The sequence below is a fragment of the Pholis gunnellus genome (assembly GCF_910591455.1).
Source record: "Pholis gunnellus genome assembly, chromosome: 5".
Classification (NCBI taxonomy): domain Eukaryota; kingdom Metazoa; phylum Chordata; class Actinopteri; order Perciformes; family Pholidae; genus Pholis; species Pholis gunnellus.
The window spans coordinates 10,330,799-10,474,977 of NC_136531.1; the positions used below are offsets into that span (position 1 = coordinate 10,330,799).

The window sequence follows — 144,179 nt, forward strand, 5'->3', positions numbered from 1 at the left end:
TTTGAAACTAATTGCACGTGTCAACTGACTCACTAAGCATTCTGACGTTACACAGACTGATGTAACATGGAAACTGATGAGCTTTTATTTCCCCTGGTTCCACTGGCTTACCTCTAAATGGTCAATATTATGATAGCATTTTGTATGAAGCTCCTGCTCTCTAATTCACATGGGAATAGACACACCTGTGAGGCTGGTGTAGAATTATACCGCCACTTTTTCTCTAATAACAAAAAACATTGCATTGGTAACTTTATATCCATAAACTTGGAATTTCAGCATTAATGATTTACATGGAAAGTTGGTTGAATCTCATAGGAGATATAGCAAGATCCCACTCATCTTCAGTTCTATTCATAACATGGAATAATCCACCTAGAGCTGAAATTATGAGTTGAATAATCAATTAGCTGATGGACAGAAAATAAATCTTTACTTTAATAATCGATTCATTTCAATTTCATGTTTAAGCTAAAAAGCCAAAAGCTATTTCTCAAATGTTTAGATTATCTACTTTTTAATTTGATAATTATCTGAATATATTTGGGTTTGAGGCTTTTGTCGGACAAAATATGCAATTTTAAAATGTTGCCTAGTGTTCTGGGAAATTGTAATTTGCATTTTTTTTTTAATAATTTCTGGTATTTTATTGTCCAAACATTCTGGAAAATAAGTGGCAGATGAGGAAAAGTAATGAAAATAACTGTTAGCCCCAGATCCATGCCATCAGTTGTCATTAATGTTATTTGTTAATCGTCTCATCTCCCATAAGAATTATCTTAATATGCAACTATCTTGCTTGAGCAAAATACTTTTTGGGGGAAACAGTTTTTCCTGAGCTCTTCTGACAGAACGATCATATTAAAGATATCTGGAAAACGTCCACTGTTAACATTCTTGTTTGGATATCTTTATACAAACATTTATACTACAGTAAGGTTAAGGTCAGGCCACTCAAACCACTTTGTTTAGGACAGAGAAACATCACTGTTACTGTTATACTAACACTGTCTGCATATTACGGTGAACCCACACACACATTAAAGTAAAACACATCCACACACACAAATCACTCTTCTTCCTGTACTGACGAATGAAAGAATGATCGTTTCTTTGAATAGATGTAGATAAGTTTGCCTCCACTTAAATAAACAGTTGTATAGAAAATCACTCAAAATACAGTCTTTAATGGCTTTGTGTTCCCAAGTGAATCATTTAAGTGAGAAATGGGGTCCTATCGATGACCTCCTGTGACGTTGTGGAGCAGGATGTGGTCGTGGCAGATGTGAAAAGTGTTAAAGGAGCTTATTGCGTGAGCCTCCACTTACATTACTCATGTAAAAGGAGGAAACCCACACACCACAACTCCAAGAGTAATGAGATGAGACAAACACGAACCACAAGCAGCAACAGAAACAAACTTGTCAGACGTCATGTCTAGGCCGCTCAATGTACACATACGGTGACTGTTGTGTGACAGCGTAGGAAGTAGGAGAGAGATTGTATTGCTGTGATCGTGTGCAACCATGGATTTTAATTGTGCTGCGCCCAGAATGCCTCCACCAATCAGACTCCTGACTCAGGCACGCTTCTGGGTGACCGCAAAGGAACAAAAAACAAATGCTGGCCAAACAAACCAGCCCTGATCTGAAGCCACTGAGCCCGTCCGGTCTTAGCAGCAACAACAGAGCTGTCAAGAGGCTTTCAGGAACAGACCCTCATTCCTCCACGCTTTCTCCTTTCGGATTTTCTCTTTACCCCGATTTTTGATCCTCTCCTCTCCTTCATTTTTATTGCCCTCTCCTCTTTTGACTTTCTTACTCCCCATCCATCTCGGTGCTTTCTGGCTCCCTCCCTCCTTCTCTCCCTCCGTGTCACTCGGCCCATCTGGGCTGTCTGGTGGAGTTGGGAACATCGGTCCCTGTCAGGGGAGCTCAGTGGGGCCCTGTTGAAGACACAAAGGGAGGATTACTGCAGCTGCCAGTCACACTAAGACCCACACAGCAGCTCTTCGGAGTCTATTCCAGTGTCCTCAACCCTCACACCCAGCCCTATCACAAAGGGACATCATTAGCTCCGGCACAAAGGATCCCCCTGCTCACCCCGTCTTGAGCAACACTGCAATCAGGCCCACAAATAGCCTGATTAGTCCAGATAATATGCATGTGTAATGTATGCTAAGGCAGTGTCATCTGCTCAAAATAGGAAGCGTATACGTTGGGAGGCTTTGTTTTTGAGGAGCATCTTTCACACAGACTTCACACATCATGTCCGCTCATGATAAGGATTCTTAGTGGTGGTCTCACTTTTCCTCGATGTCGTTGTTTTTTTTTGTCTGTTTTCGCACGATGTACTCGTAAACTTTCAATCACTTTTATTTGCGCCAGTAGGGAGTCGTACATATAAGCATAGAAATGTCATGAAAGTCCATTGACAAGAAGTACCGAAGCTTATGTTTCTGTTTTCTTCCCTTTCCTTTGAATGCTCTTTATTCATTTTAAAGCATCGGAGGATTACATTTAGGCCTCATAATATTGTCATGTTCAACTAAAAAAGCTTAAATTATATATTAAGTATTTTTAATTATGCATCAAAAAGGTGTTTTAATTGGACTCTCCAGGAGAATTTGACTCCATGCTGAAAATACGTTTTTGTCTGAGAAATAATTACTTTTGATCAGAACTTCAAGAACAAAGAATTTGCCTCCCATCACTCTCACATCATCAAGAAACCACAACGCATGTAGTTTACTTTTGGTTTCTTCTTCCTATTTAACAATGTGTGGTAGCATTGACAAGAAACAGTTGTGCAATGTTGTGTTGAACCAAGATTCATTTCATTTTCCCCCACTGTGATCCAGCCCGATCCCCTATGACAGATCACGCTGAGCATCTGACCGGATCTGCTAATGCACCGAAGCCAGCAGCACTCAGGGTGCCTAAAACACATTTTCACTGCTCCAACACGCATGCTGGGTCGTCAACGCTGCCCAGCCCGGTTATAGTGTTGGCTGCAGACTATAACTAATAATGTCTCCATTCATGCAGTTTGGCTCAGTAACTGAGTTCATTGCATGGAGAGCTGCTGTCTCTCTTTCAGAGGAACATGCAAATATTTCCATCGTTGTTCTGTCTGTGGTCATGTTATTCCACCCGACACTCCGCAAACAGACTGCATGACAACGGTTAACGGTGAACAGCACTGGCACTCGTGCTAATAATCTCGAGATAGCCTTGAAATTTCAGCAACATGTCTCGCTGAGTAGATGTTATAATATCTATAGATATCTACAGGAGTAGTTCCACATTTTGGGAACTGCACTTCAATGAGAAAACAATACCGTTTTCTGTCAGTTTTATAAACGTAAGGCTTCAGCCGGCAGCCGAGTAGCTTAGCTTAGCATAAAGACTGGAAACGGGGGGAAACAGCTAGCCTGGCTATGTTAAAATGTAGCCAAATCAGCTCCTCAAAATTCACTAATTAACAGGATATATCTGTTTTATTTAATCCATACAAAGTATCCATAAAAAACTTAAAAAAACATGAATTTACACTTTTGTTTTTGAGCCATACTATTTATTTATATTGAACTGGCACAAGGGATGGTATACAATATATTTTCCCATTTAGCTCTGAAGCATACTTCCCAAAATGTTGAGCTATTCATTTAAATACCAGGATGAACACCATTTAGTTTTCAAGCAACATTCTCTTTGACAGAAACTGAAGGTAAATGTCCGCATTTGCCATAACTGCTAAAATGATAACATATGTTGGCTGCTAAAATTGCATTGCACCTCTTCCCCTTTAATAGTTTGTTGAGGAACTAGACTTTTCCATATCAGCTGTTTTACCATTGACCCGAGGAATTCTCATAACCTTAAAACAGTCTTTGAATGTGTTGGATTAAAGCAAGGAACGATATAAAAATGAGGCTCAAAGGCTCGATAAAGAGGTTGAGAATGCCTTTTAAGTCTGAACCTGGGCCAGTGGCGGTCTACAAAGAGAGGAAACTTTCACATGTTTTATGTGGTGGTGGTGGGCGGGACTTCTGTCTGAGGAAATGTGTGAACATTTTAAGTGTCATCTCTGGTGGATTGGCCTCTCTTAAATCATTATCTGGGTTTTCTCCCTCACCTGTATCTCTTTGCCTTTGCATCTGACACAGTCGTTCCTGAACAAGGTGACCCCCAAAGGCACTGGCAATCCCAGACAAATCAAATGTCTTGGCGGCGAATGCACTGGATGGAGATGAAAACAGAGAAATGCACAAGGGAGGCTTGTTTATGAGCATTACTCCAAGTCAAAGCCAGGGCACGTCAAGTGATTCAGAGGAGGGCAAATTACATTAACAGCACAGGGAAGGCACAAACACAGGAAAATGAAAAGGAACAGTAGGTCACCACACCCTGAATGAAATGCCCTCCTGATACATTTTGTGAAAGGAAATTTGAAAAAAATAGTATGAATGTTTGCAGAACATTCTTTAAGGTGTGGTGGCACTAAATATCACTCTTGCAGGCTTTTCGTGACTGCGCTTCATAAAGCAGATGGCAGGGCGAGGCAGGGCAAGGAGGATTTTGGCACAGACACTTTACTATACATCCTCTGGGATTTTACTGTTTCAAATTGGGCTGAAGTTGGGCCACGACTTGGGCGAGACTGAGGCCAAGAGTTCAAATGCTCTCCTTGCCGCATATTTCAGCTTTAATAAAATTAGCAACAAGACAAAACAGGCTGTAGCTTTACAGGAGACGTCTCGGACCCCACATACTGCCTGTATCGCACTTCAGAAATATTACCTGCAACCACATGTTGGAGCTCAGAGGAACGTGTGTGTGTGTGTGTGTGTGTGTGGGGGGGGGGGGGGGGGGGGGGGGGGGGGGGGGGGGGGGGGGAATAACATTTTCAGTTTCGGGTCAGCTCAGAAATGAAGGCCGGTTACACAGAGACGAGGCCTGTCTTTGATCTCCCTATCCACCCCGACAAGAACAATAGCAACATCATTTACAAACACATGAAGTCAGGCATGCACACAAACATAGACCTCAACACAAATATTTCAAAATCTTTCCCATAAAACACAATTACTCACACACAATCCCAGACAGAACTTTTGAAAGTGGCCGTCTGCATGTGTGTGACGCGAGACGCCTTTTTTACGGACAAAACTATTTCCGAAGATGCAATTTAAGATATCACGGAAAATTCATTTTAATATTAGTAATCACCACTACTGTCAGAGGTAATTAAAACAGTGACAGGATAAGTAAATCACTTTTGTCTGCTTGAGAGCATGGCTATTCGTTTTTTTTCTCCCTCGCCCGAGGCCTGCCAAGAAGAAATGACTCATTTGCAACAATTTCTTCATGTTGGGAGATGTGGGGGGGAAAACCCTTAGACAAAGGAATGAAATGAGTTGTTTCCCCACTCTGAAACAGAGTCAAACACAGCCAGCCTAAAAAAAAAAAAAAAAAAAACCCCATCTGATGCTTTTTAAATACAACAAAGGAGCGGAGCCAAGGTGCCTAACTAAACCTGTCAAATTGGCAGCATGTGCCTGTGTCTGGAAATGCTTTCCTCTCTAGTAACAACTCCTGGGAATTGTGGACTTTTCTTCTGTGAGACTAGAAGAAATCAATCAGCACGAGTAAGTATCACACTCCAGTGGTTTTAACAGTTAATATCCTGATGGTGCTGGCTGGTGCACACAGGAAATCCGCTACCAACATGGTTAAATATCGCTTGCTTGGGCTCTTTACAGAGGCTCTCGTCAGCTGTAATGGAAACCCACTAACAACAAAAAACGTGTTTTTTAAATTGGCTTACGGTATGGACCTGCTAAAATAATTAAATGCAAGGCAGGGAATCCATTATGAAGAGGTCAATATAACATGTTATGAGAATACAGTGTTTTTAAAGTCAAAGCTAAGATTCAATTTGTGCATGGCATATTTTCATCATTTTACCTTTCAAGCAAATATGATCACAAAATACCTGAGAATTTATGACAAATGACGGGTTTTTGGCAATTTAAAGGTGCTCCGCTTAGTGTGTATATACAAAGAGGTCACTCGTAGACATGACAAACAATTGCTTTGTTTTAAGTTTGCTATGATTTTGTTTTACTGCTCTCATCAATGCCATTTCCAGCCACAGGGGGCAGCAGTGAAAAAGCACCAAAAACCCACTCGACGCCGTCTGCTCAGCAACCAAAGGACAGTCGACTAGCCAGGGAACATAGTGGCAGATATTTTCCTCTGGAGTTTGTAGAGACTGAAAACAGAGCTAAAAGAAGAATGAATATTAGACTTATTGTCACGAAGATGCTTGAAGCATGATTTAAATTGCTAACGTTGTGTCTGCTGGATCTGTCTCCAGCATGTTGCGACCCTCAGTGGCTAAAAAAACGCTTGCTTAAATTTGCTGAAAACTCTTTTTCTTTTAACATTTTTTAAATCTTTGTCCACGGCTAATCTTGCATACGGCTACAGAAAACTCAACGTTTTACAATGCCATTGCCATCTGCTGATTCCTCACTTACTACTCCTAACCAAGTGAGACACATGAGTACATCGCCGCCTCTTCCCTGCAACACGAGCCAATGGGTCCACTCCAAAGGGGCACGCTTTCCGAAACAGTACAATACCTGGCCCTGACCTTCTCACATCCAGGTGCGGTCACGCATAGGCTTCCACACTGATATGTACACAAGCTCGCACACTCACACTCACACAGTGAGCAAAAGCAGGCTGGCTGTGTTTACTGTTTAGCCCTCCGTGTTGATGTGATGAGACACCCAGGCTGATAACACGGGGCCAGAGGTACTGCCGCTCCGTGTTTGATCTCAGGCAGCCAAGGCCGGCCGAGGCTGGCCGACGGGCACAGACGGCGGAGCGAGGTCAGTGAGGTGTGCTGTGTGCTTGATTACAGGCTGGATGGGGCCCCGCGACCTCTTAGCAGGTCAGCTCTGAACCCTGACCCTGACCCAGCAGGCCCTGACGCAGTGCTCAATGCTTTCTCCAATAACACAGTGGGATGAAAGGAGTAGCAGTGTGAGCTGAGAGGACTGGACCACTTCCCCTTTGGACCTGAAGAATGTAGCACAACACAGCAGCGCACAGTGGAGGATGGCTGGTGGTGAAGCTTGGCCGGCCTCTGGACATATGCAGGCCCTGCGCAATAAAAAGGAGCCTTGTCATGCCTCTCTAACCTGATCAATTACAGCAGTCGAGACCTTGCCCTTTCCCACAGCGTAACTGAATGAAAAATCCTCGAAACTTTCACTTAGAAAAGACAAAAAGAAATGAAAACGATTTTTTTTCCCCCTCATCTTCTGTTGGATGTTTCAGTACCCGCTGTGTTGCATTTTGTGATCGGTCATTTCAGATCATCGCACACAGAGACGTTAAACGACTCCTTATCAACAATAGCAACCCATGGTGCCGATGGGCAAGCTCAGCAGATTCCTGCAAGCTGACAGTCCGCTGGAGAGAAGGTGGCCGTCCCAGCTGGGTGACGTTTAGGTAAACACCTTCACCCTTAGTTTCCCTCAAGGCACCTGGGTCAGCCAAGTGTTAATCTGCCCATTAGTCTTCAGGAGTGACAGCGGGACCGGGCTGCGTGTGCACACACAGAGAAAGACTGCCTGTCATGATATCATAGCCCCAGAGGACTTTTCTTTTGGCTGCAGCGAGGCAACGCTTGCAAGTATCGATCGGCGTGTGATGTGTTTTGAGGAAAAGTCAGAGCAGAGATAAAGATTATGTCTGTGCACGTTTGTCCTATGTTGTCCACCGATGATAGCGTCGTGCGGCGCTCAGGTTCGTGAAGCTTGGAGAATGTAAGTTAATACCGTCTCGCCTGTGAGAGGAAAAGCGATCCCTAACTCTCCCGCTCTTTCTCTGAGGAGCTTACTCAGTGCTTCTCTCTTTTCTGTCAGCTTCACTGGCTGGCAGAGATAGAAGGGTGGAGTCAGGTGCCACTTGGTGCGAATCATTCTTTATCGCTGTGAGTAAGACAATAGAGGAGTCTGCCGATTGGATCTGGAAAGTACATTGTTTCAACTGTAGCGTTAGCTGCATGGCTCTATGGATTGCAAAATCTTGGTTAGTCCACCACTTTAGTTGAAATATCTCAACAGCTATTGGATTGATTGCCATGAAAGTTTGCACATATTTTCACGGTCCTCAGAGGATGAATTCCACTGACTTAGAAGATCCCCTGCATTTTCCTCTAGCACCACCAGCAGTCCAAAGTATTTACTTCTTATCCTGTAAAACAGCTCAACATTACCACATGGATTTGCACAAACTCTGACATTTACAGCTCCCATGTGATGCATCCTTAATACTTTGGTGATCTTTTCTGCCCGCACCACCGTGAGGTTGACTTTTGTGGTTTTAAGTGAAATTTCTCCCCTTCGAGGATGAATTGTAATGACCGATCCCCTAACTTTTCATTTGGCACCACCGTGAGGTCAAAATATCATTTTTGTGCAGCACAAAAACTAATGACATTCCCACCAGCCTCAGCTTTACTTTGTGTTCAGTGCTAATTAGGAAATGTTAGCGTGCTAACACATTAAACTAAGGTGATGAATAACGTTAAACATGATCAAAATCACCATGTAAACCGTGTCATTGTGAGCATGGTTGCATGCTGATGTTAGCACCGCTGTGCAGCATCGCGAGCTGCTAGCGTGGCTGTAGACTCCTTTTTAAAAATAAATTACCTTCACAGCACTATCATGGTGTGAGTTTCCTTGCCTTCTTGGATTTACTCCTTTCTTCTTGTCTACTCAAGCCTCTCCTTTCAGAATTGGACACATCCAAAACACATACGTATGACAAATTCCCCTCCTTTTCCATCAAGGAGATCATTTCATTTTAATGACAGTTTGTCTGAGACAGCCTCCTGACAGCGTTGCCATAAATCAACAGATCACACGTCTGCGTCTCTCTTCCTCACCTTACCCCCAAGACACTTTCCTCCCCTTCAAGAAGGTGAGTCATCTTCCACCAATCAAAGAGCCGCACAAATAATCACTCACCTCAGACCTCCCCCATTTTTGATTTGCACGTTTGATAAATGGTGTCTTTTCCCTGCTTTAATTGCAAGCTCTTTTCATCATAATTTGATGTTTGTTTCCTGTCGTTTTCGTGGAGATTGGCTGCAAGCACAAGGGCTATAATTTCTACATCAAGGAAGTTTTTATGAATGACTAGCAGGTGGAATATAGACAGCAGAGTCGGGATTTCACCACTGAACTCACCTGGCAGGTGACTCTAGGAACTGATATTGACAAGTCATCACACTGAACAGGCGGACGTTCACACATGCAGGCACAGAGACACACACACACACACACACACACATACACAGCACACAGCGCGAACGGGAGATAATTAGGGTAATTTCTGTTTGAAGTATTGTGCATTGCAATGAAAATAGAACAGATAAAAGATGAGACCATAATAGATCTAAAGAGGACCTTGACTGAATGTTGTTCTAACAAAGAGCATTTTGTTTGACACAATTCATATTGTCTGCTAAAGTGATATGCTCTCCCAACTTTATGAGACATGATATACAACAAAATATGCTCGACATGCATCATTTTCATCAGCACTTCACACCACCCTTGTGCAGACCGTGAATATGATTTCATTCTTCAGATTGACTGCTTTTTTTTTTAAGGAAGGAAATAAGGAATAAAAATCCGCTGATGATAAATTATGCTGTGTGTATTGATATATTCCTTCCTTATATAACATGCAAAGTGTAGTATCTAAAGTGAGAGAATACTGAATTCAGGTCACAGCGCAGCAGGAAATCTTCCTTTTCATGTGAGATCCAGAGGGGTCACTCTTATGAACTCATTAGGAGAGAAATGCTAATGTAGCTCTGTTTTTTTTTTCTCTCTCCGCTCCTTAATTCTATCTCTTTTCCCTCCACTTCAACTTTCCGGGTTATTTTGACAACCGAGGCTGCGAAACACCGAGCCTCGCTGGAGAATATAATGTATTTCGATGTCAAGAGAAAGTGTGTAAGGTGGTTGTGACAGCGTCGTCATTAGAGAGGCTGTCGTTCGCCGCCCTTGTCATCAAGTCACTAAACTAGAATTATTACACAGCATACAAAGCCTCATCTTTATCTATGCCGGGTTATTATTCTACTGCTGCGAACAATGATCATTAAATAAATGATAGAAACCAGGTTGAAAAGGAAAATCTATATGCTCAGTGAAATGTGTACATCAGTGTAGGATCCTGGGGAACAAATGACCCCTCCTCACTTTTCTGCAGCTGCCTCTCATTGTGCTGCAGAGAGCGTTTAATAATGAAACTCTCACCCAAGACTTCCACAAACGACTTCCCTTTGCAAGGCCCGGATTTGCAATTCAGGTTATTTTGTTCAGGTTATGCAGGAAACACGATCAAATTGACTTATTTCTACTTCCTTTAGTGGCCAATGTGCATCATACAAGTAACATTTGCAATAATGGGTTAAAAAAATAGTTTTCTTCTTAATTACCTGACATTTGTGCCTCGAATACTATTATTCAACTGAGTTTCAGTGTATAGAATACCTATTACCTTATCTGTGCTTCTAACAAAATATACCGTCTGTTTTTTTATCACTCTATTTTCCAGCTTTTATTAGTATTTCTTTGGAAAGGGAATGTCTACAGCTTGATTAACCCCTTTGTTTTGTTGATATTGGTTTTTACTAATCATTGTCCCCCACTGCCTTGTGTGTACAAATTTGTAAAAATAATCATACATAAAAATCTACCTATTTTTTTAAATATTTGTTTTTGCTATTCTCCTAAACTTATTTAAATTCAAGTGGTAACCCTTGAATTTAAGTTTGCCACAAACTTAATGGACAGAATAGTCCATAAAGCGTTGTTATAAAGCGTTGTTATTACACCAAAAGAGGAGAATTTTCATGTTTCATATGGAACTATTTTGTTATTATATTTCATTTGTTTGCAAAAAAAAACAAAAACATTCACAGACAACAAATGCACACCATGTTGTCTTAAATGGTGACATTACTTTTTTTGGGGTCCGTGATAAACTTCAATTACAGAAATTGGAATAGACTGCTAGAAAGTGTTGTCATCCCCAATCAATACATCAAATCAATCAAACTGTGTTTACAGCTGGAGCCTCGTGGACCCCGAACAGAAGTGCTATTTTACGAAATTGGTTCAAAATCCTATTTATACTCAATTCTCCTTGGAATAGTAAAAGTGACAAAACAATGTTAAGTATGTTGTTGGAGCCCAAACAGAACATCAGGCTTAGTCTCCTTAACAACGTCGCATATATTGTATTTAATAATATATTGCAATGCCAATAAGTCAAAGCCAAAAATCATTTAGTCCTGATTTGTTTAATCTGTTTCATTTTTCACAGTTTGGATCTCTTCACCTCGGGCCCTGCAGGCCTGCACTGTCTCTTTTTAGTATCCTAATAGGCCTACCAAAATTCGTTTTTTCCAGATTCCCCCCTTCCTCCCAATTTTATGATTAAAACCATATCCAAGGTGAATGCTGTTAAAGACACAGAATAAAAATATATTTCAAGGGAATGAAATTGTTCCTAGCGTGGTTTTAGGGTGGTGGTGGAAGAAGGTAGCATCATTTCAGATTGTGCCAAAAGAAGTGACGGATAATTCAATTAAAGAAGTACTGTAATGAAGCAGAACCGACACTTTGCACAGAGCAGGAAGGGAAACAGAGTTTATACCTTGTATCACATTTTTCTTCTTCTAATTTGTTTGGGCTGGAAACAAGAAATATAATGTTAAAGGATTTTTTTTTTTAATGAAAGGGTTTGGTTGTTCGGGTCTGCTTGTGTGAAATATTTCTAATTAACTCTCTCTCTCTTTCAGCGCTGTATTTACGCGCATGTCGGTGCCTGTATCCCGCGTGCGTGCGTGCCAGTGTATATGTGAGTGCGGGCGCGTGTGGGAGCGCGCGCTTTCCGCTATACTCTGGAATGCAGTCAGTCTCGGCTCTTTTGAATCCAGTCTCTGCTGCCTTTGATCTTTTTTTTTCCGCTGTATCCTTACCCGGAAGAGAACCCCGTCTCTCTCTCTCTCTCTCTCTCCCACTCTCTCTCTCTCTCTCTCTCTCTTTCTTTCTCTCTCCCTCTCTCTTTCCTCTCTCCCTCTCTCTTTTTCTCTCTCTCTCAGCTGGGATGAACGCACACGTGGAAATGTTGGCCCGGCTCCATACTCGGACCAAATTTAGTCATACAAAGGCGAGGGAGAGCGAGGAGGAGGAGGGAGGAAGGGGTGGAAAAGGGAGGCGGTGGTGGGGGGGAAACCGGGCGGGGGGAGTCGGGGATGAAAGAGCCAGCCGCCGCAAGATCAAAGGCAGCCGCGGCTCCGCCCCGCTAACCCCACCTCCGCGCTTTATAAAGATCTGCCTCCCCATCCCAACTTTGATTCTCACGCAATCTTTCACTGCTCAGACTGACACAGAAAGAACAGCACTTCTACTGCTTTTTCTGTTGTTGTTTATTTTCTTTTTCTCATGAGATAATCCAGTCTCAAAGACTCAAGTTCTTTTTTTCTTTTAATAATATTCCCAAATTTTCCTTTGCTTTTTTGTTGCATATATGCTATTATAAATTTATTAAACAATGTATGAATTTTGTATTTATTTGAATGTATTTTATTTAGTTATTGTGTGCCAATCATTAGGCCTACTCCCCAAACTGGGTATATAGCTGTGTGTGTGTGTGTGTGTGTGTGTGTTAAAAATGAATGAAAATATAAAATGTCTCATCTTTAGCATATAGATCAGATGGGTGTCTCAGACTCAGAACTTTATATAAATAGAGGGAGCTAACATGTAAAAGTTGTGGGACCCCTGGACCAACACATCACATTTTATTATCTCGCCACTGTGGCACATACTTATATTTACAACATTGTTTTGTTGGATTGCAATAGCATACATTTAATATTTGCACATATTGTTAGAAATAAATGGAAAGCACTAGAAATCCGCAAGCATGCCAATAAAAAAGCAATTGAAATAGGTAACAATAAACAGACACCCCACCCACCTCTTTACACAAAATGCTGAATACACAAATAAATAAATGATACAAATATACGATTCTTTTATAGGTTAAGGAAAATGTTTAACCAGATACACACCTTACTTTTATTATTTGTACACATGGAACAACCCCCTAAATATATATGTTTTCTTCTTCTCATGTGGGAACCAAGGTTGTTGGGTATTACCGCAGAAAATAACACTGTTGCCAATTCTTGCGTTCATATTAAATTTCACCTCTCCTCTGTCGGCCAAACAAGTTTAAGCTCGTCTTGCCCCCCCCCCCCCCCCCCCCCCTCTATTTCTGCTATAATTTTTATTCATCATGATTGTTTTAACTCATCACACCAGCGCGTGTGTCAGCCTCACCGCTTCTTTCCCTTTTCTTCTTCTTCTTTTTCTTCTTCTTCTTCTTCTTCTTCTTCTTCTACCCCTCCCGTCTGCCCATTTGTTGTGAGCCGCGTATAAATCTCTCTCTCAGGAGGAGTGTCAATCGGTGCGGTGTCAATCAGAGCTTCGGCTTCCCTTTCATCTCTCCTTCCTCCCAATGACTGAAGAGAGGAGGAGGAGGAGGGAGCACAGCTACATTACCAACACACACATACACACACTGGTTACATTACACTGTGGAAGCAGTGTGGGAGCAGTGGGAAGTCGGTCCACACGAGCGAGGTTTTTTTTCCTCCTCTCTACCTTCTTTTCTGATTGTTTTATGACTTTTTGCTTTTATCCCTCCTGCGTCGAGGATGTATTTTGAAGCATGAAAGCGGCGTACTGCGTTGCTTGTTGTCTTGTCTGAGTGTTACAACTGTGTTTTCTTCCAGTTGCACATCCATCAGTTTACCTTTTCACCCCCAGACGGTGTTTTGGTTTTGTTAGCCTACTTTTTTTTTTTTTTTTTTGTTCCCCCCACTTTCAAAGGACGACGCAGCTTCTTCACTGGACCACGGAGGAAATATTATTTCTCACTTTTAGAAATGCACTTTTTTTAACGTTGAGTCTCTTTTTACTGGACCATATCCGTCGTCAGTTGTGTGTGTGTGTGGACTGAAACACTAGTGATGAGATTTTAACTCGTGGTTTGTCTTCCTTTTCTACCCCCCCCCCCCCCCCCCCCCCCCCCCCCCTCATGACATTGAGGCGCGCACTGGAGAGCCTTTTACATCTCAAGTTTAGCATATCAAGTTCTCCTGGGTCTGAGCTTTCAGTCCTTTTTAAGTTCAAACAGTCGTGTTGAAAAAGAAAAGGACGCCGACACGAGCCCCCGCTCCTCCTGTTGCGTCGGTAGAAACACACCGGCAGCGTGTTCGCACGCCGCTTCCAGTGACTCGACGCTCCGGTCAAAGAGGGAGACGTTCGCTCACTCGGTTTCGGGAGGATTTTAGTGGGAGTTTTTCTCCCCCTCAGTAGTTTCGGACAGTGCTGGCGCACGCGAGCGTGTGTGTGTGTGTGTGTGTGTGTTGTCTTTGGTTTTTCTCAGTGAAACAAACAGAGTAAAAACAAATTAAAAAAAGAAAGAAAAATGCCACAGTTATCAGGCGGCGGTGGAGACCCGGAGCTGTGCGCTACGGACGAAATGATCGCGTTCAAAGACGAAGGAGACCCGCACAAGGAGCAGATCTTCGCCGAGCTCAGCCACTCGGAGGAGGAGGGAGACCTGGCGGACATCAAGTCATCTCTGGTCAACGAGTCGGAGAGCAGCCCCAACAACAACAGCCACCACGTGAGTAATGCTGCGTGTTGTGACTGATGTGGTGAATGAAGAAGGTGCAGAGAGGAGAAGCATGCCTGCATCAGGCCAGTAAACAAAGTTGTGTTGTGGTTTTAATCATTTAAAGACCTGGTTTCCGTTCAGCTCTTGCCCTCTTTTTTTAATGCATTACCCAGGGCTTACCTGAATTGATTTGGCAGCTTTGAGAGATGGGGGTGAGCTTTAAAGAGCAAATAGGCCTAAAATGAATTTCCTCCTGTGAGACTCTGCTGTTTCATAACGTCTTCAGCATTTTTATCATAACGATTTATTTAGAAAAAAACACAAGCTGAGTTCAGGTGCATTTATAGCCTTAACTGCACTTTGACCTTTAAATTGTATTTTAAAATGAGCAGCTTTAGTGATGCAGTAGCACTGCAGTCTACTGACTCAGGTGTACCAGCTCCACCTCCAGAAACCTCCTCGACATGTTACATCCTATAGCACCCAGTGAACTTGTTTTTTTTGGAAACATTATCGGTGTAAATGCACACTTGGACATCTGTGGCGGTTATGGTTCATTAGTGTGCAGTAAGATATGTGAAACCAAAAGAAATAAATTAAATGATATCATTTAAGATGTAGGAATTGGGGCCTTGTGTGCTGCCAGTGACAAGTAGGCTAACAGCTGTATTTGCAGGGGTTCAGGTTAACCTTCAGCAGCTGTTAACAGACACATTGGCTTAAAACCTATTGACAAACGAGATGATTCATCTGTTTCATCCAATTCTTTTGTGACCAAGATGTGAACCTTTTTCTGGCATCATCATGGTATTTGATAATTCTCGTGTTCGTTTAATACCCCAATTATATATTTATTTTGCATGCTTTTGGGGTCGAGAAAAATATTGAACGCATGTACAGCTGCATTAGAGCTGGTCCACCCTCACCGATCCGATTAAAAGCAGGCGTTAAGAGTAAAATCAAAAGAAATGTATTATGTATGTAAATGCAAATTTAATCTCAATTAAAGAATTATAAATGATGAATTTTGAATTTCTCCAAAAATGTTACCTTTTAATTCTGTGCTCGCTAAGATGCCATTTTATAAGTTCACATAAAGACGCAGCGTGGTCATGAAACATCACAGTTTAAATTCATTTCGTTTACTACGCGTGCACCGACCTCAGGATGCAGGCTGCAGCTTCCCCATCACAGAGTTAAGTCGCCTGTTTTTGTTATTAACCGCAGTGTTAATGAAATTTTGGCCACATCCTGAACGAGACTGTACACATCCACCACCAAAATGTCCTAGAGACACACGAGACGGAGGCTGAATGTTAATTAGGAATCCAGTGAAGCTCCCCACGCTCAGCTTGAAGCCATCCTGAGGGGTCTGAACTCCAAAACGAGGTCCTCTGCCCAATTCTCAATCGCAAAGAAAAAGGAAATGTCTGTGCGAAAAGCAGGGGATTTCTATTTCTGTGAAGCCCAAAACTCTCTCCACCATTTTCTCTTTTCATGGGGATGATTTCACTTTGCACAGAGAGGCTCTTTTTATTTCCAACATAAATACACATAAACTGAGAGATGAAACTGAGAGTGGGCCTATGGTATTGAAAACAAGTTAATTTGTAAGCTCCTTAAGGACATGAAGCTTAATTAAGTGGTTCTTTTGAAGCTTTGATGCAGGCTGCTCCATCACCTCTCTATAGATGGTTGTGTGTGTGTGTGTGTGTGTGTGTGTGTGTGTGCGTGTGCGTGTGCGTGTGCGTGTGCGTGTGCGTGTGCGTGTGCAAGCTTGTTCTGCTTTGGTGACAAGCAAAAGGGACGGCATTTGTCCCAGCAGTGTTTGTGGGTGTCTGACCGAATCAGCATGTTTGTGTGTGTAACTGCGTTTCAAGGCCGTCTTAATTGATTCATCATCATTTACATTTTTTATTCTTTTTCTTTTTCTTTCTTTACAGGCAGCTAGACATTCCCAAATACCGCAAGATTCATATCATGAAAAACACAGAGACCATTTGGAGGATGGTAAGTGACGGCGCCTTCAGCGAGAGCTCGTTATATCGGCATGCTCTATAGGACAACCAGCACGTCGTTTAGCTGCAGCGAAGCCTCCGAATTTCAGGAGGATTCGTTGCAGCTCGAGAAGTTGAGGTTTTAACGGTGGGAAAAAAAAGTGCAACCTCGTTTTCCCCACACAGAAGTGATCAGTCACACTCTTGCACTGTTGATCCTCCTCTTATCAGAGCCCCTGTTTTTTTTCTGTTTTTTTTTGCTGCACTCAGACAAGATACAAGATACAAGTCTGGTCAGGACACGCTGTACCTGTTACCTACCTCGTAGATGAGGGCTCCTGCAGACATGAAAGCAGGAACGAATATGTCCATTTCAGATGTGTTCATTTTCAGAATGATTATTAAGAAGAAAATCCTACAAAGGAAGAAAAAAAAATCACATTTCTGTCTCTTGTGTTCCTTTATCACCACAACAAACTGTTCCAGCTCTCCGGTTGCACGGCTCCATGCAACATGTTGCCGCCGCCCGGGGCTCTTTGCTCTCTGGGTATTTGTATTCTGACCCGGCGACCGCATGTCGTCATTAGGGCTTCGAGGAGGAGTGTGTCTCCTCTTTGTTCCCCTTTCACTCCTGAATAGGATCCCCCTCAAACCAAACACTGGCTTTCTTCACAACAAGATCCATGTTGCCATCAGGCTGTATACCACAAACACCCCCCCCCCCCCCCCCCCCCCCCCCCAACGGCCTTATTACTCCGCGCGCAGTTGAGCGGCGAGTGGCGCTGCATTGAGGCCTCTTGAATAAAGCTCCCCCCTCTCAGGTCAAAGGCACAGTGGAACTGTCAGGGCGTCTCCTGTTTTGACACAGTCTGTATGTTCCTCTAATTGGTGCTAATTGGCACAGAGGGGCTCCATTGTTCTTCTGTATAATACGACCCCTCCTCTCCAAGACGGGAAGAAAGGGCACAAACAAAAGGCCGAGGCGAAACGGGGCGCGGGTTAAAGCGATCGACAGTGATATCATTACGGCTTCAGAAGAGGCCGGGAGACTTTGTGCTCAGCGTTTATCATTAATAACCGTCTGATTTATTGACTGAAGAGAATTAAGAATTTGCCATTCGTAAGATGTGTTTATCTGAGCTCCAGTGTGGTGAGAAATACGAAGAGTCTTGATGTTGATACATTTTATAAAATGGCTTCATAGGAAGCCTTTTTGCAAACATGCAGTAAATTGACACTTTTTTTTTTTTTCTAATCAGGAAAACTCCAAGACCTGTACAGTAAAGGGCATCCGTACCAGGGCTACCCGGGCTACATCATGATGAGCAACATGAACGACTCCTACATGAACAATGGCTCCCTCTCGCCGCCCATGCCCAGAACGGTCAGTACCAACTCGCTTTTCTTTTCCTTGTGTGTGTAACAATGTCAAAAACATCCTTTTGCTTGAGGCTAACAAAACATAAACTAGCAACTCGGCTGAAGATAGCCACCTTTCCCAATTTTGCGTGGCACGGATTTATAGAAAAAACTCTTGAATCGGTGTTATTGGGCAGTATAATTGAGGCAAGACATTTATTTTCTTTGGTGGGTTAAGGTTTATGTTTTTTTTTGTTGACGTAGTCAGAAGTTGGTAACGTCGCGCTGAAAGTGCTCGTCTGAAGCAACACATTTGGTCGTTAACACACTGTTGTGGCGATGATAGACCTGCAGAGATTTGACTTCCTGTTGCACCTGCTCAGGTGAAGAGGAAGTTCAGGCGCTGTTTGGGAGATCACTTGTAATGTAACACGTGACTGAGGATGAAGAAAAGAAAGCAACCTGTTGCTTGAACCTGTCCACACACTCTGCTGCGCGGTCTCACTTTTATCACATCTGAATTATGATCCCTTGTTTTTCATATTGATTAAGTAAAAAAGATCAAATCGATACTTAATCAAATCAGCACTTAGATAAAAGATATGGTATTGCAGAATGTGCACCTATTTCTGGCTCTCATTTTCATTGTCCCTCAAAGAGAAGACATTGTTGACACTGGCTGTTTTCGAGCTTCTTAAAAATGAGCATTTGCTTCTATTTCATTTTGTGGTTTGGAATCTTTAGACAAAACAAGCAATTTTGAGATAACGGTGATAACTTATATGTCCTTGTTTTTAACCGTTAGATACCAAACATTCGTTAGAGAAGAGTCAGATAAGGCTGATAAGAATATAATCCTTAGTCGCAGCCCTACATGAGGCTAAAAGAAGGTCATCAGCTCATATACGACTGTTTTCATGGCCTCTTTTTAAAATATAAAAAATGAAAATAGCGTGTTTATAAATAGCTTACAAAATCTCTTGGGTCAAAATGCATGCAGCACAATATATTACCAAATAAACATTTAATATGAACCAATCAGTGGCTTTGAATTCAGTATCACTGAGAGTGGAATACAACAATTCAATGAGAGAAAACATCCTCCAACTGACCAATAATTACAAAGTGTGGATTAAAAGTAATGAAAGAATTGAGACATTTTTCAGGTAAGATCACATCTCTCGACTGAAAATAACAAACTTTAAACCTCACAATACGATATGAATAAAAAATGAAGCTATTTACTTCCAATGTTGGGTTTGTGTTGCTGCGGAGGATCTTTGTACAATATTTACCCTCAAGTACCAGCATTGACCCTTGGATGCTGAATGCCGGTCATACTTTCCAGAAGATTAAGAGATGGGATATACAGTATTTCTCCTCTTGTTAAAACCTTAAGTGGTGGCTGTCTACGTGACCCGAGTAAGCCCTCTAATTAGCCCAGCATGACCGAGGAGGCCCGAAGGCGACGTCGCGTCCCTGCACTGGAGTTCATAGCAGCGTCCAGGGGCGGCGTGTGTTGTTGCAGATACCGTCCCTGTAATGGTATCAATTTCAGGCCAGCTGGCAGGTCTCTCACTGGCGGCTTCCTGTGTCTGTCCCGTTTGCAAATTTCTCCTCTCAAGACAGACATAGAGCGCATGGGGCACATCAGCAGCTGTACACTCTAATCCGGTTTTGTCCAAAGTCTCTGTATCGCGCTCGGGGAAGACGACCAGTCTCGTTCCGGCCTGCGGTTTTGGTTCCTTTTCACACAGGAAACGCTCACGCACAACGCTCTGGGTTTTGTTTGTGCTTTGTTTTGTTTTGTTTTGCAGCTCGCACACGTTAGTTTCATCAGCGCAAAGTTGGGAAACGTGAGCTCTTGCGTTGTTGTAAGAGTCGGTTCTCGGAGGCAGATGTGATTGTTGGGGGGCAGACGCCACATGCTGTGTGTAAAGGAACTTCATTCACACGCAACTCTATCGCGGGATGGTGTTAAAATTGCATTGCTTCTCCCTCTCTGCCAAAGTCGGAGAGGGTGAAAGCACGCGACGTTGTCGAGTAAACGTGATTACCTCACGATTTGAACCTTCTTCATGTCGACAAATAGAGCGGTTCATGAAATGCGGGGTGCGATGCTTTTCACGTTCTCTCTTTTTGGCTTGTTTTTCTGGTCAAATCTTTATCGGTAGTTCCATCGTACGCAGAGGGGTCTGCACGGAGACCAGCTGACTGTGTGAGAGGAAATTACCCCTCACTGCAGATGAATTAGGCCAGGCAGTTAGACAGCATACTCATTGCCAAAACTTTTAAAGCCCAGCTTTCATTTCATTTACCATGGCTGCTTTTTTTTTTTTTCACCCAATTCCCCCCCTCCCCCCCCTCCCCTCCCCCCCTCCTGTCTTCAATAAAACGGTAGTCATTTTATATACGTTTCTCTCACTTATCCAATAAAAAGAGCCGAGGCTTTGGTGGAGGAATCACGGAACACGAGTCTTCTGGCTTTCTCACTGATGTCAGCTCGCTGCCGGCCACCGCAGCCACAGTATCTGCAGGCCTGGGATCAGTTTTCACCGAGATCAAAGGCACATTCTCCCTTTCATTCTCTTCCATCCCCAGCCCCGCTGCCGCCGCCGCCACCACCCCCCCCAATCCCAGTAGTTTAGATTGATTTCCATTGACCATGACATTCCTGCACATGCCGTCCAGTCATGATGGAGCTGCTGGGAGTAGCTGATTGTCAGCAGATTTTAGGGCTTCCAGCTTGATAGGTCGCCTCCACCCACAAGAGCCTGAGACTCTGGTGTCAAGACGCCTGATGGTGTTCAGTTGCGTATTCGCGTTGACCACTTCAAAGAGTCAGCGGTGTGTTACGGATACCCTCGTGTTTACGTAATCCTAGAGCTGTTTTAGGATGTGGAGTCTGCAGGGGATCCTGAGCACAAAGTCCAGTGATTTGGAGAGTTCATCACGTGAGATAAATCTTTTTCTCGAAGGAGCAAAAAAAGGGCCATTGTGTGTTTAGTGAACATTGTGCTTGGGACTTCCTAAAGTAGCTTAATGTATACATGCAAACAAAAATAAATGATGTAAAAGGTATATTTCTTGTGTCTTAGTGATATATTACGACATCTTGGAGCATTTGGACTGCAAAGAGTTGTTTCTGATTGTGCTAGTATGTATACATTTCACTGATTGCTGTACGGCTGTAGAAATACACGTGTTTATTTCGGTTCTAGTCAGAATTGAGATTTAATCATTATACTTAAGGACTCTTTTGAGGATTGATCTTTTCTGTCCCCTCAGCTCACTGCAGACAGCAATGTGTCCTGTCCCAGGTCCCCGACACGCACACATGAACATGCTTATAGCCAGTTAAAAACCCAGTAAAGCATGTGTATCTTCAAGAAACCTAATTTCTCCAGAATAAATCTAGCCGTGCTAACTTTTAGTCTCGTACACCCTGATTAAAGAACCTGGTTTGCTTGTTTGAATTGTGTTGTTTTCTCTCTGTTCTCTGTGTCTTTGTGCTTGTTTATCTTAACAAATGAACATTTTTAACACTTTTACGATGTTGGTCAGAATTTATCACAATAGCCGATAACGGTGTTGAGGATAACGGTTGCTAAGTATAACTCTTCAGAGCGTTTAGGGTGCCATCGCCTCAGGATTGATGTGTGGAAGAAGAGAAGTTCGGTGCTTTGACGGGCTTTTGTCTTCTCCTTCAAAGAAGCGGTCCTGCAGCCTCCCAAACTCGAGCGAGGATGTGAACACGACAGCTTCTAAATAAAGATCAACATGCTCGTGATGGACGGTGCATATTTTTAAATGACCTGAAACCTATTTTCAGATTGTGTTTGTCACAGAAATGTTTTACCTTTTGGTTCAAATCACAAGAAAGACCTGTTTTACATGCTCATCTGTGGGGTTTAAAAGAAACCGCACAACCTCTTAGCTCTCGACGTCTTACCGAAACGAGATAAAGACACAACTGCCTCTTCATGGCTCTGAAATTGTTGACAGTGCAGCGATATAGCACAAGGCGTTTCACCTGACTGTGGTGGAACAGTCTCATGGTCTTGAGCAACAGCTCGAGGAGAGGAACGGATAGAATCGCGAGATTTTTAAGCCTAGTTTTGCCTGCTATGGTGGGGGGGGGGGAGTTAAGAGAGCTCCATCTCCTTCTTTTCCCCTTTGGACCCTCAATTGCAGATCCTCATGGCGAGGAGGGGGAGGAGGAGGAGGAGGAGGGGGAGGGGGGGGTTCGTGGAGGGGGTGAAGCGCTGTACTTCCCTTTGATGTAGTGAGAACGTGACGGATGTGCTAGCCAGTGTCTCGCAGCGTGGAATCACTAACCCGGGCTTACCTAACGGGATTTGGTGGGACCGCTCTGGTGTCCCTCAGTGCCATGTGTGTCCTGAGCTCATGCCCCCAGCACTACCGTGGAAGATCCCTGTTAAAGAGAACACTACATTTACCAGCAGCCTTCCATGTCCACACATAATGTTCTAGATGGCAGCTTATGGCAACCTTGTGTAGTTTTTTCCCCCCAAGTCTCACTATAGGGTGGACATGCTGTGTGAAGTTTAGCGGAGCTGAACGCAGCATTTTTTTTGTCTTTAGCTGGACTCCATACGATCGTCCCACTGCCACGATCATTTTCTGCGAGTCGTCGTTAGTGCGGTACTGCCTATATGTTTGTCTTAAGTCTAAAAATAAATGGAGATTATGCAGCGCTCAAAAGACAGAAGTGTAATTGCCTCATTTCATGCTGTACACCAAATCAGTACATATCAAAGAGTCAAGCTGACATTGATGTCATCTGCTGTGCAGCTCTATCAAACAGCGAAATGTGTGTGTGTGTGTGTGTGTGTGTGTGTGCGTGCACATGAAGGACAGCGGCAGGGACCTCACACAGAAGAAACACTCGGCGTCTCGGAGTCTTTGTAGTGCCGCTGGCGCTGAGTCGTGGTGTTTCATAAACACCACCATTAACGCCGAGGTCTCCTCTCGTCCTGCCCTGTATGGTGATGCCGGCTGACACATTTACTCCACATGCACGCCGCTAATGACGCCATGTGGTTGCAATCACCTTATCGGTGGGTTTCATCTCGTGAAATGGAGCTCGGCAGAGTGATCGTGTGACAGGACTGAGAGATACGCGCTGTTTGTTTAGGGGGAGAGCCACAAACACGAGTCCACGCTGATTGATTTGAGCATTAAAAAGATAGTTCGATTTCTATATGTTTAGACTCTTAAAACCTCCTGAAGTATTATCTGATTTATTTTAACACATTAAAACAAACACCAATTTTAAGGAGGCAGGTTTAAGAATTGACATGAGAATAGAAATGAGCGACCAAGATGAAGTTAAAATCATTGCTGCGAATGTGTGTTCTCCTATATGTGTGTGAGAAAAAGCAATCGGGGGTGTCATGGTTGTGAGCATGACGTGCAGACGCACACTTCGCCTCAGCCGATGTTTATTTTGGGCATGCGTTGCTGCTGCTCAAAGCGAAGCGCTCAACAGATGATGACACTTTCTTCGCTCCCCGTCCTCCCACTGAGTTGGATGACGCTCAACCAATCGAGCGGCGCCGCCCGCCGCCGCCCGGAGCCAGCCAGTCAAGCTTCACGTGGACGGAGCCCACAACACCTGCTCGGAGGACTTCACTCCTCACCAGCGGGCCTGCCACTGATCTCCAGGGGCCAGTGGAGGGCCTCGCCAAGGTTGTCCCCTCATGCCCAATCCTGGGTGTGCACTTCCTGTTAAGGGTGGATCACACAAGGAGACTAGAGGGCGGCGTACGGAGCGTTTTGGACATTTTGTCGTGCAACCTGACCGAACTGTTGGTGGTGTTATGACTATGCTTAGTTAAATGGAACAGTGCGTAAAGTGGTCGTCACTTGGCAAAATGTTTTGTTGTTTGTTGTCTAAAAAAACTTGTTGAAAGCTCCCCCCCCCCCCCCCCCCCCCTCACAGGGCACGTGTTTCATTGACCGATTGGGTCAGTCTTCAAGCTACGATTGAAGCTCGTCAGTGGTCCCTCAAAGCGGATCACAGGGCCTCGCTGTTCCCCCGACACAGTCGTGAAATGAGTAAAAACATGAATAGCTTTATTGACTTCATCCTGACAGCTCGTAGGTCTCTATATAGAGGCGGGCAGTGTTCCGGCTGGTAAAACTGCCGCGATGGGGGAACAATAGGACCACAGGAGTGAAACATGGGTGCAAATGCAGCCGGCTGTGTCCAGACTTCAGAGAAGCTCAAAAAACAGCCCTCACTTTGTCCAGCGAAGAAACAGAGCGATGATCAATAGCTGCTCTGTTTCCTATGAAGTTGGTCAGTCTCCGGCACCGCTCTTTTCCCCTCCCTCCTCGTCTTTGCTGTTTCATATTTTTCAGAAGCTCATTATTTCTTTCTGCTGTGGGTGTGAGTGCTAAAGAGACTCACATGCAATGTGCATCTGACAGCGCTGAAATATTAATGGTCCCCAGTGTAGGAGGTTGGTATAGGGCCTACATAGTGCGCAGTACAAAGGGTGCCTTCCTCCTCGCCACCAGGCTTCATTAACGGAGCTGTTAAATGAATGGATGTCTATAGCTTTCTTCGTGCCGCCTTTTGCGTTTGTTTTTTTATGCCTGCGTTAAACATCGTCAGATCACTTTCTCTTTGTGTAACAAATGCATGGCGTATAGTGTCGAGAGCTCCACTACGCTGTTGAGCTTTCTGCAAAGAGGAGGGCTTTGCTATCCGCTCGTTTTGTGTGGTCTCGGCCATAAAAAAAAAAGCCTGTCTTTAATTTTTTGGGAAACCCATAAAAGTTTGTCGCTCCTTTCATATTGGCTGCGGAATTGAAAACAAATGCTACGTTCTCCCCTCCTCTCCTTTGAAGCGGCCAATTATGGAGTTGTGAAAATAAAAATCAGTCTGTAGATCTCTTTAACCCCCCCACCCCCCCTCCTTCTCTTTCTCCCTCTCTCTCACACTCTTTCTTCCTCAGTCACTTTCTTTTTTCCCCCCCACCTCCACCCCTTGTTTTTGAAGAAACCGAGGGGGGATCACTGATGTCAAAGTCAAAACCAAGAGCATTAAGAAAACTGGCGAAATGCAATACAGCTGCAATCCGACATGACGCTAGAAAATAGGGCTGAGGAGCAGAAAGCCTCTCTCCCGTATTCCCAGGGCGCGCAACTGCTCCCGGCCTTGGCTTTGATCTCTTCAAAGCCTCCTGCCTCCTACTAGATGGAGAGTCTTGGCTGCCGCTCGTGAGCACTGGAGAGAGGCAGGGAGGGAGTTGGGGTTCTTTAGGGGGGGGGGGGGGGGGGGGGAGACGTCGTCTTTTCCTTTCCAGGGCTAAAATCAATCACGGTGCCGAGGCAATTATGTGTAATTCAACCCCAGCCAGATTAGTGACTCCTGTTACCTGAGCGACCAGGAGCTCTGTAATCTGTGAGACACACCGGCCTCACCGGCAAAAAAAAAAAAAAAGGAGTAGCCAGGAACAGGCAGAGGGCACTTGTGGGAGAAGGAGGGGGGGGGGGGGGGGGTGCGAGGGGGGAGCGGCGCTGAAAAGCAGGCCGCCATGCTGCCCGTCCAGCAGAGCAGAAAATCAGAGTACAATGGAGTGATTACACTTGCAGATGTAGTCCGCGTTTGTGACGAGGTGGATGTGGGGGACGGAGAAGAACGACGAGCGCTGACGGCCGTGGAGCTCGGTAGTTAGCGTGCTAACTAGCCAGGTCTCTTTTGTGTTGAAACGTGTGCGCGATGTCCCCCCCAACCGCTGCGCTTCCAGTCCCCCACCACCACCACCCTGCCCCCCCCCCCAGTGCCATATCTCGATCCCTCATGCCCTCCATGAGGGCTCCGAAATGCAAGCTTGGCTAAGGCTCCTGCCCCAGGCGCCCAATTTACTATGGCTGGAGAAAAACTCAGTGGCCCCAAGTCACAGAGGAAAACAGCAGAGCTGAATGTTGCTCTTTCCCTGCTGCTGCAGTTCGTCTGATCTGTGCAACTGTTTCAGTGTCTTAACACACAGCAGTGTAACAATTTACACCCTTCTGTTTTTTGTTTTTTTTATGTGGCTTACTGAGATTTATCCCAATTATGTTTGCTCCTAGTTTAGGCAAATCTAGAACGTGGTAGGAGTTTGATGCTCATGACTAATACCGCCGAGCGTACGCTATGAGATTATTTATTTGTACGACTTTCTTTTTTTTTTTAAGCCCCTGATATTTTCATGTGGGGTTAAAAACCATTAATTGGAGGTTGGGTAGAGGGCAGAGGATGAAGTGCAGCTTCGCATTATCGGTATTTGATTGGAACTATGTAATGGCCTCGGCTGTTATTCAGTCTGTAAGCGCTGATGTCACAGGGACGAGAACAAGGCTTTTGTTTTTTTTCCCCTCAGCAGTCACTTGATGCCGGATGATGAAACCCACAAAGATATCCAGCAAGAATGTGTTTGTTCATCTGATGAGCTCGTCGAGCGCTCCGTGTTTCTTTTGATCATCGGACTACTCGGCTGGTGATTGAAGGCACTTATTTCCCTGCACTTATTTCCCTCACGGGACGTACACATTGAATAAATTAGATATACCGTTCCCGTAATAGAACGTAGATGATCAGGACCTTGATGTCTGCCATAGTTTTAACTAGGCAGCCTGACAGGCAAGCGGAGCTGCCTCTAAAAATATAAAGGTCACGCTGAATGGATTATGTGGCATCAATGGGAGCCACCGTCCAGCGCAGCGGGAGCCCCTTAAATCCACTAGCAGCCATAACCCCTCGGCTCAGGGGCCAGGTGACGCTTTTCATGTCCTCCAATGGAGAGACATCACAGAGGCATCCTCCACTTTGAGCTGCCCGTCATCAAACAATGCATCAAAACATCAAATCAATCCACCCCCACTGTATCTGTCTTTTGAAATGATAGATGAGGGGAAATGGAAGTGCCCACTGCCCCCCCCCCCCCCTTCCACCAGCACCACCACCACCAACTAAAATCTACATCGCTACTGAAGCAATGATAGAGGGTTGTGCTTGCCCTTTATTCGAAAAGTTCACACCTGGGGTCACAAATCCACACAGGGACAGTTTTACACGGGTTTATTTGATAAAAGGGTGAAAACAGGTTATTACAGTCTCTGGGATTACTGCTCTAGGATTACTAGAGCCAACCCTACCATGTATATGTGTTGGTTATTCAAGCTGTACTTAAATCCTGCTGCCTGTGATCGCAAAGATGTGTGTGAACATGACTTGACTTTATATTCTCATAAGGGGACGCAGTAAAGGAACGATTTCATTTGATTATTTCACATGTTGACTGTGACTTACAGAAAACTAAATATCCTACTTTTTACTTGTTACAGGATAAATACATGAAATATATACATTTATGGTTGCTACTTTTTGTATTTTCTAAAAATATACTGTTTAATATATTAGATATTGGGATTTTTGATTTATCAGATTTTCCAATCAGTCAGAGAATATCCATTAATAATCATTTCCCCAGATACAAAAGTTATGTATTATCCTCGCTTGTTTTATCTGACCAATTGTTCAAACCCCCAGAGACATTAAGCTCCGGTCCTTCAATCTAACATCGCTGTCTTAATAGTCAAATGAGACTGAATTAAAACCCATGAGCTGTCCACAATGAATAAGTCGAGCTAAGAGCTGAATTACAACCAGGGTGTGTTCATTGTGTGGCTTCTGTTTTTGTAGCATCAGGTGCACGAGTGTGCCCTGTAATGTTGCCGTAACCATATGCCCTGGGCCTACGGAGCCCCCTTTGTGCTCCAGAAAATCACTATTACCATTTGTTTAGAGGTATCAAGGGATAAGCAGACGTTGTCCGTTGCCATGTTGTACACGGTGATTGTTTTGTTTGTATTAAAGCTCCCCCAAAAACCCTGCCGCAGAGCTAATTGACGGGGCCGAGTTTTCATGTGACCGTTGAGATCCTTGGAGAGGTTCTTGAAGTGCTCGCTGCTTCTCTGGGGATGGAGAAAAGCCATTTGTTCGGAAGGGGGGGATCAGATCTGAATAGCTTTGTGCTTTTCATTCAGATCTTAACAGGGGCGTGTGCGCCTCGCTAGAAAAGAAACCCTGAAATGTGTGGTTTCATTAATGACTAATTCCAGGCTGAAAGGCAGTTGTTGGTAGTCTTTACCAGTTAATCCCTTAAAACGTGGAATCACACCCAAACAGTGGGCTGCCGAAACGCTCGCAAAGTGTTTCACAGCCGTGAATGTGACTGAGCGCTGCCTCCTTACAAACAGGACCCAACTATGGCTGTAGTTAACCGAGACGATATTCTACCTACACTTCAATTCACCGAAAATCAAATCTGCACATTATGTCTAGATTAACTGAATCGGCCACAGTGAACTGTGCACTCCACCTGGCAGCCTGATGGATTATATATTCAACATAAAACGCTTTTTGCAGCATTTTCAATTATTTTCAACCTAATCATTTTATACTTCACTGATAATAACAGACCAGTCGACCGGCACACAGCTGCACATATTCATATGATGACGAGTGGATACAGTTATATTATGATCAAAACAATTATTTAGACTATTTATTCAACCGAACTTAGTGACACTTGACAGTTGTGATACGTTCGCACTCAAAGCCTATTTAGAAGTGTCAGGGTATTTTATAATATCCGCCACACCCACCTGACCCATTAAGAGAGCGCCCAACTCGCAAAAAAATATGCATTGATCACCCGATGCCAAACCGCAACCCGCCGACCTTCTGCCTGATAGCAGCACATGTGTCGGGACTGAGAGACGGGGGGGGTTCTCTCTGAGGCGCCCCTCGAAGGTCCTCCTGAGGGGAACCGCGACAGCTGCCACAGCTGGAGCGATCGAGGGCTCTCTCCCCCCCCCCCCCGCCCACAGTAGTGGGAAGATCTACTCGTTAAAAGTACGTTATTCTTTATTGTTAAATAGCAGCAAAGCAAGTAGCCTAAAACTTGAAGAAAGACATGAGCTCTCTCCCTCTCACGCACAAACACACACGTCGCTCCCGCCCCGAAAATAATGGATTATGAATGAATGAATAGACTTACTTATGAAAGTAATACCAGTTGTTGTCCAACCAATGAAAATGAAGTCAGACCAGAGCATATCGATCACCCGACCAGAGGGTGTCAGCGCTATTTGTAACAGAATGAAAAGCACAGCTTTGTCTGGGTGCTTGTCTAATTATGTAAAAAAGTGTTATTTTGGAAGTGAATTGAGGCAGAACGGGTAGAGCTTTAAGCGCAGTCGTTCGTTCGGGTGAAGAGAGCATCGATCATGTGACTACGGGGTCAAACGTTGGGTCCCAGGCCTGGACACAGGTGTCATGACACCTGAGGCGACAGGGCTTCAAAGCATTACGTAATCTACACGTTTAACCCGGTCACAAGACGTTCGCGCTCTGTTTACAAAATTCTGGCATTTCCTGCGCATTTGGCTTTTTGTTCCATTAAGTCGTCGGTGGCACGGCCTCGCTAACTCATCCAACGTCTTCATTCTTCCTATTCTTGCTCGCTGTGTTGGTGGGTGTGCATCTGTCTGAGTGAAATACAGAAGGAAAACTAGGTCAGTCCTCTCCACAGCTCAGGCAGAGGCAGCTCTCATTCAAAAACACCTTCCTATCCACATTTTCCGAGCGCGTGCCCATTCGAAAACCTTCCCCACAAAAAAACATTAGCCTGCTGCCGTCTGCCCTCGTCCAGCTCCCCCTGGCTAGCTTGCAATGCTAATATTTACCCCCTTTTCCTTTCCCGGAGATGTAATGTGCAATGTTGCATGGGAGCTAGCTGGGGCTTAGAGAGAAGAGTACTGTCTCTAGCTCTCGTCTCCACAGGTAGAGACACACAAAGACCCCCACCAGACTCTATTTTCCCCCCTCAACGCTGAGCTCCCAAATCCAAACTGACAGCCATTCATGCCCAGAATACCTGGGCGAAAGCTGAGGGGGGGGAAACACTATCTAGGTGTAGCAGGCAAATCCGCTCTTGTTCGACGGATCTATGAAGCTCCGGCATAAGGCAACTCATCAGCACTTTCCCCCCCCCCCCCCCCCCCCCCCATTCTGCACTGCGTTTTCCTCTCCCTCTTTCTCTGCGTCTCTGGTATTGTGCCGAGGCTAAGGTTTTAGCGCGCTCGCCACACAAAGTTAGCTTGTGCTGCGATTTTATTTGTGTACATCTCTCAGGGCCTTTTCGGGTGTTGTTGTTGAATGTGGATGTTGGCACCCGCCGCGCCTGCCTGGCATGAATGTAGCTACTCAGCAGACCAGAGCTGGCTTCTAATGATAAATCATGCAGTGTGTTAATGCAGCAGCAGGGTTGCTATAAATAGTCGCTGGAGAGGGATGACGATTGATTCGGGAAGAAAAATAAAGCGCGCTCCAAATATTTTCAGCTTGTGGTCAGCTTTTAACGGCTGAGTTCAAACATAGGGCCCCAAGATTTACATTTTGCCTGGTTTAAAGCACATCTGATCAAGTAAGCGGCGCCGTGACGCAACTAAAGGCTTTGCGACTCCAATTTTGACACAGTTAGACACATTGACAGTGTCCAGATATACCAGGTATACCAGGTACAGGTCTTTTTTGTGCCACCGGTGCTGAGAAATGACACAGTTTTGGCGTCATCTGAGGTGCTGTTTGAGGATTTTCAGTCAACCTGTCTCAATAGATCCAAAGCAAGTGATGGAGCTGCAGAGAGCAGCCATGTTCTTTGTGGGGGTATAGACGCCTAGTGGGTGCTCGAGTGTGTGTGTGTGTGCGGTCTGCCTTTTGTGTATGTGTTTGCGCGTGCGCTCGCAGGCCTGCTGACAGTGGCACTTCAGCAGAATGTTTGCCCTTTCCTCAGTCCTTTGATGTGACCAGGTCCTGCTGCGATAATGAGCCCTGTGCCCCGCCGCAAGGTGAACATCCTGCAGTTCGCCCAGGGCTCTGCCAGAGCAGCGGCCCAACCCCCACCACTCCTCCACCATACACACACACACACACACACACACAAACAAACAAACAAACACACACATATGCACATGCACACGCTCTGCAAATACAACAGCGGAGGAGCAGACCACCCCTCACAGCGGATCGACTTGCGCACAGTGCTTGGATAGTGTGAAAACGACGACATTTAAAACCTGTACACATATTCACATTGTGGCCGGGCAATATGGCCGACTGTGGCGATTGATATCAGGATTTTCCTGAGATGTAGATATATTAAAATATGGAATATGTATGCAAAATTACAAAGAAATAATCTGTAACATTTACAGCAAAAACCTCCATTTCTTTGGTCTTTGTTACAATTCACATAAAAACAATAGTTATTTTGTAAAGTAGTGGCACTACATTAGACCGTAGACAAGCTGCAACATGATTTCACAGTTCTATATAGAACATGACTAAACCCTTACCCAACCCTACACTGCAGCTTCTAGCCTTCCCCGTCTTCTTTTAAAAGCCTGAACTCTTGAAGAACAAACCCGGTGTCATAGTGATTTGCTGTTCCTACTTAACTTGCTGTATCTTAACAGCGAAGAAAAATAGCACCTGGATCATTCGTAATGTTCTGTTGCTCTTCTCCTCAGTTTTTTAATAGCTCCGCGACATATAGAAATTAAGAGTTGAACACTTTAAAAAGCGGATAAAGTCTTTTCATCTGGGGCAGGCATATTTCACACAAATTATCTCCTTTGCACATCCAGCGTGAGAGCTATAGCGTGATTGGTGCGCTTGGAGCACACGCTCTTCATGCCAACTGAAGGATGATGGGTAATCCACCTCGTCCTATTCAGTTGTGCATGGCGGCGGCGGTGGGAAAAGGAGACAGTCAGCTGTTAATAGCGGCTTTGTGTTCACATGTAGCATGTGTGAGTTAAATTCATTAAGCGTGTGGTTGTTGCCGTCTCTGATCTCTTCCCCGTGTACCATGACCGTATTTTACAGCATGAGTGTGTGCCCTCTTTGAGTCGAGTTCTGTGTGGATTCCACGTTAATACCGTGGCATGTGTCGGTCACGTGCGGTTAATGTGAAGTGTTTGACATGTGGCTTGCGCGGGTGTGTGTCGGTGGTATTTAGAGGACAGCGTGACAAGTTTCCTCGCATGATAAATTTGCGCCGCAACTTAGCTACTAAAACCGTACCGCTGCACATGTGGTACATGCCTGTTTTTTGTCATCTACCAAACACCATCCTGCTTCTGGTTTGTGATTGATGATTTATGATGATTTATACCTTTAATTCCCATTTTTGCCAACTGGCCTTGCAATTCGGTGTCGCGGCGTCGGTTCAACTTTTGGACTCGGAAGTAGCACGCAAGGTTTCTGGTTGAACTAAAAGAAGAGGAGAGAAGGAGAGATTGTGGGGGGGGGGGGGGTATCACAGATGTAAATGTCTCTCCAGGGTAGGATTTTCCTGTTATTCGTAGCCTCCTCCGCTCCTGTCCCCGTGGTTGGCTTCGCTTGTTCGTCTCATTACCCCGGGCGCGTGGCGCTCCTTCGCTTGCTGGCGGCCCAGCTTTCTTCTCCATTAATTGGGTTTCGTTACATTAAGCCCCCCTGGCCGAGGGGGCCATCCTGCCAATAAAACATTCCATTTTTAGCACTCCACTTGAAGCTGGTGGGGTTCAACCCGCTCTGTGAATGGTAATTGGTTATTTATTTAAGCTTCCTCAGGTTGGTCTCCACTGATTTTGGTAAAGGGGGGGGGGGGGGGGGGGGGGAGCTACAACGATCACATTGTCAGTGGATACAGTAGCCAAAGACTGTATTTAAACAGCCAGTGGTGGGTGTGCTCTCTCCCAGTGATTCACAGTTATTTTAAACCATTCCCTCAGGTGATGGCAATCATCATTTTATTGGAATTTTACAGCAAACTCTTGATGAAAACTGGTTGTAATCACAGGACGATTCATTGCCTCGTCTTTTGATTCTTTCCTCTGTTCACTTCCTGGTCAGACAACCCTGTGAGTAGGTGAGGTTGCGTTTTTGGGGTGAGATGGACGTCTTAGTGGAAAGATTTAGCAGCATGGGAATCCACAGCCAGCACTTGAGCTGCCATCTCCCCAGCTGTTTGTGAAACAACCTCATATGGTTTCCACACACTTGATTGTAGCTGCAGGCGCGAAAAGTCCTCATTGCATATAAATTACAGAAGTGGGAAGTGATTATTATAACATTCCCGCTTTCATTTTTTCCATTCCTCTCCGCAGAAGTGGTATAATTGAGTGGAGGACAAAAGCCGTGCTGTGCGAGGAGAGGGAGGGAGAGAGATGCTAAAAAGGCAATATAGCACATAACACATAGACACAAATGTACAAACGCACGCTCCGAAAAAACCATGGCAGGATGCTGGTGGAATCTGACGGAATACAAGTTCAGAGAAACAGGCGTGCCGTCAGAAAAATCCTCCCTCAGAAAAAACAATAAAGGAACAAAAAACGAAACATCCCATATGCCTTACCCCCGCCCCCGTTTTCAGACTGCACGCCAAGTCACTGGCTCCCCGTACTGAAACACACTGGAGTGTCTCCTCCATGGAGGGCGTCCTGCCAGCTCCAGTTCCGCACAATGAATTTTTTCTCTTAAAACCACATCTGAGGGGTTCTTTAGAAGGGCCGGCCAAGCCTGGATATGAAATTCCAAATGGAACGTTTTCTTCTCAATCCTCACCGCCTCTCCTCTTTCACTCTCCCTGAAAAAATATGAATAGAAAGATCCTAAGCCTATTATTTCTCCTATACAATAAAAAGGGACCTCCAATATGGCCGCCCTGCCATCACAGCATCGCTGCTGCTGCTGCTGCTGCTGCTGCTAAGGGCATTTAGAGCCGGGATGGGGGATGAGAGGGGGTTAAATTGCAGCAACGTGCCGTGACCCTCACGGTTGTGGTCACTTGAGTGTCTCCAACTACTTCCTCCAGGAAATTGGTAAAAGGGTGGCGGGCGTTTTCTGGGTAAACCTGGCAAGAGCTGCAAAGTGGGTGCAGCAAGCCAACGAGTCTTCACCTGGAGGAACTGAGATGGTGGCTCCATGACGACTGTTGGCACCGTAACTTAACAGTCAAAACGTGTGACTATTGGGCTTAACCCCGATACATTTTCCCACCATCACACGAATGTTTAGAGAGAGAGATGTAAAGATGTAAGAAGCCTAAATAACAATGCTTTCTCTTCCTTTCCTCTGAGAGTAAACCATGGTGAGTTGTGGCATGCAGTTTATGTAAATGTGAACCCCAAACAGCCATAAACTGTGTATTGGTCACAGAGGCCTGCAGGGTTTTCTCTGGTGGATTTTCGCCATTATGGAGGCAGTTTATTAAGCAGTTGAGAAAAATGTGATATGACAGCTGTAACTGGGAGAAGCACAAAAGAGGGCTTCTCTTCCACGGAGGAAGACTAAAGCTCTCTTAGACGCTAAGCGGTCTATCACCTTATTTCTTTTTTCTGCGGTATCGTAGTTTATGTGGGTGTGTGTGTGTGTGTGTGTGAACAAGTATGAGAGACTAACTTTTGTTTCTGCAATGCTTTTTCTGTCTTTTCTATCCGCTACAAGTTGGTGAAGATTTCCAGCTAAGATGATAATCCCTCAGGTTCTTATCTCATTCCCACAGGATAACAAATGGGAGTGGACAGGCGTAAAATAATATGGGCGAGAATGCTATCACATAGCCCCTGGTGTAGGCCTGTCCCAGAAGACCCCCCCGGCCTGGTTAGCCCCCCTTTAGGGTTAGCGTCCCTTACTAATAAGCCCCCCCCCCGTAGGATGAGGTCTGACACTCCCACAGTCGCAGATTATCCCGTCACCTTTGACTCTTGTTGACCTGGGGTCAAAGAACCACACTCACCTGAGCTAACGTGAAAAGCCTCTGCATTATGTCTTGAGTTAGCTTTCAGGCAGGCTTGGCCTTATTTGTGGACAGTGTGTCGCCATCTCAAACGCTACAATGTGGACCGTGCTATGGTGGCACATGGAGGCTCTTCTCGAGAGAGCAACTGGGAAAAAAAATTGGCCCTGGAAGATGAGATTCCCATCCTGATAACAGGAATCTGATGCAGATGATGCGTCATGTGGTTGAGGATACTGAGATATTTCTCGGTACACACGCACACACACACACACACACACACACACACACACAGCACACATACTGCCCTTTGTGTTCCCAGTTAGGACATTCCCAGAAGGTTTGGGAGAGGGAGAGGCGGCTCTTAAGTTGAGGCCGGTGCCAGTCTGCGAGAGGTTCAGGAGAAACGCAGACATTCCAGCCACCCTTGTGTCCAAGGAGTTTTCTGCATGTGTGTGTGTGTGTGTGTGTGGTGGGAGTGGGCGAGGAGGGGCACCAATCACCACTTAGCACTGCAGGAATGTCACCTTGGCTGACACCCCGCTAGGACAACGACGCGACAGCTTATAAAGAGCAGTCCCGTGATCGCGTCGTCTCTCCGGAAATCTATGCGCGTGCTAAATTTAGACGAGTATCTCCAACAACATTATTTGTCAGGTGACCGTTCCTTCGAGAGCAATCTGATCAAAATCTCACGAAGCGCTTTCCTTTCAAAGCTCATGGGATCCCTCTGGTGTGAGACGTGAACTAATGTCTCTCCCATTAGCCACATAACCTGTGGAGGTGATATTTTGACTGCAGCTCTGCTCTGGGCTCAGATTGTGAATAGTAGATTTAGCATGGCTAAGCATTGCCATGTGTTCATAGCTGCTGAAGCGTGTAAGCGCTATTGGCTGGCGGGGTGGGGGGGGGGGTTGGGGCCGGGGATTTTTTTTGGGCCCGGCTCTGTCTATTTTAGTTGTCAGGAGGCAGGTCTCCCTGAGTCAGCCGGTGCTCAGGACACTCCTGACGTGATTACCCCTGCATTAAGCACCACTGCAGACATCTGTCTCACTCGCGCTCTCTGTCCGCAGCCAACCCCCCTCCCCCTTCCTCCACCTCCTCCATCCCTCGTCTCTCCTTCCCCCGGCTCTTGCTCTGTAATGAACTCCCCTTATTCACCAGCTAATGACTGCCTTTGATCTCCCGCCTAAGACCTCTGCTCTCGCTCTACCCCTGCGAATCTTTCTTTTCTCTCCCCTCCCTTTGCTCTACCACTCGCTCGCTCCTATTCGCTGCAGCTCTTGTTTCTCTCTTTGACTTGTTTTTGCCTCCTTCCTTCAGGGGAATGTTTTTTTTTTTTTTTGGTCATGCTGACCTAGGCTATGCAAAGTTTTGAGGTGCTGCTACTAAAATCTGAAGAAATAGTTTTTCGTTACCTCTTCGGCCATACTATTAAGCTTCACCCACATCTACATGGAGGCAGACCACCCGCGCACTACTATGTGCCATACCAGTCGCCAGATCATGTGGTAGGGAACAGGGCCAAATAGCGCATGTATAATGTCATCCCTTTTTATAATGTTTTGTGTCTTTTTTTTCCCTCCACAGTCCAACAAAGTCCCCGTGGTGCAGCCGTCCCATGCAGTCCACCCACTCACCCCGCTGATCACGTACAGTGACGAGCACTTCGCCCCGGGTCCTCACCCCCAGGATCTCAACAACAAACAAGGTAGAGACCGAGCCAACCGATCCCAACAAGACGACACACGCACAGCCTGTACAACATGATCCACGTTTCCAAGTATTCTGGATGTTCTTTTTATCCTTTTGCTGACAAAAACTTCTCTCTTTCCATTTCACATTTGAACTACTTCAGTAAGAAAAGGAAGGTTAATTAAAGATGCACGGATCCAACTTTTTCTCCCACGGAGACCTCAGCTCAAGGTGTATGCCCGTACCAGTCGGGTACCAGTGATGTCTCTTCACTCAATTTTAAATCTGTGTGGAACTCATTTTAATCTATGATAACATGAGGCCAGGGACTGCTGCCCGACCAAAAACTTAATTGATATTCATTCAGACATACCAACTGTTAATGGAAACACTGAAGAAGAATCTGTGTTTTATGTAACAGGTCACATGATGGCCGATACCTGATCCGCTTAAGAGTATCAGTGTCTGTGCCGGTTCGATCCACATGTTGATTCATATTTAGTGTTCTGTGAGAACAACAGTAACAACTTCATTTGATTGGCATTAGTTAAAAAAGAAAGAATTGAGTTTCTGTTGCTATTAAAAGTGGCCATGTTTTATTGACAGTATAATGGGCTGTATTGCCGATTACTCCCCAGAAGGGCTTTAATGGAGAAGTTTGACAGAACCAAATATTGTCCATATGCATTGTTACATTCGATCAGTCTTAAAGTCAGATAAACAGGGATAAACAGAGTTACCACAGCCCTCGTTTGATTTACAGACTCAGAAATAAAGTGTGATTTCACTTTTAAAAATTGCAGTAATGCAAGTGTTTCTTACATTTTTTTTCATTTTTTTAAATACGCCTTTGTGTCAACCCTGTCAAGAATCAATAGAGACAAACAAACCAAAAATGTGTCCCAGCAAAATCAAAGTCATCCATCAGCTCCTCGCGTGGACTTATTTGAAGCATCCTGTGGGACGGCCCCGCTGCCCTCTCCCTCTGCTCTCGCCGCTTCTCGGTAACAACATCAAGCTGCAGCTCTGACAGCCGCTGAGGAGCTCCTCGGCAGTTTGGACGAGCTCCTCAGCCCCGCGCAGCTGGAGACTTTTGGCAGCTTCTCACGAATGCAAAAAGATGTGGGGCCCTGCCACAGTTTTTGTCCCGCACCTTCTTCTTTTCACCGTGTCTTTCTTCTCCTGCGGCTGCCAGTTGAAAAGGACGAGAGGGGATCAGACAGGATGTAGGCGACGATGAAGATGATGATGAGGAGGCTGGGAGGTTCTGAGGGACCGGCTATAAATAACAAAGTAGAACTGAGCAACCAGAGTACACAGCGTAGTGAGATGAAGGGACAGACGTAGAAAGAAACTGGGCTCCACACATGCCAGAGGAATCATGCGTCAGACACGTTTGTGTTGAATACTTTTCTAAAGGAAGCAGGAAAGAATTGTGTTGAGACGGAATTGAGCAGTAAATACTCTGAACGCACATTGCATGCGTTTGATTTCAGAGATTTGTTGTCATGTAGTACAATTTATGAAGTAATGTAGTCCGTTTTACAGTTTGTGTTGGTCTTGCCAGTCCATCGAGATCCACTACGATTCCGACAAACGCTGAAGAGCGGAAAAAGCCCCCTGAAGGTCTATATTTGATCTTTACTCCCGCAGCCCGACAGAAATCCATGTCCAAGCGATCCAGTTTGCAGCAGAATTTGCTGCAAATGATTTCCCTAGGCATATTCATGTGTGTGTACCAGTCGAGCTAAGCTGAAGATGCTTAAAAGGAAATCTCTCTTATTCTCTTTCTTGCTGTCCCTCTCTCTCTCTCTCTCTCTCTCCCCCTCTCTCTCTCTCTCTCTCTCTTTCTTTCTCGCTCTCTCATATCGACCAATTGCCGCTCTGCCTTCCTTAGTGGGCTCAGACTTTGATCTGCTCGTTAATTATGAAAAACAATCATGGATTTTCTCATTATGAGCTCTAATATGCAAAGGGCCGCAATGCAATGGAAGGAAGGTCGGGGGGGGGGGCTTTGAACATTTTACATTTAAACCTTCTATGTGTACTGTTTTGAAAAGAAAAAAAATAAACATAACATGGGAACACTAATTTGAATTTAGATTATTTCCAGGTTTTACAAAGAGAAAGCGTGTTGGTGTTGCCTGTTGTTGGGCATCAACGGGAACATGTGAATGGGGGAGTGAGTAATTAGCCACCTTAGGGGTGTGAGTGACAAGGTTAACACGCCGGGGCTCTCTCCGCCTCCCTCGCCGCCTCACCCCTTGCCTCCTTCCCTTCTGCCCTCGGGAGGGCCCTCAGGAGTGTTAGGTGGTGGATTAGTTGGCAGGGGGTAGTGCTATGCGTGCTATGAATCCAGCGTTGCAACATTGGCTTTGGAGATATAAGCCCCCCCCCCCCGTTCGCCCTGCCTCTCCGAGGAGGGAGGCCCCTTCAGACCACAGCCTGGAGAGAGAAAGAAGAGAAAAGATAGAGAGGCAGGGAGAAAAGGCTGGCTCCAGCCGGGATTAGAAGACGGTGCTAATCTGGAGGCATTTGGCCTCTTTTCTTTGTGTGTGTGTGTGTGTGTGTGTGTTTGAGCACACATGTAGGCACATTGCACTTGTATGTGTGTGAACAGTTTTTCCCGATATCTACCGACTGTCCATCTTTTTATTACTATCTCCGCTCTATTATAAAAACAAAACAAATAGGTGTCTCACAAGACGACATGAGTTGCTTCAGGTTTTAGTTAAATATGAATAATTTTCCCAGTTAAGTCTTTCTACAAAAAAAAAAAAAAGGACCCCTCAACCTTGAAAGCCAGTAGGAGCAGACGAGCTGGAGATGGAGCAGCTTAGTCCTGAAGATCCACCGACAGTTAGTCCAAGTCAATCCCGTGTCTACAGGGAGAGCTGCAGCCTCTGCCACAAAGAGGAAGCCTCAATTAACCAGCTTAAAGATGCTGAGACACACTGGAAGGACTCTAGCTAAGCGGGAGAAATATGATCCTTTTCCTACGGGGCTGATAATGTGAGGTTCAAGCCCCGACATCGTGCACTGTCCTTGACTTGTAGTGGAACAGGACGGGAAGGTGGGAAAGGAGTAATGGCTTTTAAAGGTCAATAATATTACACAAAACAATTGGCAAAGTTATGACTTGAATCATAATCGGCTCAAAGAATATGTCCACAAGACCTGCAAACTTTTGGTACTTTGTACTGTTTGTGTATGATGTTTTATATCCTTAGAAGCTTTTTCATTCATGCTCATCCTATTTCAACGTTTTTCTTTGCAATGTGTTTTTAATGACCCATATTAAGGCCACAAACGGAAAAACACGTTGCTCTAACAGTGAAGTTGTTCCTCATTCTACCGGAGCTGCTGTAGTTCTGCCGCCTTTTAAGGCACATTTCCATTTGTACTTTTGACGTGTAAGTGAAAAATGTAACCTGAACACCTTCTAACGGTTGTGTACCATTGTTGCGTGTCTAGGAATGCAGAGGCATCACCCCGGACCAGACATGACCAACTTCTACTCCCTGTCTCCCGGAGGAGTCGGGCAGCTCACGCCACCGCTGGGATGGTGAGTCAGACGAGACAAAAGCATGCGCAGTTGATTTGGTGTAAACAAGGAGCCATTACGATCCCGTCCCTTCCCATCCGATGCACACCGACACTGTGCTAGCTTTGATGGAGGAATGCTGGCCTGCAGCAGCAGCAGCAGCAGCAGCCTACACAGGGAGGTCTGCTTCTGGCTGTTCCTGCTGCGGCTTCCAGCCACACCGCTCCTCTGTGTGCCCAGCGCATGTCAAACACATCACCGCATACATGCCCCGGCATAACCATATGGCTGCTTAGCCCCCATCAAAGCTTCCTGGAAGTGCTTCTCTCTCTCTCTCTCTCTCTCTCTCTCTCTCTCTCTCTCTGCATCCTTGCCACTGCCATTCCTGTACTTGTTCTCAACATATCTTACCCTCTTCCTCTCTATCTCTTTCTTTATCTGTCAGCATGATGTTTTAGAAAGACGGGGCTTCAGGCATACACTGAGTGGAGCCAGATGTAAGGTGTAGGATGAGGCTCAACTTCTGCTTTCCTCCTCCTTATGTCTGACTTTGCGGTATATTTTAGTTTTAGGAACTTTATTCTAATTAAGGAACTTTTCCCCCCTACTTTTCCTGCTGAGGAACCTTGGTCATAGTTGTACCCCACAACAAGTCCTTGTACTGAAGAAGCATTGTGTTTGCAGTACTAAACATTGCTGAATCACAAGAATCTTTCTTTCTAAAACGAACATTTTTGAAAAACAGCAACCAGTTGGTTGAAACACAACCACAGCAGAAGTGAGTGTTCCCACTGATGGACCGATGACAACGAACTAAATCTACTATTTATTATTATTTCAGAAGAAGGGTCTCAGAACGTTTGAGCCAGGAAACAAAAGCTTTTATAAAAACGTCCCCATGTTAAGCAGAAATAGATATTCAAAGCCGTTCTAAAAATTGAAACAGATTTTATTTTCTTCTATACTGAAGACCGCATGACGTTTCTCTTGTCAGTTCCTCTTACTTCACTTGATCCTCGTTGTTCTCAAAGGGGAGAAGAAAAAGCATACACAAGCTCAACGCATGGAAAGTCTCCCAACCACGAGTCTTTGGACACACGACAGCATCGAGTGCAAAACAAACATTTCCAATTAACATAAAAAACATACCCAACCTTTAAACAGCGATCCCTTAATATGAAGCAATGCCACCGTGACCCTCTGCTCTAATATAGCTGGATATATAATCATCTAATATTGAACAAAGATGAAATAAGTGGACACACAAGCTACTACAGCCAATACTAATATTAAGCATTTAATCATCAAGAAAATAAACATGTGTTGATGGATCTCTTTCCTTGTTTGTGTACGCTGTTGCAAGTGTGCGCCTACAGTCACTTGACATTTTAGGGGACCCTTTCCATGCTACTGTCCTTCTTGGTCCTCTCTTAATCAATCAAAGCCTGCTGTCTGCTGTTATTGCAGGTTCTCACACCACATGGTGCCCGGCCCCCAAGGTCCCCACGCCACAGGGATCCCCCACCCGGCCATCGTCAACCCACAGGTCAAACACGAGCCTCTGCATGAAACAGACATCATGCACATGTGAGTCCTGCAAACACAAAATACCTTCATCAAACACCCTCATACACTCGCATACTTCCAGGTATCCGTGCCCACCACCGCTACAGTAGGCCACCGCCGAACAAACCCGCTGTCAGAGCCTTGTTCTCATTCCCTTGATGTGAGCAGATAAGCAGCGAGGGGGGGCCCCCGTGCTCTCCCGATAACAGGCCGATGCTTCATTTGTCCCCGGGGACCACAACACACTTAGCACTCAGCAACAGATACAGGTCCGAGATTAGTGCTCGGATGAAATGAATTCACATCCCCAGTGTGTGCAGTGGGAAGTGCTGTGAGTACCCTGAAGTGGTTATCGCTGATATTTCCATTATTCATGGCCATCCCAGCACCAAGACTTTACTAGCACCAAAAAGGTTGTTAGAAAGTAAGTCAGTAGTGGGAGCAGAGTTTTTTTTTTTTGGAGTGCGAGCATTTGGCTTTAAGCGACGTGCCAATGTGCGGTGGACGAGAAGGTTTGGCTGCCATTACTGGTGAAGTAATCTCTCGGCATTAAGGGCCGCGACTGTGCAACTGCACATGATTAAAGAGGCGGGGGGGGGGCCCCATTGCGTGCCTCGCCATTGGCTGAGAGCAACCAGACCCTCGCTGCTTTTGTCCCCCTCCTCCGATGCTTTGCGCTTTCATTCTCTCATGGTCCAGCTCATTTGTTCCCTCCTCTTCTTCACCTCTCTTCTATGTCGTTGTTGTTTGTCTTTACAGGAAACCCCAGCACGAACAGAGAAAGGAGCAGGAGCCCAAAAGACCGCACATCAAGAAGCCGCTAAACGCCTTCATGCTCTACATGAAAGAAATGCGTGCGAACGTGGTCGCCGAGTGCACGCTGAAGGAGAGCGCTGCCATCAACCAGATCCTGGGACGAAGGGTAGGTCACACAGTCTGCGTACACCCAGGGACCCATCCCGGTCTCTTTGTCGCTGTAGTCGATCTTTTTCGATTGAGTTAAATCACCGGGAGATCACAGTTCAAGCCGAGGGTTCTAACGAGTCCGCGTGGACTGACTTCCCAGGGCCAATTAGTTTAAAAAAGTACAAAGCTTCCTCTCTCTATGAACATACAGTCTTTTATGAACTAGTTGTGATTATTGTCATAATGATTGCCCGAGCCAATTACTCCCCTCTCAGCAGCACAGATACAGACTGCCTATCTCGCTGACATTTAATCAAATTGGCTTTAATAAAGTATGCCTGGATAATGGCACGGTTGGAAATGACCAAATTTGTTCCTTTTGAGGAAGCGGGACCACAGAGCCATGTTAAAAGCCTTAACGAATAGGCCCAGCGGTCGAGGCAGCCAGCCACAGCAAAGCCTAGTTCGTGGCCTGCATCGGGTAATTGCTCGCTGACATAGTTTGAATAAAAAGCGCTGCTAAATTGGAACCAGTGTTTTGATATGAAATCAAAGTTTTTTTTTCTTTCCTTCTCTTCTCTGCCTCCCTCTGACTCGAGTGCATGTTAATCTCTTCATCATGTGTCCCCCTTCTTCCTCTTCTCTCTCTCTCTCTCTTTCTCTCTTTTATCCCCTTTTTTTTCTACACCAAACGTTTGGAAGTTGAAAAGAAGATTTTTTTTTTCTTTTTTCTTTTTACCAAAACACCAGCACACTTCTCTATGCAGGGAACATGCAATTGCATGCCAGTAATTGACTGTATGCTATTTCCCCCCCCTAATCTCCTTTGTACTGAAACAGTGGCATGCTTTATCTCGGGAAGAGCAAGCTAAGTATTATGAGCTAGCCCGCAAGGAACGGCAGCTCCACATGCAGCTCTACCCAGGCTGGTCCGCTCGAGATAATTATGTAAGTATCAACAGAACAGATTGGCAGAGGTGCGCGTGCGTGCGTGTGAATGTGGATTTATGTTGTTTGTTTATGTCAGCGTTGCATGACACACGGTAGTGACACACACACACACACACACACACTAATTCACACCAGTCGGCTCCATGCTAATGGGGTCCATTTGTGGACCCTTTTGTTTCAGCCTGATGTGTAATTCATAAAACTGTGATTATATTACCATCTGCAGTAAAAGGATCGTAGCACCGTGGACATTATCATTGCCACAAAGAGTGGAAACTGCCTGGTAATGGTTATGCTAGTCTTTGATGTTCCATATCAGCATGGGGCTCTGGATGTAAAAAGCACCTGTTAGACTGAGGCCGGATCGTACATGCAGCATTCAGCAGCAGCAACCTTTGCTCCTCCAGCTGCCCATGTTGTTTGTGAATGTGGGAGGTTCAGCTTGCATTTAAGACGCGGCCTGTTTATATGGTGTATGTCACGGGTGTGCATGCCTACATGTTCGTGTGTTTGCGTGGAAGTTGTCAAATCTGTCTCTGTCTGTGTGTGTGTGTGTGTGTGTGTGTGAGAGCGTGTATGAATTTGTGAGAGAGAGAGCACCAGCCTTTATTAAAAGTGTGGCTCCGGCACTCACGTTCACTCCACCACCAAAGTGCTTTGTGGTGTTTATCTGCCTCCCCTCGGACACCGACAGCATCCCCCCCCCCCCTTCTTTCTGCCTCCACCGCTCCGCCGCCAAAATGCCTCGCTGAGGGGGGGAGACAGCTCTGCTATACCAGCGGAGCACAGCACAGTTACACATACACAACATCAGCTCGTGACAGTCAGCCCAGTTCCAGCTTTGTTAGTACAAACATATTTGACGGGTAGAAGAGTCAAGGAATGGCTTTCTACTTGGCACACCAAAGAGATAAAGGGAAGCGATACGTTTCTTGCAAGTACATTTAGTATCCCTGAGAGTGCTATTCTGCGACCCCTCCCACAAAAAAATAACATCTGTACACAGGCAGCACATCATGCCTGGAAACACCCAAAAATAAGTAGCGCACTGGCATGGACGAGAGCGCGTGGCATTCACAGTTTTGCTGTGTAGCCCCTCTCTCATCCTTTTCTCTCACCCACTCTCACTTAGTCTGTCTTCGTCCCTGTCTGCCGCAGCAGTAGAAGGCAGATTAGCTCATGAATAAGTGGATTAGCAGACTTTGCAGCAGGAAACCAAAGTGCTGCTCATATTTGACTAGAACGACTCTGCGCTGCTATCTATACCTATAGTCTCCCCCCTGGGGATTTAGCATAAGCTATAAATCCTTACACACTCCCACCACCTCGCTGGAGAAAAAAAAAAGAAGAAGAGTGGCACTCTTAACAGTCATTGAGCCAGACTAGCCTAATTACAGTGAGCATTTTTAATTGCACTTCATGTTAATATTTGTCATTTGAGGGACTTCAAAGGAAGTGGAAATGTGACACGGACGGGTCACAGCAGCAGGACGAGCTGCCTGCGTTCTCACAACCCCCCCCCCCCCCCCCCCCAAAAAAAAGGGCCTAAAAATGTATGAAATGAAGTCGTTTTGGAACCAGCTGAAAGCAGGCAGAGCACACTTCACATCAGACTCGCACTCGTGGTCGGTGCGTCCCTCTCAGCGCGGCAGTTTGCGGCGGAGTCCGGAGTCCGGGGGATGCTGGTTGGATGCCCAGCAGGGGATGAGTGAACATGGCAGTCAGCAGCAGGATATCAGAGTGGTCTAGTGAGCGTGAGTGCTGGAGCCACACTTTATGTGTTCCTCTGTATATTTTTTAGGGAAAGAAGAAGAAGCGGAAGAGGGAGAAGATGCAGGAATCCGCCCCAGGTGAGCACTGATCCCTCCGGTTCCTTCTCTTTGTTTTTGTTTTTTTTTGGTCTGTTGCATTTTGAAGTTGTGAGTTACACCATCTTTCCATAGACAACACATCATCTTTTACAGTATACTGCTGCATTTGTTGCTGCGTTTGTACAAAATGCACGCTCTGTAAACTTGTAAAAGAACACCTAATCTCCCAGTAGACAGAGACAAATGCCTATAAAACTGACAAGTAGCAGAACTCTGTGCTTCAGTAGACTGGCTCGGCTCTGTGAAGGCAGCACAGTCCTTCACTCAGTTTTCCTCTAGACTTTCTCTGTGTACATCCCACCATCCATTTGTCCACTGCCCCGTCTTCACAAATGACACCTACTTTGGGATTAGTCTGTCCATTCTATACGACTACTTACCAACTCTGGGCTTTGCACTATTTGTTTGCCTGCTGCACCACAGTGTGTCTTTCTGCTGACCTTGTTTAGCTGCGCTTATGAGCCTCCTCTCAGCACCGCAACTCTAATCCATTGAGAATTACATCTTAAGTAAAATGTCAGTATTTTTTTTTTGTGTAGGCCAAATGGGCGGTAAAGATCTATGCCGTCCAGATACCTCCAATTTTATTTTTTTAAAAGATGCAATTTTCTGCAGGTACAGGCCAGAGAATGAAAACGGCGTACATCTGAGAATATGGTAAGACAAACCCTCCATCCCCTCCCTGTCTGATCACTTCAATACATGAATACATGTCAAGACTAAACACTGACTTGAGAACAGGTACTCACAGACTAATCCTGAAAAGGTCCACCCTAACCTCGTCATAGTCATTGTGTCAGTGGTGTTAAGGCCTGAGGAGGGATTGTGCTTTTTGCTCAATGGCCTCAGCACATCAGCACAATGCCCATTGAATTCTCTCTCTGTTTGTTTGTGTGCATGTGTGTGTGTGTGTGTTGAACTAGTCAATCCAATTTTTTTGTGTGTCGAGCACTGGTTGGATTAAAGGTCAGATGTTGTGTCAGCATTTTGTGGTTTACGAATCTTCCAAATTAAAAAGGTTTGAAAGTTATCGCTTAATAAATCAGACGGCTCAGACTCCGTGTTTTCTAAACATGGACCAAATAATACATCTGAAAACACTTTTACTAGCCCAGAGCAGACGTCAGCGCTCAGTCCCATATGGACTACATGTGTTGTCTCTCTCTGCATCTTTGCGAGGCAGAGCGGGATTCTGGCAGGACCTTAATGAGATGCTATACCTTAATACGATTTCATGGTATCTGGGGTTTCAGGGTGTGTATAATGCCTTCACAACAAAGGCGCTCCGTAGTCGCTTTTTTTCTCATGTGAATGATATGCTGGGATATATTGATTCAGATGACATGTCAAACCCACACTGAACTGTCACCTTTCCTTTTTTTTGGGGGGGGGGGGTTGAAAGAAGGATTAACGTTCTCAATATGTGGCAAAGGCAACTCTATTTTCAGTCTTCCTTACTCTCTCTGCCCCCCCCCCCCCCCCCCCCCCCCCCACACTCCCCCCACTCCCCTCGAGCCTGGTAGCATCCTGTTGTTCCGCTCCCTCTCGCTTGCAGAAAAAAGCCGGGCAGATGTGACAAATCTGGTCTTACGTCGAAATCTCCCCGACCAGACAAAGGTTTTCCACTTGATCGATTCCTGACCCGGTGGCTCTCTCTGAACCCAAAATTGGGCCGCTTTTCTTTTCCCTTTTTATTCTCTCGCCACAGTCGTCTCTCAGAGCTCAGAGAGAGCGGGCTCTAAAAAGCACTTTATCTCTGATCCAATAATTAGCAGCGCCTAGCCGCAGCGGGATGGACACCCTTGCTGATTCTCAGTGACAGCCTTAAACTAATATGCATAATACCGAGGATACCGCCACAACTCCCCAAGCCCTCAATTTATGCAGATCCCAAAGAGCTGGATTGAGGTTAGCTCGGTGTAGACGCCAAAAAACATCTTTAAATGAACTCGTTTGTCTATTTCTTTTCATCTGGCCTCGCCTCTACCCGGCCTGTCTCTCCGCCACATGAAAAATCTGAACGGAAACTTGTTAATGGGTACATTTTGGAGACACAACTTCCAACACCTTTTACTTTGATACACAGTGAACATTTACTGCGTTTTATTTTTATTTATAGTGCTGGTACCGTCACAATGAAGATTATTCAGCACAGTGAAAATGCTCCCGTCCAGGTAGACTTTATGAAGGGAAAAGTCACTTAATACGACTTCATATCAGCATATTTGATGGCTTCTGCTTAGTATTTCCGCCCGTGAGGCAAACCAGGAGCTGAGCAGTCGAGCAGTGTTTCGTGGCCCGACGTTGGTTCTCTTTGTTATCGTTAGCATGTCAAACGCTGGGCCAGCCACACAGCTGGCACTCACCACTCTGAGAAGTCATTACTCTGACAATGTGAAATTAGGGTTTCCGTCTCTTCCCATCATCACCCCACGGCCCAGCCCCCCCCCCCCCCCCCCCATCCCCCTCCCCCCCCCCCCCCCCCCCCCCCCCCCCTTTTTCTTCCACTGACTGTTTCACTCCTCACTGTTTCTGCACACGTCTTTATTTAGTTCCTCTCTCTCTTGCTTCCTCTCACGCTGTTCGCCTTTTGTCTGACTAAGCCCGCCGATTCGCCGCCTTTTGAGATAGGTATCTGGCCCGAGACGCGTACATGCCCTCGAGGCTTTCTCCCACTTCAGCCACCGCACATTTCTTTCACAGGGGGGGAGACACTTTTAACAAAGGTGGCCTTTTAATCTCGCTAGTTGAGGGCCGTGGAGTTGCCAACACTTGTGAACTGTCCTAAAACTGCATTTGAGTCATCTTGCTCGGACTCGTGTGAAGGTGCTCTTTTGTTGTCAAACAAAATGGATGTCTCGACAAGCCGATTTTAATCACATGATCCAGGATATCTTGAAAATAAATGATGCTTTATGATTGGTAAAGTCTGGTAAGTGCAGCCAGGGTCATTTCTAACCTCATGTCCTGGTCCAGAGAGATGAAAGCAAATGGGGAGCTTTGTGGCCTCTCTCTCTCTCTCTCTCTCTCTCTCTCTCTCTCTCTCTGTGTGTCTCTCTCTCTCCCTATCTTTCTGTCTCTGTTTGTCTATCTCTGTCTGTTTCTCTCTCTGTGTGTCTCTCTCTCTGTCTCTCTCTGTCTCTCTGTCTGTCTCTCTCTCTCTCTCTCTCTCTCTCTGTGTGTGTGTCTCTCGCTCTCCCTCTCTTTCTGTCTCTGTCTGTCTATCTCTGTCTCTCTCTGTCTGTTTCTCTCTCTGTGTGTCTCTCTCTCTTTCTCTCCCTCTCTCTCTGTCTCTTTCTCTCCCTCTCTGTCTCTCTCTCTCTCCCTCTCTCTCAGTCGTGCCCCGGCTCTGCTCCCTCTGATGTGTGCAGCCAGAAGTCAGCTGTCAGAAGACTTTGATGAGCGACGAGGGAAGAAGAGGAGAGAGGAGGGCATGAGCATGTTAGGGAAAAAGGGAGCATAAGAAAAGGGCCAAAAGAAAATCCCTCATTCTCTCGAGTTCTCAGTTTACCCAATCTCTCTCAACTGCCACTCATCCTTCAGTCTCCATCTCCCATTTCTTTCCCCTTTTCTCTCTCTGTATTTGTCGCCTCTCATCTTCTCTCTCTCTCTCTCCCTCTCTGAGACCCTCATCACTCGCTGCACATTTCTCTCTATCTCTCTCTCTCTCTCTCTCTCTCTCGCACATCTGAGCAGCCAGCCACACACTCCGCCTGCAATTAGGCAAGATCCAGCGTCTGCCTCGATTTCCCGAGTCGTTTCAATTTGGCACCGAGCCTGTAGGCCACTGCGGCACAGCCCAGTGCCTCCACACCCCGCCTTATTAGTGACCTGGGATAATTGGGGAAGGAATCCGGATTGCAAAACAGACTCTGGGTCTCGCTTTGAGCAGGGCACAGGAGATGAGAGGATGTTTTTAAAACTGTACTTTTTCACACACATTAAAAAAAAAATATGAGTGGGAGGGGGAGGAGAGAGAGAGATTTAGGCTTAAATCAGAGCGACTCCCCCCCCAGCTAATGTTTCTGTGGGTAGGAAATAGAATCGGAAATACTCACCCTTGACAGTCCTCCCGTTCTCTCACTCCCTTTGACCTCCACAAAGCCTGCTCTGTGAAGAAAAATGACCCTCTCAGCACTTAGTATATGGACTTCCAGAGGGCGGCAGGACGTCAAACTCCATGTAATTCAAGTGTGTGGTTTTAGCTTAGAAGTACAAATCTTTTACACTGACATGGTTGTCTTATCCTGGCCTGGCAACCTGGTGTGACACTTCAGAGGGGGGTGGGGGGGGGGGGGGGGTATAGCCCTCTTAAAGGTCTTTGTTTACACGTGAGAAACGCAGCTCTAGTGCTCCCATTGTTTAGACTGGGGCTCCACATTTGTTTTGATTGAGTCACGGGCCTATTGTGTTGTGGTTTGGTCAGCTGCAGTAACAGTATGAGGGTGCAGTCTCTTGGCTTTTTGTGATGTCTTCTCCACTTCCTCTCTCCGTCTGTACCTCTTTAACCCCCCCCCCCCCCCCCCACACACACACACACACACACACACACACACACACACACACACACACACACCCTCACCCCCCCGTGGCTCCTAGAGGCACTGCAGCGTTTTTTGAAAGAGGTGGAGATATGTGACCTTATAAGATGCCCCCCTTGTGAAATGCTTATCTCTGAATTAAAGGCCCCCAGGTAACACAGACAGGAAAGTGACTGTGGAACTGAAGGAAGCCCTGTTTATTTTTTTTATTTTCGCTCGACTCATTCTAGCCATTGTTAAAGGAGGCTAAACCTTTTTCTTCTTCTTTTCTCCTTTTCTCTGCCTCTCCACTTCCCTCTTTCTTTGCTCCTCCTCTTCCTGCTCCTCTCCTCTGTCCTGACGGTGAATATGAGCGGCGGTGGAGGCCTTTGAAGCCAGACCACAGCCCTCACCCCCCCCCCCACATCCCCTTCTCCCGACATCCCCCGGCCTGCAGCGGCTCAGACTGAGCTGTTCGAGGGCACACAGCCAGACTTCAGCTGCCCGGGCCCCCAGCGATGCCGCCTCAGATGTGGGCAACCCCCCCCCCCCTCCCTCCCTCCCCCTCCCACACCCTCCTGTACTCCCATAGTCTCACCCACGCATGCCTGAGGTTTGGGGTTTTGGTGACTCCCCCCTCCCCGTTCCCCTTTTGACCACAACCAGACCCCACCCTTCCCTTCTCTCCAATATTTAACACAGACACCGTCTTTCCTCTTCCTTCTCTTCAGCCTCTTAGTTTCAGGCCCTCCTGACTCCACTTGTTAGTTTCTGATATCCCCCCGTGGAAAAGATGCTCCCCCTGAGCCTGCCTTTTGATTGGAGGTTAAGAATTTCAAAGCCCCCTTTTTTTTTTAAAGAGGCGATTTCTTTTATGTGTTATGTCTCGGAGCGGAAGAACGTGCTGACAGTGCAGAGCGTTTTGTTTCAAACATCGCTTTGTCTTCCAGGTGCTTTTTTTTGTTTATTGCCCTGCTCACTTTATTCCCCCCCCCGCCCCCCTTGTGTCTTTAAGAGCGGTACTGCTACAAATGTATTTAGAGGAGGCTCCTTTGAAACGGTGTCACCAAAGCCAGCTGTATGTTCCAGGCCACGGTCACTGGCGTGCCAAGACACGCCACCGCACCAGACTCTAAACTAAATGTGTGCACAATTATACTTTCTAGAGCTCGCGAGTCTGTCCGTCTGAGCCTGACTGAGCTGACCTCAGTGGATGACGTAACAACGTTACGCCACTTATTGTTTTTCTGGATCTCAGGTTGAAAGTAGAAAGGCAGGCAGCAGCTTCAGCATTCATATCCTCGCTGCTGACAGAAACACATGACGCTCATCAGTGATGGTTGTTGGAACGCATGTGAATTGTACTTCCATCAATCGGTCAATGGTCAGAAAATGAATTGATAGTTGGAGAAGTAGATCCAACATTTTAGTTTTTTTTACTGTTGGTCAATCAAAATGAGCCCTTTGTTGCTTTGAGCTTGGTTAAACGTGATTGCATTTTTAATCAATCTTTTAATAAATTCTGGATTTTTTTTTTTTTAATAAACGAGTAAAAAAATAATTTGCAGCACTACCTTTAAAAGTCAGTGAGGGCATTTTTGCGCCCTGACTTTGACCTGACAGATAAAGGATGACTTATTTTTAAACTTATTTTCCTACATTTTGGTAAGATTGTACTCACTCGGTTAATTGCTGGGATGTAAAAAGTCTAAAGTGTTTCTTGCCCTGTCAGACTTCTTTCTAGCCATGTCACCGTGTTCCCAGATCTTAACAGTTAACGACGATGTTATAATAACTGATTAAAAAGATGACTACGACATGTCTTTACTTGCATTGATCTCTATCTTCAGTCTCGTTTGTCCTCTGAATCCTCCCCTCTTGTCTCTGCCATGGTAGGGTCTGCGCCTCAGCCTGTGCTGGAGACACCTCTCTCTACTTGGCATATTTTTTGAGTAATTTGTCGGCGGTGTTTTCCTTTTTAATGGCACCAAAAGAAATCCCAGAGCTGTGTGTAGAGAGAGAGAGAGAGAGAGAGAGAGAGACGAGGAGGTGGGTGGGTCGGTGGGTTTGGAGGTTAGGGGACTATAAGGCAGCCGGGCCCCAGCTGCGGCCTCTTTGATTTGGCCTGGGAGGTGAAAGCGGCGATTGAGACGCGAGGTTGTGCCAGTTATCTTAACCTCCCACACTTCAAAAGCTGGCCGAGAGCTTGTCCGACTCCTTTCTCCCCCCCCCTTCCTGCCTCCCGCCGTCCCGTAGCGGGAAAGGAATTGGGGGGGGGGGGGAGAAGGGGGAGACTAAACCTTCGCTAGCCCTCTGAACAGAGGAGCGTTTCATTTCCTGCAAAAAATAGTCCAGGCGGCATTCCTGAGCGCTAATGTAGAGGGAGGAGGAGGAGGAGAGGAGGGGTCAAGTTGCTCCTGAATCCCAGTGTTTGTGTCGGCTGGACCTTGTGAAGAGCTGGCCTGGTGCCCCCTACAACCAACCACCACGCAAGTCCACATCCCTGCTGTTACCACCAAGCTTTTTTTTAAAACTAGTGCGCACACACACACACAGACGCACTCATGCACGCGCTTCTTCGCCCGCAGCCCCTCAGGCCTCTTCCCCAGGCAGGAAGGCCAAAGCTTTTCATGTCTGTGGTGGGGGAAGGAAAAAAAAAAATGCTCCCCAGGAAACAGGGTGCAGCGCCGGGCGTGCGGGCCCGCTTTGAGATCCTGGGATGAAAAGGGAGAGGGCGGCGGAGGTAAATAGAAGCGACAGGGGCTCCCTCTTTCTCTCAGAGCACTGTGCTCCTTTCAGTCTCTACTTTGTGCCGCTCATGGTCAGCGCTCCTCGGGGGAAAGGTGGCCTCGGTCCTGTTCCCTTTTATCCACATGTGGTAAAGCAGTCTGCAGGGTGGGGTGTGTGTGTGTGTGTGTGTGTGTGTGTGTGTGTGTGTGTGTGTGTGTGTTTGTGTGTTAAGACTTTTCAAGTGTTAAGATGCAGCGAGCAGCAGGGATCAGCTGACTTCTCTCCTACAAAAACACACTCTTGGCTTTGCCACAAGAGGAAAGCAAACTAATACATTTTTTTCGTCTTCACAAAACATCCATCTTTTTTAGTCGCGGGAGGCATCCATCCACCTCTGTCTCTGCCTCTCCACTTTGATCACAGATTCTATTTGATGCTGCTCGGGTCTAAAATAACTCTCCTTGGCTTGTCAATAACTGAAGCGAACCCTGTTATGTTAGCTCGAGCCCAGATCATGGCAGGGAAACGAGCACTTGTGCGGCATGACAAACAATTTTCCCATCGGGGGGAAAAGGGGGGCCAATTCTGTGAGAGCCCTGTGAAGTGGATTGTGGAGCAGTCAGGTAACATTTTGACACCGCGGCGGCAAACTGCACCTGAACCGCGTTGGTTTCAGATTACCGACTATACCGACACAGTTCCATGAACTCTGCTCGTTTAACCGGGTCAACGCAGGGATCCTCCTGCGTGGAGAGTATTTCCTCGTCTTGTTTTCCCCATCGCCCACCTGCGGTCGGCAGCCTAAATGTCACCCAGAAGCTACACAATCGTGGTGCTCGCCTTGAGAGAGTGAGAGGAGGGATGAGTCAGCCAGGGTTAGGGCAAAGAAGAGCGCAGCACTGCCAGCTGGGTCACGGCAACCCCCGCGTCAGACTAGATCAAAGCTAGACCGGCCCACATCCTGTCACTGACCTATAACCTCCTCTGTAGTTCAGCGCTTTTGGCTCAACACAGCTGCAAAGGCTTTCATTCAATCAGCTGTAACACCACGAAGGTATGAATAACGATTGACGAGGTAGACGGCGATGACAGGTAACGTGGAGGTATGGCTGCATTGGTGAGACGCTCTCGAGTCATTCTGAGTCATCTCGCCGTGTCTGGTTTGGGTTAATGTGTCGTGAATGTGACCAGGGTTTTGGTGTAAGTTGCAGACGCGGTGACTTCATAGTTCGGTTGATTTAAAGGTTTTTTCTTTTGTCTTTTTGTTTGTTTTTTTGTTGTTTTTTCTCTCTCCAGGAGGAAAACGGAACAATTTCTCCACATGCAAAGCGAAGGCAGCAGCTACGGGCCCTCTGCTAGAGATGGAGGCCTGCTAGATTCCATGAAGACCGTTAAATCTCCAAACTGAAAGCCTCCAGTTCTCAGAGGACCCCACTCCCCCCTCCACCCCATCTCTCCTCACCCCTGCTCCCCTTTCCTTCAACACAGTCACATGCCCCCCCCCCCCCACACCCACCTCCACCAAAAACACTTCCCTGTTGGACTCTACTCGCGTCCTCAAGGCGCCTGCTGTAGAGACACTGAACTGAACTGAACAAGACAATCATGATTAGTAGGAGCACCCTCACGCAACCACGTTCTCTCACCGGAAAAAAAAAATAAAAACACACACATCAATTTGACGTCTGTGTTTCGTCAGTTTCCTTTTTACAATCAGCTTTACTGCAATCCCAAGGCACGGCACTGAAAAACATGTGCGCACAAACTTCTCCACTGCACCGCCCAAACACTCCAGACACCTGTCTCTTAAGTTACTGTAAGTTATTTGTCACCTCGGTTCCTTTGTATAGTTCATTAGGCCGAAATTCACTCCCCGAACACCCCCCACACCCCCCCATTCTCTCTCTCTCTCACTCTCTCTCTCTCCCGGGATTTTTTAGACCATTTTGGGGTTTCGCCCGACCGACCAAACACCTCTTTTTAGACTGCACTAAGGAAGCCGGAGGAATCTCATCTCGTCTACGAAACGTTCTCAAGACGCCATTTTAGTTTGTCGCTGACCAGTTGGTGCAAAAAAAGGATCAACGTTTTGATTTGCTTTTTTCATTTTAGACTGAATTTGATTTTGAATGCTTTTTTTTTTGTATTTTGAACCCTTGTTTCAATTTCTCGGTGTATATTTTAGTGATTTTGTTTTTTTTTAAATATTGTTTTGTTTTTTATATAGTGGTATATATAAAAATAAGCTTTGGACACAGGAAAGCCATTTTTCTTGTTGAAGCATCTTGCAGAAAATTGAAACTTACGGCTTCTTTTGATAACTATTTGTAACAAATAGTGACCTCGAGTCTTGCTCAGATGTAAAATAATGCTCAGTATGTGTACTTTTTAAAACTGTCAGGATATGTCAATTTTCTTGGTATTTTTGCAGGCAACATTAGGACAAAGGCGAGAGTGATGGCTCAGAGGCCTATATTTTATTGTTCTAAAACATGACAAATGAAGCAGATATATATATTTACCCCAGCACTTGGCAGTCTTTCTTTTATTGCAATGGACCTTTGTCTTTTCTCTCTGGTAGCTAATAGTGTGGTCTCTAGCCATGTTGTTTATTCCATGCAAGCATCTCTGTAACATTATGATTTTAATGCTCTCTTTTAGTATTACTTGATGAATTCCTTTTTTTTTTTTTTATCATCATATTTCGGGTCACTGTCATCTTGGTATAGCATTTTGCTTCCCAAGTGGTCATATTTGAACTGTTTCAACATGTTTTTGTTTTTTTTGTAAGAAAAATAAAAAAGGCACCATTGGCTCATTTGATCACTTGTGTGGTGGAAAGACCAGAGCTGGAAGTGCCAGATGTAGCAGTCTGTGTGTCATCCTTGGAGATTATAATGTATTTATGCATATGTGGTTCGTGTTATGTATGTACTGATGGTGTGAAGCAGGTAAAACACATCGGATATAACCTGTCTTTGTGGAAGCTTACCTTCAAAACTCCAAAAGCACACAACGCGTGGGGCTTCATCCACACAGTATTATTGTGATAATGAAAAAAAGCGATCTAGATCATGTGAGTATAAACATCTTCATCAAATGGATCAATTTAAAGGGTGAGATTTTTTTTCTCCTGTCTCTCAATGTAAAAATTGTCTTTAGACTTTAAATAGTGTAAAAACTTTAACGGTAACCTTTGATTGTTGAAGTAAAAAACATGTTTTATTAAAGTGCCAAGATCAAAGGAACAGTGTATTTATAGGCACATCTGAATTGTGCCTCTCAAAGATCTCATTTCAAGTAAAACAGCACCACCTTGTGTCCCTGTTGTCAAACAGGACAATTTAAAGAGGCTAAACGTTCCCAAAAGCATCTGACAAATGATTCATTCTATGCGTTCAAGTCAATTTTATTCAGAAATTCCCAAATGCCGTGTTTGTCTCATGCACAATCCGAAAGATAGTCTCCAGCTTAAGTCTGGATTCGGATAATCAAATACACCTTTAACATATACAGAAGCGAGTAGAAATAGCATATTGATTGAATAAAAGGTTAACTTTATTAAAGAGTTTATTGGCTGTTCGTATACAGTAGTGGCCCTCCTCTCAAAGTGCTTTTACTTCACTTTGATGTTTGAGCTGAACTGTGCACAATGAGGTACATGCAGCGTTTGACACTAGAAGGCTGTTTTCATATTCACCTGCTGAAGCAGGAAAGTTTCTCTAATAACTCGTCTGGACATACAGCGCGCGCCTGCACATTTATATGAAGATTTTTGAAAAGATATCCACTTGATTTGTCTTAATTTGGAACAGATAAAGCCTCGTTAGCTTCAGGTAAACCAACAGGTGGCGGTAATGCGCCGCGATGAGCAGTTTGCAAATGAACACACAAAAAAAAAAGGTCCTTGCAAATGTTTTATGAGTAAGTAAATTTAATGAACACGTCTGTTACAGCTCAAGGATGTACACAACACATTCTAGTAAGCACAGCTGAATGCCTCAGGTCACAGGACGTCCAATACATTTGTGTTGTGTTATTGTACCATCAATATTAATTTGACTGATGCTAGTAGATATCAGAGGCGTTCACATTTTATGTTAATCATAAATATTACCCAGTTCTATATGCATCTGCACAGCAGTCAAAACCACACCTACAATTAGAACAGACACCAAGTATTTGAAAAAAAATCAGATTTTAATCAGATTGAATCTCTTCACACACAAAAAGACGTCATTCAGTGGACGTCCATCAGAAAATGGACTGACAGACAAAAGTCGGTCTTTATTCGAGAAGGCACTTTTTCTACTTCCGCTTCTAATCAGTTGCTGTTGGATGGCTCACTTTCTGAAGTTCTGACTAGTTTCAGTGGCGTGAGTAAATCACTTGTACTTGTAGAATCCTTCTCCTGTCTTTTTGCCGAATTTGCCCTCCGCAACCAACTTGTTCAGCAACTCACTCTGGGCGAAGCTGGGGTTCTCTGGATTCGCTGCAGACCAATCTAAAGATAGGCCGGAACAAAAACAAGTCAAGTGTTTGACATGTAACATATCAGTTCATTTGAACTCGCTTCGTTTCTCCTTTGCAGCAGTTTTATATTATCACAGGCGGTCACACTTTTAAATTAAATTCATATCCTGTGGTGGAGGATGTATCCTTTAATTATGTAAAAGTACTAATACCAAACTAAAAATACTCTGTTACAAGTAAAAGTCCTGCATAAAAAGGTTCCTTAAGTAAACGTTTGCAAGTATAATCAGGAAAATGTATTGAAGGTTATTTTAAGTAAAAGTACTCGATGCGTATAATTGGCCGTGTGACTGTTGTATTGTACAAGTACTGTAATTAAATATATATCAGGGTATTTTTACTGCTGGATTACTGTAAAACAGGATTTGACTGAGGTGGAGCTTATTTTTAAACTACTTTGTATAAGACTGCAACTAATGATTATTTTCATTATGGATCAATCTGCTGATTATTTCCTCCATTAAACGATTGGTTTGTAAAAATTCTGAAAACAGTGCGATATGCCATCACTGTTACCCCGAGCCCTGAAGTGCCACCTTGACAATGCTTTGTTTGGTCCGAACCTCAAAAATATAAAAAAATCATTAAAATAAGCACCAGATTTGTGAGGCTGGAACTTGAACTAAAAGGTTTTTCAAAATAGTTATCAATTAGCTGTACTTGTACATTTTAATGGCAAAAAAACCTGGATTGGTAAAGTAATTAAAGATGTCGTCCAGTATTTCCTTCTGACAGTACTTCTACAGTACCTGAGTAAATGCACTTAGTTACAATCCACCACCACCGGTTACATCATACTTATATTTCCCACATAGTTTTACTCACAATCCATGATGAACTTCATCGTGTCTAGTCCTACATAGTCTGCGAGCTCAAGCGGTCCCATGGGATAACCACAGCCAAGTTTCATGGCAATATCAATGTCCTCTTTGGATGCATGACCTGAGGGAGAACACAGAAAAACAAAACCGTAACAATACAAAGATAAACATCAATCAAAAACTACAAGATTATACTAAAGGATGCTGAACTAGAACCTCAATATTTAATGCTGTTTGAAACCCAGCGAAGCTCAGAAAGTGGAGCGAGGATATTTTCACATCCAACTCTGTGAATTGAGGGCTTATTGTGATCAAACCGCAGCAGATCGTTGAAACGGTGGAAAGACTAACCGAGACAGTATGAGGTTTTTACTTTGTGTTTGTTCATTTTGCGTGTTTTGCCAACAAGTTAGCTAAGAAGATATCCAAGCTCAGCTTAATTTGGTAAAAGGAGGGAAACTTGTTTTTAAAAGATGTATAGTTGTATTTAAAAAGGAGAATGAGTTGACCTTTCTTCATTGTATCATGGGTAACAATACACAAACTTTACTATTTCATTATTGACATAACACACAGGTGCACATGCAGGTATACATACCTCTCTCATACATTCGGACGGCCTCTATGATGTAGGGAAGAAGTAGGCGGTTTACAATGAATCCTGGCGTGTCCTGAATAAAGAGATGTCGGATGCTGCTGAGTGGGCTGTTAAGAGACGACAGCTACGATGACATCAGACAGAAACTCTTACCTTGCAGGACACGGGAGTTTTTCCCAGTACTTTGCTGAAGTTCAGGAGACAATCCAGAGTCTCTTGGCTTGTTGCTGAGATTCCAATGACCTGTGAAAGATTAATACTTAAGCAAATTTGATTCTAGTCAAGTGTTACCAGCAATATACAGATGTCTGTGACCTGGGATTTGAACAGACCAACATCCGGTTCCCAAGCTTAGTCCCACAGACTGAGCTACTGGCACCTCAACTGATTGTGGTAGCTTTACGTTTACCACACAGACATGAGCGTGAAATAAAAGTCATTTCCTCTAATTAAGTGTCGGTAAGAAAGGGAATAAGCACATTTTTCACATTGTTGCCCCTCCGTCAGCTGACTAGTAGTTTAAAGTCACCAAAATAAATGTATTTGAAATATTTGAAACACAAATGTTTTTATTTTTTAAGCATTTTGAAATTACTTCAAATGCAGTTATTGAATATTTCTATTATGTTAATGAAAAATGGGACTTAATGTTTAAAAACAAACAAAAAAAGAAAACGTGTGAAAGATTAAGCGAAACTGAGCTGCTGGATGGATGGCGTTTACTTTTCTGATTCAGTTGTCTCTGAGTAAATTTGAATTAAAATCAAACTCCTCTACAGTGAAAGTCAAAGCTTTCTGCAAAAAGGAAGATGACAATATTCTGTGTGAGCAGGAGCCCTCAAGGCCTGCAGCCTCATCCAGGTCAATAATCTTTAACAGCCACTTACTTTCTGCATTTGTTTTTTCAGAGTACACTTTACTGACTCTTAAGAAGATTACTTGTTTGGACATACTGTATTCATTTCCGTTTAATAACTAATAAAAAGGATGCATATCTATGTGTAAATTATCTTTTCTTTCATCCCTCTGAACCCTCTTTAGAAACCCCATTCTGTAGGGAGATAACTGTGGGGTCATACCTCGACCAGCCTCATCACAGGCACTGGGTTGAAGAAGTGAAGGCCGGCAAATCTATCCAGCCTGTTGGTGGAGCTGGCGATGTCAGTGATGGACAGGGAGGATGTGTTGCTGGCAAAGATGGTGTGTCTAAAAAAAAAAAAAAAAAGCGTGCAGAAAAACAGATGCAGACATAAAACAGACAGCAGTTAATAATAAAAGTTCAGAACTTTCCATTTCATTCTCCTTCACCAAAGCCACCAAATGTACCGTGCCAACTTCCGTCTCCGATCAAAACCTGGTCTTAGATTTAGAAATGAACATTAACAGTATTGAGCCTCTAAATAAGGACACAGAAACAGAACGATGCTCACGCTGGTGCCAGCTTGTCAAGCCCACTGAAGAGATCCTGCTTGATTTTTAGGTTTTCCACGATGGCCTCCACCACAAGATCCGAGGCCTGAACTACAGATGCAGCATCTGTCGAGGTTGACACGTTCTGCAGGGCTTTCTGGATGAACTCTTGACCCGCCTGAAACAACATTAATCCATCACATTTCACTCTCTTACTTTGGGGTTTATATTTGGTCTGGGGATCCACCGTCTCACCTCTGGCTTGTCAGCAAACTTCTTCTTCACCACTCTTTTGAGGTTCCCTTCAATTCCTTTGACGGCCTTTTTAAGGACTTCGTCATTTGTGTCCACGAGCGTCACCGAGTGACCAGTCGATGCAGCAACCTTTCAGAAAGAAATTAGGTCAAAATAACTAGAAACACAGCCGTCAATGTCAGTGATGTTGATGTGTGGGCAAAATTAAGATACTTAAAACAGATTTTCGACAAAAGTCGGTACCACGCTTAAAGTTAGATTTATTTATTTTGTATAACAAATGCAAACCAGTGTATATTGTGTAGTATACGATATACTGTACTTGAGATAGAGCTCAAATTCTTCAGCTTCTATGGCGAGCGACACCATGTGGCTAAATGTGCCTCCTGCAGTTCATCGGAGTTGAGTGTTATCTCGTTATGTCACTCCACAAGGTGACTGTGTTTATTAATGAATGACAACCAAGCTCTTTCACAACACAACTTCCTTAAGGGATCAATGTGTGGTTGTACTGTGGAGACAAGACACTCCATTCACTCACAACGAAATATAATCCAACTACAGGCTTTTATTTTGAAAGAATGATACGATATGTCACATCTTGCAGGTTGGACAACTTGCACGCGACACAAAGGTGCTTTGTTGAAATAACCTGGTTTGGTTTGGCAAATGTGTGTCTGCGCAACCGCCCCCCCCCCACCTCCGCTAAAGAAAAGAGCAGCTGCTCCACTAACTATAATGAAGCTACTTTGCTAGCTACATGGCTAAACACGTTGTCGCTTACCTGTGCAATTCCCGCTCCCATCTGCCCACTTCCGATGACCGTCACATGTTTAATAACGACATTCCTCACAGCCGAGGACGACAAACCTCTGCAGATCTGGTGAGTGAAGAACGCCATGGTGTGTGTGTGTGAACGGTGTCAGCCTGCTGCGGGACGATCAGACCAGACCGCTGAGGAAGAAGCAGGAGGAAGGTCGGCGGTCACGTGATCACGTCGCACGACGACCTTTCACACACTCCCAAAGAAAACATGTACACAAATAGTTACTTAAAAGTGTTGCATGCTGAAAACTCCTGGAAAGGAATTGTACACGAATATTCAGAATCTACGATACACAATGTGAAACATACTCGTGTGATCTTGTCTGTTAACTTTAAAAAGTACCTACTGTCTGTTCAAGGCGGAGCATTCTAATATAACAGTAATGCATCATATTTTAATTGTTGTATTTTGTCAGCTGGTCTATACTGTCTCTTCTCCAGCTTTGAGATATATGGATATATGTTTTTGTTACAATCATAATTCACTTCCCTCAACCTGATTGTAACTCTTCACTAAATAACTCATAAAAAGTGCCAAAACAACACTTAGCCCTGGGCTGTGCATTTCTTAACAACTATTTTCTCATTTTTCAAAATGACAATGACAAAATTATCATAATTTGAAATCAGTTTGTTCTTTCAGGTTGATATTATGATATTGAAGTTCTATGTTTGTTTCAATAATAACGTTTCTAGCATTGAGACAACTTTTCCTTCACCTGTTTGGATAAAAAGATGCTCGTATGTTTTTCACAGGGCTACAACACACAATCATTATACAATGTCAACAATTGTAGACAAAAACTTTATTGAACACAATATGTCGTCATGATACATTGAGGTAAGCATTATTAAGATAAACTCTTTATTGACACATTGCCAATAATCCATTGATCACGTCCGTAAAGGAAAATATATTTGAAAAGTCTTTCTTTTCTTAATGCCCTAATAAACACGTGTGCCAATTTCTCAGTGGCATGCATCATAAAACTGATTGTAGACCTTAATTATAACTTGATTATCAAGTATATATATATATATATTAAACATTCACTGGTTCCCAATTCCTAAATGAGAGGATTAGAAGCTCCTTTGGGTCATAGCATTGTAGAGATGAACAGATGATATGCAGCCATAAAGGAGCCACATTCCAATCAGAAAACACACCCATTATGCACAGATTATATCATCTCTCTACGAGACCTTTACCCACATTGCGGTTGGTAAAGGTTTTTGATTTGGAGAAACTCTGTTGGAACAGAACATTCCAGTGTTTCATCTCCGAGCGCTCACACACACGGCGTACGGGCAGGGAGCCAGCGTCAGGCCGAATCGTCCGTTCAGCGTAGGAGGCGGCGCTCCCTCTGGCAGTCGGAATTTGAAGGCCTGCAGCAAGCTGGTAACCGTCAGGAACAGCTCCATCTTCGCCAGCTGTTCGCCCATGCACACCCTGCGACCTGGAAGATACATTATTAGCGCATGGGGGCCCGGACAATTAAGATGCATTGATAGATCGGCGATTCTTCGGCCGATACGAGTAAGGAACAGCATACCGATCCCGAATGGGATGAAGCACTCCTTCCTGAGCAGCTTTCCCTCCTCGTCTAAGAAGCGTGCTGGGTTGAAAGTGTCTGGCTCGTCCCATACTGTGGGATCTCTATGGACAGACCACAGGTTGGGCACAATAACCGTTCCTTTCGGAATAGTGTAGCCTCTGAACTCTGGAGGGGAAAAATTACGACAAAATTCAGCTGAGTAGATCTTTATCATCCCCGAGATACAATCATTATCTGAGACTCCTGAAACCTGAAAAGTTGATTATTGACATAAATACTTCACCTGTTGTCTCGGAGGCCATGTGAGGAATTGCCAGAGGAACCGCAACAGTCAGTCTCTGCACCTCCATGATGGTGGCTTCAGTAAAAGGCAAACTTCCCTTGTCAGTCAAAGACAGGGTGCGCTGTGTGCCCACCACTTCATCGATCTCTGCCTGGACCTTGTCTGAAATCAAACACATTACGCACGTCGTTGTTGGATGATTAATGAAGTCATTAATCATCTCGGCAAATTAGTACAAAATACAGTAAGTGTGGCTTTGGGACAGTTCAAATCATTTCAAAGTGCTAGAAAGCGGTCGTCAGACTTTGATGTGCTGATGGATGTCGTTGTGCAAGAGTTGGAGAAGTGGTTAAATGCATAATCAACATTCTGTTGCCCTTAAACCAGGAAGTGTTCCGAGCTGCGGGTTCCCACAGCAGATGTCCAAATCTGTGATTTGTATCCTCCTAAAAACACTTCACATTCGGTTCTGCAACATAAAACATTTGTCTGAAAAGGACTGTTGCTACTCGTACCTTGGATATCAGGATGTAACACCATGTAGAGCACGATCCACAGAACTGAATTTGCGGTGGTGTCAGTGCCAGCGATGAAGAGATCCCCTATTATATAAAAGAGATAATCTTCTGTGAAGCTGCTGTTCTCCTCTCCAGCAGCTCGCTGGGCCAACATCTCCATCAAGTACATGTCTACGAGATCCCTCGGGTGGGCAGGATCTAGTGTTTCCCGATGCTTTGCGATGATCTCCTTCAGGAACGCCGTGATGTCTCCCTCCACCTGACGCAGCTCCTTGAACACCCCAAAGGGCAAGTAGTACAGCAGGGGGAAGACGTTGATGAGGACCGCGGGGCTGCTCACGCAGATCTCCAGCCCGCGATCCATCTGGTCCAGCATCTTGCGGAACTCGCGGTCCTCGTGGTGGAAACGCTGTCCCAGGATCAGCGAGCAGATGACGTTTGACACGGCGTTGCTGATCAGCGGGGCCAGGTCCACGCCAATGGAGCCAGACCGCTCACTCAGCTGCAGCAGCTCCGATTTGACGGTCGCCAGGCCTTGCTGGATGCAAGGCTCCAAGCTCAATTTCCCCAGGCCAAAGTTTCGGAGGGTGGTGTGGCAAAACTTGCGCTGCTTTCTCCACACTGGCCCGTAAGGTGCAAAGACTATCCCTGAAGTTCAGAAAAAGGAGGAGGGGGGGATATATTTAGTCAGTTTCATTAAATTGTAACACACCCATAAATACAGTTACAATTGTCAGCACGCTACTTCTACCACTACTAAACCAGTATCACTACTGTCAATAAAACTATTATTCTCATTACACTCCAGCTAGGTGTATTAATACATTAGAATCTGAGTTGTTGGTGTAGTGGCAGCTTATTTTACCGTCCTTCTTGGCCACTTCTTGCAGGATGTAAAGGGTTCTGACTCACGTAGACCACCATGAGCTATTGCAGGCTAAACTTGTCTTGTTAGCTGTCCAAGGATGAGGCACGTCGCTCGTAGTTAAAGGTAGTTTTATTCTTCGATGTAAACAAAAGAAACAAACAAAGTCCTTGTGCAATAACTGTGGCTAAAACATTGACCTTCTGCTGGCTCTAATTTAAAAGTCTTTAATCTGCGGTCTTCTGCGGTCAGAAAAATTGTTGCTCCACATCCTGCTTCATCAAAACCTAACTAACACTGAAAACCTACTTAAAAGGAGTCAACCAAATATTGTCCAATAGCAGGACAGAATAGAGGAGCTTTTATCTTAATAGGGCAAAAACACACATTTGAAGCCCATTCTACTACATGACCAATTACCTTTACTAATTACCTATATTATATGGTAAACATTCTAAAGGGCATAAGACATACTATTGCTATAAACATAAAATACAAAAAACTGTTAAGAATACAAACTGGCTCTTACAGTTGGTGTTTACTTAAAGGCTGAGGATCAGCTGCTTACCTTTGCGTTTGGTCATGATGGTGACAGCAGGGATATCCGGTCTGTCGGAGAACACCTCGGGATGGTTTGAAAGCGCATCCTTGACCGCCTCGTAGCCATTCAGCACCACCATCAGCTGACTCCCGACAAAGATGCTGTACACGTTACCATACACCTCAGCTTGTTCCGTTAAGACGACCATGGCGCTCTTCGCGTCGCTGTCGCTGTGGGATTTCTGCCCAAACCTCCTCCGGATGAAAGAGGGGACGAGGACGCTGCCGAAGTTGCCGACTACCGGCCACGGCTTCGGACCCGGCGGGATATTAGCGAGGTCCCGTTGTTTTTGATGAACATAAACCAAACACAACACGAGCAGGAACACTAGCAAAGCTGCCATGTCGGCTTGTGACAGCGCAGCGCCGCTCAGACGCTCCAGCCATGACAGAGAAGCCATGGCGTCAAAGTGAACTGCAGCGGACTGACAACGCTATCCCATGTTTAGGAGTATCCTCGACGTCCGCGTTAAAACAACAACATGCCAACTAGGTTAGGTGACAGTACTTAAAAGCGTCGCTCGTGCGCTTCCTGTGATGTTGTGCAACAGCGCCATAGGTCGGACCGTTACTGGCTGACAGCGCTGTGACCTGTAGTGATTGGTGCACTTCCGCAGTGACGACAACAGATTTATCAGCCAATGAGAGGCAACGAAGGTTTATTTACACAGACACAGGTTAGATAAATAAAAGTGAATAGAATGTATTTATATTAAAGAACATCAAAAAGATTCAGGTAGGAAAAATATAAATAAAATGGTGAAATATCAAAATATAAGTGCAAATCAAAATTTAGAGTGCAATTTCAGTTAGCTACTCATCAACATAACAATCTTCAGCCTTCTTTAAAAAGTATTTATAGTTACACAACTCTGACAAATTCAAACAATGGGTGGTGTAACAGCTAGGATTTGCCATGTTTGTTCTTAATCTGGGAACAGTTAACAAACCGGTTCCAGGTGACCTAAGATTACCCCTGGGGGGTTCATATGGAAGAAGTAGGTCAGAAATGTATTATTTGAAACCATTATAAGAACGAATAACCCAAGAGTCAATCCTATAACTGACTGGTAGCCAGTGCAGAGACCTGAGAATCTGTGTAATGTGTTCAGCTTTCTTAGTCTTAGAACTGCTTAAGCTGCTTTAGTCTAAATCCGGTTTACACATGTATCCTCACAGTCCTGCTGTATTTTAAAGGTGATAATAGACAGACTTTGTTATTGACTTGATATGATATGTTTAAAATGAGATCTGAATCAATAATAACACCAAGATTACTGACTGAGATTACTGAAAGGGAGTCAAGATAAGCCTCCACTTTAATCCGTTCTTCTTTAGCACCAAAGACAGTGATCTCAGTTTGGTCTTTATTTGATACAAGAAGATTCTGGTTAATCCAGCCATTTATTTGTCTGTTGGAGTATAGTCAGTCGGTGAAAGCTGAGTATCATCTGCAATGTTAGTCATTTGTATGATTCTGCCGATAGCATTTAGAGGTTAAAAAGCAGAGATCCAAGGAAGGAGCCATTAGTAATTCCACATGTCATCCTAGTTAGCAGAGTCTGTGTTTAAATCAAAATCATTTATAACTTTACCATTTTGTTGATGATGTCTGAGAAAAAAGATTGTTTAGCACATGGATGAAACTCTTTGGTAGATGTCATGATGAATCTAGAGTTAGCTGTTCACCTTTCATGCTTTGCTTTTCTGCTCTCTCTTTTCTGGATTTAGACAGCTGCAGCATTTCTCCGTGGCGCTTTTTGTGTGCCAGGAATATTTTAACCCTCTGTGGTGCAACAACATACATGGCATTCAGGATCCATGAGTTTGAGGACTGAGCTGGGAACAAATAGATGGTTTCCACAGACATTGCATTAGAATTCTCAGGGATATATTGTTTTCTGAAAGTTTCTGATCTAACGTGGATGGCAGGGTTAGTGTACATGGAAGAGAAGATGATCAGGCCATGCAACATGTAAAGCCATGCTAAACGACATTGAAGCCATGAAGTAAGTGACATGGTATCAAAGGAGTTATTTAACGAAATGATCTCTTGTGAATTATGATGAATCTTCCAAGGTTGAAGAGATCCATTAAATATATATTTAAATTGTCTGAAACATGCAGTTGCAGTATACAGCATAATGATGACTTAATTCATTAAATCAAAAAACACACTGAAGCCTTAGTATAGTTCAACTTTAATACATTACAATGTTTAGACTACAGCTGTGGATATACACACTTAAGGCTACTAAAATGAATACAAAATGAATAATAATAATAATAAAATGAAAAAAATTAAATATATCAAGACTCATAATGGCAGTTGTGGTACACCTACTGATCTTTAACACACTAAGGCACCTTGTGACTTGAGCACATTGTTATCATATTGAGGTAAACCCCGTCAACACATACAGTATGAAAGAGTTACAGTAGCATATCCAAAATCAAGTCTTGCAAATACTGTAACAAACCTGCGAGTCTGTTGCAACAAATTGTTCGTAGAAGCTGAGTTACAAAAACAATGAGGACTTTGCAGGAGTTTATCTCAGAAATAAATGACATCTACAAAGAACAGACATAGACAATATGATTATCCTTCATTTTTGCAGAGATATTTCTTTCATAGCTATGCATTTGGTTCTCACTATGTTGCGGTCCATGGACAGGGGGTATCGGGGTCATGTCACTCCTCCCGTGTGCTCTGTACTATGGAGTACTTCTTGCAGGGGTTCTTAAGGCAGGCTGGAGGCCAGGTGATGGGCCAACTGTAGGAGCACGGCACGGAGGTTTGGACGTTCCTCTCCATCAAGTTGAACAATGGGTTCCACCAGATGTTGGTGAGGTAGTTGTTCGGCGAGCATTTCAGAGTCTGTCAAGAAAAAGAATAACATCAGTAATAATAGGACATTTTTTAACCTCCATAGAAGAGATGTAGGTTAAAGTGCTGCTGATGAACAGACCATGACATAATGTGACTTGTTTATATGATTTAAAAGTTGCTTTTGGTGCGATTGCATGTTGCAAGAATGAAGCATTTGGACCTTTTTGTTTTTATAGTTGTCTAAGTGGCCTAAGAGAGTAAAAGTTACACAAAGAACATCTAATCCTTTTTTTTACCAATATCAAAGAATACTTTCACATATTATTTTCGTATGTCTTAAAACAATACTATAGCTACCTGTTTGTGTATGTCATTTTATGTATTTGTCTATCTGGACCCTGAGTCTGAAATAAAGTTTATCGATCTATCTATCTAATACTCACATGCCAATGTACAATAGAGATGGGTGACAACATTTGATTCTACGGTTTATCTAAAATTAATATGAAGCTTACGTGCCTCTTGCCATTTGTTCATTACTTTATCCATCAGTTACGTGATTAGGATTTTCATTAGAATGCTGCTCTCTCTGCATATTTCTGTCTTTTTCTTTGTATTCTTTTGTTTTTTCTAATGCTACCTACTACTGTATAAACTAGTTCATCTATGTGTTACAACTGCAAATTACTTTAAATGCATATTAATTTACAACATACATAGATGCATGAAAACTAAAATAATTTGAATAGAGGAACCGAAAAACTAAATCATATTTTCAATGAAGTCAGCAGCCACGTTGTGATTTATTTGTGTTAAGCATGTTAACCATATGATTTAAATATCCCTTGACAAAATGATTTAGCTTGGTACCACCCCATCAACTGTCTATTCTTTGGCCAGTAGAGGTAGTAAGTCACCGTGTTTAGAAGCCACATACTGACTGACTGAAATGATATCCAGTTCTGACACATTCTGACACACGGGTTAAAAATATACTTGCACTTACTCTAAATATATAATTACATGTCATAGATAGACCATTTACTCTAATACTCTACTGTGCTGACATGTAACTCTTAGCTGGTACACTTGAGGTAAACTCCGTGAACCAGATACAGCCATTTGTTACCAGACTGACAGTAGAGCACTCCATTCATAATGAGTCATGTGTAACAAGGTTTCTCTCTTTCACTCCAACACACACACAAGCAGCCACCCAGTGTAAAGCTCTGTGTTCAGACCTGTAAGTTGGCCATGGTGTGGTACCACCAGAACAGGCGGGAGGTGATAAAATAGGCCACGACCACATCCACACTGTAGTGCTCATGTGCCACCAAGATGCACACCACACCCACGGCGCTCAGCAGCCAGCATATCAGATGGTACCACCAAAACGACCGTGGCGAGTCTTTAGAGAGAGGGAAGGAAAGACAAGTGTTGGATATATTTATGACAACATGCATTTGTGGTCTGCTCTTCCATATTTTAACTGTTAAAAAGAGGCAGTCTAGCATTTCAGTGCAATGTGGCAACACACAGACAAGCAGCGCGACAGCAAGACACATGGTCATAAGGAGAATTTAGAACAACCTCTGCTTGTAATATCTCATCCTCACAGCATATTTGTGCATTTGTGCACATTATCCACATAACATATCTTGAGATATCTGTTGTCAAACTTTGGATATTTGAGTGTTTAAAGGGGACAAATGAAAATGTACAGGTTCATACTATTATCTTGGGTTTCTACTAAAAAAACGTTGACACGCTTTAATCTTTTTCAAAAACTCATTTTTTTCTCATACAGTCTGAATATACCTGTACCACCCTCTGTCTGAAACTCTTTGTTTTAGCACATTTCAACGATCTAAATGCGTCCCTGTGCATCTGCAGTATAAAATAACCAACTTTTAAATAACAATTAGAGAATCCTCCTGAAAAACTAATTTAAGACATTTCAAGGATCTGCGGGAACCTTGTTAAAAGAGACGGAAGGAGTAGTTGAGTATAGTACCGCATGCTCGCAAAGCACAAATCACCTGAATGGAAATGAAAATGGCTGCTAGTTGCAGTAAGTTTCAGAACACAAACACTGCATTATACACTACATGGAGTTAAAAATGAGGTAATTCACGTCAGCACGCCATGCTGCTGGGATGTCAGGTATGTTTGTATTGGCAAACTCGGTTTCCAACTTGGAACTCTGACTTGAATGGCCGTTCCTTTGCCGTGTCACGTTTCGGAGGACCTTTTATTGAGTACGATGGATTGCAGCATAAACTGGGAACACAGCTGGAATGTTTAAGTTGAAAACTGTGAAATGGTCGATATATTTTTAAACTTGCGATAACCCACTCGTATAGAAATCCGGATGGGTCGATTAAAGGCACAGGTTCTGAATACTGTGTGTATAACTCCATGGATTAAGCATTTTGATACTTTTACAGTAATGATATAGCCCTTACACCTGCTTTATAATATGAAGACATGAAAATCTCATGTTCTACAACATGGGACAGAGAAGCAATAACAGTGGCGACACATGCAGTTATTTCTTCCTAATTGTTCGTAGATGGTCAATGTGTGGCTCTATGATGAAATACTGTGGGCTACATGGGATGAGAATGGAAACAGACAATGTAATTTATATATTATTCATGGGAAATTCTCATAAATTATTTAAAACAAAGCAAACAAACAAGTGATGCTTTGAGTACTCACATTCCTTGATGAATAGGTAGGTGAGGGTGAGCATCACAGTGTGTCCACTGTAGAGGAAGTCTCCACACAAGAGGTGGGAGTTTGTCATGGACAGACCTCCACCTGAAATCAGCCGCAGAATTCGCTGGATTTTTGCCTGTGAGTCTCCGTGAAGCTGATAGAGAACAGGAAGTAAACAAAGAGAAGCAGAAAAACACTGGATCAGCAGAGACATTGCAAGATTGCAACTAATTATTATTTTCATTATCGATTAATCATTTAGAGTTAATAATAATAAACTAATAAAGAATTTCAGAAAAAAAGAGAAAAATATCCACAACTTTCCAGAGCACAACAAAATTGCCTGTCTTTTCTGATCCAACACTTCAAAAGTAAAAAAAAAATAAAAGATGGCATTTATGCTTGATGAAATACTTCATGGCAATTACTGCACCTCAACAAGAAATAGTCTGACAGAGAACCACCTGTCATACCGCACCGGGACGCAGCCAGACTCGCTGTTTCCCTCTGTTTCCAAACTTTACGCTCTGCTAAGCTATCCAGCTGCTGGCTGTAGCTCTATATTAACCGTATAGACATGACAGTGCTATCAATCTTCCCATCTAACTCTTGGTAAGAAAGCAAATACGTGTATTTCCCAAATTAACATTTTTTTCAACTCTAATCAACATGATTGGAATTGACAGGGACGAGAAACATGGAGTCAGCATGAAGAGTAATTAAAGAAAGTAAAACAGTTTATTGTAACAGTATCATCAACTACACATGATCGAATCTTGTGCTTCTGCTGCTCGAATTACTGTGGATAACTCACTTCTTACAAGTAGCTGAATGCTTTCCTACGCTGTCCAAAACATTTCAAATTCTCGAGAACAAAACAACTCCTGAACTGTCGAACCTCTGATCCTTTTGTACAACACAAACCATCAAACAACAGCTCGGAGCAGATGTTTTTGATGAAACACTGATGCACCTCCAGCATTGTTGGTGACCTGAGGCGGTAAAAAGTCAAAATGGCTTTTTTATAGCTGCCTCTCTTGTGTTGCTGTGCAAAATGAGTCCCAGAGGGTGCACGAGAGTACACGGTTGAGCAACGACAGCTGATGCCCGCTCTGATGTTTACAAGCTTCTCACCTTAGGAGCACAAGTCATATGCATGCCAGGCACAGGCAGGGTGGTGATGTACATGGTGACACAGCGATACAAGTACAGGGTGCCAATGAGGAAGAAGAACCGCCTGCTTGCTATTGATCTGAAAATAGAGATTATAAGAGCCACAATGGAGTGAGGGCAGATATATTGCGTATTGTTTTGTCAAACATCTACTTAAAGCTACTAAATTCTGGAGACTATCTTGTGCAGTGTGATGATGACTCCGAGGGCTCCTGCTCAGCAAGTCAAATTGATTGTTATTAACCAGACCACATATTGACAATGTAGAAAAGACAAATGCAGCTTCAATGACGTTACAACACCTAACCACAAAACAGCAAATAAACATTGTAGCCTATACTGTGTGTAACCTTTCCTGCAGTAAAATTACATTTTCACTTGAGAGACAGCTGTACATTAAAAGGCGAACCTGGTGTTATTCTGTATTTTATTTTTTAAACAATCATGAGTTTTTAATAGTTTTTGGACAACAATGGAGGACTATGGCACATAGAAAAATAAGCTATAAGACTTTTGCTGACCAGACAATACTTATTATTAGGATCAGTTCATTGTTTGTTTTGGTCTTTGGTCACCAGACCTACAACTTGTACAATATATATAGCACCAACGGTTCTTACCTGTATCTGAAGAAGAACAACTGGATCATCCAAATGACCAGCAGCACCATGCCGTTGATCTCTGTCACCGTAAAGGCCCATTTGACCCTGTCAATATAGTCAAAAAACTTATCAGGAAGAGGCGGGGTGCTTTCTTTCGGCGGCACCCTCTCGTGGACAATGGTGATGACGACTGTGGTCAGGACCAAGTTAAAGCCAGCATAAAAGAAGGCCAGTGCTGTCTTCCACCACTCCATGGGCAGACGATTGACCTTGGACTCTGGCACGGAGATCTTGACATAGTCATTATGCCTCCCTATGCCTTTCCGAAAGCCCCTCTTTGTATCCTCTCCATCAGGCGTGTGGACAGGACAGTTTTTACCGTTGCTGGGCGCAGCACCACCCTCCATTCCTGGGTTCAGATTATCAGCGGCTCTCGCATCCACAAGCTCCTGTGACGCCATGGGTGCCTGCACTGTCCATCCACAGGCACCGCTCCACTGGGTTGAGGCTTTTTAGCTGCAATGAGAGAAAAGAAATGGTTTAAAAACTGACTGGTTTTGGAAAGCACAAGCACACTCTTGTCATTTGAACAAGATAGAAGGTAAACGGGTACTCCTTGTTGCAATGATGTCAAATCAAATTGATGAGAAACAGGGAGGAGAGGAACTCTGGTTTACTTTTGTTTCCCTCTTCCTTATCCTAGGGATTAGCAAAGCAAGATATGGAGCTTTTATTGATGCACAGTTCTTGATTCCACGGGCTGAAATGTCCATTTAAGACTGGAAAACTATTTTGGAGTTTATACCAATGTGGTTGTATGAGTTAACATTGTGTGTTACATTTTCCTTCCCCTGGACATTCACCAGAACCACTATGACAGTTTTCTGTATGGAGGTTCAGTCAGACTTTTATTTTGGGCCTTGCCTTTCCAAGTCTTTCCGCCACACTGCTTTAATTTTCAGACTTTATCCTCAACAAGCAGCCGCTATAGTCACTTCAGCGGTTTTCATGGTCAACCATCGTCAGTTGCAACAAAAGAATTTGCATGCTCATTATAAAAGTTCTAAGCTATATGAATGCTAAACTAACTAAAACTAAATTAAACTAAACTTAGTTTACAAAATAATCTCACCACCACCATGTTCAATTTAGCTGTTCTGGAGCTTTTGATCGTATTGCGCCATGTGTCTATTTATTCATGAACATCTCAAGGACTACTTGCCCAGGGTGGCTTAAAAGTCAATGACAACAAGGCAAACTCCATCTGCTGAGGAAGCCCGTGTGATTCGATTCAAAGCTCCAGCTACTAAATGGACCTTGTGGTGAGGCTGTTATGTCCACAATAATAATGGGGGGATTGTTGGGAGAGTTAAATGTTTTGTAATGACACTCAGAAGACATAGTTGGAGACGAGCTACTACAACGTTTGTTGTTGAGCTCTTCTCAGTTAATGACTTGAGAGAGCACTACAGCAATGACCATTTTCCTTCTTTCGTGTCTGAAAGCCTTCTAGTCCCTTTAACAGCTCCGTTAATGGATTTGAGGATTATGCTATCAGCCCTGAAATGCATCACAATAAATGTCATCTGGGATACATACAGAGTGGTATGTTTACCTGGAGGCAAACCTGGCACTGGGAAAAAAAGAGGAGATAAATACGGTGAGAGAGCTGCTGAAAGTATCAGTTTCCTAAGAATCAATTTTTGGGGAAATATTATTACAGCAGAGAAAGGATTATTGTAGGATGCCCTCTGACTAACCCACCGCAGATTCAACCTCTGTTATGCAACTGATGGATGGCAACATGAAGTCTGACAGACTTTGAGGGAGTTAAAGGGGTCATAAAGTATATAAATAAGACTAAGACGGCAAATAAGATCAACAAGAGCAGACAAACAATATGAGCCAATTACCAAGCCATGTCCCTTCTGTTATTAGTGCGATTATGTTGCTCTGTGGTTGATTATACTTTAATTTATGAACCTATACGTCAAGAACATTTATGTTTTCATGTAGTCACTTTGGTTCCGATGTACCAAAGTGCGTCCTATTGTTTTCTTACTTCTCTAATTAACCAGCTCAATTTAAAATTAATTTCAAGATGTTTGTTCTCAAGATAAACATCAGAGAGACAGACATCGTGACAGTGTCATCTAGAAACAAATCCTGCTGCTGCTCCATAGACTGCGATTAACGAAGACACTGTGACAGCGCATGACATCAGCGACTCACAGCGGTGTTGATGCTGGGTGTAGAGAGGGGTGGCAGTAGCTCAGTCTGTGGGGGCTTGGCTTGGATACCGGAGGGTTGACCAAGTCACTGCTAGGGTACCCTTGAGCAAGGCACAAAACCCGCAAACTGCTTCCTGGGCATTGTACAGTAACTGCCCACTGCCAATATGGGTTAAATGCAGAGGCTACGTTTCACTATGTGCTGTGTGACAATAAAACTTGATTTATTTTAACTCCAGACGCCTTCAACTAGAGAGGCCAGAGAAACACCGCTGTTAAGCCTGACATGAAGTTTTTTAAGGTTTGGGAAATTTTAGGAAAGTAAAACTACTTGGTTTATGGTTAGGGAAATATTACGTCAGCGTTAAGAAATAAAAACGACGTGAAAAAACAGTCCCAGCTCAAGATTGCATTAGGTTGAACGCTCCAGAAGAAGCTAGTAAGCAGACTTTTGAGTTGGGATGCTTTTGTCGAAATACTGTCTTTCAAAAGGTTAAGGTTACTAAAAGATTGTGGTCATAGTTAACAATAGAAGTGGAGAAATAAAGCAGTTATTATTCACACAGCTACATGAGGTCACTTGTAAGGAAAACAAAAGGATATTTTAAGTTGTTTTGAGTATTAAATTAATTTCAAAATGTCATATTTTGACTGGTGAGGATAGGTTCTCAAAGTCTTTATGTTCTGATTTTAACTTATGTAGGGCATAGCTTTTGTAATTATTGACTTTATTGTCTAACATTGTTGGAGAGGCACAATACGTTGTGCGTTTTTATTTTGAACAACCTGCAATAGTTGATGTCATATATTATTGTATAGTATTGTCATACTCTGTGACAGATCAGTGTGGTAGTCAATATTTTTATTTTCCGGTGTTCACTGTGAGACTGCACTACTGTACATGGGAGATCAGTGCCTCCATTAGACCAGTTTTCCACCAGTCCTCTCCTCCCCAGTGTACAGTACACTGTGTTTTCCCACCAGCTGGAGCACCCAGCACTCTAAAGGGATGGGTGGTGATGGAAAACTGGCAGAAAAACCTATTCCACATGGTCACAGGCCATAATGGATAACTTGGCTGCTTCCACTCGCTCAAGCTATTTCAAGAAAAGCCACCCAGTTGCCTTGAAGACTGTATTTTACTCCAGGGGAAGCAAGGCTTTGACTCCATTTCGGGACCTTCATAATAACATGCTACTATTGCTGTCCACTCATTTTCTTCTTTACATCATGTGGATTGTCTTCATCAAAGGGAGGGTTAAAACACACCAGAGGTGGCCCAGCCCCTTCGGCACTACAGAGAGGAGTGGACTCCATATGTTATAAAATGCAATGGCTGTAAATCAAGCATGGAAACTGCATGTTCAGCAGAACATTGTGTTTGTGTTTTAGTTTTGTTGTACCACATTTTGTTTCAGTTCAGAAACAGATTGTCAGAATGTTTGTGAATGGCTTTGTGATCAAAAGAAATGTCTTTGTGCTTTGTGAAATGACAAGACGGGCATGCTTTTTAAAAATAGTTATCAGTCATATCATTGGTGGAAGAAGTTCAGATTCTTTACTTCAGTAATAGTGTACTTATAAAGGTACAGTTAAACAAAATGTTCTTAAAGTCACAAAAGTGAAAAAACTCTTTATGCATACAAATGATAGTGTTATATTATGTATTATATAATTAGATTGTTGATATTGATGTACTAATGATGTACTATCTGCTGGTTCAGGTGCAGCAAATTCTAACTACTTTATACAGTTAATTAGTTTAATATAAGACAATGCATCATATTATATATACTCATCATATGTTATTTACCTAAACTCTTAACCTCCACAATATTTACAGCTGTCAACTAAATGTACTGCAATAAGTAGTACAATGTTTCCCTCCAAAATGTGGCGTAGAAGTAGTATAAAGTAGCATGGAATGAAAATAAGTAAAGTACAAGTATGTCAAAGTTGAGTAAATGTCCTGAGCTACTTTCTACCACTGATTCGTAGTAGTAGAAGATGGTTACAGTAAATATAGCATTAGTAGACGTATGCTTAGTAGACGTTGACATCACAGTAGCAGTAACTAACAATACTGCATATTCATTTACCAGGAAACAAATAAAGTGAACTACAGAGAACAGATGTTTGAAACCTTTCGTTCTACCAAAATGATATTCACTTGCTGTACTGGATACCATGACTATAACACTAGTTGACTGTGCGTAGCTGTAAATCAAAACACACAAATACACATTCTGTGCTGACAGAAATAATATATTTTGTTTAGTTTCTAAAAAGATATCCACTTTTATAGCGTACAAGCCAATATGGTCACACTGAGCATGGAGCCACCCTTATGTCTCTGGTTGCCTTAACCACATGCAGGGTGGATACTGGCAGTAATGCCAGGGTCATGACTGGGTGTCTCCCATGCATCCCAGTTATTACAGGACAGCAGTCTCTCACATGTGGTGTGTGCAGCACAGCCGGTTTTGAAGTTTACTTTTGGGGTGTAGCACAGTGGCCCCACAGACAGTGTTAAACACCATGTTCCATATGAGGCTACTGGGTGGGGCAACAAGTCAGTGCAAATCCTGTAATTAAGCCCTCTCGTTTTCAGTCAAAGCTGTCGCTGTTAGGAGCTGACAACTGAATTATTAAATTGGGATTAAAGCAGAGAAAGCGAGCATACACAGCCTGTGTGCTGGGTATATACAGTACAATTCAGAAATAATGTTAGGCTTATCTGACAACTTGTCTATTAATCTCTGTATGTCACGTTATGCTACTGATTAATACCCTGATAAATGCTGTGTATAACTGACATCAGCATACCATAAACACGTAGTCTCCCAGCTCATGTCTATTGATCCACCAAATAAAACTTTTTGTATGAATTTATGCCTTGAGCCTGACACTGCAAAGGAGAATTCAGAGATTAATGTCTCCTATAATTCATATCCACAGTGTATTTCTGTATCTCCAAGCAAGACTGATAAAAAAGTTGAATGTCAGGAGCATTAAAACCAATCCGGCTATAGGCTACCATCCTATTAAAGATCCACACATCAATACATGAAACCCAACACATACCGACGAGAAGATAAAGATCTGTGTTTCGATACACATGTTGCACAGTGTATAGCATCCTACCTGCCTTGCTCGGGCCTCCTAGCGCCTCTTCCTGTAGTTGCAGTTCCTTGAATCTCTAATGCTGCTTGGTCGCCGCTCACGCTGGACTGCTACATTGCACGACGGTGCTGCTCGCTTTTGAGGGAGTGCTCCTCCCCGAAGCCCCACATATTCCCAGATCCATCCAGCCTCTGTGCACCCAGCCTCCTGCCTCGCATCCCCTTTAATTCAGAGTAACTGTCCTGTAATCAGCGCAGGCATCGCCCTGTAACTGCACGTAGAACAGGTCTGCGAAACGAGCATCTTAAAGCAGTTAGGGGTAGCAGCACGATGTTTTAAAAATAGATTATAATTCTATTTTTACTATTTAAAATGTAAGCGAAAAGATGAAATGCAATGAAAAATCAATTACAATGTATTCCTTGCTTATTCGGTTATGAGTCATTCCCATTTTTTAAGTCATTTCACATCACGTTATTTCAAGCCATGTAAGTAATTATACAGTTCTTACTTTCAAACCCTAAATATGAATATTAATTAATTAAATCTCATTATATCCACACGAGAACTGCTCGTGTTGTAACGATAAAACACATTTGCTTTGTAAGAACTGGTTGCAGATCAGTTGAGTCGTTGAGTCAGTTGCTGTGGGGATTACATGAGACGACGAAACAAAACCGACATCAGATCAGTTTCCCCCTCTGACCCGCCCACTGAGGAAATGCGTCATTCCGTCGCCGGTGGACGTGGCTGCTGGGAAGCGCTTCCCGGTTGTTATCCTTGGTTGTCGCGCCAAGCACCTCCGGGTTCCTCCATTCATTGGCGATAAGTTACATGTGCCAAAACAAATATAATTACATCTGGTCTAGTAAATAAAAAGACGAGCAGTTGTATCGTTGTATGTGTTTTTAAATAGACAGCTGGTTGAATCAGCGGCTGACTGCTACAAACATGGACACGTCCGGCAACTCGCACAAGAAACCGAAGCTGGGCAACGCTGCCCAAAACTGGGTGAGTTATTTCTTTTAAGTTGTGTTGATTCATCATGTACCACACCCGTCCACCTCCACCAATCAGCTACTAACGAGCTAACAGGCTAACTGTTCGACTAATTAGCTTCCTTCACGTTGAACCGCTATAATGCTAGCTCTACGTTTAAAGCCTTGGTTGCTAGCAGCGCGAGACGGGGAAGTTGCTTATCAGTTAATAGTTAACTGCCGAATACAGTTAAGTGAAGGGCTTCAACTATTTGTTTAATTCAATATAAAGCTGTGACAACATTAACCTTGGTGGTTGCTGCCACCAAAACGATCAACAAAATACTGTTTGCTCCTGTTAGCTTTTTCCAGCCAATCCTCTGCTGCACATATACCTCTAAGATGATTAAAAGTACACCGCTAACTCTGAACTGCAGTATTTACAGACGTCAAGGATAAAACAATGTAACATGCATACACTGGTCCTCCAACATGCATCTAAAAACACAAAACAACAACACTAGACACACTCACAAAAGTACAGAATCAAACAATTAGTTGATTAACCTAGAAAGCCTTATTATGACAGTCGTGTCATGACTGTGACTGTGGGTTTGGACTGATGGTCGGATAAAGCAAATAGTTTGAACACATCAGCTTTGTTCATAGTGTTCAATGCTCTACAGGCATGTTCTGAGCAAACAGTTTATATCCGAGAAGCCATATTGTAAAGCTACTTTGAAGATCTAATGTGATCTGTTCATATAAACTGCCTACCTTTTTAATAGACTTGTGTAATTGGGCCGCAAGTGGTTTGCATTGACAGTGAATCTGTATAATTCCAGGGAATGCAACGTGCAACTAATGTCACCTATCAAGCTCATCATGTCAGCCGGAACAAGCGCGGGCAGGTTGTGGGCACACGAGGAGGGTTCAGAGGATGCACCGTTTGGCTGAGTGGTAGGTTAATTTATTTCCAGAGTGTGTTTTCTTCTACACCTGTATATCATGTCGTAGCCGTTTCATAACTCTGTTGTGTTGTCTTCTTTGCCCAGGTTTGTCTGGCGCAGGGAAGACCACAGTGAGCATGGCTCTGGAGGAGTACCTGGTGTGTCACGGTATCCCCTGCTACTCACTGGACGGGGACAACATCCGCCAGGGGCTGAACAAAAACCTCGGCTTCAGCCCAGAGGACCGTGAAGAGAACATTAGGCGCATTGCTGAGGTGGCTCGGCTTTTTGCTGATGCTGGGCTGGTCTGCATCGCCAGCTTCATCTCCCCCTACAGCAGGGTGAGTGACTCTCAAAAGACAGCATCAGCTTCTGAATGTTTAATGAGAGAAACGGAGGACTCCAATTCTGTTATACAATCTTTATTGAGCCACGTTTGAATGAACTACGACCCTTTTGTGAACCGCTTTCTGCTTCTGCTATTGTTGCGATTACTTATAGAGCTTGTGTTGATTATGCTGATGTTACTGATTATGTCACTGTCTGTCATCATTATCCTGCTGAAAGTGATGATGCCAGTGCCAACAATAGATTTGAAATGATGAAGTAGAGATTTAGAAAGCAGGTTTTTTTTTTTGTTCCTGCCCTGATTTTTAAACAAACAAAACTCACTGTTTGCCTTATTATTTAAAAAAAATGAATTTAAATAATTCCTATTACATCTGCAGTGCAGCAGCTGTTTATTCTGTTATCATTACAGTACTATGAAGGACTGTGGTGCACGATTAGCATCATATTTGTTTCCCCTTTACTGTCTGCCATTGACGATTCTGAGCTGTGCTTGCTGCAGAAAACCTTGTTGTTTGATGAAAAACCAAACACGATGAGCCTTAATAGTGACATGCTGTCTTCTACTAACTCTTTGACTAAATCCTGTGTTTACCTCGCTGTGTATTTGGTTATTGTCTGTCAGGATCGCCTTAATGCGAGGAAGATCCACGAGGCGGCAGGGCTGCCTTTCTTCGAGGTGTTTGTGGACGCTCCACTGGATGTCTGTGAGCAGAGGGACGTGAAGGGGCTGTACAAGAGAGCCAGAGCGGGAGAGATACGAGGTGGAGTATGCGTTACTGCTGTTTGTGTACAATGCATCAGTAGATCCAAGGCCTGGATTATTGTTTCTGTCATGTGATCCGTTCAGGGTTCATACTGTGACGTCTGTTACATAGTACTTTGTTGATAAATACAAAACAGAGGGCAGATATTACTGTGTTTCTCAGAAGACACATCAACAACGCATTTACATATTCATCAGAAGGACTTCTGCTGAAATACCATAATTTCCCAGACTTTGCTTCCTGTTTCAATTTATGCTTATCTTGTCAAATTACACAGAAATGACATGACAGTGACAAAAGTGCTGCATCACTTACCATATTGTGGTGCAGCAGGTTGTTGTTTTTTAGCAGCGTCTTTGGTATAGTTGAAACATTGTTTTTTTTGAGAGTCAAAATTTATCATAATTTCTATCCAAAATTCCCAACATGTTTTTATTAACCAAAGAAAATATTCTGCCGCGATCAAAGCGGTTAAAAAACAGTTTGTTCTCCTTCTTGCCGTGCACAAAGCACTAAATCTTATATTGATCTAAGAAAGTCCTTTTTGTTTAAGGATTTGATGATTTAAGAGTGATGATGTCATAAAATATGACGGCAGACATTCAACGCTTCATTAGAAACCCTCAATAGAAGCTTTGAACTTTAAAAAAGACATTTGTTGCAGAGAGGATATGGCTCAGACTGTGCTTGTTATTCTCTTATTTCATCAGGTTTCACTGGGATTGACTCGGAGTACGAGAAGCCAGAGGCCCCGGAGCTGGTGCTGAAGACCGACTCCTGCAGCGTGAATGAGTCCATACAACAGCTTGTTGATCTGCTTCAAGAGAAGGTGAGGGGGAGAGATAATCCTGCCTTGACATGTTTCAAATACGTGACTCGTGTTTAGAGTCAACCGCTGTTGGTCTTTATTGGCGATGTCACATTTAAGGAGTATTTGCGCAACAGTCATAGACACAGTTCAGACTACACATAGGACTGTGCTATCGCTCCTGTTGGCCACCAGGGGCAGTAAAGCCTCATATTTGAATACATCTAACTGTTACAACATCTACACTGTATCATGCAAATCAATAATTATTTTATGAATAGGAAGCCTTTACTAAATATTTGCTTCTGCAGGATGGTTGGTAATGATTTACTTGTCATTAATCATTTCACGTTGTTTTTCTGCAGGACATCGTTCCCATTGACGCCTCTTATGAAGTGAAAGAGCTGTACGTTCAGGAGAATAAACTGGACCTGGCTAAGGCTGATGCAGAGACTCTGCCTGCTGTACAGATTGGGAAGGTACCTCCGAGTTTCTTTTGGGATTTTCATAAATCTTTATAATTAAATGAAGCTAAATGACTATTTATGGTATTTGTATTGAGGAGTTATTTATGTAAACATCAACCGCTATCCTTTTCATTTGAACGGCGTATTATTGATCATCAATAAGTGACTGTGTGTGCGACCCTCAGGTGGACATGCAGTGGGTGCAGGTGCTGGCTGAAGGCTGGGCCACGCCTCTGAATGGCTTCATGAGAGAGCGAGAGTACTTACAGTGTCTTCACTTTGACTGTCTGCTGGACGGTAAGATGTCATTTATGTTCTTGAGGGAAACAACATTTTCCTATTTCATTGTAAAATTCAGTGTTGCTATACTTGAGAAAGACACTAGATGGAGATGAGTGCTCACAAAATGGATTACTCAGAAATAGCGGGTGGCTTTCTGTCAGGCATCAGTTTAATTCTTACACCCACAACATACCTCTCTCTCTATATATATATATATATATATATATATATATATATATATATACTAGAACTTGAGCACAGTGAGCTCCAGGATGTTTTGTATTATTTCCATCAGTTGAACCCCAAATCTCCGTCAGCTGTAGCTCTATGTGCTCCTCTCTCATTTTTTTTTACTTTAATATAGAAATTGACCACTCTAATTTAAATGGAGCATTAAATTAGGGTTAGCAAATACTCTCTGCATGCTAGTCATATTTTGCACAGCTGGATGTGCTGAGCGGCTTAAACATTGTTTTCCTTGCGTGCTGAAGAAGTGCTCCATCACACAGCAGTGATGTGCAGCTCAGCCGGGTCGCAGGATGACACATTGATAGACTCAGAGATGATTTAGATGCAGAATTTTAAGAATGACGCTGTTTAATATTATGTTGCTGAAGTAATAAGTCCAGTTGCACCCAAGTCTCAGAAACTTTTCAGAATATGAATATCACTTTTGGTGTAGAGTCTCTTGGTGTAATTACAGCAATTTCTCATGTATTGTTTGAAATTCCAAGAAAAAGTCAATTTACTTTTATTGCCCATGTGACCGTTAAAGCCACAGTTGTGTGTGTTGTGATGCCAAATATATTGCTACACGCGCAGTAAAAGGAAAAATGCATGAAATTAATTGAAAGTTAACATAGCCAGTACTTCATGTTCAGATTTTGACAGGTTATATATTTCGCTGTCCTCACTGAGGGATAAAACCTTCAAGTTCGTACAACTTGATGATTTACGATCTTTCCTCTGAAAGATAGCTAGCCGGAGAAATGGAGCCGTCTGGACAGACGGAGGCAAAACTATATATTGATGTGAAATGTCTTGATTCCGGAGGGAGACAGTAACAGAGGAAGAGGCTTCTGTATTGATTGACACCACACACCACCATTTGTCCATTTTCACTTCCTTCCAGGGATTTGACCGTGATATCACAGTGAAAGGATTGATCACCCACTCTACCGCACTAAAGCTGGTCGGGAATCGGAAAACTGCATGTTTGACTAATCAAATAGTCTGCAAAAATAAACCAAGACCCAAATCCAAGCTTGCGTCTCTCTCGCTCGGACATTTGGCAGTCGTCTGTGTGTGTGTGTGTGTGTTTTATTGGAACCAGCTGTGAGCCCGACACTGTGACAGAGGGGACGAGAAGAGGGTCCAGGGGGAGCCGGGGATGTGAAAAGCGTGCCGGTCCAAACGTTTTCATCAACCTGGACGGCACGATGAACCCCCGCCAACAAGAACGCCGTCACTACTCCACTCAAATTATAGAAGGAGAGAGGGTCAAGCTCCAGCTTAGCTTAAGAGGGGATTTTTCTCCTCTGGCTTCTTAAATTGCAGCCTTGAAGACTCACTGTAGCCTGTGGTTTAGCTATATATCCCCCATTTAGCCCAAAGGGGTACAGAATGGAAACTTGATCGGAGTAGTTGAGCTGTTTTGTTGAGTGTACTAACCCTTTGAATGTTTTAACCTGCCTTTAATAGGATATCTGTTCTCAGTCTCCCGGTGCTCTGCTCTGAACATTGTTTTTCTTGGATCGTTATCTGATTTTAGAGGTTCCCCGTGGAGCTTTCTTGAAGATTACGTGATAATGGAAAAATACTAATGTATTTCCCTTTTTATCCCTCATGAACATGTTCTTGGTTCTCCATGGTCCTAGGTGGCGTCATTAACCTGTCGGTGCCTGTGGTGCTGCCGGTGTCTACTACGGATAAAGAGCGGTTAGACGGGGTGACGGCTGTGGCTTTGGTCTACGGCGGCAGACGAGTGGCTATCCTTCGCAACCCTGAGTTTTATGAACACCGCAAAGAAGAGCGATGTGCTCGTCAGTGGGGCACCACCTGCAGAGACCACCCTTACATCAAGGTACATTTGAAAACTGAATATAGGCTAAATATGTTGGAAATGCTATCGAAAACCCCAAAAAGTACCGCCGTAGTAAAAGTGCTGAGGAGCTGCAGACGGTCTGTCTCAGTGTGCTGTGTGATAAACACTGCATGCGAAAGCAAACTGCCTCCTTGGCTTCAGTGCTGATCGAACACAGATCCGAGCTGGCCTCTTCACATTGCTTATGGAAAGACTGAATAGGAGGAGGTGGAGCTTCTCTCAGTCTGTCAGGACGCCCAGTATAATCACTTGATCTGTTTGCTGCACCCTCATTGTGCAGGTGTTATATTTGGATGCTTGTTCTCTCGCTCAGCCTCCAGGAAATGCGTTGAAATTGTGCTGCTAAACTCAACAAGGTCGTGGAATCCCTGCCAGCTTCCACCTTTCCGCTCACCCAAGTATCCAAATATATTCAGGGATTGTTTCCATCTGTCTCCGAACCGACGGCTGCGGGGCTCAGGTAGACACGAGATAACCTCCCGAAATGATCCTGCACACCCGGCGGAAAGTGAATGGAACAGTCTGGTGTTCCAGACAAGAATAGTTGTCAGATTGGCTTCTTATAAATCCACCCCAGCACCGTGTGAATTGACTCATTTTAAATCCCATTGTTTTCAGGATTAATGCAGCTTGTATTTTGGCAAAGGTGCAAGACGAAATGGAAAGTAACCTGTACGGTATTTAGTCCTTTCCCCCCCCTGGGGTCAGACTTACTGTAAACATCATTGTCTCATTCTAAAAGGAGATTAACTCGAGCACTAGACTGCAGCTGTCTCAATGTTTCAGCGAACCTGGTTGTCATTTTTCCTCCTCAGCAGATATCTTATTTTTGTCTCACCTTGTTCGTGATTAAATCTGGCCTGGTAATGTGTTTTAGGTTGCAGGAGGCTGCCAGTTCCATAAATTGGTACCATAACTCTCCAGCGTCAACACCTTTCACAACTGTCATTCTTTATCCGCTCTAACCTGTCACAGCCGGACGTGTCTGCTCAGCTTGCCGTGATTTAAGGCGTCACTCATTAAAAAGTGTGTTTGTGTGTGTGTTTAACGGAGCCGGAGTGCTCGGCACACCTTCCTGCTGGCAGCTCCAACTTTATTATCCCGTCTCTTTCCGACCAGAAACGACCCGCTCCGTATTACACGTAGTTAATCCACTTCTTCCTGTTTACCTGTCCGTCAGTCAGACAGGAGCCCCGCTTCATCGGAAACCATGGTGTAGTGTGTTTATTTTCCCATGTGAAGTCCTGGGGCACTTATAGCGGTTTAAACGGAGCACATGTGTAGAGAGGGTGGACCCGCTCCTTTGATGTATCCACGCAGACGTTATATTTTTCCACTCACGTATGTCAGGAAAATAAATTGCGACATGTCTACGCTGTTGATCTCTCTTAAGAGTAAGACTGTTAGGCATCTGTTCTGACTCTTCTCAGGCCAACAGTGGACACGTTGGATTAATCGGAGTGTGGAAAACAAATCCCGACATGATCCTGAATACTTGTTACGACGGAGCCAAGTGAAGTGGTTATTGATCGCATCACGTAGACACCTCTACTGCTGACAACTTAGATTTTTACGTATCGCCTGCCAGGTCAAACTGAAATCAGTCTGTAAATGATGGATCTCAAAGAGTTTTTGTTGGGTATTTTACTCGCATGATAAATTACATGTTGAATGAAACTAGTGACATCTTTTTGCTTTTTTGTTTTTCATCGGATTCCAAAACGTCTTTTCCGAGATGCTTCACACTTCATGTTTCATTCGTGGCCTTTGTTTTGAGGTCTCGGTGCTGGAGCTGTGCTCGGTGTATTGCAGAGCCTGTAGAGAGATGTCACGTTGTATCACATTAACAGCGCACAGGCGAGTCTTTTCGGTAACTCTAGCTACAGTCTCATAAATGCCACACGAGGCAGGCGGAAGATATTGCCTGAAACAATAGCAGCCGTTGACTGGATCCTGAGCACTTCTGTGACATTGTTGGGTAAATCTGTTGAGGGGGAACGTTTCTCTCCAATGTGCTCATGAGGATCCTCACCAGGCTTTTATTGTGGAGTACAATCTCGTGATGTCTCTGCTCTGTTTTTAAATTCAGGTAGTGGATGTGGCCAAATGCAAAAGAGAGTTTGGCTGCCTGTTTTAACGACACCACAGACTCTGATTTACGCTGGTGTGTCGTCGTTGCAACTGGATAATAACTCGGGAGTTTTAGTAGAATTCTGGCCCGGTTCCAGCACGGTGAAGTTTTTATGGGCCACGGTGTCTTAAGTCTGGATTATGTTTGAGTTTTGTTCCCCCGTCATGGTCACTGTGACTCCTATTTCAGATGGTGATGGAAAGCGGGGACTGGCTGGTCGGGGGAGACCTGCAGGTTCTGGACAAGATCTACTGGAACGACGAACTCGATCAGTACCGACTGACACCCACTGAGCTCAAACAGAAGTTTAAAGAAATGAATGCCGGTATGGGCCAAGAGATCTTGAACCAAAGGACTTTTAGAGATACAGTTGTGTCACAATGTTTATAAACTTCAACCTTTTTTCTTCTTAAAGAAAGAGAAGACGCACTCACTTCCATGCTATTATTCTCTGTTTAGTCTTTGGGGAAGAAGTAAGGGACACGGAGTAGGAAAGTCATCAGAGAGAAAGCTCTGGGGAGATTCAGTCCTTCACTGGATGTGGAAAAGTCCCGAGAAAACTCCAAGGCACTCGTTTAAACGATTAAAATGCCCTTATTGTAATGGCATACTCATGTGAGACCCAGAAATCAAACTCTGAAGCCTTTACCTCGCTGACACTAAAGGCATTTAGTTGATTAAAAGAGAGTGCCTTGGAGTTTTCTTCTTATTTCCTTTTTCAAAGAGCATCTCAAATGAACTCTATTTGAGTCCAGGATGCTTTTTGAACTTCACTGCATTTGGTTTCAATAGTTGGGCTTGAGCTGCTTGATTATCTCTGGGTCCACTGTGGCCTTTTTTGTTTGTTTTGTACAGATGTGTCCAGTTGTGTTTGGGTGCGGTCATACACACCCTTCTCACCCTCCTCCTTTCTGTCTTTTCAGATGCTGTATTTGCCTTCCAGCTCCGCAACCCGGTCCACAACGGCCATGCTCTCCTGATGCAGGACACCCACAAGCGTCTGATCGAGCGAGGCTACCGCCGGCCCGTCCTGCTCCTCCACCCGCTGGGAGGTTGGACCAAGGACGACGACGTGCCGCTGCCCTGGCGAATGAAGCAGCACGCCGCTGTGCTGGAGGAGGGCATCCTGAATCCAGACTCCACTATCGTGGCCATCTTTCCTTCGCCCATGATGTATGCTGGCCCAACTGAGGTAATGATTATTAAGAATGTTGTATCTCTTTCTTTTTGGCGTAGAAAAATGGCAGGAAAGGGGATTTGCGATTGACTTGACTTGTTTCTTTGCCATACACAGACCTCTTCGTATGACTGAGCGTAGCTGGGAATCTTTTAATCATTCATTTAGGATGATTGGAAAGCTACAGCTAAATTATTAGGAGCAGATTGGAGGCTAGTGGATGTCGGGCAGTGAATTTACTCAGTTTGTAATGCTGAATGGGAGGTTTAGAGAGCCAGTTATTGATAATGACAAACAGAAATGCTTAGATTGAATTCAAATATCTGAAGTTTTCAGCTAATCTTATACACATTGTTGTTGGTTGAAGTGAGATATTGTAGCACCCACAGCCAGGTAAAGACAATTTACAAACCATCGTATTAAAAATAACAATCTTTATTGTAAAATATGTTATTTCTCTTCTTCGCTTTACAAAGGATACATACTGTGTATTCCAGACTCTTTCCAACAGTATTTACAGTTTTTCTCTCTTCAATCCTTGTCCACAGGTTCAGTGGCATTGCAGAGCTCGAATGGTGGCTGGAGCCAACTTCTACATCGTGGGCCGTGACCCTGCAGGCATGCCCCACCCAGTCACGGGGAAGGATCTGTACGAGCCCACTCACGGCGCCAAGGTCCTCACCATGGCACCGGGCCTCATCACGCTGGAGATTGTACCCTTTAAAGTCGCCGCTTACAACAAGGTCAAAAGAGCAATGGATTTTTATGACTCCAAAAAGTGAGTACTTGTTTATACCATCGTTTTTAAAGCCTGCAATCTTGTTTCCCATGTGTTTAAGGTAATGGGTGATGGAATCCAGAAATAGTTTGTGGTTAAGGGCCTCTGTCCACATGCCATCTTTTTCTGGCAGAAAAGCTCCCGGAGAGCTTCATCCCAACTCGTACGGCAATAAAAGCACTTTCCAGAAATAATCTGTGTCTTCCCGGCCGATCTGCTTCTACAAATGGGCTTTTCGGTCTTTTGATATGATCGTGTCTGTCGGACGAACGAGTTCAGGACAGACAGACACGACCAAAAGAAAACAAGTGTCTTCTCCATTTTCTGCATTGTAAATAAAAAGCGCTCGGAGTGACCGCACCAAAAAGGCGGAGCCTGCGCTCTCTCCTCGTCGGGAGCCAATGAGAGAAGATGCTGTGTGGACACACACTAGGGCTCACACTAAAGTCAAAAGCTTATCTGTAGATTTACTCCAGATTAATACCTCACATTAAGGCCGATTAGAACCAGCAGCCTAAACAGAAATCAAACATTCTATAAATCAATTACTCATTAGGCTTGCTTTTTAAACCCTTTCATCCGTTTTCTTTCCTCCTTCTCGTGTATCGACAACACAAAGCCAAGAACAGGGATTGTTTTTCTTTCTTATTCAGTTAAAATGCGTTTTGTGGATTGGTATGAGCTTTGATGTTACTCAAAAATGACAGAGAGCTGCCATTAATTAAAGTCTGTATACAAACATTGCACATGATGACTAAGATGAATCATGCAATCTCACTGCTTTTTGTCCGGACTTGGTGCAGCCTCCACCGTCGGGTTACACAACTTTAGCTGTGTGTCTGTCCAGGAATGTTACAACTAAGTATGGCCAGACTAAAAAGACTTGTTTTGTTTTCCATGATGCGTATCTGTGAAGTTGAGTCCAAACTGAAATGTTGATCGGGAACATCTAGTTCTTTTAGTTCTGCTAAAAATACATTTTAAATATGATTGACCGTTTGTTTGTTTTGCTCTCTTTTACTTTGAAATGACAACATAACCAGGTAAGAAAAGTAACTATTTCCTGAGTTTGAAACAATCAGATTATGACAGAAAATCTCTTATCGGTTGGATGTCACCTTTTTTCCACATTCTGAAAGTTTATTTGTCTTGAATTTAAACTGTCAGTCGAAGTTATTGACTAAAGTAGAGAGGAAACACTTCAAGGATTTTATTTGTCACAAACTTGAGTAAACGTGTAGTTCAATGCAGTGTGGTATACTCATTAAGACTAGCGTAAAAATACAACATTAAAGAAATCTAGAAACAAATATATATATATATATATATAGTAAAACAATTAAAAGACAAAAAGATAAATATGTGCAAGAAATTAGAATGTACATATGTTACAGTTGTAGGCAAACTATACAAAATCATTTTGTACAGACTTGAGGAAAAATATATAATAATCACTGAAACATGGAATATCACCTCATTGGCCTTTTTAAACACATTTCAGATTGCCATGTAAAATCAGTAAATTACTCCCATAAGTAATATATATATATATATATATATATATATATATATATATATATATATATATATATATATATATATATATATATATATTTATTTATTTATTTATTTTAGGATCTCATTGGTTCAATGGCTTGCTATCTGAAGGCTAAAAAGCAAGCGAGAGAAATGTTACTGGATATCCAGTCTGTCGTCATCACGCAGTTAGATTTACGGCGCTCCATTCTCATGCAGGCAGAAAGCGTCTTGCCAAGTTTTCCGGAGGAATAAGGATGCTCGTCCTAATCACCAGCTAAACCCCACAGTCTTCCTCCCAAGAGGCTCAGATCAAAGCGAGCTGTTTCTAATTTGACACTGTATAAAAATGCACTCGGAAGAACTTGCCTGGAGCTCTTTTACCTCGCGCCATGTGAAGCGCGTCGTCTTCGCAGCTTCTCATTGTTTAAGAGCAACACGATGCGCTCCGTCATGTGATAGCAATTAGAAATGTGACTTCTTAACGGGACCCTCTCTGAATGTCGGCTCAGCGGAGATAAGTGTAGATGTCTGCTAACAAGATGTCTGAAACTGTCTCGATTTATTCCCGACGAATTGCCGAGGTTCGGGAAGATGTGAAGAAGTTGTGCCAGTCCTCTGCTCAAAGCTGTGAACATCTTTTTACATCTGAACGTGCAACGAGAAGCCTTCTGTCTTAGAGGGAGGACGGACGAGAAATCACAATGTTTGAAAACTACAAACTCACTGTCACTACCAGTATGAGGAGGATTCACACTAGTGTGATACCTCAAAGTGATGATATAGGTTTGTTTAACTAGCAGTTAGTGTTTCATATATTCATGGAATAGTAAGTTTGGGTGAATTAAGAAATTGATTTTAAAAAGAGATCTTTGAGAAAATGGAAAAACTAAAAGCTTAAATAGGCTAAAATGTTACTAAAACATTTATCTCCAAAATGACTCTCCTCCTCCTCCTCCTCCAGCACCGGTGGGTGTAGGCGACACCAAAAGCTCTCCTCTTATCATCCGTTTCTTCAAAGTCAAATTGATAGTTGCTGCAGATGTTTGTGGAGTAGCTTGTAGTGGTAGACACAAAAATGATTCAGCACTGAGAGGTAAAGAGCCATTAAACACATGCATTTAAATTCTACATCTACTCCAACACACTTTATTGAAGAAGTCATAAATGTTGAGTCAGCTCCACCGCTTCACGGTACAAACATTATTGCAGTGCTTAATGGAACGGCACAGTATCTCTCTCCAATGTGACCTCTCACATTTTAGGATCTTGGCATCGACTCGGGGCATCTTGGATTGTTTGCATAAATAAATAAAATGCTAACTGCTCCTACGCCTCCTGTCGCAAGCAGTTGTTGTTGTTGATAAGCATCTTTTCATTGATTGAAATATGTCTTGTTTCTCAAACCTCTTTTTCCTCTCCGTCTCCTTTTCTTTCTTTCTTTTTTTTTGCAGCCATCAAGATTATGATTTCATCTCAGGCACTCGTATGCGAAAGATGGCTCGCGAGGGAGAGAATCCTCCCGACGGCTTCATGGCGCCGAAGGCTTGGTCTGTGCTGAAGGAATACTATAAGTCACTGGAGAAGGCTTAGCGGTTGAGTCTCACGTAAAACAAACATTCAAAGACAGTGAGGTTTAACAGGATTAATGAGGGGACCACTCATCTACTGTCGACAAAAAAAATCACGCTCTGGCTTCTGTCCGTGTCACTTTCACGCTCAACTGAACATGAAACTGGTCTCGGTTGTGTTTAGTCTTATGACATTTGTGTTTTAACTCGATGTACTTTGATTTAACTGAACTCACTTTGATTGGGAATTATAGGAGAAGTATTATAACAAACAGCAGCAGTTCTTTTAAAATAGATGTTTGTGTTTCTCACTAACTTCATTACTGTATATTCTGTCAACTGTAAAGATTTAAAGATCAAGACTTATGATGACCTGTATGGAAAGTACTGTTGACCAGTATTTTGAAGAGGCATGGATGAATGTTTAAATTCCTAAAGATACAGCACCTGCTGGAGTTCACTTAAAGCTCACTATTGAAACCCCAAAACGTTACTTTGTACTTTCTGTTTACAAGTGGCTGTGGTAATTGCTCAAAATTTGGTGTACACAAGTATTTGATGTGTAAATCGAGTGCCTTGGTCCTCGGAAAGTGAATTCACATGATGTCTTGTTTGAATTAGGACACACACACACACACACCTGCTTCTTGTCTCACTTGTCTTCGTTACACTGTCTGATACGGTCCAGTAGTTGAAGAAATGAGCTGCAAAACATTTGGGTTATATGCAACGGGAATCTTCGTAAACGTCTCTGAAACATTTTAAAGATTTGTATTTCGTCTATTTATTCTGTCCTAACATTTCATTGTCTTCTCTTTTTAACGGTGCTGTGCATGTAGTTTTCACTCGTCTCTCAGCGGTCTTGATATTTTATTACATTTTCGTCATTTTCTTTCCTCTCTCATGGGTCGATAACATTTTCCATGTGGTGATTCATTTTTATGTGTCGGCCTGTATCGTCAGATTGTTGATGGTTACATTAAGGGATCAGATTTGTTAATCGTCCTTGTCTAATAAACAATTTGTTTACTTTTACTTTCTGTAATCTTTTGGGGTTTTTTTACACACAGTGCCTGTTTTTTTTTCTGTTGCAGCACACCAAAGAGTTTAAAATACATAAATTCTCAAACAATTTGACTTGATTCTAAATGTCGGCACTTGACTTCATGTATGTTGGAGACCGACTTTCATTCATGAGATGTCATCAACTTCTAGCTGCTCCAAATCTCTTTGTGTCTTAACGTCAACAGCGCGCGCTCTTCATACTTGACTTTCTACAATTTCGTAGACCCTGCCAGCTGGAACTTTGGTGACCTCCCAGTTGGTCAATCAGCTGCATATTGACTGAGACAGACCCTCTAGTGACCCCAATCAGACTCAGACACACTCGCACACTGTATACAAAGAGCTGCAGCTGGCTCCCAGATGCAGCGAAAGTGGAACATTCAGACCGAGAAGAGTGTCTGTGTCAGAAATGCCCTGGATACTTCATCTAATCCAACTCCCAAGATGTAATGAATAGACCTGCTAGCAGCATGTTTTTTTTTTCTTCCCCTCTACCTTTCACCAGATCTTTTTCAATCACAAATGGTAATCAAGCTGCGTCCTCAGTACAACTTCAAAAGAGGAGCTGTGTTGTTTTTTTTCACACAGAAAAATGATCAAATGAGTTTGCAGAGGTTGCCTCGTGATTTTTGTTGTTCTTGAAACCGTCTGTAGGAGATCAGATGCTCTCTGGGTAACGCAGATGTCGGTTACTATGTTGATGTTATCTTACTTGTAGCATGCACCGTGGATTTGGCTCCTTTTTCACCTTGTTCGCCTCATAATCGGATCTTGCTTTGAAACTTTTCATCTGTCGGAGGGTGTTGTTACAGTGTGGCACCCTGCCAGAGCAAAAAGCTGGAAGGTGCCAGAAGGAGTTGTAGTGTTCTGACTACTGTTTACACAACGCATGCCTTCACTCACCTGCACCACGTCATTTTAGACGGTCGTCAACAACATTCATCACAGGTAATGAAGCCATAGAATGATTTTGTCTATGATTTCTTTTTTATAGGATGAGCTTCATGCCAGACTTTACAGTTTGCTGGTGTACTAATGTTTCTCATTTTTATATATATATATATATATATATATATATATATATATATATATATATACATACACTACCGTTCAAAAGTTTGGGGTCACTTAGAAATGTCCTTATTTCTCAAAGAAAAGCACTGTTTCTTTCAATGAAGATAATATTAAATTAATCAGAAATACACTCTATACATTGTTAATGTGGTTAATGACTATTCTAGGTGGAAACGTCTGGTTTTTAATGAAATATCTACATAGGAGTATAGAGGCCCATTTCCAGCAACTATCACTCCAGTGTTCTAATGGTACATTGTGTTTGCTAATCGCCTTAGAAGACTAACTGATGATTAGAAAACCCTTGAAAACAGTTATGCTGGTGAGAGAAGCTATAAAACTGGCCTTCCTTTGAGCTAGTTGAGTATCTGGAGCATCACATTTGTGGGTTCGATTATACTCTCAACATGGCCAGAAAAAGAGAACTTTCATGTGAAACTCGCCAGTCTATTCTTGTTCTTAGAAATGAAGCTATTCCATGCGAGAAATTGCGAAGAAACTGAAAATTGACACTTTGAAATTGTCTGGGTGACCCCAAACTTTTGAACGGTAGTGTATATATATATATATTAGACTAAATGCATACAATTTTGTACATGCAATGACATCACTTGCATGTATGCATTTAGTCTAATATATATATATCTCATCCCATACCACCAAAAGGTTCAGCTCTTACATGGACTCCAGCTGCATTTATCTCCAATTTCCTTCCATCTGGTTTGAGTTTCACTCAAAGCCAGTCATGATAAAAACAGGCTTTACTTTGCAAAATGCAATACAATGGTTAAGATTCAAGGAAAGATGTGTCCCCGAGAGATGGCTCTGAGGTGTGTGTGTGTGTGTGTGGGGCAGGGTCAGCTGTAATGATTTTGTGTGATGATCTGGACCTTCTTGATGGCAGTGGGAAGAGTTATCTCACATCTTGAGCTCCAATAAAAATGTAGACGGGTTTTTAGGAGCTTGACGTGCTGCACTGTTGAAATACACTGCTCCTCTAAAAGAAGAAATTCAGCCACTGTATGTTTAGATTGGATAGATCAAAATGAAGGGGAGTAAAAATACATCAACCAAAAATATAACATTCTTTTTCTTCCTATCTGGCGAATGAATCCTACACCAACATGTGTAACCATAAGGACTTTTAATTCATTTATTTCAATTCATCTTCATCATAAACAGTCCACGCATGCTCCTCGAGGTCTGCTCACAAATTATGAAACTTGTCTTAAGTGTTTGGAAATATACAATTATTGACTATGATCATTGTAATATGACGAGATGTTGTATGTCTACTAATGACTGTCATCATTACAAAATGACCTCCAGCAAAACCTCTAGCAAACCATTTCACCACATCTGAACGCTCCCTATGCACAGGCTATTGCTAATGAAGCAGTGCAAAGATGGAGAGGTTTTAGTCAAGGCATGTAAAGGTGGAATCTCAAAATTGGTAATTTGGGCACATTTGGGTTCCATCTGTGCCATTTGAAATGTTCTCAGGGAACAGTAAAACTCATTTAGTTTAATTATTATGTCACTATAGGTATTAATTCCATCTAAATACAACTGCTTTTTTTTTTTTTTTTTTTAACTCAACTCTTCATTGGTCTATGTGGAGAATGAGTGCAATACCACAATTCTTCCACCAGAAGGATACATAGACTGTGATAGGCCGCTCCATGCTGGAGGAAGGTAGAGTGCAAATTCTCCTTCATGCAAATAAATAAACACGGCTGGAATCGACTCTAATGAAATGATCCAGAGACAATGTATCCTTTAGCAGCGTTGATATTCCCTCGAACACAACTTCTTTTTTTTTAATCAAAAAACAGAAAAGCTCAGACATGATTAATTGACGCTGCATGAAGTGAAGTTTATTTTATCTCTCTTTCGAATGCTGGTTCAGTGAGTTTTGTGATAAGAGTGATAAGACTTATACTTTTGGAATCTGTGGAGTCGCGGCTTTCATTTCGCGCTGTATGGTTTGTGTGAGTAGCGTGAAGTAGCAAAACCGCTAGCAGCAATATGCGCGCCTTATTGTGTTTTTGCTGTGTGCTAATTTAGTCGGAATTAAGTTTCGTTTTGGAAAAAATGGTTAGCGTGACATTTTATCCGAGTTTCTTGCTGTTATGTGTGCATGCTGGAAGAATATGTTGCTACTTGTTTAACATGTCATTCTCTGTTTTTTTGTTGCGATGTGAGCAACTGCCCTTGGGTTCAAGATGTCAGAATTACATTTTAATAATCTGATATTATCATTGACTCATGTTTTAATCGTCAGACAGCCCAGAGTGCACGGAAGTATAAGTCCTTTGATGTGTGTGCACAGTACATAGCCAGATAATAGCCACAAATCATTAGTCATGCCACCATATTGTACTTCTTAATCACATTTGCCTTTGATATAGACTTCATGAGACACTAATTTCTACAAGATTACCAGAGCCTGATAAATCCTTCTGCTTTATGATTTTCTTGTCAACGCATCATGTCAGAATAAGGCTACACAGCCTCGGGAACATTACCTCACGAGCCAGAAGCTCAATATGAACAGATCATACAGACGGAGAGAGAGATCATGCAGCAAATGTTGTGAGCACATCAAAGGAAAGCATCTGTTTCATTACCTTAGAGGACTCTAGAAAAGACCAATTCCAGGCTCCTATACAACAGATACTCTGAGTCACAGAAGGTAGGCTGTAAGCTCATACCGTAGCATCCTCAATGAAGGGTCCACCTATGGGATGCATCTGCTGAGAAAGAGGATACAGTATATCTGTATTCCTCTTGCAGACATTTCAATCTGTGTCCAAAATTTTGATCATGAAGCAGCTCAGGGTTTTGTCTCTTGACTGTATCACAGACTGTCATCTCCGTTACCCTGGTTTCTATCTTTGAGATAGAGTGTTTAATATTTAACAAACATTGGATTGAATATTGGAGTAACTTTCTGTTTTAGGTTGATTTTTGGATATATTCAACATGGTCCTTCTTTTTTAGTTATTCATGCCGAATCCTATTTGGAATATAATGGTTTATTACAGTCAGTCTGTGTCTGCTACCAATCTCTCAATACCTCTTATAGGTGCAATCAAATGGCAGAAGGAGGCATAAAACACCCCACTCAGCTGATCACACTGTATGCAGAGCATTTCTGTATTTGAGACTGCAAAGTCCTCACATGCTGCCAGAGTGTAACCCTGACCACCGCCAGGGTTTTGAGGTAGCAGAGCCAAGCTGGAGGTTTGACAGATCTGTGAAACCAGTGCAAGAAGTAAGGAGATGTGCTGTGTGAGAAATGCGGCGAGCATGTAATGTCTCAAAGTAAATTAAATTTGGGAAACCACAGACACATTGAACAAAGAGGGGAACATGTTGCTGTGAATCACACTATCATTAGTTAGTGACCATCTCACTTTAATGCATTAAAAAGTTACATTAATCTGAACAACAAAATGCCTCATTCAGCGTGTAACAACTAATTACACTGTAAGCAACACTGAGTGGAAGTGGAAAGCACATTTAACGTTACAATTTTAAGAGGATTCATCTCAAAAGATGAAATAAAAACATATTTAACGTAGTATTTAAGACACAGGTGACGAAACAGTATATTCTCATGATCATTCTAATTATCACATAGATAACAAGGGATTTTTGCTGATGCATATATCTGCACCACCATAAAGGGGTGGCTGTGGCTCAGAGAGCGGGTTGTCTTCATTCATTGTCTTCCACTCAGGGGATTGGTGGTACGATCCCGGGCTCCTCCAGTCCGCTTTGAAGGTGATGGGCAAGACACTTGGCCATAAATTGCTCCTGATGTGTAAGGAAGCCTCTGCCATTGGAAGACTAGAAAGGTGCTATACAAGTGCAAGTCCATTTAGATGGATGAGATGAGCCAGTGTTTGACACTTGGCAATAGAAGCTCATGCAGCTGAAATGAATCTAATGGACATTTTATGTTGTGACTGTGAAGGCCATCCTGCTATGTGTTTAAATATTCAGGGTACAGTGAAGTTGTGCCTGACATGAGCGTTTCGGTGAACGTTTGCTTGAGTTTCCTCTGGTGCATCAAAACAGTCTCTTCACATAGCACATGGGCAAATAGTTTCCACACAATAAAGAAAGTTTAATTCTAACGTTGAGATCATTATTTTTTCCGATTCATGTGGGCGACGGCAAACTTAAAATAGCCACCCTATTTTGGGAGGCAACAGATACGTTTGGAGTGCCATTGTTTGTCCTTTTGAAAACAAGTGAGACGAAAACGATCTGCCGAGCAGATGAGTCACAATGTTGTTCAGCTGTACTTCGCTGTAACTGCAGGGGCTAAAGCATGGCAGCATCTGGTTATGGAAATCAGAGCACGTTTTCCCCAAAGGACTGCAGGGAGATATCACTACTTTAACTTCTGCAGCAGCGTGAACGAGCTTGTGGTTGAATAAAATGAGCTGCTAAAGGAGCGTCTTCATTGTTAAAGGAAATACAAACAAACAAAATGGATCCAAAAAGTTAAAGTAAATAGAAGAAATGGCCAGAACTATGGTGGAAGAAGTACACAGAATTTACCTTTACTTAAATAGAAGATACCTCAGAGTACCTAATAATGAGCCCTTCATACCTCCATAAGGAGCGGGGTCCTCCTCACAAGGTTTGCCTTGCACCGCACGGCCTTTCGTGTTTTAACTTTACCTGAGGGCCACCATAGCTCTCCGACAAGCTTGTGGAACGGGAAAAGTAAGAGTGCAAAACCGTGGTAACTGCAGCCCGCCGTCTGAGCTCTGTTGCTCCTAAAGTAGGCGAGGCAAAGGTCCCTAGACGATACCACGACATCACCAAATTTGTACTCAGCAGCTCCGATACCTCAGTCTCAGAAAGGGTATTAATTTGGTTACAATTACTTAAGAAAATCCTACATTTTATATTAACAATCTAAATCTGTAAAGTAACTAAAACTTCAAAATATAATGTATTTTTATATCTAAATGAATTAGATCTGGCAGGACATCATTTGAAGCATCACACTGCACAGTCGGCTGACAGTTGACCCACCACACACAACACATGTCACGGTGCTGATCGGACAGTCACGGCCTCACTCGGTCACTCTGTCTACTGATGTTTGCTTGTTGCTGTAGGCGGGAGCCTCCTTCATCTCAGCCTCCACCTGCTTTTGTTTTCCTCAGCTGCATAAAGCCTAGTCTGTGTTTATGTCTAGATTTACATGCTCCCTGCGTGTTGTTCATGATGTTGTTGTGTGTTCCATGTTTTTATGCCGTATTGTTGGAGCATACCGCCGAGTCCAAACACACTGACGTCTCCATTCTGGAATATAATCGTCACTGCCACCAATTTGTCCCGGCATTTATTGATTCCCTATCAAACCATATAGGTGATACATTTATCAGCTATTGATTGAACCACTAAACATTACTCTTGTTTAGATCTTTGACCTCATTACTTGGTATCGTGTTGGGATCAGAATAAATATTTAAGAACCAGATATACATATTTTAAGTAGATTTACAAACATTTTCAAAATTGTGCTAAAAGCCAGCCAAGTCGCCAGCTGATTCTTAACATGTTATTTATTAATTTCTAAAATAAATCAACTTTGATTCGGTAACTTTTTATATATAGATTTTGTATTGTAAGGGTTTAAATGTCATAAAGCATACAATTATAAAACTTGCAAAAAGCCTAATTACGTCTCAATTCGTAAATTAAAAATTTAACAATAATTTAAAAGCAAAAGGTATAAGTTACTTTGAACGATGACAGAGGCTACTTTGTTTATTTTAACTATAAAATCATCACCAGGAGAAGGTAGTGCAGGTGTGAATATCAGTTAATCAGCTGACTGATACCAGCTGGTCCTCAATAGGAGACATTTTGACTCCTTCTATGGGAGCCAAATATGACCTTTTCCTTTTTCCTGTTTTGTTTCGGCCTAAAGCAAGTCAGATAACTCACTAACATAAGTTAGTTAGTTATGCAATATTTATAAAAACAAGTGATGGAAAAATGATGGTAAGTAAATGTTTTTCAGAGATTAAATAAGAAAACAGGTACACACCTAAAAAAACATTGTCCTTACACAGACCAGTACAGTGCTTAAACTTTCTCTACACTATATGGCAGCCGGTTTGTATAATCCAGCATCCATACGATGTTGACCCCTATCATATTCTGTGAATCATTAATCATGACGCGGAAGTTCACTCTGAGTTCATGAGAACGACTCATACGTGAAGACATAATGAGTTCCTGTGATTGACTTCCAGACACTTTTTCCTGCAAAACAAGTGTGTTGTGGTTTCAGCCTCTAGCTGGCACGGCTCACTCATGCAATCTCAAGTTCCCCCCTATCATCAGATGTGCTGCTATCCGATGCCACGGTTGTATTTGTCTTGGACATTGTTCTAGCTTTGATCATAAATTGCAGTAATTACTCCAGGTCTTATCATTCCCTCTGGAAACAATGCGTGGAATAGGAGAAGCCAGTGCGAACACAAGCACCGACACAGAGGCCTACAGTGTGGGAGCACCGGTGAGAGGATAAACAGTCTGATTAAATGCAGCCTTTATGCTTTTCATCCACTACGCACTTCACAGCTTCCAGTGTGCAGCCACTTAGCAGCGGGTCACTTCAGGATGTGCTAACGAAACAGGGTGTTCTGTAATTGAACCAGATCTCTTTCTGCCTTCTCCTCCGCCCTCCTTTTATCCTTACGTCTCTGAGCACAGATAAATAAATGAGCAGAACCTGAGACGTGACTACAGGGAATTGTTCATTATGGACTCTGGAAAACAGCAGCAATCAGGACTAACGACAGGCTCAGTGACTCATTTTGGTCCCTGAATAGTACAGGGGCCACACATTCAACCCCCCACTTGCACCATGCCCTTTCATCTTCTTCACACAAAAAATGGTGTCTTTTGTAACCTCCCCTCAACAGGAAACAAACATGTTTGAATTCCGAGTGCTGCGTGCATACCACAATAAAATGTAGTAATTAGAATTCCTGTTATATTTCACTGTAACTTCCTGGAATATCATGAATCTCTGGGAATTAAACACCAGGCCACAGTGGAACCTCAGTGTGGTTATCCAAAAATATGGTGACAGAAATTCCCCAAATTCTCTATTTATAACCATAAAACCTTTAATGATGTGAGATCTAACTTCCTGTGGTGTTAGGACACGTTTTTTTTTTTTTTCAGGCAAAGAGGTTGTGAGAGAGCTGATCGTCAGAGTGCTCCAGTTTTCTGTTAGAAAATCGGATATACTGGAGCTGAACATTGCCAGCCGCGCGGCCCGGGCTCATTCATATAGCGGAAGGAAAATAACTCGGTTATTAATGCATTTAACAACTTTTAGGACCTGTTGATAAAAAGAGTGTGTCAACAAATACAACAAATCTGCATTGTCAATTACGTTTTGAAGGAAACGTTTCTGCTGATAACTTTATTGCCTAAACATAACAAAGTCATTTTAATGCATTTTTAGTTTTGTTTTAAAAGCTTCAAAATGGACCTTGAGCTGAGATTGTTGTGTCAACTTGTTGCAACGACAACCTCAGTGTGAAAAAGTTGCTTTTTCCCCTCTCACCAGGTTCCCATTAATTGATGTCCAATGTTTCAGTTTACTTGATAAATCATCATTTAGGTCATGAAGATAACTCAAGATTCTTTAATTAGCAATAATGTTGTTTCATATGATTTTGATTTGTTACCCTATTGTGTGTTTTTTCTGATTGTTGTTCAGCCTGTTAGGGATAGATCTGCTGCTCAATCAGGGATAGTGAAAACAGGTTTGTATCATTATGTCCTCTAAGCAGGGAGGTGGGTGGACACTGTTAAAGATGACCATAGATAAATGGTGACGTCAGCAGTAACTTAGAGATCTTATATTAATCTTTAGTTCTTGGTCTTGGTGCTTGCTCTCTGTTTAGCTCACCCTTTAATCAGCTGGATAGGTGGGAGGTTCCAATCAGACGAGGCTGAGAAGATAAAATGCCATTCAGTGAAGAAGCAGCGAGGAAGGAGGTGTCAGAATACTGTGATTCTGCCGCGTTCTTATTTTTTTCTTTCGTTATTATTGCTTCAGCTTAATTAAGCTTTGTTCAATTTCCTGGGTTACATTTTATTAATATTTTTCACGAATCCTTTTGCTAAGTTAGGCACCGTTTTGCCATTTACCGCTGCCTATCGACCTACCCTTTCAACACCCCTTTTAATCATCATCATCATCATCATCATCAGCCCTTTATATGATAAAAAGTAGAGGTACATGACCCAGAGCTGAATGGTGGCTGCTTCATGCTCAGCACTGAACATACTTTCCCCCAAGTTTCTCATTCAGTTACTACAAAGCCACAAGCTGACACTGATCCAATGTCAAAAACATGCCTCGGATTCAACGATTGTTTCTGGGATTTAAGCCAAAATAATAGAATGATCATCTCAGGAATGTTTACTTCCAGGAATTTAAAACCAAATTCCATGTGCATTACTTTGAGATAAAATGTTTTTTTGCAGTATCTAATGAAGTGTGCAGGAACTCTAAACCCAGACGATAAGCAGTGCTTCAAAATAAAAAGACTGCTAACGGAGTGAATATTTGCGTGTCTAAAAGAGCTTATTTCAAGCAAAAACAAGTCTGAAGGTACTTTCAGAATCTGCCCCAGCTTTGCAGTGAATTGTGCAACACTTGGGCTCGGCTGATTGGAAAACAGTGAGGGAAACATGCACCCACCAACAGTATCAAATGTGTATCCTGGGGGAGGTCATTACTTTATGATGTGGTATGTTCAGATGCCAACGTGTAATGATCCACCTCAAGACGTTTTGTTCACTGTCTTCTGCAAGTGAACACTGCTGTTCAACATGAGCATTTCAATTCAACATTATTCACACATATCAGTGCTGCCACATGAGTACCGAAGAGGAAAATCATGTTGTCATTTCAACGCTCGGAGCAGTTTTTGGTTTAAAACTTCAAATTGTGTTACCAGAAAAGCATTGAATCTACGCCAGCAGATCACAACCTATTATTACTCCAATTAGATTTGATTTTTGTCTCTGTTTAACTCACTAAAATTATAATAACACTAAAATCACCTGCCAAGTGACTGCTGATGAAAATAAGCTTCAGGCTAACTGGTAGAATACATCAGCGGTAACATCTAGGCTGTGTTTAATGTTGTACAAGGTCCCTCACAAACAAATGAAATAAAAGATAAATATCTTCACACCTGGATAGGAATCCAATAAGCCTCAATTTTGTGTTTTTGAGTAAAAATCAAACAAAATAGTTCATTTACACCTTGTTTAATTGACATGGCGAACATGCTTGCAAACAGTTGCCTATTTACACATCCAGCAGATAACATAAGGCTCAACATACCATACATTTAGAGTCAAGTTTTCCAGCGTTCTCATGAAAGTAAATCAAATAGTCACTCTCCTTTTAGCTCTGTTTTGATCTCCCAACTCCTGAGTACAGTATAGCTCTTCACCATCTACTCACTAACATTGTTTATTTACCATTTAGTTAGCGGCAGGTAGTGTGCAGTGGGTTTATCAGAGCTTTTGCTTTGGCTACATAGTCAGGTGATAATTCTCTGTGGGTTTTAATTTGACACATTATCATTTGACCCATTGCTGAAATACAAAAAGGGCAAGTGATTAGTGCAGCTTTAAAACTGTGGCTAAATATGAAATAATAGTCACCGAAAGGCTGCTTAAAGAATGATCATATGCAATGTACGTGTTTAAAAAACTTTCACTTCTCAGTTTATGCAAACAAATTAAACTGCTTGGCTGAAACTGATCCTCACTTTAAACTGCTCTGTTTTTACCATATTCTCTGTGGTTTCTGAAAAAAACTCTGTTGTTATGAACTGCCTTCAAATTAATTAAACTGTACATCAAGGTGAAGTTAAGGCCCAGCCCAATTGTGTTTACACTCCATATAAGCATTTATCCAGCTCTGTGGGGTTGGATAAATGGTCTTTTGCTTCAGGCTTAGTTTGCTCTTTTAGTCATCAGCTGTGACACAGCCTGAACCTCAACATTATAATATTATCCTGCATTAGCCTGGGGATAGGGACCTCCAGTACATGAACACCCTGTCTGCTGGTGTGCATGTACTGTAATTACACATAAGCAGTAATATCATACAGAGTGTAAACAGATTTTAAAAAATCGTTCAGTTTGGGATTTTTTCCCAGGAACCCTGTTTGTTAACTACAGTAACCCACCCATTCAAAAAGCTTCTGTTGTCACTACACTTCTACTTGGCCAATTATCTGGCCCATTTCTGACCAAAGCAGTGTTCAGTCTTGTCTCAGATTGAACCTTATAAATTCAGTAGAAGCCTCATGATATTATTTTTTGGGTAATAAGGGGGTTTAACTGTAACAGATAATGTTCGTGGCATCCTAAACTGAGTCATGCATGAGGCGAGATGAGGCAAGGCAAGGCAAGTTTATTTGAATAGCACATTTCAACAACAAGGCAATTCAAAGTGCTTCACATAAAACCATTAAAAGCATCAAAACATAAGGCAAAAGTAAAGGAGATTTAAAAACAATTAAGAACATTCATTGAAACATTAAAAACAGTCATTAAAACACAAAAGCAGTGAACGAAATAAAATACAGTAGTAAAATGCAGAAATGCAGGAAATTGATTAATATCCTTGAATCTGGTTCAATTAAAGGCAGCAGCAAACAGAAAATGAGAGCAACACAATGAGCACATTACAGTTGGTCACACAGCACATCCAGGTATCATGTGTTTTGTGTTAATTAAGAAAATAATATGTTTTTATAAAATGTGAGGTTTCGCCTCATGTGCTGTGAACAGAACATTTCTAATAGTCGGGGAAAACTCTGATTTTCATAAATTGCAGCCACATTTTGGCATGCAAAGTTTTACAGTTGGATCCATTTTTATCATCAAATTCCGCAAATCTGTCCGTGTATTCAGCATTTTACAAACCTTAGCTGGCCCTAGCATTTCGTAACACAAACCACAGGGATATATTGTGAAAAATGTGTAAAAATCATGGGCATAATTCAGTGTACTGATGAAATGATAACGATTAAGTTGAAACACTGGTTTTAGATGTCAGCTCTTCATGAACTAAGAATAAAAGCTTTCGATTAAACTTATTGACAATACTTCTTTAAGTTTAACCAGTGGGTTTTAAAAGGACTTTTTAAGGACTAGGATTCAAAACATTTCTCCTACAAAAATATATAAACCTCAAAATTGTTGTGAAAACATGATGACTTATGTGGTTTTAGCATGACAGCAGCAACATGCAATATCAAACAGGAAGAAACCAAAGCTCAGCTCTGTACGCCCAGAGACAAGTTTTTGGTGTGTGGCTACCCGTTTCTTCATATGTGATTATTTTGCGTTGCCTGCATTCAATCAACACCCGACTGTGGAGTCAATATGATTACTGATTCATGATGGCTTAACTTTCACATACATGAGGAAAATGATTTACAGCTTTCAGAACAGGCAGATTCATCTTTCTTCATTGGCTGCCGTTACTTAAAACCTAAAAAAAACAACTTTATTATAACTAATTCAAAATTCATGTTGAAATAACAGCAGATCTGCCAATTTGAGCCCAGTCAATTAAATAAACAAATCCAGCAGAGGGAACCTATTTGCACGACAGATGTGTGGAGGGAAGCAGGGTTTTACAAACCGGACTGTAATGTCATTAGCATAAATAGCATTGCTTGTAAGATTTGAACATAGAATGTTTGAGAGAAGTGGATGTAGTCCCTGTGACGTCAGCCATTGGTTGGTGGACTGCCGTTTTGAAGCCTTGATTCCGGTATTTTCGCTGCCGCCATCTTGTTTTTTGTCCGTTGCCATCTTGGCTTTTTACAATCTGAAGTGACACGAGAGGGTGAAGCTAAGTACAACAGAACGCTGAATAAGACACTTTTAGGCGACCAAAATGGTTGCAGTAAACTTTCATGACCTGAAAACACACTGTGAAAGGGTTAAAGGGTTGTAAGACGAAAACACAGACAAGCCCCAGACCAGACAACGCTATGGTATTTAACTGTCAATTACAAGGTAGCAATGCCCTAAAGCATACCCTGCTTTATCATCTATTCTACTCTAAATGGAACCATAATTTACTAAATCAACATCGTGCTGTATTGAAGAAGACTTGAATCTAGTGATTAAGAGCATAAACTCATGTGTACAATGTTTACTGAGGTAATAAATCAAGTGAGATTTAGGGTCCTTTTCCCATAGACATCCATACATTCAGACTTGCAAGTTTAAGGCGCTTCCGCACTTTTCAGACCCAGAGTTTCCCTTCTGGATTCAAGTAAGTCTCAGTTTATTAAATAGCTTGTTTGATGGTTCGACTGACTAAAAACTGGTCTAGCCGATGGCAATGTGGGTTTCCTCTTGATTACACAAAACAAAAAACTTTCCCTTGCAAAAGGTATTTCAGATACATACATTCAGCCATCAAACTCCTGGTGCTGTCACTGGCTCATGAGTTGACCTGTCCCTAACATCCTCAGCACAACACTGACACATCTCCTTCAGTAATTACTGCGCTGGCGTCATAAAAGGATTATTATATATGAGCCCTGTAATCTGCTTCTACGAGCTTTGTGGGTTTAGTTAACACGAAAATCGATCTCAATAACACAGGACTTGGTGACGCTCAATGTAAATACATGCTTTAGTTCAATTCAGCTGTGAGACATGATATTAAGCTTTTTCAAATTGTTTCTAAGTAATTTCTCCATTTTACAGTCCAAGACGGAGGGTTTAATGTTATAGGTGAAGGGTTCAAATTTCACATGGCCTGGAGCTATTATGTTGAAATATGCTGGGAAATGTTTTCAATGTCATTTACATGCAACAAAAGGGGCATTTTGTTCCTCGCTGTCGTCTGAGGAATGGATCTTCTCTTTGAGACTCGGTTTCCCACGCTGACCACAGACACTTTGTTCACTTTCTCAAGGCGGAGTTCCAACCAACGTCCGCCGCATCAACGCGGTGACTGAGGATCGAAACATGCCCAATATGCATCACATCTGCCCCGAACAACTCCCAGGTGGGATGATGGGTCAACATGCATCTCAGAAATTCCTAAGACCCCTTTGGCATTAGAGTGTTGTCAAACCACCATGACAAATATGGTTCTCACCGCATTTAGGACCAATGGAAATGTTACCGAATATTACTGAAGACAAACGTGCATTCATGACATGCTCGCTAAAAAGTAGAATTAAGAATTAAGTTTCTTTGACTGGGCTGTGTTTCTGTCACTGGCAACCCAACCATTGTCGTTTGATTTGGTTTGACTCAGTGCTTTTCAGAGCCTCTCTAATTTTTCTGAGACAGTCAGTGTAAATCAATGGTCTTTTCAAGTAGCAGACCTCCACGAAGTCTTAACATCTGCTATGTGAATATCCTTGCCCAACACGGCCCCACTTAACATCACTCATCATGTTGTGGTGTCATCTCATGCAGTCGCAGAAGCTGTCTTATATAGTTCTAACCAACCTTGCATCACGAGCAACACTAGTCTGAGAACATATTTTCGCGTTTGTCGAGGTAATTTTTCCTTTTTTTTTAAGCTTTATTAGTCCCCTACGTGAGAATGTCTGAGCGGCTGGCATCTATTAGAGCTCATATTGCATTCACACACGTACAGAGACACAGAGGTAAACACGTCGAATCACTGAGTCTTTGTTATCATAGTTGTCATAGCTTCCCTGCTTGCATATGGATTTTATTTGTAAAGCCGGAGTCCACAGCCCTTTTCATCTCTTACCTTGGGTTTAATCTTTTTCGTTAAGCCTTTTTTTCAGTGACACATTGTTTGAAACCAGTGGCGTTGCAGGAAGCAACAAGTGCTTTGGCTTTGTCTTTCACAAGTGTCAACGGAAACCTCAAAGCACACAATTTACACACAAAACTGTAACCAACTTAAAGGAGGTGATGGCAGTGTTCGGGATGAAATCTTTGTGAGAGTTGAAATAAACGACGACAGGTGAGCAGCCAAAAAGAGACAATTGTCTACTCGGTTAATCCCTGCGTTCCTATTATATGATGATTGTTTGGCTTCATTACAATATTTTATCAATTAGCCAGTTAAGGCCCATGCCAGATTCGGCCCAGATTCGGCAGCCATCAAAGGGCCAGAACCTGTTTCAGTGCTGGCTGCCGATTAACCCGGCTGCCATGTCTCAGCCAGAATAGGCCTGTGTCTGTAACAGCTTCATCTGGGCCAGATATGGCAAAGATCAAATGGGCCAAAGCTGGCTCACATTTGGCCGCATCGAGCCGGAACACAGCAGAGTCAGCCGCAATACGGTCCGCTGCTACCTGGGTAGTTTTGGTCAGTTTTTAAAGAGACCATAAAAAGCGTAATAGTGCTGTAGGTACTACTGGTGTATATTGTAATGAAAAGCCTGAATATTCTGATGGCAAACTAATTTTACTGATCGGTTTAGTAATCAAAATGTTGTACTTTCCTCCAAAACGGATTTGCTGTTATACATTAGTATCTAATTAGGATCAAATGGATGAAGAGAGACAAAGAATGGGAGGAGAGGCAGAAAGACAACATTACTAAAGAAACTGGTTGTGTTCCTGGTCAATTCAATACAGCTGACTGAGGAGGAAAACTTTGCTGCAAAAAAAAAGACTTTATTTTATAATTTGTAGAAACAGTGGTGGTTGGTCCTGCAAATCATATTGCCCAAAATGTAGACACAAAATGGAAAACAATTAAAGAAAATAATACTACATGAATTGAGTGTAAACCCTCAACAACAGGCGTAACATGCCATAGTAATTCTAAAGTAATATACAGTCAATAATTAATGACTGTAATTATTATTCATATCAGCAGCTGACCATATGTTAACGTCTGTAAATGTTTGATCAGCGATGGCTGATCTGAAACTTGTTTCCAGGCCGGTGTTGTTTCTTGGGTAACAGCTGAGTGTTGGTTGTTGCAGGATGAGCAGAGGAAGAGGATGCAACATGTTTGAGATCTACTGTAAACAGCAACATTGGTCACAAAGGAGCCAGTGATTATACACATTGTAAGTGGAGAGAGGGTGCACCTCGCCACATGGTCATAAAGCATCTTTTCTGAGTGGTGAGATCATGTTCTGCCAAGATAAGCTCTCAGCTAATTGAATGGGTGGCTCAGACACAAGACTGCTGTCCCTTATTTTCTTGTTGTCCCGGAAATATCTTGGAGTGCTTAGTGTACAGTAATTGACCGAGGACACATGAAAGGAAGCTTTGCCTGAAAGATGCTCTTTCAAAAGTTGCCAGATTTGAATTATCACTGTTAGAGCATACAAATTGCTTCATTTTAACTTTGCTGTAGGGAAATTGAAAACATTCCACATGAATATGTTTCATCTTTGCTCTGCTTTTTTTCAAGAATTTTTTCCCCTGTGGGACAAAACAAGTTTTATGAGGTCAAAGTTAACACCTAGAGACATCTGGTCCCATGCCACCAAGCCAATAGAAATGCCAAGGACCAGGACGGATGACAGTAATAAAAAACACCCAGATATTTCTTCTTTTTTTTCTGCAGTTTTGTGATGTATGGATGTTTGACACGCTGAGGTAGTTTGGAAGATGTTTGACTTAACCCCCCGTTTTGTCCGGGGGGTTAAGTCCCTTGCCTCTGGGATATTGCTAACGCTATAAGGGTGAGAGGTTGTGACAATTTGAGAGGCCCACTGCTGGAGAAAAATTCCAGTAGGATTATTTTATTAAGAGAAGTGGGTGTCCGAAGAGATAATAGTCCTTCAGGGGGTCCATTATTTATAGCTACGCGGCGCCACTGCACATATGCTGCTCCACTCAACAACCAAAACCAGAAAACACAGATTTGTCTCCTCATGTCTCACCTTTTGTCACATAAAATAGTAAACAGTTAGTGTGCAGACTTTTACTTTGCTTATGTTTGACATATGAAGGGAAACAATCCTAGATTAGAACACCATTCTCACTCTCAACCATAGACTGCTCTCAACATTTCACTTTTAATTCTGATTTATTACAGCTTCTTATTTTCATAGTTTTCACTTCTTTACCCACAAGTGAATTGCTAAACAAACATGAGCAGAAAGGAGGTGATCAAACAAAATTCAAACAATTCTCCAGGTTAGGCCCAATTATTTGAAAGAAAAAAACCAAAAGAAAATCACATTCTATGTGGGTCTTTAGATACATTGTTGGCTCGCTGTTTTCCTGGATCTCGGTAATTACTGTTATCATAACTAAAAGAAAAGATGGCCAAAGCTACTTTGTTTGAAAGTCCAATGTTGTAATGAATTGAAATCATCCTTGAACAATGTTTGGTACCAAGTCTCTTAAACAATTATATCTTCTGGCTTCTGCAAATAACAAGATTTTCAAGGTCCATAGCATGTCAGCACTGATTTAGGACTTCTGCACCTAAAGCATGTGTGTGTATGTGTGTGTGTGTGTGTGTGTGTGTGTGTGTGTGTGTGTGTGTGTGTTTGTGTGTGAGAAAGCAGGATGCTGCGGCCAGGACGAATGTGTGTTAAACTATTTCCCTCTGTGGATGAGTGGTTGTTGGTGTTGACTGAATGCTGACAGATGGTTTGTCCATCTCTGACCAAGAAGCCTGGATGTCCAGAGATGAGATCTCTTTCATGATGGGAGGGTCATAGAGTTTGGGCTGTAACTTAACAATATCCTCACACTTGTCCAAACCAAAAAATATTCCATCACTGACCAACACATCTGTGTGTCCTATGACTGAACTTTAAAACATCCAAAATTAAAAGGAAAAGTCACAGATGTTTGTGGTCATGAGGTCAACGGTGGTATTGGGAGTATTAACTTGAAATACAGTTGTTTTTTTCTCCTGAAAGAGCACTTGCCCCTCCCTTAATAATAGCATTGCTATGGAGCCATTGAGCAAGGCCCTCAACCTCCAACTGATTCCACTGCTCGTCCAACGGATAGGACTGTGTTTGTAAATGACCATGGATCTCATATGATTCTAAATGGATGATGAAAAGCTCCTCGGACCCACATTTATTATCATAATTTACCGAATCCAGAAGGGATCCGAGGACAGATAGAAATAGTCCAAACAGACTTACGGATGATTAAAGTGGGTGTATGCTTAAAAAGAACATGGACAAGAATATGGGGATAATATTGCAGTCACATAGTCACGGAGTAAGGATGGTAAAGCTTCCCATGCTAACGACTCACAATTGTTCAAGTCACCAAGGTACTGTGCCTTGACGACACAATGTCCCTTAAATGTGGCTTTGAACTATAAACCTAAACTGACGTGAGGCCTCCATGTTTGGTTTTCAGGCACTTCCATGACGAAACACTATTTATGTACGTTTTGTTAAGTCTAACGGACTTGCTAATTACGAAACTCCGACATGAACGCTGCACAACTACGTTCACTTTTGGACCATTTTTTTTAACTTTTATAAACTCAGTTGAACGCACAAATACACAGACACAGTTGTGTAAAAGAGAAAAATAAAACTTGAGAGAGAAGTTCAACCCGTGCTTAGTTTCTTACCTCGGCACAGCTGACCAATTTCTGTATGAAGTAGGCATGCTTGTCAGTTTTGGGAAGTTACAGAAACTGACAGATGCAGGCCCCCAATTCCGTCTTCGGGAAGGTGTGAGGGAGGAGTTTCTTCAGCTGTTTGAACCAGTACTTCAGTTGGAGCGAATGCCTTTTGACCAGATCCAACATGAAGTTGACCCGAGCAAACAGAAAGGACACCAACTCTGGCAGCTGATGAATGAATATATGATGAAATACCAACGGGTGAGGAATTTGATGTTGATTGAATGTTGACATGAGAGGCCCATGTTAATACCAAGTGTAAATGTAATCAGGCTAAATCATATCAAGATACAATCTGGATACTCAGCAGAACTCCACTGAATAAATAAAGGTAAAATGTTCACTGTGAGAGATTACACAACACAACTGATTTTCTTACTGTGTGGAGGTAAATGGAAAACAATGGCGGTCTGGAACAGTGGGAAAAATGACATCCAAAAAATCTAAAGTATGCATGCATTTTAAATGGTCAGCAAAAATGTAAAGTACATGTGATTTGTGGTTGCGAAGCTAATTGCAAACATATGGACCTTTTAACATCCGACACCTCGTCGATTATCTCCTCCAACAGCGAGCACACACAGAAATATTTGTCTAGATTAGATACTACATATTAAGTAAGAGCCAATATAGCGCCTCGATAAGAATGGTACATTTGAAGTGAATCACATAGTCCACTAACAAAAACAAACTAGGCAGGGAAAGCCCTGGATTATAACTGGAACACAATGCTGAGTGTTCACAAATGTGCAGGGATAAAAAGATCAGAGAAGGAATTACTCTGATGGAACCTACGCTTGAAATGAACAAACAGGTCCACCTCCGTGACTTTCCTGTGCACCGACATCACACGTTTGGGGACAATGGAGCATTGTGTGGCAGTCATTCAATCCAGTCTTACGCAGTAACATTGATAGCGAGTGATCACAGAAAAATGATGTCACCACAGCTGCTTGCAGGAACAACAAAGAAGTACCTTTTAGGATGGGCAGATCTGAAGTCAGATTAAAGCCAGAAGGAAACTCAGAGTTAGAAGAGCCCAAAATAACACACAGAGAGTCATTGATTACATGGCGGTGTTGGGGGAATTTCTCAGAAGATGTGAACTGTGACCTGGGTCCAAAGCATTCTGAGAATTGAATCTGCTTTTTAGATTCTCTTCTAAATCTCTCATCGAAAAGCTGAACCTGCATTAATTCATGTTTAGGCAACCTCGGGGCAGCAGAACCAAGCTATCAACAAACATTTGATCACCTTATAAAGTTGCTAATGTAGCGATGATTTGCTCATTTACACAACAAATTAACAACATTAGCATTCATTTGGAGTCAAGTTTGTGTCCAAAGTACTATATTGTTTTTTTAGCACAGCTTTGGTCTCTACCAACTCTTGAGTGAAACATCTGGCTCTTTAGCTGCTAAATGCTCCACTATGTTTACTATGTTCACCAGTTTACCGCTAACGTTTTCTGTCTGTCGTTTGATGCTGTATAGGAAGTGTTCAGTGAGTTTTGCTAATATTGAACTGAAAATGAGACCATCGAGAACAAGGACAAGGAAATACACTAAAAAGCTCTGTGGAGTTGTGAGTGCATCACTACATGGGTAGTGACAACAGTGTTCTGGTTGTCTTCCTATATGTCTCTGAATGACACAATTTATAAACATGTATGAGAATAAGAATTAGCCCCAGTTGTCTTTTAATCCCTCTGGGAAAAAAATAGCTTTCAGACAAAAAAAGTCACATTAAGTACAATAACTAAAGTTGTTTAGTGTATTCATAACCATGGCTATAGCATGTCTGTGTACAGCTCTTCCACCTATACAGCACATTGTATAACTTTTATGATAAAGTTAGTCAACTTGCTGATACAGCTATTGGCTACAGCACCTACAAAACCCGAAAACACTGTACACAGACAGCTCTGCGAGGTACAAACCAAAAATTGTACGCTATAGTAATTACCGCAGACATTTTAAAGCAGCACTTTAGGGTAAACTGCTGAGTGCATACGTGAGCCAGACATAGCAATATAGTATACCACCGGGCTCTCATGCGTTTGGCCGGGACTGGCTTCAATTAAAACACAATTACTGTCAAAGCTAATCAACACTCCTCATGGGGATCTCAGCAGGAATAATTAGGCTAACATTTATCTGTGCTGTCCATGCACTGTTGGGCTCTAAGTATGCTATTAAAATCCCACAGATGGTATTATCTAATTTTCTGGTTTACCATATTGATTCAGTGGAATATTTGGAAAATCACAGTTTATCATGAGAACATGGTATTTATAGCCCGTATTGGTCAGACACGTCATAAATCTAATTTGGAGAGTCTGCCACAGGCTGCCAGACTCTGTCCCCAGTGTATACTGCTCTGCTGAATATGTACCTGGTGTCTGTTATTCATGGTTCATGCTAATCCCAACCACAGGCTGAAATTTACTTTTCAAATATGTCAACCTCAGTGTAGACAACTATATTTAATCCTCCCTCCTCCCATGTAATATCGCAGTGGCCTTGGCATGAAAGAATGAAAAAAGCCATGTGTGCCCACTATTGTTCTGTGTGATACCTTGTGCTCGAATGTCTTTTAGTATACGTCTTTGTAATACTGTGCTTTTGCCCATGAGACATGATGGTGGAAAGCCAAAGCGGCCTTTTCTCTGATGTCAATTATCTAGAGTGAAACTTCAGGAGGACAGGCAGCTGCATCTTTAAAGAAGACTTCAAATAGCAGGGGCAGCAGTGACAGTGTGCCTCTGTGTGTCGCCACTTCCCACAGCCCAAGGCAATGAGGGCATCGTTTGATTTAGAGGCAGGAATGGCCTTCTGGGCCCTTGATTACCAGAACCCTGCGTGCTTTCATGTGGTCAGCATTCTGCCAGAGAAGGGTCACTGTTATCGATTAAATAATCTGAGTCAGTTAAAGGCAGAAACAGGGAGCATTCATGTTCCAAACTGAAGGCCTGACTCTTTGGAAATGGCCTAATCCATCTTCCTGGGAAATGAAAGGATAGGAACAATTATCTGCCAAGCAACAGAGCCGTGCCCACCGCTCGCAGCCTCCAGTTCATCCTCCTGGAATGTGCGGTTGAAAAAAGTTATGAAAGCAGTGTTGGACTTTTGATTAAAGTGATGCTGTTAACGATCCAGATCAGAGCTGCAGGACGTTTAATGTACGAACACTGGGCCTCACTGGAACAATGAATCATTTGATTAGAGAGGAAGTTATTCAGTGGATTTTGTTCCACTGCCTCAAAACTACTATAGTCACAGCTATTCTACGCTTCTGTATGCTGGGTTAAGTCTTACAAATGGCTTTCACTCATTGACTAATGAACATACACATATGACAGAGATTACCTAATCAGAATCAATACTAATGGCAAAATAATTAGCTTTGCCTAAGTACCATTGATGTAATTAAGCTCTTTGAATGTTTTCATTGAGATTACAAATGTAAGAAAAACATTCATACATTATGTTTGATGTATCTTATGTATGTATTAATGCTACTAATAATATTTAAAGCAGCTAATGGTCTCGTTTCCCAGTACATGTATGATATGTTCGCTGACTTTAATCCAGTCAGACCTCGTAGGTTTCTCTGCCTTTTTATCTGCCTTGAATAACAGCACTCGATCCTGCTGTTAAAGGATAAGTTCAAAGTTTTTCAAGTCTATCTTAAACTTACATGCCTGCATTAAAACTTGTGTTATTAAATGTTCCAATGGGCATGCAAGTACTGTTTTAAGATCGACTTGATAAAAACATTTACCAACCCTTTTTAAACGGAGACTTTGCTGTTTTTCACACAGCTTTGTATCGCCTTACGGCAAAAGTCTGCCAGATGACACAAAATGATGTGTTCAGCGTCATCGACCGGTCCTTCGCTGGCAAATGAGCGGGGAGCTCCAGCTGCTGGAGGGAGGTTGAACATTGTTTATTTGCATTTACTAGCTTAACCAGTTCCCAATCCCAACGCGTCAAATAACGCAGCTTCGTCAGTGCTCCTTGTCATCTGACACCGACTCTCAAGCCTGTATATGACGCACCCTCCCGCCGCATTAGCAGAGCATCAGATAAAGTTTAAAGTGCGAGATAGTCCTCACGGGGCGGGAGGGAGATGTGCTGGATGGGTCAAACGAACACAGGAACAGGAGACCACTGTTGGTGTCCCGAGCGAAGCTTGAAGTAACATTTTGTCACATCAGTTGTTAGTCAAGCCGTTAGTCAATCAAGTTAACGTCAACCACGATCATTTCCTAAACTACGTTGTTTTGTTGCCTAAACTTCCTGTGCATGTAATGAGCGTATATTGAAAAAAGACACAAGAGAGGTAGGTAGAGCGTCTGACCAAGCTGCGTTATTTGAGGCATTGGTGTGTGAATGTATTGAAAGCTGGTTGAAAATCTACAAAGTTTCTCTTTCACATGAATTTGACTCTAATAAAAGGTAAAATCAGTCCAATAAAGAGTTCAAACGGGAATGGATTTCTACAAAAAACAAGTGTTTGTCTCCATTCAAGTTTTAACGAAACCTTTTGATCCCATTTCTTAATTCCTTGCTAGTTCTTGTATCTGTCACAAAGCTCACCCTTTATTGTGAACATATGCACAGGATAATTTTTCTTTTTTTTTCTGGAGAGAGTTGAGAGGATATTACCAAGTGTTGAAAGAAAACTGTCCAGATATGAACTCATCTCTGCAATTGATAGTTCTTGTCTAGGATTTTGCTGCGGGGAAAAAGTTGGTTGACCAGCGGAATAAGGAAACCGAAATCCTGTTCCAAAACAATTGTTAATGATTTCCAGATAATCCATCATTAATGTCATCTTGAAGAATTCTGGTAATAAAAAAAGAACAGTAATTTGCATTTAAAATAAAAAAGATTCCCTACAAATGTGTTTTTTTTTGGGTGTCCAAATGCTTCATTTTCTGGAACTGGACCTGCCTCCTCTTGGCCCGTAGCACTAATGGTTAGCCACCTGCCGTATGGCCAGCGTCATCAGGCCGCCAGCTCGCATCTGCAGGCCACGGACGTAGTGATCTGCTACATAATGGAGGGACAGTCTCTTGGATCATTTGTTTATCATCCAGTGTGGGTGTAGTCCATATGCATGTTCTGTGTGAGTCACATCAAAGTCAGCAAGACAGCCTTTCACTGAGTTTCACCGCACTAACAAAGCATGATTTACCGACATGTTGCCGGCTCACAACTGTGGGGAACCCCATATTCTGCACAGAGCATAAACACACATTTCTGAATAACCTCTGAATCAAAGGCAGACTCAGGGTGGGCCGACTGATGTGTTGTACTGATGCAGGGTGGTCAACCAGGAGGGTGAAACCAGTCCTGGACCGTGTGATCCATTAATAAGAACCAGTCTGTCTGTGCCACAGTGAAATTGGTTAACACTGTCTTCAGTTACATGAAAGGATCAACCCACTATCACTTAAACCTCAGTCCAAGAATTTGAATCTGAAGTTGGGACTCCTCACAGCATGTGGCCAAAGATGTTGTGCCTGCAGCGTACTGCTTAAATGAATGTCACATTATTTGGTTTTTCCATGGACCATTTTAAATCATGCTTTATTGTGTATGACACAATGTGAATTCAGTAATATCAAGGAAAAGAAAACCAAGAGCAAGGTGCACAAAACATCTTAGACAAGAGTCTAACTTAAAGTTAGAGACACTGAACTCAACCTCATGCAGTCTGTTTGTTTTAAAATATTCTAAAGTGTTATGTAGAGTGCATTGAATTTCCTTTGTGTTCTTGAGGTGCCTTGTGAAGTGGTTAGACTGAGCTTTACATAGATAGCCAAGTGTGCAGGGCAAATTAAGTGAAATAAGACACTTCAAGATAAAAAAAAAGAATGACAAAGCAGATTCCTAAACCAAACCTAATGGAACATCACTTTTCTCCAGCTCAACATTTTTTTTATGTCCACAAACTGAGAGAGTCATCAGAAGAAAGGCAATGCAAGAGGCACAAGCTTTGGGAGAGGATCACTTAAAACCATGTAAACCCACTAATTGTCAAAATTGCAATAAATGTTCAAACGTGTTTTTAAAAACATGCTTTAGCTAATTACATTTTTTAGTTGATAAACAAAAGTTTTTCATAGCAAGCCAGAGATTTGTCACACTCTGGGATATGTCAAAATAACTTATCTGAGCTATTACAATTTTTTATTACCTTGCAAGTTCCAATTTTATGCAGCGTTTGACCTGAATTCATTTTCTTTACATTTTTGTTTTGGCCACTTGGGGGCAGCACAAGAAACTATGAACACAAGCTGACACATTATCACCTTGTAGAGATGTTGTATGAACATTAAATCTCTCTCTTTAGCTGCTAAATGCTCCACTATGTTCACCAGCTAGTCGCAAACTTTGTCTAACTGTCACTTAGTGCTGGGCAGGTAGCATACAGTGGGTATCGAAGCTATTTTTGCAGAAAACAACGGTCTGCTGTATTTGGAGACGATGGTGACGAGAGCACTGAGACTGAATCGGAACATGTAAAACCAAAACAATGAGCCGAATGATGCTAAAATGCTTCTTGGAGCCGAGAGGAACTGCAGAGTGTTTATTATTGTTGTTGTCTGTTTGCCACGATGAGAAACCCCTCATGCATTTACATTACCATTTCATCCGTTGTTAACATAAAAATATTGCAACATGGAATTGGGGGAAGTGACTAAGTTAAAGTAAATCAGCTTTAATACTTCTGCAATAAATTGTCTCCTTGACTCAACAATCTAAGACCAATCTTAAAGTGTATTTATGCAACTAACCCTAAAGATTAAGCTGAGTCAGCTGAAGATTGAGACTGCGGCCCCTGGCAGATGACCACCTGCGTCACACCACTGTCTCTGTGAGTATTAACATTACTATTATTCAGCTGGAGACGACCATTTCCAGTTATGATTCACCTGCAAGTGATGCCAGAGTTATTCAGTCTGGCGTCTACCTGCCATGATATGACTTTAATCTTCCCTCAAAACAGATCGCAAATCAGTAGTGCTTAGCTTTCCTCGCTGTCAGGTGAACTGATATTGATACGTTCTCAGATATTATTTCACAAATGGCTCGGATTTTCCAACATCTGAGACTCATCAACGGTTTTGTCGTCAGAGCATTATTACTGCAAAAAAAAAAATAATGATCACAATGTGATTACCGTGTGGAGGCCAGGGTGATGATAGCATGTCAGGACACAAGATAATCCCACAAGGAAACTCTTTCCAACAGTGTGAGCCAAGAAAACAATCACAGTCTTTAGCCCGGGTGCTCATGTCTGAGTGTCAAAGAAGTCAAGCTGTAAAGAAACTGAGCCTTGCTTTGTCTCTTTCTTTTCAAAGATCCAATTTTTGACACTAATTGACATTTCCCCAAATCTCTATGTTAATTTGCGGTATTGAAAAAAAGTGACAAAGCACCACATCGCCATCCTTAAAAACGTCTGCACACAGTCACTACATGCAGAACCATTATCTAAAGGCACCAGAAGCTTTGCTGTCCAAAACATTCACATGACCTCCCGTCCATCAGGATACTTTAATCATCTGTTACTCAGATTCCTGTCACGTCTCATCATATGGTTCCTCTGGACATCTCCACACTTATCAGCACCAGAGCATCAAAATGTTGCTCATGCTCCGCCGGCACATCAGCAGTATATGTCATTTTAAGTGTCTCCTCTTTTCTGCTTGCATGTATTAAATTGATGAATGTGTTTGAAATGCCATAGACACTCCAAACCGGACCCATCCCTCTTTGCGGTGGTCCTCTGGTTCCCTTTCAGCCACTTTCAGCCACTCTCTTCTGGGACATTTTCAGCGGTTTAATCCGAGGCATTATAGGCTTCCAACATCCAGTTGGACATCACCAGCTGCTTATGGAACAAATCAAAGTTTTTCCCATGAGGCATTGTTTTTATTTTGCTTGGTTATTTGAACATACTCTTTTAATCATCCAACAGAACACATCCAATAAATAATCATAATGTACTTAGTCAGCTGAGCTGTCTCACTCTTTTCTGACATATTAAAACATTATTATATCCAGCAGGTAACTTTTCCTGAGAAAATGGATGATTTCTTTTGAAATCCTTTTCTGCAAATAGCAACTGTCTGATGGCAGTCTTTCAAGGCAAATCACTGTGCACTCCGGTGACAAAGGTGGCTAAAAAAGTATCGCCTCTAAGCATCTACAGTTACATCAAACAAGTTCAATACTTCCTCCCACTCCCCAGTTTAGTTGGTTGTCTTTTGTCTCCAACAAAAGAACTTGACACTTTGAATTGGAGCCTGTGATGGATCACTTTTGAGGTCAGAAGCTTTAACGGTATACTGGTTTCATCCCAGTCCAGCCGAGCTTCCAGCCTTGAATAGATAGTTCCATCTTGTGTGAAGACTAGAGCATTATTAGGCGTAGAGTCATAGAGCCATTGTGGGAAAGATGGTTTTGGTGACTGGCTGATTGTTTGGCTTTTGTGTTTGATTTGCACTATAGTCTCCATATGTGCATCGCATTTTCTTTCATTTTCAGGAGTATAATAGTCATGAGGATGATGCACTGAGAAGATGATTTGATGGATTGTTTTGGTTTAATAATTGCAGCAACATTTGAAATAACACCTTTCAGAACATCACATATTTGAAAAATGCAGTAAAAGACATAGATTTGCAATCATTTTGAGTTTAAAAACTGTGAACATCACCAAAGGAATTACCTTTAGGTAGAACTTGTGTCCCTCTCCTAAATGCCTTATTCTTCCAAAATCATAGGCTTTACCTGTCTGAAAGAGTCCATTGTACCTCCACATGTATTATCTAACCAACATGAATATAACTTATCTTGATACAAAACTCTAAGAATCTAACAAAGGAGTCTCTATAATACTTGTATCACTAACTTTATCACCATTGGCATTCCTTGCATAACGTGGGATGCCTCTCCCACAGAGGGAAAACAATGGTTATCAGTTTTTTTTATTCTAAGTTATTCCGGAATGCTGGTTAAATGGATCCTGAACAACCTCTTGCTTATTTACATTTGACATTGGTCAGGGCATCATTTCAACGAGAAGCCTAATCCAAGACTAAAGTAAAATTGTTAATTGCTTTTGAGATGGATTTTTTATTTTTTTATTTTACATGTTTACCCATACAGGTAACATTTTCCTAGAAACACAACATTCTGACTTTAGATCACGGAACATATTCCACGTTACCTACAATCCCTCTTTATAGCAGCCTCACCATGACTTTTTTCCGTTTTCTACGCGCCCAACTGCCTCGCAGTTAAAAGGGTCAAGCGCCCAGTTAAAACACACAGTGTATAATTTTATAGCCTTTTCCCAACGGGGCTACTGGTGCCGGTGTCGAGACGACAATGTGCAAGCAGCAGTGCCGCACACAGATCAGTTTCATTCTTTGTCAGTTGTGAATAGGGGCGGAGGAAGCAAACTCATTAGAATCCTATAAAAAGAAAGTAGACCTATCCGAGATCATAAAACACCCGACTGCAGGACTAAGTGCTCTCTCTCTCAGCCAGACAGAGACAGAGGGGAAACCTCTTGTCAAGTTTCTCTCTGACCTTCAGAGCATCAGCATTTTCACAGATTCACTTCTTCATTATTTCGCTTCCATACTGGGGCTCTGTGTTTTTCAGATATCTTTATCGATGGCAGTCATTCTTCTGAATATCTGATTTTCAGGAACAAAAACGTGGCCCCATCACCAATCCCTGTATTGCAGTCGGGCAAGCGTAACGCATGGACACTGACAGGGCGCACACTTCTCAATGAGAAGCGTCATTTTTGCGGCACAAAGTTAAGGTTCTTCAAGTGATTTTTTTTCTTTTTTCTTTTTGGTACATCAGAATTGTTTTGTTCAAGGATGCTCGTCTTAACTTGGAATAGATGCTGTGCTGTGCTGTTTCTCGTCGCTACACTGAAGACGGGGGTATCAGAGATGCGCCCAAAGGCGAATTTAATCAAGCCGGCTCTGTTTGGAGGGACGCCTACACCCGCTACAAACCGCTCCGACACTGTCCATCTCGGGATCACCAAGAAAGATAACATGCTTGCGCAGGTAATTTAATTAATTTAATTATTCACATAAAGTAATATACCAGACCTACATTTTCACAAAGCCTGACATTGTGTTGAAGGATTAAAGCCATTCATTATTAGGGGTAATAATAAAAGTAGTGTCCAGTCATTCTAATAAGCGGAACAAGGAAAAAGAAGAGACTTTTTCATTTAAGTTACATTATAAGTGTGCCATTGATCCAGATAAGCGTGCGTAATTGTGCAGGACGTCTCCAAAACTGTGCCTACGGATTATCTTGAGGTGTGAGGGTAAACTGCCTTAAAACGGCTCTCACGTGGGAATCGTTATTGAAAATTGCAGGGATTGGACTCTCATAAACCCTAATTGCCTGTCAGACCTGACGCCACAGTCGGGTGCAGCGCACTTTGACGGTAAATCATTAATGCCAGCAGAAATGTGAGAAAAAGTTAACACTTGGTGTAATTTTCTGTCTGGGTCTTAGTGTCATTAAAGTGGTCCAGACGCTTGCTGGGATTATGAGATTCTTGCTGGTGGGCCTCTGAGGGATACTCTTACCAACCACTTAATACCCACTCAAAGAGTTATCAATTCCTGCTGTTTCAACAAAGTGCCATATTACTGTAGTTTGAGAGCAAACATGGGATCAAAAATGTTAAACATTTGGCAGGTTTCCTTCTGGCAAACGTAAAAAGTTGTGAACATTACGAGTTTTATCAAGTGCGGAATTAGAGCTGTAGATTTGTATTGCTTGGCCAGGAAAGAAAAGTTTGATTTCTTATACGTGAATGTTTTAGGTTTTTCTTTTAAGAGGAAAACAGATACTGGTGTGGAAAACAAAAATGACTCATCAGTTGAACAAAAAACTGACAAAAGCCAGAAGGCTTTAATTTCCCATTACCACTAACTCTAAGTTTTAATTGAACATATTGGAGTCTGATTATGTTGAGTTCAGAGTACCTTTATGAGCAGCAGAGGGCACTGCCACATCTCCATCAGCTCACAGAAACAGCTGATCACTTTTGTCTCACCATTAACTCTTGTTTACATTTGGCCTGTTCAACTGTCTGTAATATCACTTGCAGTAGTGATAGTGTTGAATATCTGTGACGTGCGCAGTGCTGAGAGCAGCTCCTTGACATCCAGCTCAGGCAGCAGAAATTATGAAAAAGCCACTTTCTCCAACCTCAAGCAAACCTGCCAGACCTCAATTTGAACGCCTGCTTACATCTTTGCCATTGCAATAATCTGGAGCGGTTTGGAAGAGTGGACTGAGCAGAAACAATATGTGTGTGCGGAGACCACTATACTGTCGCAAAAGTAAAATGCTGTGTGTCCAAATGAAGACAGCTAATAGCATTTATTGCAGGATGGGGTATATATATATACACATACAGTATATATGTGTGCGTGTGTTCTGGCTGCCAGGAGGTTTTCCAGAGCTGTAAATTAACCGCCGCAGCTCAGCCTTGGCCAGAAATGCGGCTTGACGCTGGCAAGCAAACAGCAATGACCTTCTGCATATCATGATACATTTATGAGCAGAATAAATCACTGATAACAAGTCAGCTCTCTTCACAAGAATGTAATGGCAAAGTGTGGTGTCTATTTAGTCTAGGAGCGATCACAGGGAGTATATAACTGCAATTACTCTACCTTAGATTTTTTAATTATGATAAATGCCTTGAAACAGGTTGCATAGCACTAAAACCGCACATGAGTCATTTTCTTTCTGAAGTGGTTCACAGCAGGCACCCCAAAATATTTTCATCTTCGTCTGCAATTGTGAAGTGAATTACTGCTGATTAAAGCTTGGGTGTAAGTTTGGAAAATGGGCATGCATCAACTCCAATTTTTCCTCTGGCATCTGCATTATGGGAAACCTCAGAGCGGATAGATATCCTGCGAGTAGATTTATGGTCAAGGCGTCATGCTGTTGAGTTTGTTACAATTGGTGAGGAATAGTTGGCAGATTATCACACCTCTGGAGGATTCACAGTGGGTTCAGGATGTGAGTGTTTGTGAGCTTGCCAGTTATGTGAGTGATAATATCAATAATTGACCACAATTGCCTTTAAAAAAAAAACTCGTACTCATTTTTTACCACATTTACATGATATAAGGCAGCTCGGTCTCTTACAGTTAAAGATTAGAATTACTTGAAATCTCCCCAAAAATCACCCTCAAATGTAGCAAATTATTGAGGGAGACAGTCCAACCACCCTGTGGAGACAAGCCACTGCAGCAGGAAACAAGGGTGTAATTTGGTGTTTTATCCATCAGGTTAGAAACGCTGCTCAAAGCCTTAGTTTATTTGACAGCTTAATGTGCTTTTATTTCCTGTATCTGCTGACATCGTTTGGCGATAAAGCTTACATAAGCCACACACAAACCAGGGTCAGGTTTTGGCTATCTCTTGGCGTTCAGTCGAGTGTTTTCCCGTTGTCTGACCCTTTTCACATCAGTAAATCTGAGAAAACCAAAATGTACGCCTCTCAGACCTTGACAGCCGGCGTTCTTGGGTGGCACTGTTGGCTCCTTGGAAGGGAACCAACAGAAATGGATAGCACGGCCAGGCAGTGCTTACCACTGTAACCTCTGAACCCTCAAGGGAACCGACAGCGTGGCGGCATTCATGCGGTACGTGTCTGTAAAACATCAGCAGCCTATCAGTCAGCCTTAACTAGTTGCTTTATTTAATTCAACACAGAGATTACTTTAACAAGCGATCTCTGAGGGCTCTGCCTATAAAACTAGAGCCACGTCCTTTCTCTTTCTTTCTCTAACCTAAAATGAATGTTCAGTGAACCTAATGAGCTGAGAAAAGAGGTGCGAGTGCTTGTTAGCGCCCAGCTCAGTTTGTGCTTCAGTCTCTTGTCCTGTGGCCTTTCCACTCTGTGGGTCCCTTGGGCGCTGTGAGGGCCCAACACTGGAGCTATTAGGGGTCTCCTGTGGAAACCTCCTTTACTGAATTGGACCTGTCAATGAGCGAGGAGAACCGTGCGCCACAGGATTACACATTTTAGAGCAGCACACCTCATAGATTACCATCAAAAGCTTTGCCGCTTTCCTTTGATAGTCTTTGAAAAGAGCAGTCATGTACGCTGTCTGTGTGCCTCTCCTCGTGTCCGATGAATAAGATCAACCCAGAATGTATACTTAACTTAAGGAAGGTCTAGTTTTTGGAGACTTTGGATTCTAGCACTCAAAGGGACATGCCCATAAACACATGTGTTTTGAGTGATGAAAGACGCCAAGCTGTGTTTGAAGACATGGTTTGTACGAGTGACTTGTGTGCAGCCATCCCTATGTTATCTGATACCGGCTGTCTGTGCTTTCAGGGCATATGCAGTTTGTTTATTCAGTGACATCGTTTATTTGGCTCTGTAAGGCCCCTGCCACTCATTAACACTATTCACAGTTTCAGGTTATGTGCCTGATTTCTGAAGGTCAAGTGCAATCACGACATGCAGCTCAAAAAGCGTGGAACTGCTCTTATTTCTCAGCAGTGTCCCTTTATGTACAAACAATAAGGGACTATATGAAAATAGTTAGGGGGGGGGGGGGGCGAGTGGTCCAGAAAAGGGGGAGGATTGCAGTTTATCCTTTGGTACTTTTTTTGGTAGAGCAAGGGGGGCCTGACATTTATAATTTACTTTTGCAATTTATTTAATACTTGCATAAAAAGACACCTTTCACTTGCTCCGTGGTTAAAAAAAGTGCGCTTTGCCAAATGCAGTAACTGTACCAAAACATAATTCTGTTTTTGAAGCGACAACTCTTTTGTTCGGCCAGGTTTAGACACAAAAAAGATCAAGATTTGGGATACAATTTCTACTTTATTGAGGTTAGGGGAACTTCATCGTCATGGCTACAGGGGGTACACTGTTAAACAATGTACCAATATATCACTGTTATATTACTTTTTACTTGTTGTGGGGAGATGTTGCCGTTTTTCAGTAAGTCAATAGGTTTCTGAGAAAACATGCTGTAAAATGGCCTTTTATTTTTTACAAGGTGAAACATAAAGTAAACCCTCAGACTCAAACTAAACAATAGAGACAATATTTTGTGTTTTTTAATGCATTACAGGGCACTTCTATCGAATTATATCAGCACTTTGGAATGACTCTACCAAGGTAAATAAGGGACCCAAAGACCAGGGGGGATGGTTCAAAGCCCTGTATATCCGGCAGTAAATCCCTTGTAGATTGTAGCTCCTGCACATTTAAGGTTCTTCTTCAAAGCCACAATGCTTAACCAGCACGAGAGCAGCACGAGACAGGGCCGGAGGCTTCCCTTATGGCTCTCTGTCTGTCTCTTCCTTTATCATCTCACCAGCATACCAAGAGAGGCTTACAGAGTACACGGTTTTCAACCCGCTTCCTCCGCAGGACCCAATGCTGCGCTTTTATGTGTGAAGGCTGTCGAGGGAAAAATAAGGGAGCGACAGAAAAAAAGATGTGAGATAAATGAGATGCATCCAAATGAAACCCCATCCCTCAGAAGTTGCGTATGAGGCGATTTAAAACATGACAAGATAAGGCAAGATTATCAGCCGTGATTTGGGGGTCAGCCTTGTATCATTGGGTTTCAAAGGGCTGTCTTGCGGTTTGAGCCTAGATGGAGGAGGTGAGCCCCGTGCTTATTCTTCTTCTCCCACCCCGCTCCCCCTCCACATGCACTATACACTGTAATCGATCCAAGCCTCTGGCCAGAAAGACGGATAGGAATCAAAGCAGGTATAATGAAGTACTACTGCACGTGGCCTGGCCCATTTGTCTTCATATTTAGATAACAGCACATTGTTCATGTCAGGGAGAAAAAACTCCCGCTGCACTTTACTTTAACTTCTCTTCAGAACATATTTCCCTCCTCAGCTGTGATTATACCATCGTCCGTGGCGATGAAGATGTTTCTCTGAATGAGCAGTTGACACAAAAACAGGCCTCTCGATGAGGTTGAAATGTAATCCTTGACAAAAAATGTATCTTGATGTTCTTTGTTTAGCAAACTCCATTAGTTGAGGAAAACTGTGAGATGTGATGAATGTGGTGTGATTCACTTTCTGGTTGAGAGTTAGATTAGCTGATCAAAACCGCTCTAATGTCTTTGTCGTAGAGACAGAGCTTGAGCCGAGATGATTAGTTTAGCTTAGCATAAAGAGTCAGCTTTTCCTCCAATCAAAAATACACTACGGCTCAAATTGACACATTTTCATTTTTACGTTTGTGTATTTACGGATTAAACAAAGGAGAAACATCGCATTAAATAGTGAGCTTTAGAGGTGTAGGAGGGCATATTTTTGAGGAGAGAGCCGGGTTAGCCGTTTCCCTCTGCTTCCAGTCTTTATGCTAAGCTAGGCTAATTGCTTCCGTGCTCTACCTCACCATACTTAATGCACACACTGAATGCATGTGAGAGGTATTCATTTTGTCTTTTAACTGTCTGCAAGGAAACCAAACTGTCAAACTATTCCTGTAAGACTATTGTTATTATTATTTTTGTGAGGAGCTCAGATTTTAAGGGCTCCTCCAGCCATTTATATTGCACTTCCATAAAGTTTGGGGGCTTGCAACAGAGAGCTTTCAAAAGGAAAGGTCAAATTCCTGGATCTTACGTTTCCCATTGATGGCATTTATGCAGCATTAGACTCTACCTGCCTGGAAAATGCCCATGTCTTTTTACAGACTCTGTTATAAGAATCCCCCTAATGCCGAAGCCAAAACAACCCTAATAACGTCACCACAGTTATTTTCTCCGATTTTAGTTCCTCCAGAGCCAGAAGACAGTAGCCTATAAAACTGAATAGTTCTCCCTACGACAAGTAAACTGGTCTTCATGTGTACAATTGGTGGAATGTCCTTTGAAGAAAAGCCTTTGAATATTCTGAGAACAGCTCTGAACACAGTAGTAATTAAGAAATATTTGGAATCCATCAAACCTCAGGGCTTTGTTACTTTCATCAACACATTAAGCATCTGCATTGTGGGAATCTGTCACAATGATGGATGAGGATTCAGTTTAATATTCCTGTTCATTTTTCTACGCCTGTATCATTGCCTCCATGTGTTTCCAGGCTGAGAAAGTCAGCATGGCATCTGTCCAACAAGTCTAATCTCGTTCACTTTCTAAAACAAAAGCACGTCGTCGGGTAACAACTTCCAATGTGCTGAAATATTGATTGTTGAGTTAATTTTAACATCTGGAGTACATTCCTGTGTGCCTGTTCTTTTGGGCATGGCTTCCCCTTCCTGCTGACCTTTGTACCCTAAATGGAGTTTGCTATTTATTGGGGCTAAAAGGATTTTACTCAGATTCAAACCTCTCTCTTGTTCATTCTCATGCTTATTGTTCCATGTTTGTCAGTGGTAAGCCACACTAAACCAGATCTGTCAGTGCAATGCCAGCTAAATGTGGTTGCGGTGCTGGTGGTGGTTGTGTGCCAGCCAAACATGTTCTAATGTCGTTTACACTGGACATAATTTACAATCCGTCCATATTTACTGACCTGCATATTTGAATATGTGTCCATCCATTGTGATAACCATGTACTAAAACAAAAGAGAATAAAATAAATAAAATAACATAAAGATGTGCAGCAATTTGAGAAACACAGTGACCTAACCTTTATTATGTCTTGCCCAATGGATGTGGACTTGAGCCAGGGTAAAGATGCTTCCCTACAGCTCTTCAAAATGTCCCTCTCTCTTGATGATTTCAGTGCAAATAACATCATTTCATTTGGATTGGGGAGTTAATTTGATTTGGGAAAACCATTTACGACAAACTCCTTTGCTCCTGCTCCAAGTCTGATGGGGACAGGACTTGCATGTGTAGGGAATTATATCAAGTACCAGTAAATGTTCGCATTGGTGCATACAATTGTTATGGAAAAAGTAAGTGTGGCTTTAATTGTACTTCTCGCTGCTGTAGACAGCCGATGTTGTGTATGTTGAGGTGGTCATTTTAGTGCGCTTACGGAAAAGACTTAAAGTTCTTTGCGTGCTTTGCTGAACAACAGAATATGTCGCAACCTTTCAGCGTAAACACAAAAATACTAAAGCACAAACAATGGCAAATTGACTCTGAAGGAGTATGATTAGCTACAGTAATTGCCCCACAATTATGTCTGTAGACTCATTAAGCCTCTGAACACTTTTGGAGAAATTGAGAGAAACTGAAGTGGTCTGTCTTGGTTTGTAAATTGTTATAACTCTATTGTCTGGGACCTGAAACAAATGACCACGCTAGTGGGAGCGATGTTAATCCCTACAACATGTTGTCCTCTAAAATTGTGGTGAGTTCACCCGAAGAGAACAACCAACATATTTTCTCACTTACCCCCAATAGTGTCATGCCATGCAGAGAGTTTGGGGTTAATTTGCCAAAGTTTCAGATCTCTGCATGCTACTTAGACTTCTGCCACCACCTCAATACAGAGTGATGGTGAATGGCATTTGGTTTCGATGTCCAAAACATAAAAAATTACTTTTGTAAAACTTCACAGCACTGTCTTTTTCCAGAACCAGTGTAGCTCTCAAACTGTTAAAGAGTAAACAGTCAGGCAACCTGTGATTAAATACAACATGTCTTTTATCTAGAAAACGCAATGTTGTTAAAATAAAAGTGCTATTTTCTAGCCTGATGACGAAAGCCCAATTTCTATGTAATTAATCATGTCTTGTTTTTGTTTCTAACTATGTTTTCTTTTCTGGAGAGAGTCTCTCCAAATACCTCTAACCTGAGCATAACATGGGTTTTATTTGGCTTGTTAACTGCTACAATTTAAATTTTGCGACCTGGGGTGCATGGTGCAACTGTGGTGCGCCGTGTATAGAGTGGAATTAGAAGGAATGCAGTTACTGTGTTATGTCTGCGTAAGTTGAGGTTTGCAGGGTTGTGACCAAATTAAATCCACTACTCTTTAAGAATGGGGTCCTCCGCAACACAGCACTCTGATTATCTGGGAGAAATGTTGTAAACATAGCAGATGTCCTTGTGTGGGAGATAACACACCACCTACAACTCTATGCCCCATCTAATTAAATTAATGTGGATGGAGATAACTCATTGGTTTGCCATAACAAGAAGATCCACTAGATTAGTTAGATTTTGAACAGAGTTTGACAGGATCAATGTGGTTATGGGCCATCGGGACCAGCCTGAATGATGCAATTAAGGGAATTTGTTACTTATGCCAAAGCCACACGAGTGTGTCTTTCAGAAATTGCATAAAACATGACTGCACCTTCTGACATGCACCTTTTGACCTAATATGAGCAGATGGACTTGCACTTTACCCCCACCTTCTGTTCAGCAAAATTCTATAAGTGTGCTTGTGCATTGCGCAACCTTTTATAAATACATTTTATAAGGAAATTGATTGAGTAAACGCTGCATCTTTTTCCTCAGCAGGACTATCCATGCAGCAATGATAAGGAGTGCAGCGTGGGAAGCTTCTGCCAAAGCCCTCAAAAGGCTCCCTCTCAGTGCCTCAATTGCCGCAGGAGGAAGAAGCGCTGCCATCGAGATGCCATGTGCTGTCCCGGGAACCGATGCAGTAACTGTACGTGTCTGACACAAGCACGTTTTCAGTGCATGCTAGTTTCAGTTATGTTGTGGCTGCAGGACACAATTCAGAAATTTGATTTCTGGCCTAATGCAGATATTCTGGAAAAAAAATGTACAGTATTTAGCCCAGAGAGTTAGTGAAGTAGCCAGTACATTTTAAATAATGTTCAACACATGCTTTCAGACAGAATCCTATTCCTATTGTTTTCAATTGATGCCAAGAGGTTAGAAATCAGGCTTTGCAGTAATAGTTCTTTGTCTTTATTGACTCAGCTTACCAACACTTTTGCAGTTCAACTCTAATGCCGAATTTAGCAATCACTAACACAAGCTACTGCTATATTGATCTGATCTTTTAACTTGTTGGCCATCAGGTTGAACAATCTCTTACGTTGGCTTGTTTCTTGACAAAGTACAGTTGCTATTGTTTGATCTCTTCTTTATTCTGTCTGCAGATATTTGTGTCCCTATCTCTGAGAGTGTGCTCTCACCTCACATCTCAGCTTTAGACGAACATAACAAACTCTCCACCAAAGACCACAGCTGGAGAAACAGTGGGAAGGCACATGCTAAGCATTCTCTTAAAGGTGAGATTATGTATAAAACCTGTCCACCGGAAACCCTGCCCTCTGTAAACACTGTCACTGTTGTCTTGTTTCTCAGCTTTCCTGCTGTCGATGGCAAAATCTCTCTGTTGTTCACTGTCTGCATGTCCTACGGAGTTCATGGGCGACGCCAATCCACAAACTATGTTGATAATTACCCCTCTGCTCATGTGTCAGTGTCTGTGTGCTTAAAGCACAGCATGGGAAACCTAAAAGAAACCACAATGCCCCTGCTGTTTCTCCACCTACATAAAGCCATGCAAACCCTGTCATTGACAGCACACACACTTGTGTGATACACAAGTGAAAACCACAGAATGCAGGTTTGGCGTGATTATAGCTAATAACTCCCTGAGCCCCCTGCTTAGTGTTCATGTCACCTGATTTAAGTCAATGTAAGGGCCTATCCATAAAGCAATTCGTTTAATGAGACACTTAAATTACTCAACTCTAAATGCACCCTGAAGACAGCAGGCTGCAATGCTAAAATCAATATCAAAATAGCAGCACTATATATATATATACTTAAAGTTATAAATAAGACCATTTAATTTTATTTGTGCTTGACTCACTCCCTCTCCTTAAACATTATTGTATTATAATGGCCTTATGTAAGTCGCTGCTTGAGAAAGAAATCCACCAACAATCCGTGTTGTTAAAGCAATGAACAAGCAGTCAGGCTTAGCAGTCCATCATGCTGATGCTTGGAACTTGAAATAACTTTTCAGCAAAGTGTGGTTTTGTCAGCAATACAGGGCAAAAAACTGCATGACTAAATTATACTAACTAAGCATTCATAAGAGCAGTGCACAGATCCTGCCAAGAATATCAGACTCAGACCAGATGGGACGATATGGTTAATATACAGAATAAGCAAATTGTTTTCTTGATTTATGTTGAAAGCCTCATGCTTTTCTTTGGTCTCCGACATGGCCACATATACTGCAATCGTGAAGAAAGGGTTGCATAAACTTATCCGTATGGAAAACATAACAGCTTAATGAGCAATAATCGTACATTTCCTGTGCTTTATTTAACCAAAGCACTATACAGCAAAACTCCAAGATGCTAGATGATTTATAACTTCATGCAGGTCTTTTATGTCTCTGATGAAGCATTTGGTTCTGTTTTTTTCTGAGCAGACAATATATTGTTTGTAGACGTGTTGTTCGCTGGTTCCCCACTGATCAGCCCTGTTTCTTGTCCTCATCTGTTAGGGCATGAGGGCGACCCTTGCCTGCGTTCATCCGATTGCTCGGAGGGCTACTGCTGCGCCCGCCATTTCTGGACCAAAATCTGCAAGCCGGTCCTGATGCAGACAGAGGTGTGCACCAAGCAGAGGAAGAAAGGCTCCCACGGCCTGGAAATCTTCGAGCGCTGTGACTGTGCCAAGGGCCTTTCCTGCAAGGTGTGGAAAGACGCCACCTCCTCGTCCAAGTCCAGGCTCCACATGTGCCAGAAGATCTGAAGCAGGGGCAGCTGCTTTCGGCGTGGAGGCCTCTGTCTCCATCTGCCAGGGAAAGATTTTGTAAAGGATGGGTTGTGGCTGTATTAAAAAAGGAGTAAAAGACAGAGACTAACAAGAGAAAGAACAGACTGCGTGGGTTCAAGCTCTCTATTTGGAGAGTGAGTGGGATTGCTTTAATGTGTTTGCTGTGAGTGGTCCATACCTGCACCCACACACAAACCTGCACACTCACACACACACACACACACACACACACACACACACCTCATGGGTTTGTGAGATTAATGAGCTAACAAATATGATCAACTTTTTAGACATTCTCGTGACATTCAGGGAGCCACAAAGTTAGCCAGTATATGCTGTGATAGGTGTGAACCTTTTCTAGAAGGAGGCAACTGACGTAGCAGTCTTTTATCAAGCCTCAACTTATAATAATAAGACAAATAGACTATTTATAGAGAAGCCATATTTTCACTCCATAGTACATTCTTTACCAAACACCAAAGTGAAAGTGTGTAATGCTGTGTTTCATTACTGGATCTGTCATGACTTGTTATCTGTTAGATTTCAATATCTCAGTCTACTTGGTGTTTGTTTTAAGTATTGAGGAATTCAGCTGTAGGGATGCAAGACATTTACAACCAGTAACAATGTCCAGACCCACAAAATACCAGTTATATCATATGAGGAACATACTCCATACACTGCTCAGTCCAGAGCTTGACTTGTGTAACAGCATCCTGGGACTTCAATGCGCGTATAATACTTTTAAACCAAAGAATGAAAGAATATTTACATCAGAGTGATGAGTTTCATCTGGGACATTAGCTCCTCGCCCGATATTTAGCCACAAGAATTGAGATAAAGTATTGTGTCCGTTGTGGAAACCTCGTTTGATCTGTCAGATACAGCTGCAATCTATTGTGATACAACTGTGTGGGTTTGAACAGTTTGCACTGAGGTAGTGCTCTGCTGTAGACTTAGTGGTTCCGATACCAGACCAGAGAATGGTTCTGCTTTTCCAATCACATGAACAGGATTCAAGGATACCATGGAAGGGCAATTTTTTCCGTTCACAAAGCCAGTAGAAATGGAGACGTGAGAAGATTGATTAAAGTAACAAAAACGCTCCATGAGCCTGACGTTTTCAAAGAGAATTTCAGTTTGAATCAACATTATGTTGATGGCACTCAGCCCTGTTTATTTTTCAGTTTTTCAAATACGACTGCATACTTTCTACTCGTGAAATACTGTGCAGTCTTTTGGTACTAGAGGTGAACCAATGCTTTTCCCCCTCAGCATAACTTCTTTAAACATCCGTTACCTACATATTCACTATGATATCACATTTGCCTCTTTTTGCTTTAATGTTTTTACAGCATCAACTACACATATTTTTTAACCAAAATATCAATAAGCTCTTATATTGTAAATAGATTGGAACCAATGAAATGTATTTAAGAATCGATGTATATCATGTACATATAATAAAGATATGAATCTTAAACATTACAGCAAAATTATCTAGGTGAGAAGAGTAATGAGGGATGAAATGGGACGAGCACAGTTGGACAGATTCAAAATAATGTTGAAATAATAAAAGCTGCGTGAATAGCCAGAAGGGAAAAACAGAGCTACAGGCTGCCTGCATCGAAAGGATTTTTGGAAGAAGAGAGACAAGCACATTCATTTCCAAAACTGTTTGTGTAAATGGTGTCAAGATTTATATCTCACTAAATATTGTCTGTGTTAATACTTTTGATTTGTTTCTTGTATTTACAATGATGACTGAATAAAAGAATGTATTTTGTATCATTTGTTAAACTTGACTGCTTATTATTATTGTATTGTGTTGCTTGTTATGTTTTGTTGAGTTTTTATAGTGTACAACATGGAGGTAACACCAAAGGAAGATGAAATATGCTCACATTATGCATTGTGTTTTTAGAATGATAAAATGAAAACGAGAAAAATGTTCATCAATCAAGCGAACAGGCTTTGTTTCAGACAAGCAAAAGCTCATTTAACCAGCTGCACATTTTAAAAGTATGAGCTGATTCACCTGTTGCTTTGCATGACGTGAATGTTAAAGCCCCTGAAAACTTGGTTTCAGATTTTAAAGGTGCCCTGTGAAGTCTTCTTGTAAACAAACAAAGTTATGTTTACATTCATGTGTACTCACCGAAATGCATTGTGTGTCGCCTTAAGGTCTAAGAAAACGTGCTGAATGAATTTTTCATCAACAGAAAACATTTGAAAAGCTGATTTTTGAACAGCTTGAAACCTGCATTGTTTACATACATGTTTACTTTCAAGCAATCTTCTTCCTTGTGTTTTGTTTGCGCATTGCTACGTTTCTTAACATGTTGCTGCCACTAGCAGATTAGTGGAATAATGCGAAACCATTGGCAGGAATATGTATTTATAGGACCCACTCATAAACACAGCGGTTCATTGCGCTTTGAGTGGTCAAAAACTCTGCAGGGTACCTTTTTGAGTTTTTCTCAACTAAAGTAAATATACATGACTAAATCCACAAACAAAGTTTTTTGGGGAAAAATTCTTGCGTAGCTCACTTGGAAGAGGGAATCTATACGCCTAATAAACATTATCCACACAGCTGATTGACTGCAGTGACTATACCTCGTGATCGTGAGTTTATACCCTAAATAATAAAAAGTTATCTTTTTTTTAAAAGAAAATTAAATCCATAAAGTGTTATAAGTAGCAGTTGCACTGCTTAAGCATTATAAAATGTAACAGAGCTTTTGTATTGGTGAGATTATACGCCACCATGTCAATTGACCATATAATCCAAACTGAAATAATCATCATTTAAAATATATTTTGGAGACGCACTGATGCGGCAAATCCTGAAACAGTTCAAGGTCACTTAAACCACCAACCAACCAACCAACTGTGTCTGCATTTGAGATTCTTTCATGGGCACAAATAAGACCCATTATTGGCTGATGCATTGCAGATGTGATCTATAGGCAATATGCTTTGAAATTCTCCTTTTACAGTAAAAGATTTGTAGGATATGTTTGGTTAGGTAGAGACCCCTTACTTTTTGTTATAGAATCTTATACATTGAATATGATTGAATATAACTTATTCAATGGCATCTTTAAATGTGATTACTGTCCTCCATCACTTCAGACAATGTGGCAACATGTGCTAAAAGCTCTCCGAGAGGCCACTTTCTTAGCATAACTCACAATTCCAAGAACATTATTGTACAACTTCACTGGGTCCCGTTATGACTGCTCTCAACAGTGGGACATATTTTTTCCATCATCTCTAACAGGAGACCTACAATTTGCAAAAACATCAAATGCAGCGGCATCGTTGTGGGGCTATTGTTCTCCACAAAATGTCTCATTATGTTCAAAATAAGTACTTATTTATCGGCCAGGGGACATGTTCTTTCACATGTCAGCTTATCTTTTCATGCCCCTTCCCCTAGGTTACAAAAATGTTCATAAATAAATCTTAATCTTAACAGCAGTGCCATGCAGCTACTTTCAAGCTTTTTTTCAGGTTGTTGTAAAAGCAGTTTGAACCAGATGTTATTAGGTGGCCAGAGAAACTGCTACAGTGCTACACTATATCCACCACAGTATTGTTTGTGATTTACAAGCATTTTTGCAGTAAATATTCCAGGACCTTCTGTCAGTATACGTTAACATAACAGTCAGTGTAGCCAGCATTCCAATATAAGCCCTACTCATCGGGATCAGTAAGTACAAATCTTTAGCGTAAACATCTGGCGCCACTATGAAACGAACAGAGCAGAACAGGGTATTTTCTGTCTTGTTGATTTGATTTGCTTTCTCTCTCTAATTCCTCTGTAAATTATTTTATTATACTCAATTTTTCCCCCCAGTTTTTAGCTTATTTTACAGAATATGTGGAAAAGTCTGGGAGTGACCTCTTAAGTCTATGTGTTCACCAGATGTTTAATATTTGTATTTCAGAAAAGGTGTGACTCCTCAAGGTTTACCTATGTACACCATTATCTTCTTCTGTTTTCCTTATTTGTCTTCACCTTTTTATATCAATAGAAGCAATATTATGTAACATAACTTTTCTACGTTGTGCATTCAGTTGTACCTCTTTTTTTTTTAAAGTGGTGAGAGACACAATAAATAATTTGCTCACATTCCTTGTGAGTAAAAAGCAGAAACCTGCAATAATTATTCAGCACCAAACTCTGCGCGTTACAATGTTGTATTTTCAATCCAGCAAGTGTCCAGTCCATTTTTTTTTCACATGTGTTTTGGATTGAAAGTAATGACTCTACCCTACCTTTGTTTGGATAAGGTTTCTATTTGCTTAAACATTGGATGCCTTTTTATCTCCTCACACACTGGAAAAGGTACATTCAGGGTCTCCATGGAAAGAAGAGGTAGATACAGAAACAAAGCACTTTTCTCCAGCTCCAGGCCACCCACAGGCTCTGGAGTCTCCACCAAAAACCTGCTAATGAGAGAGTCACTGTCACTGGCTCTGCACTTTCCAGCGTGTGTCAGCAGAAAATACAAATGAAGGAGTTCACACAGACAGGTTTGACTGCCCATGAAGTTGCCAGCTAAATAAATATGCTGAATGATTCAGGCTTTGATTTCGTGCCCGTGTTGGCACAGTGCGGATCATAAATGTAATTTGGGTATTTATGGCTCATATCATTCACTATGGCAGAGAGGGAAAGTTTTCTCGAGCAAGCGGGCTTCATGACTTTATCACATGGACATTTGCATCTGTCAAACTTACACATATTGCAAGCTGTTGCAGCAGTTTTATGATGTTTATGGCAATAAGATGGCTTTTATTTGTCTTTTATCTGTATGTCTTTATTTAACAAGACAACTCATTCTCATCCTGAGCAAAGGTAGACTAATATAAAGACCGAGAGTTGGGTTGACCACAGGAAATCTGTGATTGGATGCTTGGTGAAATTTCCCTTTTCTGGCAGGGTCTGTCGTTCTCAATCTCTTTTTCAGTCTGCATGTGACCCAAAGTTCAGGAATTGGCTTTTTCCTTGTGATTATGACCAAATTAGAGCAGCAATATTGTTCTATAGGAATTAGTGGAAGATCATTTAGACACTGTCATACTGCATCTAAAGCCATGATCTGGTCTAATTGTCACATTTTAAAAATGATATCTGTATTTTAAAGTGGTACACAGATTGTTTAAAGTTCCAGTGCAACAATGTGAAAACTCAATTACAGTCAAGTCCTCCTATAGTAAGCTACCTATAAGTAAAAGTCCAGCAGTATTATCAGCAAAATGTAATAGAAGAAAATACTTTAAATACTTAATATTTACTTAGATAAATGGTGCCTGACGGTGTTACATTTATTATAAATTACATTATTATTAATAATAATAATACATCAATGTGTAATAGTATTTCACTGTTGTAGCCGGTCGAGGTGCAGCTAATTTGATACATTTCATTATCATAAAGGTTTTAATATTATATGGTAATTTAGTCTGTTGATCCCCGACCTGGGTAGTATGTGGTAGGATTTGCTATTATATTTTGGACTTTTCACTAACATTTGCTTGTTGGCAAAATAGTAGATAAAGATCCTAAAAGCCATTTTTGGTCATGAAGTGTTGTCATCATCCAGAGTGAACATTCATTTAATGATGACTAGAATCAGCCAAAGCTTTATCTTGTATAAAATAACGTCTCAGCCTAAAGGCTTCTTTTTTCTTATCTTCTCTGTCCATTGTAAATCTGCAGTCTGCTCACAGTAAAGCAGTCATTACAACTGGCAAAGATTTGATTGTATCATTGCAGCAAGGATTACAGTTATTATTTTCCACGACCTCTCTTTGCATCAGCAAATGGTCCAAGAAAAGAGCAATTTTTTTATCAGAGGTTATCCAAAAAGATGAAGTCTCTCTGCCAACTCTCAATCCCTGGACCTCTGCCTGGTCAACCACTGCTCTTTGTCACGCTCCACTGTTATTAAACAGTTGCATTAGTCCATAATGGAAATACCACAGTGTGTGTAATAGACTGTCCGATAACTGTGTGAAACTAAAAAATTAGTGTCATTTAGAGAAACCTTGTCATGTCATGACAAATCAGTTCCTACTCTCTGAATATCATGATGTTCTTTCCATCAACAACACTCACGCAAAATTCAATTTATATGATGCTTTATAAATCCTCTCAATTCCCACCGTGGCTCGCTATCTTTCTCTGCTAACCAACATCTTATTTCAATACTTTTAGTCAGTGGACCATTTGTTTGTCCTCATCCATCACACGGTGTTCAATCTATGAGTCACTAGCAAAAGCAAATTATGGAGCCAGCATGTTTTTTTTTTGTTTTTTTTACTGAGGGTGGGTAACAAAATGCAACCATTTATATAACTATTTCTATCAAGTCACTGCTAGACCAAGTACAGTAGATAATCAGTTGGTATGTCATTAGCAGTGGTGGAAGAAGTACTCTTCCATTATATGTTTGATGTGTGGCTATTCGATGGGAACCAAGTATCTCTAAAAAGTCTAAAAAGTCTAAAAAGTCTAAAACGTCTACTTTTCATGAGTTCTAAAAAAACCAGCCCTGCTGTTATGTGTGATGATGAATTTTCCAGCTGATCCAAAAAGGTTTTTAAATTGTGTATTCTGCTTCGGAGAATTTTCTTAAGCCTTATGCAACACTTAATCATTCCATTTGTTATACAAAGTCAAATTAAAAACTAACAAATTTGGAGATTATTGGGTTTCACTGAACCGGAGGGGTATGAAAACATGCAGACTGAAAAGTAACTGAAGACAGACAAATGGACAAATGTAGTGGAGTAAAAACAGCATTTGCCTCTGAGATGGCGTAAAAGTATAAAGTTGCATGAAACGGAAATACTAATTGAATGTTTACCAAGTACAGCATTAGCACTTAAGTACAGTACAAAGTAAATGTACTTCTAATTCTGACAAACTATAATGTTAGGGACCCTGTAGTCTCCCAGGTGCCCCAAAAGCCCAACAGCTTTCAGTGTGGCCGTTGGTTCGTGGTACTTTCTGCCAATAGATTGTGTTTTAGGACGTTTGTACTTCTCTGAGTCTGTCCGTCTGCCACTGATATCCAACAAGCTAACATCTGATAGGGCTAACAAAGCTAACAGAGCTAACAGAGATAGCAGCTAACTGAACTAAACAAACAATGGTACGGACAGTTAAAAGGAAGTGTTACAAACAGCACAACATGAAGCGTTACACTGTGAACTGAGACATGCCAGTGAAAAACGTGTCTGATAGACTCTCAGTCTAGACAGGGGGCAATGTTGGTTTGTATTCATTCAATCAACATCTTTGCAGACACACCTGGTGGTGATCTGGACTCTGCCGAATGCACTTTTCTAGTTTACTTTGGCAATATACAGACAAAACAATAAAACTGAAGCTGCGCTCACTGTGTTCATACCGAGTAAAGTACTTTCTAATTGTTGACAAGAAAACTTCAACAAAACATGGAGATAATTAAAATAGCCATTGCATTATTTGAATGCCTTTTCAAATACATCTAAAGCTGTCTACAAAGAAGTCATCTGCAATCACTTCTTTATTGTATTCCTCTGCAACTAAATATGCTATGTGCTGGAGCTTGATTACAAAAGGGGGACATTTCTGGGGCACAGCTGCTACATGGGCCATCACTTTCATCTTATTGCTTTTTGTCTCATATGTAGAATAATTACATTATTTGGTGTTGACAGAATGATGTAAATGTTCGATTAAAAAAGACTTTTGAAGAAAATGTGTTTCATTTTTAAAAGTTTAACTGCCAGGGATGCAAGATGGCTGCTGCATATGTGAATGGTTCTAGTTTCCACATCACACTTGTGTACGTTGTATATTAGACCATGATTGGCTTCCGAATGTGACATCACAGTTCTTGCTCGTATACATGTTAAACTTATTAAAGATGAGCTCAGAGAAACGTTCTTCCTTCAGCAGATGAATGTGAAAACAGCCTTCTAGTGTCAAACTCTGCACAAACATCATTCTGCATTCTGCAAACATCCAAGTGAAGTGACAATTAGCGAAAACATTTTTGAGTTATATTCCAAGCAAATAAACTGGCATTTCAAACAATTCCTGAAAGCCGTGTCATGTTAGATCAGATGCCAGTTAATTGAATTGTTCCAACTCCTTATGTTTGTCCGCTCTATTGGTAAATGTGTGGAGGAAATGTGTCTGCGTGTTTGACATACAGCATGTTCTCATAAATCTCCATCCTATTTCCCATGATTTACCAAATAATTTTGGTATTTAGTCACACAGAATTTCACATCCTTGAAGCTGTATTATTTGTCTCATGTTGGTCTGAAATTGTTAACGTTAAAGTGCTAATTTGTGCTGTTTTGTGGCTAAAAAATGCTTAAGAGGCATTTAACTTCACATTACTCAACTCTGTTGTAGTGTTTGTCATTTCTACTAAACAACTGCAACGGTAAAGTCGTGTTTATCTGCCACCTGTGTATCTGGAAGGACATGTTGAGTACCAACACGGCAGGGATACGTTAGAAGACCAAAACAAGTGGAGAAAAACACATGGCAGACCGCCAACGAGTTTTGTCCGTATACTTTTCCTGAGAAGTTTCAGATGGACTGTTCATCTGGACATTAGGCAGGACATTCAAATAATACATCCAATTACTTCATGCACAAGTTATGAACCAGACAACATGTGCTCAAACGATTTCTGTTTTCCAAGGCCTCACATCTGCATAACAGCCTACATATATGACATCTGGTGGGTGATGTCTGTATATGTATAAATCCAAATATGTGCATAACCTCAAGTATATTTATATGTGTACATTATATGTATGTATCAGGACCTTGTCATAGCTGAAGCTTGTACCTGGCTTATCCTTTAATGGTTTAAATCAGGTAATATAACTTGACTCTGTATCTCCAGCAGCACCTAAGCACAGTTTCTGAGTTGATACAGCTCCTCGTGGCAATAAATCCATTTGCACCTGCCTGAGTCTGATCTCCAACACTCTTTGGGGGTCATGACTCTTTTCTCACTTTTTCAATCTTGGAACATCTGTATTGGCTTCCTCGAGCTTTGCCTCTGCCAGACTACAGGGTGTAACAAATTATGAGAACCCCAGAGGGAACTAGTTGTTTGTTGGTACACCCATTGATTTTCTTTTCAGGAAACAGCATGGGGAGTACAGCCAATTCAAAGAGTGGGTAATTACAAGAGTGAGACCACCCTGGCAAGTGTGCGATCTGAACAATGGAAGTTAAGTAAGACAACAAAAAAAACACATCAGGTCAATTTCGTTTAGGTACAACAAAATTAATGTTAAAACGTAAAATGACTGTTGTTAGTAAGTAATCACGGCCAACGTTCATGCCAAACATATGTTTATGAGTGACCAATTGGGTTTCTGTTACATTTCGCAATAAAGCACAACAGGCTTTTTTATAAGTTCTCACTCCAAGGTCAGCTTCACTACACCCTTAGTGAAATCCACACAAACCTACAGTGTTAAATCTACGTTTTTGTGGAAAATATAACACTTTTTCCTATTGAAGTACTACCTGAAATGTGAGCTGACTTGTACCACAGTCTCTTAAAAAAACTGGAGGTTACTGTGATGACAAGGTGGTCATCTCCCTCTGTTCAATGTGTGACAGTGAACCTTTCACTACGCCCTGCTCCCCTTAGTTACCATTGCTATACTTGTCAAGCTTTCCAATCTAGCATAACACATGAAGGGAGCCTATTCATGACAATTCTGCTGGGCTTGCTAGCTTCTTGAAATCGCTGGTGGGTCCTGCTTACCTGATGGACAGAGGTGATGATGCAACGCCTCCAAATTATGTCTGAAATGCAAAAAAATCTCGAGCAGTCAGAACGATAAAGGACCGCAATGTCACAAATTCTTGTATCGTTGCAAAAAAACCTGCTATTTCGAATGGTCAGCTCTGTCCAACATACTTCAAACTGTTCTGTTCTCAGCAAGCGATGGTTAAAAACTAAATCCCCTAAAAAATACAAACACACACACACACACACACACACATCGCAAATTCTGACAGAGTGTGACCAATCTCCATGTATGCACCAAGAACACGCTTCATGCTGTTTGGAGATCCCACTATGGTCAGATGAATTCAGCCTCAAATGGAATGAATGTTCAGCGCTCGAAATGGATACGGGGTCAACAAACAAGTGCAATGCGTTTGAGTGCAGCATGTGAATGTGTTTAGCGTGGAATGCAGGATATGCCATGTAAGATTCACAGCCCCGCTTTGATCAGCGCTCACCCTGATTTACAGGGCCTGGATCGAAGATTTGTGTGTGGTTTTATTGGCGAGAGTAAGTCGAGGATAGCAGTCTCTCAGTTCAAAGGCTGTTTTTTTTTGTAAATAGGTTAGGGGTACGCTGACTTCATGGCCAGATATGTCAAAACAGGTTAGATATTAGGTATGAAAATATGTGCCTGTGTGTGGCGAGGGGCTGTCTTGTAGTCATACTCAGAAATAGCTTGTTGATGTTGACCTCCTTAAATCACTCTTTAGTGCCTGCGTGTGTTTCTTATCCCAGAATAAAAAACTGAAGCAAACACAATGTGAGGTCTAATGTGCTGCAGTGTTCGTCCAATCCCAGTAAGCATGGTTTTAGTGGGCTGCAGATAAAAAGACATCTGTGTGTCCAGAATGAAACTATACTAAATGTGTTGAATATTTGTACACACAGAGAATACATTCTGTTTTTGGTCCGTTCTCTCTGACAAGCTAAAAATGTTTAATTCTTAAACAAATTTGGCCCCGTTTTAGATGCCTATACATGGTTTTTTTTTTACCACTAATTCATCAAAACTATGCTTACTAGGAATGTAGATCTGAATAATGCAGCAATTCATTTCAGATTGCTATCGTCATTTGCAGGGGATTACAACAGCCTGTGTTTCCACTTTGTTTGACATCTCCACTCTTTTGGGACATTTACTGTGACTAACTGCAAACCAACACAGCCTGTGCTTATTTTGCGATGGCCCCTTGGATGTCAAGAGTAATGATTATTTTGTTGGGTGACTTGTTTTGTTGCTCAATAACGGAGAGAAGTGGTTGGTTTAACTCTCTTTTAACAACATATACAAATAGAAACTCTTCATAATGTTCAAAAGCATACTTTTATTAAACACTTGCTTGTGAACGTTTGATGAGATGCTCCGTATTTATCTCCATCCTCTGTTGTTGTTAACAGATAGGGCTCTTGCATTCGCCACCATCACAGCAGGAGATCCATTTGTCAAACAGGCAAACTTGATACCGGGCGTCATTGTGCTCCTTTCAACAGCTCCAAACGGTGACACTGCCCCTCCTACTCCCGGGGGACAAGCTTTAACCCCCACCCCGTCCCCATCTCACTGTCATCCCTCATCTCGAAAAGGAGGCTTTGTCGCAACGTCTCACTTTGGCAGTTTAACTTGATAGTTACCATTGAGTGCTTGTGGGTGGCAAAGGGTACAATTTCCTCTCTGCCAGATAATAAACTTCAACAATTACCGGAACCTTCCCATGGTGGATCCACATTATCCTTTCTCTATTTGCCTTCTGTCCGTCCATTCTTTCTATTATTCAAAACCTATAGCAATCAAGGGCGTAGGTTTGCATATGGACGGTATGGACAGTATGTCCTTAACAATAATTTGGGAGGACAGAACTGTCCCTTCAATATTTGAGCAAACTTCTTATGTAACGTTTGCATTATCTAGTTGCAAGTTAGAAGTTACTGTGTAGATATGGCTCAATAGCACAAATAACAGTGCTGGTTTGAATGTTTATGATCGAGTGGATCTATAGCCTGTACTTCATCGGTCTTGATGAACTTTACACTAGTGTGGACAATAAGACACACATAGTGAGATTTACGCCGTATCAAAAGTGTTGTCTGTTAGGATCAGTTTTACAGGGAAGTTACATTTTC

The 144,179-nt window shown here is 42.4% G+C and overlaps 6 protein-coding genes across 7 annotated transcripts; 3 read left to right on the forward strand and 3 right to left on the reverse strand.

Annotated features, from left to right (window-relative positions):
• Positions 1-14,170: 14,170 nt before the first annotated feature.
• lef1 (lymphoid enhancer-binding factor 1) lies at positions 14,171-54,228 on the forward strand. Of its 2 annotated transcripts, none has more exons than XM_079159809.1 (11): positions 14,171-14,807; positions 16,742-16,808; positions 18,055-18,179; positions 36,613-36,733; positions 40,192-40,282; positions 41,729-41,848; positions 42,587-42,749; positions 43,574-43,681; positions 45,486-45,534; positions 46,171-46,212; positions 54,102-54,228. In XM_079159809.1, the coding sequence occupies exons 1-10, from the start codon at positions 14,607-14,609 to the stop codon at positions 46,203-46,205; spliced, it is 1,080 nt and encodes a 359-aa protein (XP_079015935.1). In that variant the 5' UTR covers positions 14,171-14,606; the 3' UTR covers positions 46,206-46,212; positions 54,102-54,228. The 2 variants fall into 2 exon arrangements, with proteins under 2 accessions (XP_079015935.1, XP_079015936.1); XM_079159810.1 differs by having other exon boundaries at positions 45,495-45,534.
• Positions 54,229-56,727: 2,499 nt separating this feature from the next.
• On the reverse strand, positions 56,728-61,385 carry hadh (hydroxyacyl-CoA dehydrogenase). The gene is made up of 8 exons (XM_079158724.1): positions 61,207-61,385; positions 60,423-60,551; positions 60,188-60,345; positions 59,837-59,963; positions 58,911-59,000; positions 58,758-58,830; positions 58,164-58,280; positions 56,728-57,309 (listed from the first exon to the last, which is right to left on the reverse strand). Exons 1-8 carry the CDS (start codon positions 61,321-61,323, stop codon positions 57,191-57,193), a joined length of 930 nt encoding a protein of 309 aa, XP_079014850.1. The 5' UTR covers positions 61,324-61,385; the 3' UTR covers positions 56,728-57,190.
• Positions 61,386-62,034: 649 nt separating this feature from the next.
• On the reverse strand, positions 62,035-65,568 carry cyp2u1 (cytochrome P450, family 2, subfamily U, polypeptide 1). Its single transcript, XM_079159266.1, has 5 exons — positions 65,038-65,568; positions 63,602-64,252; positions 63,087-63,248; positions 62,801-62,968; positions 62,035-62,704 (listed from the first exon to the last, which is right to left on the reverse strand). The coding sequence occupies exons 1-5, from the start codon at positions 65,468-65,470 to the stop codon at positions 62,523-62,525; spliced, it is 1,596 nt and encodes a 531-aa protein (XP_079015392.1). The 5' UTR covers positions 65,471-65,568; the 3' UTR covers positions 62,035-62,522.
• A 1,821-nt stretch (positions 65,569-67,389) lies between these two features.
• sgms2a (sphingomyelin synthase 2a) lies at positions 67,390-77,900 on the reverse strand. Its single transcript, XM_079159786.1, has 6 exons — positions 77,771-77,900; positions 72,414-72,911; positions 71,755-71,872; positions 70,621-70,774; positions 69,141-69,307; positions 67,390-67,947 (listed from the first exon to the last, which is right to left on the reverse strand). Exons 2-6 carry the CDS (start codon positions 72,854-72,856, stop codon positions 67,762-67,764), a joined length of 1,068 nt encoding a protein of 355 aa, XP_079015912.1. The 5' UTR covers positions 72,857-72,911; positions 77,771-77,900; the 3' UTR covers positions 67,390-67,761.
• Positions 77,901-78,557: 657 nt separating this feature from the next.
• Positions 78,558-92,680, forward strand: papss1 (3'-phosphoadenosine 5'-phosphosulfate synthase 1). Its single transcript, XM_079160328.1, has 12 exons — positions 78,558-78,760; positions 79,572-79,686; positions 79,782-80,017; positions 80,650-80,788; positions 81,502-81,620; positions 81,965-82,078; positions 82,252-82,363; positions 84,226-84,431; positions 86,773-86,908; positions 87,507-87,775; positions 88,309-88,538; positions 91,529-92,680. Exons 1-12 carry the CDS (start codon positions 78,701-78,703, stop codon positions 91,665-91,667), a joined length of 1,875 nt encoding a protein of 624 aa, XP_079016454.1. The 5' UTR covers positions 78,558-78,700; the 3' UTR covers positions 91,668-92,680.
• A 28,694-nt stretch (positions 92,681-121,374) lies between these two features.
• Positions 121,375-133,923, forward strand: dkk2 (dickkopf WNT signaling pathway inhibitor 2; the record flags this gene model as incomplete). Its single annotated transcript, XM_079159568.1, has 4 exons — positions 121,375-121,569; positions 129,964-130,117; positions 130,578-130,709; positions 131,945-133,923. 4 exons carry the CDS (start codon positions 121,375-121,377, stop codon positions 132,193-132,195), a joined length of 732 nt encoding a protein of 243 aa, XP_079015694.1. The 3' UTR covers positions 132,196-133,923.
• Between the last annotated feature and the right edge of the window lie 10,256 nt (positions 133,924-144,179).

Coding starts and splice junctions, on each gene's coding strand:
- hadh (XM_079158724.1), bottom strand. CDS start 61,323: ATGGCGTTCTTCACTCACCAGATCTGCAGAGGTTTGTCGTCCTCGGCT. Junction 58,831..58,910: donor AAACTCCCGTGTCCTGCAAG/GTAAGAGTTTCT, acceptor CTCTTTATTCAG/GACACGCCAGGATTCATTGT. Junction 57,310..58,163: donor GATGAAGTTCATCATGGATT/GTGAGTAAAACT, acceptor GCCTATCTTTAG/ATTGGTCTGCAGCGAATCCA.
- cyp2u1 (XM_079159266.1), bottom strand. CDS start 65,470: ATGGCTTCTCTGTCATGGCTGGAGCGTCTGAGCGGCGCTGCGCTGTCA. Junction 63,249..63,601: donor GTTACATCCTGATATCCAAG/GTACGAGTAGCA, acceptor GTTTGATTTCAG/ACAAGGTCCAGGCAGAGATC. Junction 62,705..62,800: donor CTTCATCCCATTCGGGATCG/GTATGCTGTTCC, acceptor TGTATCTTCCAG/GTCGCAGGGTGTGCATGGGC.
- sgms2a (XM_079159786.1), bottom strand. CDS start 72,856: ATGGCGTCACAGGAGCTTGTGGATGCGAGAGCCGCTGATAATCTGAAC. Junction 69,308..70,620: donor CTACCTATTCATCAAGGAAT/GTGAGTACTCAA, acceptor CTCTCTCTAAAG/ACTCGCCACGGTCGTTTTGG. Junction 67,948..69,140: donor ACACCATGGCCAACTTACAG/GTCTGAACACAG, acceptor TTTTCTTGACAG/ACTCTGAAATGCTCGCCGAA.
- papss1 (XM_079160328.1), top strand. CDS start 78,701: ATGGACACGTCCGGCAACTCGCACAAGAAACCGAAGCTGGGCAACGCT. Junction 80,018..80,649: donor TCATCTCCCCCTACAGCAGG/GTGAGTGACTCT, acceptor ATTGTCTGTCAG/GATCGCCTTAATGCGAGGAA. Junction 84,432..86,772: donor GAGACCACCCTTACATCAAG/GTACATTTGAAA, acceptor CTCCTATTTCAG/ATGGTGATGGAAAGCGGGGA.
- lef1 (XM_079159809.1), top strand. CDS start 14,607: ATGCCACAGTTATCAGGCGGCGGTGGAGACCCGGAGCTGTGCGCTACG. Junction 14,808..16,741: donor CCAACAACAACAGCCACCAC/GTGAGTAATGCT, acceptor CTTTCTTTACAG/GCAGCTAGACATTCCCAAAT. Junction 16,809..18,054: donor CAGAGACCATTTGGAGGATG/GTAAGTGACGGC, acceptor TTTTCTAATCAG/GAAAACTCCAAGACCTGTAC.